Source organism: Halichoerus grypus, chromosome 5 (assembly GCF_964656455.1).
Source record: "Halichoerus grypus chromosome 5, mHalGry1.hap1.1, whole genome shotgun sequence".
In the NCBI taxonomy this organism is placed as follows: domain Eukaryota; kingdom Metazoa; phylum Chordata; class Mammalia; order Carnivora; family Phocidae; genus Halichoerus; species Halichoerus grypus.
The window spans coordinates 94,149,987-94,294,165 of NC_135716.1; the positions used below are offsets into that span (position 1 = coordinate 94,149,987).

General features: G+C 42.9%; 1 protein-coding gene, 1 long non-coding RNA gene and 1 pseudogene across 5 annotated transcripts; 1 reads left to right on the forward strand and 2 right to left on the reverse strand.

The window, feature by feature from the left end:
* Positions 1 to 27,482: 27,482 nt before the first annotated feature.
* Positions 27,483 to 44,187, reverse strand: LOC144381753 (uncharacterized). The gene is made up of 2 exons (XR_013447535.1): positions 43,578 to 44,187; positions 27,483 to 27,712 (listed from the first exon to the last, which is right to left on the reverse strand). It is a non-coding gene; the product is annotated as an uncharacterized LOC144381753 (long non-coding RNA).
* A 2,920-nt stretch (positions 44,188 to 47,107) lies between these two features.
* LRIG2 (leucine rich repeats and immunoglobulin like domains 2) lies at positions 47,108 to 109,668 on the reverse strand. Of its 4 annotated transcripts, none has more exons than XM_036088492.2 (19): positions 109,222 to 109,285; positions 105,850 to 106,026; positions 79,862 to 79,927; positions 78,211 to 78,285; positions 77,920 to 78,054; positions 77,270 to 77,413; positions 77,014 to 77,157; positions 76,232 to 76,375; positions 75,883 to 76,026; positions 73,184 to 73,264; positions 72,388 to 72,459; positions 72,181 to 72,249; positions 67,547 to 67,710; positions 60,872 to 61,192; positions 59,554 to 59,835; positions 57,718 to 58,167; positions 56,945 to 57,109; positions 54,824 to 55,114; positions 47,108 to 52,200 (listed from the first exon to the last, which is right to left on the reverse strand). In XM_036088492.2, the coding sequence occupies exons 4-19, from the start codon at positions 78,279 to 78,281 to the stop codon at positions 51,974 to 51,976; spliced, it is 2,904 nt and encodes a 967-aa protein (XP_035944385.1). In that variant the 5' UTR covers positions 78,282 to 78,285; positions 79,862 to 79,927; positions 105,850 to 106,026; positions 109,222 to 109,285; the 3' UTR covers positions 47,108 to 51,973. The 4 variants fall into 4 exon arrangements, 3 of the variants coding, with proteins under 3 accessions (XP_035944385.1, XP_035944382.1, XP_035944381.1); XR_004916174.2 differs by lacking the exon at positions 105,850 to 106,026 and adding an exon at positions 52,764 to 52,863 and having other exon boundaries at positions 52,076 to 52,200; positions 109,222 to 109,668; XM_036088489.2 differs by lacking the exon at positions 105,850 to 106,026 and having other exon boundaries at positions 56,945 to 57,094; positions 109,222 to 109,668.
* LOC118533300 (small ribosomal subunit protein eS27-like pseudogene) lies at positions 82,033 to 82,776 on the forward strand (annotated as a pseudogene).
* Positions 109,669 to 144,179: the final 34,511 nt, after the last annotated feature.

Genomic DNA, 144,179 nt, shown 5'->3' on the forward strand with positions numbered 1-144,179 from the left:
AGACACCCGCCACCATTATGCTCTGCTTGCCCCTCTATGTTAGCAATAATGCATTCCTCCATGTGTGCATGAGGCCCCCATGGGCTTTGATCTCACTGGTTTCCTTTGTTATCTTATTGCATTTTATACATTTGACAACATCATCCTGAGAAGAGGTCCATACCTCCCGTGGTCTCCAAAGGCACCAAAAAGGTTAAGAATCCCTGACGTAGATCGCGTTTAATGATTCAGGAGGGTGGAGACCGTGCCATATCCGGTGTTTGCCCTCCACGTCTAATGCTGCCCTGCACACACTGGGCTCTCAGCACCTATCTGTTGACTTGCACTGGGCCGGTGTCAGGGGCTCTGCTCCCAATAGCCGTGCCAGCGCGTCCCCAAGCAGCATGCACATGTCTGGTCTCGCAGGCCAGGGTCACTCTGATTTTGCATGTGCCACTCGGCTGCTCTGATGACCAGGCTCCAGACTGGCCTTTGGGCTTCCCATGCTGCTGACCCAGCTGGGGCCACATCAGGCCGGGATCCAGCTGTGAGCATGTACAGGGCTTCTCAGGGTCACCCAGAAGGCTCCATCTTAGGGCTCAGGATCTCAAGCACTAAATACAGTGGGCTAGTTTGTCTTCTTTAGTATCTAAGGATGAAAATCGGACTCATTGTTCTGCTCTTAATCAAATTCAATCTGGAGAAGCCGAAGAAAGCGGGTGGTATCGGCTCCGTTATGCAAGCCTGCTTTTCGCCAAAATGGATGGATAGTTACGCGAGCGTACAAAAATGATATAACTTTTATGTCCCTAGAAATTCCTCATTACACATTTTACCCCTCCTTGAGGATTTTCAGTACTGAATGATTTCACAGTCAGAAATGTTCTAGGAAAATCTGACTAATGAAATGCAAGAGGGAAGGGGGAACCAGGAGGGAAGGGGGAGGGGACGGCCGTCTTTGAGCATCTACTGTCCCAGAGCCTGCATTAGGCTTGTTACAGATCTTTTCTCGTTTATTCTTATAGCAACCCTTTGGGCTAAGTATGATGATCCTCACTTTACAAGGGGGGAAGCTGTGGTTGAGAGAGGGTAACAAACTTGTCCAAGGCCACATGGTAGTGCAGAGCAGGGCCCGGCTGGACTCCACTTTGTCCCACTACAAAGCCTATGCACCTCCCCATCTGCCAGATGGCCTAGGGTGAGGGCAGCTTTGAGCTTGACCTAGATCCCTGGAGTGACAGATGTTCGGTCCTTTCATCTGGGTCCATCTGATTGCCACGGCCCCTGGTGCTGCCTGACCCAGGTTTTGCTGACTGGGTGAAATATCCACCGCTTTACTGATGGTAAACTGACCAACAGACAAAATCAATGCCAAAAAGCCCCAGAGCAGGTGGCAGCTCTCAGCCAGCCTCCCCAGAATCATGGGCAGAACACAGGCTTTTCTGAGATCCCCAAATTCCTGGCTGTCTTTGCTCCTTGGGGCTGCCGTCCCTTCCAGCCACCATCTTTTCTCTTCTCTCCTCTAAACATCCTCACAGTGGTTTCCTCTTCTTTTTTTTCTTGTAAAACTGCCGTAGCCAGCAGAAGATAAGGCCTAGAGTGTATCCCTCCCAGAGATATTTATTTTTTCCAGGAGCCCAAAAGTTTTATGTATAAGAAATGAATTTATAACTATGAAGTCTTTGGAGGCAATGGGTGAGGAAATCTGAGAGAAGACACAGGGACAGAGGGAGGGAAGGAACTTCTTTTCTGTGAAGCCCCACAATTGCATTTGGTGGGCAGTTGCCAATAGTAAAAGGAGTCCTTTAAAAGGCAGCATCCAAATGGGAGTCCTGGGCTTGGTTCCATCACCACTAGACCAGTCTTCCCTGAAGCCTTTTCCTGGATGCGTTTAAATTCCCTGTAGGATTTGCATGGAGCCTTTATTTTCTCCTTTGTTTCTGATCTTCGCCTCTTTGCAGGGGTGCGTCTTCTGCAGCTGCCCATTGGGCTGGTAAATGGTGTGCAAATGTATCAGGATCCGAGGATGAAAGGGAACGTCTGATGCGCTGGTGCAGGCCTGTAACTGTTGTGTCTCGGGCAGAATCAGCTTCCAGTCAGGCTGGGAACTTCAGGGCAAGACAGAGGCCAAAACTCAGTCCCCACCCTCGAGGAAATTTCAGTCTGGTAGGTGACGTGGGGACTTTAAAACATGCCCGTATATTTTTGGTACATGGAAGTGGAGTGCGGCCCTACCTATAACAAAAACCTGAAATGTGAGAATGGCTTTGGAAGCGGCTCTGGTGAGTGACTAAATGGGAGCATGAATGGATGGGCGGGTGGGTGGATGGATAGGTGGATGGATGGGTGGATGGGTGGGTGGATGGGTGGATGGATGGATGGGTGGATGGATGGGTGGATGGATGGATGGGTGGATGGATGGGTGGATGGGTGGGTGGATGGATGGGTGGATGGGTGGGTGGATGGGTGGATGGGTGGATGGATGGGTGGATGGATGGGTGGATGGGTGGGTGGATGGGTGGATGGGTGGATGGATGGGTGGATGGATGGGTGGATGGGTGGGTGGATGGGTAGGTGGATGGGTGGGTGGACGGGTGGGTGGGTGGATCGGTGGATGGACGGGTGGGTGGATGGGTGGGTGGGTGGATGGATGGATGGATGGATGAAAGCAGATTAAAAAAAAACATGGAGTGTTCTAGGAACTGAAATTACTTTGGAGTTACTAGAGCAAGGGGTCTATTTTGACAGGAATTACAGGAACTTTCTTCATTCAGAAACTATTTATTGCCTATTCTGTTCCCGATACTAGCGGAGACTGCAGTGATGGGCAGACATACAGAGACTGGGAAGCTGGCCACACAGGCTCTCCATCTTCAGAGCCTCCTCTTTCTCCCTCTCCTTAATCTTCACAGACTGTGCACCTCAGCTCCCTCTCTCACTCTGCCTCCTCACTCGCTGCCCCCCTCCGGCTCCCAAATCTGTCTTTCTGGCCCAGACCCTGCCCGGGCTTCAGTGCACCTCCATTCTCCTGATGAACCCAGGGCTGCCAAGAAAAACCTGGAGGACCACCTGCTGGGCACGCCACCGGGGCCTTTGTCCTGCTCCCTGGAGAACGTAGGCAGAGAGCCAAAGATGAGCAGCTCAGTTCATGGGAGAGGTCAGAGGTCTCACCAGGAAAAGGAATGAGGAGGCAGGAGTGAAGAAATACCTGTTTCCACTATCTGGTAGGCAAGGTCATGATTATTCCCTGATTCCCCTGCTGGAAATCTTTGGCATTTTATCTATTTATATAGAATACCTATTTATTATGAATATAATATCTAGTATATATTAATATTAGTAATAATACATTAATAGACTACCTGTTTATCGTTAATATATAATAATAAATTATATCTGTAATATGTGTAAATACACCCTGAGCACCTCCGTGTGACAGGCACGGTTCCTTAATGCACTGGGGAGTTTGCTCTGATCGGAGGTGAGGGCGGGGGCGGCAGAGTGTGCAGTGAAGTACTAAGTACAGTATCAAGATGGGGGTAGGGCGACAGTGGAGGCCTGCCATGGGGGCACCCCACATCTGAGTGACACACCCCTTGCACAAATATTTGTCGAGCAGCTCGTGTGTGCTAGGCCGTCTTGTAGGTGCTGGGAAGGCAGAATTGGACAAAGTAGGCAGAAAGTTCTTTGAGAAGAATAAGCTCGCCTTCTTGTGGTGTGACTATCCACTGGCCATTCTCTTGGTGTCCCATCTCAAATGCAAAGGTGTCCAACGTTCAACTCCCATCCTTACCTCCACCAGGCTGGCTTCTTTTGTATTTTCCATCTCCGGTCTGTGGCACCTGTGTTCCATGTCCCAGCAAAGAACACTCTTACACATGCAGTTGCTCAAAACACAAACATGGCGCCATCCGTCACTTTTCCCCACTCTGTGCTGCCACGACACCATCTATCAGACAAATGCTCATTGTCGTGTTCTCCACCATGATCTCAGCATCATGGCACCCGACGTATAGAAGCAGCTCAGTCAATGTTTACCCAATAGAGGAGGGAAGGAGTTGTAACAGTCAGCACAGACAAAATACATCCCGCAGACCTTGGGAAATGTCCAGTTATGATCCTCCTCCCCACCTCTCCTTTCTGTCCTCTCGCTCCTACCGCCCCCAAGGTGCTATCTCTGGTCGGTTCATGACAGCTTTTGCTGGCTATTCCAGCGGCCGTTTGGCAGCCTCCAATCACATCACCCTCCCTGCTCCCAAATCATCACACCCTGCTTCTCAAAATCCATGTGGAATTCCTGCGGGGGCCTGGGCTCACCCTTGCTCCGGGAGCCCACCCTGCTGAGCATATCTGCACTTCTCAAGCCGCCTCTTCCAACACTGCTCCCCGCCCCCACCAGGTGTACGGGACACTCTCATGCCAGGACCACCTGCTCCTCCCAATTTAGCATCCTCCTCAGATATGTCATCTGCATGCATGCATGCGTGTATTCATTCTACCCCTCTCCTTGCTCTGCAAAGGGTTTCTGCAGCTTACGGAGAAGAAAATGGAAAGCGTTAACAGGCCACCACATTCAGCTGTGCAGGGTGTTCACTGCACAAAAGCACCACCTGAGGGAGCAAACGGGGGCCCAAATGCAATCCTTATCGTTCACCCAGGCTTGCAGCTCAGCACAGACTACACCTGCCCAGAGGGGGCTTCTTTTCCTAGCTTGCCCAGCATCTGCCATGGGTCCTAGTGAGCACTAAAAGCAGCATGAAAGAAGAAAGAGAGAAATAAGACTGAGGACAAAGGGCAGCCAGGTCCTCAAGATGAGAAAGCGGCCCCGGGGCAGATATGTGTTCAAATTCCTGCCTAAGTGGGTCATGCAGGAAAAGGAGGAGCCACGCAAGTCTCCCAAGACACATCCATGTGCTAAAGCAAACAGAAAGATGAACAGTGTCACGATTTGGGAAAAGATAAGCAGCGTTTGCAAGAACACAGGCCACACTGCTTTGCACTCTGGCCGCCCCGGCTACATTTCTGCAGCCGCGTAACTGGAGAGTCTAATCCAGTAACACAAATCCTTATGGATGTAAATGCAGCACCGCCTCCTCCCCCCACGCTGAAATGTTACCATCACGAGCTGACTCAAGTCTATTTACATGGTAGACACTTGGGCCTGGGCACTGGCCACACCCTGCAGCAGACCTCCCAGGTGAGCTCGGGATTACAGTGTTACTCGGCTTACTTCCCTTTGCCCTTCAGCTTCCCTGACTCTAATAGGAATTCTGTAGCCGAAGAGAACGAGAAATCGGATTCTGTAAGGCTACAAGACTCTCAAAGCTGAAAAATTAGGATTAGTGGCAATCCCTAAACCTCCCATGCCTGGGCCCTACGCACCGGCTTCCTTATACTTGGCAAAACAATTCAAAAGGGCTTTTGCTTTAGGATCTAAGAGTCAAAACTGCAACAGTATCTCACTCCGGCTGACTGACATTTTATTGATCTCCTGATAACTCAGATCTATTCAAGAATTAACTCATGGTAGGACTAGGAAAGGATTGTAACCTCTCTTTACCGGCCCAAGGGGCTCAGATGAAGAATTTTACTTTGCTTTGTTCGGTGTAACGCCTGGAAATAACTGTTACAATAAACCAGATGATAGCTCTTTACTTCAGGCCCACCTTGTAAGACACATGGGCACAAAATTATATTAACACATGCAATCAACAAAAGCTACAAAATCTAACATAAACTAAAGCAGGTGTTTCAGGAAGATGATACAGGCCTTCAATTGCCAACCCGCTGGGGAAGGCGTCTGGCTTTGTGGATGACCTGTCACTTCAGGGATAGCTGGGGATTAGGGAGGTTCATCGCACAGGCCACCTTCCTGGACCCTTCCCAGGATCTCTGCCTCCTAACTTCTGCGGGTCTGCTGGCCACCCAGCAGCTCCCACCTGTGTGCGGCTCACCTGCCAACCCTCAAAAGCCCAGGGCCACCTCCGGCTTGACGAGAGCCCTTTCATTTCTTTTAGGTATTCCCTCAACATCTGAGTTTGTTAATTTATAAAATAAGAATCATACTCCCTACCCCATATAATTCTTTGGAGGTTTTTTGTTGTTGTTGTTGTTTTTTGAGATAACATATACGAAGCACTTAAAGTCCCTGGCACATTAACAGATCCTCAATAAATGATAATCATTATAAATCTTAGGAGAAACAAAAGGATGGACTGTAGAGGTTACTAGTTGAAATCTTTTCATTGGTGTTCCTTCTCTGGGTTAGCTAGAATCTGGGAAGCCAAAGCAGAGAGCGGACCTCTTGTCACTGCATCCCATAAAATGCGAGTTAAGGCCTGTGTACTCAATACTTGCGGTGAAAATTGCTTTGTATTCTTTTCACTGTGGGCCTAGAGGCCGGCGCAGCTCTTGACCCGCAGAAGCAGGTGAGGCTCCTGGAATAGTAGATCTTCATCAATAATAAAAGGCTTTTTATACAGACGGGGCAAAAGATATGTAGCCACTTTTTTTTTTATCTGTTTCAAAGAAAAGACAAGAAGCAACCTTTAAAGAAGGTGCAATTTGACAGTAAACATTAAAGGAAGAATAATAGTTGGGCTTTTGTCCAAACCCTCATGATGTGTCACAGAATAGGGAGAGAACCCCAAGCTGTCGGGCTTATCCAGCGGAGAAGCGAATTAAAGTACCTTGCGCAAAAGGAAACAGGATCCTGCAGATCGAATGTTCAAGGGGTGACTCTGTTTATTACCTCTGAAAACTGAGTTAGAAAAGCTTCATTAAGGCCTTGGAGTCAGAACAGGCTCTCATTTTGCAAACCTAAATGAAAGTGAAAATTGGAGACGCCATTCCCCTCCGTGGATCTTGAGCCCCAGTTGCAAACCAAACCCAAATGTAAACTGTTCTTGTCACTGGTGAGATAATCCAGGGATGAATTTGGTCTCCATACTCGGCCCATAATTAGTATTATAAGAGGGCTCCAGCCAAGGGGAAACACAATAGGCTGATATCTCCGAGGAGGCTTGGTACAAACCCTGCCCCACCAGCCAGGATTCTTCCCTTCGCCAGTGACAGCAACCCAGCCCCAAGGAGGGTAAGCAGAAGAGGACAGACATTGTCTTTACGGTTTGCTTTAGCGTTCCATCTCTCAGCTCGGTTTCTCTTTGCACGTTGGCTTCATTCACTGCAGGGATGAGATTTCCTCTGTGACCCTGTATCTTGGGGATCTTGGGAGGGAGGACTCCATACAGCTCCAAAATTCCCGGTAGGGTTCGTTTGCCAAGACAAAGGCAGAGCGCCGCTCCCCCGCTTCCATAGCAACGCCTGAAGCGGGCTCTGATTGGCTGTGCTTCAGTCATGAGCCTAACTCTGTACCAATCACTGTGTCAAACACAAGAGGCTATTGTCATTGGCCGGACTAAGGACAAGTACCGGAAGGGGAGGTCAGCTCCGCCTGACCACGTGGAATGGGTTCCTCAAAGGGAAGGGTAGTTTTGGGCGCCTGGGTGGCTCAGTTGGTTAAGCGACTGCCTTCGGCTCAGGTCATGATCCTGGAGTCCCGGGATCGAGTCCCACATCGGGCTCCCTGCTCAGCGGGGGGTCTGCTTCTCCCTCTGACCCTCTTCCCTCTCATGCTGTCTCTCATTCTCTCTCTCAAATAAATAAATAAAATCTTAAAAAAAAAAAAAAAAAGGAAAGTGTGGTTTTATTTCCAGGAGCAGGGCGGTAAGCTGGGCAGGCAAAAACAACAGAGGTCCGCTACTTCGGCGCAAGAGGAGAGCTCCATTTGAGGCAGTGGGAAGTTGATACGACTAGATCCTCTCCTAGAATAAATCTAGACATTTGGAAAGAGGGCATATCTATGGGCCTTAAATTGGAATCCTGGTTTCCATGAAGAATGCTGAACCCTTTCCCCACCCCCAGCACCTTGGAAGACCAGAGTGATTGCATGTTGGGATGGGCTGCTGGGCACTCGGGGCTGGCTTGCTGGTAAACTGGGCATATCCACAAAGATCCAAGATAATGTGGCAGGCCCGGACGGCCTGACTTACTGATAGAGGCCCTCCTCCACTCGCAGTGCCTGAATTCCCAGCTCCGGATACTGCAGGCTCTCTGCCCTCCTTCTGGGTCAGGTGAGGTCTGTGTTTACTACATAGGCCATACATTCATTCCACTCCCCAGCACAGCCCCAGGCACCAAGGAAGTCCTTGATAGATGTTTTGAGGCCCTTGCTGAGCAACTGAAGCAAATACTTTGGGAAGAATTTGGAGGAAAGGTGACCGACCAGGCCTCCTTATGGTAGTTTATCCTTCGGCTGATGAGAGCTCCTTATAGGACCTGGATGGGGTGTTCCAGAAGACACTCACACCTGTTTCCCCTTGTGTTAGTAGCTGTTAAGTATTGACGATTCATTTGCTACACAAAAGCATTTCAAACCCAAAAGGAAGACAGGCTGTTTATTTGCAGAACAAGACTGGAGGCAGAACAGCCTCAGAAGATCCCAGCAGCAGGGAATAAGCTCAGAGGTTTTGGCAGGTATCTCTCCTGCCTCTTAATGCTATAATGGAAAACAGCAAGGCTGTTTCTTACTGTGTTCTAAATGCCCATCATGGGTGATGCTAAGTCCAGAAAAATACATATGCTGTTATGGGCTGAATCCACCCCAAACTCCTATGTCAAAGTCCTAAACCCAGTACTTCAGAATGTGACTATTTGGAGATAGGGTTTAAAGAGATAATTAAGTTAAAATGAGGTCATTAAGGTGGACCCTAATCCAAATGACTGCTGTCCCTATCAGAAGAGATTAGGACACAATGGAAAGACCATTTGAATACACAGAGAGGAGGAGGTGGCCCTCTATAAACCAAGGAGAGGCCTCAGAAGAAATCAGTGCTCGATCTGATGCCTTAAACTCAGATTTCCAGCCTCCAGAATTATGAGAAAATAAATTTCTGTTGTTTAAACCACCCGGCCCATGGTCTCTTGTTTTGGCAGCCCTAGTCAAGTAGTACATATGCTGAACAGTTGACCAAGCTGGTTTTCATACCTGAGCTCCCTTAATCGTCACAACAATCCAGGTGAGTAGAGTGTTACCCTCATTTTATTGAGGAGGAAATGAAAACGCTATTAGCCTGAAGTGGTAATGAGTGGCAGAGCCCTGGCTTGAACCCAAACTTCCTGACTCCAGATCCTGTGTTCTTTTCAACACACTTGCTTCCTATTTGCAAAGTGCTGGATGCCACTGTCATTCATGTCCCCACCCATCAGTATTTAGAGGCGGGTTACACTGGGTCCCCTTCATCTGGAGAGTTGGCTGAGTGATTCCCTCTGCTTTACACAATGGCTTGGTGGCAGGAATGGAACTAAAGTGGCTCCTGAAATTCTGGGTCATTGTTAAGTGGTGATTTTTTATTTCTCCCGTTCACTCATCAAAGAGTCAAGAGCTTTCGAGCTGGCAGCTTTGTTCCAGGGCAGAACAGTAATGGGCCCCACCTCTCATGCCTGCACCAGGTGAGCCCGGAATTCAGACTCTGAGCACCTGAAGATTCCTACGTTGTTTACAGCTGCAGTGCAAGGGTGGGATTGATTTGCCCTTAAGGAGCTGCTTTCATCAGTCACCACCTACTGGGAGGAGAATTGAACAGGGAACCCGGTTCATTTGGGGTTTGCTTTCAATCTAAAATAGTCCTGTCTTTTCCCGAGAATATTGATTGAAAAGTTGATATCAAAATAAGCACAAGAGCCAGACTAGCAAACTCCAGTGGTTCGGCTTCTTTTTCTTTTTTTGGGGTGGGATGGAAGCACATGATTAAGGCAGTAAGCAAGATTTTAAAATGAGTTTCTTATTTAGTGCACCAACAGCAGAAATCGATATCAGAATACATTTTTAAAACGAAAAATTGTACCCACAATCTTATCAGCCCATATTTTCCCTCTTTTGGTCTTTCTTTCTGTCCTTGTCCAGGTGCATAGATAATCTTTACAGTTCTACTCATGGCGAAGATATTTCATATTTTCCTTGAACATCATGGTATAAGCGTCTTTCCGAGTCACCACATAATTTTTGTGATTATATTAAATGGCCACCTGTTATCCCTTGAAGGGATAGAACCTTCATCTGCACAACCCTTCTCCCCCTAGCCATTTAGGTTGTTGCCAGTTTTTCCGCTTCAAGTGATATACTCCCTTATAGACTGTAGAAAAGCAGCAGATCTTCGTTTTGCGGGCGGTTTTCTGGTCTCAAGCAGTGGCTCCATTTACAGGTGGGTACCCAGGAGCCGCCCCGCAGCCATGGTAACTGATGGAGGGGCCACCCTGGAAGGAAGGCTGAGTGCGAAGGGCACCCGGGAGCCAGCAGGCGAGAGCAGGGCCACAATCATCCATTTTCCCACCCAGGCTTTCTGGCCTCACAGGGACCCCTGGCAGCTACTCTGCTGGTACCGAGGTGGGAAGCAGCCTGTGAACACAGAGGGTAACAGAGGGTCCCGATTCAGCTCCTGCAAGAAGCAGAACCAACAACAATCTACCTGGGGAGGCTGTGTGCCTTCAATCCTTCCCACTCCTTGAGCGCTGGGTCTTCTGAGAATAAACACACAGGATCCTCGAGGGACCTAACCGCTAATCCCAGGAGCCTGAGCAGAAGAAAAATGGTGTTTTGCTCATTTTATCAAGCTGCAGTCTGTCTGACCTGATCTTGGCATATTTTCTGCTCGCCTGCAACTTCTGCCTGAGGGGACAGAAGTCCCAGCCCAAATACAACCGGGGCACAACCCCGCGAGTCCTGTGGGGGCCAGAAATTTTTTCTTGGGACTCCTCATCCTGGAGCTTCTCGCTGGACCCCTTTGGGAAAAACACCGTGTAGATGAGAGAATTGCTGACTGCTTTGGAAAATGAAAATAAGCAGGAAGGGATAGGATGTTCCCGTGGCATTTAAAGTCAGCTCCATTTGGAGGCAATTCAAAATGCAAACATACTAATGCAGCCACTGTAGGTCAAATCAGTTATTGCCTCCTGTGTTACAAAACCGGTCCCACCCCCTTGGAATGAGTTGCATTTTGGGCAGAAGCTTATGGAATCTTCTCCGTTATCCTCTTCATGGTCAAACTCAAGGTCACTCAGGGCTTGCCTTGACTGGTAATAACAGAAGAAGCCAACAGTGACAGAGAATTTATTGCTAGGTACTGGGCTAACTGCCTTACATAAAATATGTCAATCCTCACAACAACCCTACGAAGAAAGTTATTATTAGCCCCCTTCTATAGGTGAGAAAACCAAGGCTCAGAAAGGTCAAGTAACTAACCCCAAGTCACAGAGCAGGTAAGCAGTACTGGTTGAGACTCAGACTCAGGCAGGCTGACTTGAGTGCACAAGCTCTCTGCTGGGGACACCTCCCCCACCAGCCTAGCCCCACTGGTAATAGTAGTAATAACCGGACGCTTAGTAAATGCCAGGCACTTTGCTAAGGTATCTGCTTGCATTCCTTTAATTCTTGAATGAGGAAACTGAGCATCAAGTTAATTCACTTCCCCAAAGTCACATAGTAAGTGAATATGGCAGAAAGTGTTTTTCTCTAAAATCCAGTTTCTCCTTCTTATAGAATAGACTCCCGTTACTAGCTGAGCACATGGCCTTCTAGAATTAAGACTATAATTCTCCAGGGGCACCTGGGTGGCTCAGTCGGTTAAGCATAAATCTCTGATTTCGGCTCAGGTTGTGATCTCAGGGTCATGGGATCGAGCTCTGCATTGGGCTCCGCCCTCAGCAGGGAATCTACTTCTCTCCCTCTGCCCCTCCCCCAACTCATGCATGCATGTGCACGCTCGCTCACTCTCTCTCTCTCTCTCAAATACATAAATCTTAAAAAAAAAAACCAAAAAACTACATTCTCCACTCTGCTGAAGCTAGGCGCGTCCATGTGACTAAATTGTGGGTAACAGGATCTAAGCAAAAGCAACTTCCTGGAGTTGTGAGCCTCCTCCCCTTCCCTCTTTCCTGCTGGTGGAATGTAGGTATGAGAGCCGGAGCTGGATGGGGGCCAGCTTGAGCCATGACATGACAAAGGGTACAGACAGCAGAGCCACAAGGTAGAAGGAGCCTGGGTCCCCAAAGACTCCCTGGAAGTCAACTCTGCCATCTTGAGGTGACCACCTCTAAACTTGTGACATGAAAGAGAAATAAGAGAAATGAACACCCAACTTGTCTAAGCCACCACTGCTTGGGGTTTTCTGTCATTTACAGCCAAACCTAATCCTAATTAACATAGTGGTGGAGCTGGAATTTAAACCAGTTTGACTCCAAAGGACACACTTAACCACTTGGCCTGCTATTTCTACCATAAAACTTCATGCCCACATTGCTTCATCTTATTATTTCCAACATCTTCCATTCCCTTTGTTTGGAGAGTCATTCAATAGATATTTGACAAGTGCCAGGCTCTGTGCTAGCAAATACACCAAGAATATAAATATGAATAAGATTTGGTCAGTGCCCTCGAGGAGTTGGCAGTCCATCTTGGAAGACAGATGGCTGGACAAATAAATAAAATACAGTGCAATGAGTCCTGTAATAGAGACACAGAGCCAAAAGCTGTGGAGCACGGAGCAGAGTGACTCACTGCCTGAGGGTCAGGAAGGCTTCACCGGAGTGGAGCAGAGGAGCTGGACATGCTAAGTGGCTGCAAGAAAGCATGGGGTACGCTCGGTTCTCCTACAACAGCACATTTAAACCACTGGCCTGTGGTGACCACCTTTGGTCTAGAAATGCAGCCCACCCTCCTTACCTGGAATTTCCGATGAATTCTCCGGCACTGAAGACCCCTCTAGCCCTCTGGGAATCCAGACTGTTTCTGCTTGCTGCATCCAAGGTCATAAAGGAAAATGAACGTGGGCCCCGGAAGGCCAACAGCCCTCACAATGAGGAAGAAAATGGAAGCGGGAAACCAGAAGGCCCCAGTGGCAGGGCTGGATAAGTAAAGATTCCTCAGCATAGCCACAAAAGCCAGAATGAGTTCTGTCTGTAATTACTCTGTGCTTGGAAATACTGTTTCCAACGCGACCTTTCTACCTACAATTCTGACGGTGGAGCTCTGTCACTGTTAATAAAGCCCAGGCCCGGCTCTCCCTGATTGGAGCCAATTAGAATCACCTGGAGAGGGCAGCCAGGGCACCTCGAGGCTAATGAGGTCAGCTGAGGTGCTGGTGTTGGTTTATTTGCCCAGCTACGAGGAGATGGAAAGTTTATCCCACCAAGTGGTCCCTCCACCCCTGCCCCCCCAGCAGCCAATAGCTCTACTCAACTATTCCATGAGCACCAGCTTTAAATCAAAGCAATGAGATCTACTGAGGGAGACTATCTCCTGAATAATGAGGCCAAGGGACGCTTCGCCTCCCTCTGCATATATTTAGTGAGCAACTACTCTGTGCCAGGAGGGGTACCAGGCAGCATGTCATAGTGGATAAGATACAGACGGAAGCAAATTCACCATGAGGTTGAAGAAGCTCCGGTTTTAGGGCCTCCCATTGGCACAAGTTCTAAAAGGGGCCCTAACAATGTGGTCGAACATTTTTGTAAATTTAGCAAAAGCGAGCGATTTTCACCACACTTGGTGAAGAATGCTGTCTCTTTCCACTCAGACTTCCCCTCTGTCACGTTTCCTCCAGTGTGGGGTGGCACTGAAGGGACCAGGGGCATTTGTGGGATCTGGCGAAGGGGCAGTGAAGTTAGGGCTATAACTGGGTTTGTGTTCTGTGGTATATATTTAGGGGGTTGGCAGTCACTTTTGTGTATAACAATTTTTACGCTAGCCCTCTCAGTGTGGAAATGGCTTCCAGGAATCCTCCTACTGCTCATGGTGCCGACTCACTTGGCATTGTGGCACTAAGGAGCAGGGCCAAAGATCATATCAGATTGGAGAGTGTCCTGTGGAACTTGGCACTGGGAAGCATGTGGGTAGCAGAGGAGAAACAAAATTTACATTGTATAGCACCAAATGCTAGTCTATGGGAGTTTCTTCTAATCATCAGATGTGCAAAATTCTAAGCGCAAGATTCAGTTCTCATAGATATCTACTCATATATACTCGGGCTACTCAGTAATACAGTGATATAACTCTATGCAATACTTTTTTTTTCTTTTTTGATGGGAATTATGTCAAATGGGATTTATCAGAATTCCTATGTTTGTAGGGTACAAACTATAGCATGTTTGTCTGGTTGTGAAATCACATGCTTTATGCATCCCAACTATTAATAATATATATAATTTTTGTTATTCCAGAGGAAAGACTTAATTCTTTCCTTTCTCTACATAGAAAATATTACAAAACTGTTGTCATGTGAAGAGTATTCAGATAAAAGAGTATCCAGCCAAAAAAATGCAGAGGAAGAAAGTATTATAGCAGTGTGCTAGGCAGTTAATTAATAAAAAACACTGTAGGAGCACCAAGATGGCTCAGTCAGCGGAGCATGCAACTCTTGATCTTGGGTTCTGAGTTCAAGCCCTACGCTGGGTGTAGAGATTACTCAGAAAAATAAAATCTTTAAAAATAAGAAGTAGGAGCGCCTGGGTGGCTCAGTCAGTTGAGTATCTGACTCTTGATTTCAGCTCAGGTCATGACCTCAGAGTCATGGGATAGAGCCCTGTGACAGGCTCCATGCTCGGTGCAGAGTCTGCTTGAGATTCTTGCCCTTTCCCTCTGCCCCCTCCCCGCTCACATGTGCATGCTCTTCAATATGAGTAAATAAAATCTTTTAACAAAAGAAAATAATAAAAATACTATTATTTTTCTGTACCTTGTGATATTTTCGGTATTTTCAGCTTTAAAAGTCTAATGATTTGTTGTCATTTCTTTTCACATTCTAATAAAGGTCCACTGTCATGCCTAATTTTGTTTTTGTAATTTTGTATTTTACTTAAAGAGTAAAATTTACTTTACAGTTCTTTATTCTTTGCCATGGTCCAATGGGAGAACCCCATTGCTTTCCTCTCCTCACCACATATGTGATCAGTGCCCAGTGCATGCCAGGCTCTAAGCTAGGGATGGGCACACAGGGTGGATGAAGCAGATCTGGCACTCTCCCACATGGAGAGGGGGACACAGACATCAAATAAACCAATCATACAGGATGCTGTTCGGTTCAGGAGAATAAGAGAGATCTTTTTTTTTTAAGATTTTATTTATTTATTTGACAGAGAGCACAAGTTGGGGGGGAGGGTCAGGCAGAGGAAGAGGGAGAAGCAGACTCCCCCCTGAGCAGGGAGCCTGTGGAGGACAACCTGGGGCTCGATCCCAGAACCCTGAGATCATGACCTGAGCCGCAGACAAACGCTTAACCAACTGAGCCACCCAGGCGTAAGAGGAGTACTTCTTGTAGGAAATAACACTTCAGCTGAGGCCCAAAGGGTAAGAGTTAGTCAGATGAAGAATTAAAAAACATGCCAAGCAGAAAGAACATCATAAGTGAAGGCCCTGAGGTGGTGAGAGCTTGATGCATTACAGGTATTTAGTAAATACCTATTGAATTTTAAAAATAAATATTATGGTTTGGGCAAGGCCAGGATGTTATAGGAACATATAGGAGAACCTTTGCTAAGGGTAACCAGGAATGAAGGAATAAGGAACAAGAAAAAGTTAGGTTAGAATTGAGTTCCTGGGGCACCTGGGTGGCTCAGTCAGTTGGGTGTGTGCCTTCCAATCTGATCATGATCCTAGGGTCCTGGGATCAAGCCCCATTGGGGCTCCCCGCTCGGCAGGGAGCCTACTTCTCCCTCTCCTGCTCCCCCTGCTTGTGCCCTCTCTTTCTCTCTCCGTGTGTCAAATAAATAAATAAAATCTTAAAAAAATTTTTTGACTTCCTGACTTTTAGGAGAAGAAAGAGCAGATGCCACTCTCCGAGGTGAGAGAGAGATCAGAAAGTAGTTCTGTGTCACAGTGGGCTGGATTTGGAGAGAAAGGTTTGGCTGAGGGGAGGTTGAAAGTAGAAATGGAGGAGAACTGGGGTAGAACGGGCAAGAAATAAGGCCAGACCATGCAAATCCTCGCAAGCCACAGCAAGATGTTTGCACTTCCTGTTGGCTGCTATGGTCACGTGGCTTTAGGAAACGAAATGACGTGCTCAGATCAGCGTGTTGGAAAGATCTGGTTGCAGGACAGAGAGGACGGCATGAGGCGGTGAGGCAGGAAGACCAGTCAGGAAGCTGTTAGAGAAATGCAGTCATGAGAAGGTGGTGGCCAGAGGTAGAGGCAGTGGGGATGGGAAAAAGCAGACAGATGCAGAGAAGAAAATTGTGGTACTTGTTGCCATTAGACAGGCAAGATAAAGGAACCACATCAGGGGCTGGTACCAGGTTGCTTTGTAGTTCCTCTTCCTTCGTGAAGCCAGCCAATCTCGTGGGACACAGGGTTCTTGTTTACAAGGGAGGGGTTCTTTCCAGGAACAGCACTGCCTGCGTCCTTGGCCACGGGTCACCCTGTGCTGCGTATCTTCTGTTCACCCCTCAACCCTGCTCTCTGTCCTCTCACTTCTCACTGGGTTTGGCCAAGGGGGAGCCGACAGAAGACTAGAGAGCAGGGAAGTAAGGTGACAGTATTCCCCATTGCCTCCCTGTGAGGGCGCCCCAGTCTCTCTCAAAACAACCTTCTCGGCTCTACCTTTCTCTACGCGATTCTTCTTCCTGGTTTCCTATACACTTCCCCACCCTTCACTTAGGGCTGACCAGGAGCGGAATCACCCCCAACATCCCCGTGGTTCCTCCACTCCTCACCCACACCTTTGTCACTTCCTCTTCTTCAGTTATTCTAATGAAGGTGTCATCTGTTTCCTGTTGGGACTCTCCCGAGTCGCGCGCATCCCCTCCCTCCTGACACCAAGCTGCGGTTCAGGGAACAACACCATGTTCTTTTAAATCAGGCCACGCCCCCACGAGCCCAACAGCCAATGAAGCAAAGGCCACGCCCATCAGCCCTCTCCTAGTAGCCAACCAGGGCTTTCCTGCGCCCCTTCTCTCGGGGGTTGCCCAGCTGCTACCCCTAGACTGGAGTTAGGCTCCTTGGAGCATTCCTCCAGCCCTGGTGAGACCTGAGGAACCAGTCATCAAGTGACCAGTGACCAAGATCCCCACCCGCCCCTCCGGAGAGTGCTGGATAAACCTGCACAATGTTGTTCTCAGACTCACGACCCTCTAGGCTCCCTTGTTGACCTGCAATCATTTTCTTTATGCCTGTCTGCGGTGTGTGACCTATGGCCGTAGCATTTTTTCCTGTTTCCTCCTCCCCCGCCCTGAGGACAGGGACATCGCCATGTTCATACTGTATCCCAGTGCCCAGCCCAGTGCCTAGAACACAGTAATTACTACTTGTCAACCAACAGTCCGACCAACTGGCCTCCCATCATCTGTTACAGTCTTCCCCCAGACAAGATAGAGCACCATTAATTAGGCTTCAGGTTCCTTAATTACAGTCCCTTCTAGTCTTGCCTCCCTGAGACCAGCCTCTTCAGCATCACGACTATTTCCATTAACTGCTCTGACATACATGTATAGTGTTCTTCTGGGACACTCCCAGGACCCAATTAATGTCTTTATCAGCCCTAACTCCTGACAAGTTTACAGGGACTGACTTCACATGAAATTCAAAATAAAATTTTATTTTTTGATCTAACAATAAACATTAATTTATGCTAAAATAAAAAAAAAAACAACTTTCTAGATTTTGCAAAATTTGCCTGCAAAATTGTGAATAAGCTCAATGCAGCTGAACTAACCCCTTGCTGGCTGGTGCCCCAGGCATGTGTTTGAGTCTGCCCATTGGGCACTAGTTACCATGATACAAGGGTAATTCCATTCACTATGTGTGAATTGTATTAGTTTGACTTGGCAAAGTCAAGCCAAGGTGGGGCTGGGGGAGGATGACCCCATTTTTCAATTTCTTGGAAGGATGGAGGTGGCAAGGAGGAGTCAATTACCACATATGTTTTTCAACCTTGGTGCTAGTGTCAGGACAATTCTTTGCATGAGACTTACCTCGTCATTGCAAGATATTTATCATTTCTGATTTCCAGGCACTAAATGCTAATAGCACTCCTCAGTCATTGTGACAACTAACAAAAAAACCCTCCAAAATCTCCTAGGGGAGCAAGGTAAAAAAAAAACGTGAAGAAGTGTCATGACCTGTGTGGTTGAAAACAGGTTGAAAGAATGTTCTTTGAATGGTTCTCTCTTCCCCTGTTCTTGTCTGGAATGAACCCCCTTTCTGCCCTTCCCTCTTGAACTTGCTGACCCATGTTCCTCAAGACCTTCCCTGGGCAAGAGAGTGCCCAGCTTCTCCTCACTCCGAGCAGACAATGCCATTGGTAAGACCACTCACTCACTTAACATTTTGTCATGTGGTATGACTCTTGTTATATCAGCACCTTTAATTTTAATTAAGTCTCAGGGTTTGTTACAGAACATTTCAGAATCGGCATGCATGTCTCTCTAACTAAATTATAAACTCCCAGAGGGCAGAACCCATGTTTCATGCCCCTTTCCTTGTGGGAGGAGATGAACAGGGTTTAGGTGGAAGGTGACCCAGGCGGAAGCATCTGGTGAGCTACTTGGCCTGCAGGCTGAGGGCGACAGGGAGCTTGGAGCTGCCCAGCCTACAAAATGGTGGGAGAAGGCATGCCATTGGCCCAAAGACACCTCTTGGAGGAATGACCACCTTTAGGGTGTGGGAGGAAAATTAAAGCCCAGCAAAGGAAAGGGGTTGTGGGAGGTGATGGGAATGTTGCAGAGTCACAAGTCACCAGAGAGGGGACCGGTCATCAGGACCAGAGGAGGCAGGAGGAAAGCTGAGAAGTTCATGGCCGCCTTCCAGCCCCTCACAGTGCAGTGGGGAGGGTGGGCCACGCCATAAGGGGTGGACCAGCGAGGAAACTAAAGCAGAGAAGGCCGTTTTCAAGAATTCCAGAACTGAAGGGAAGGGAGGGCAGCCACATGGAAGCACAATTTGGCCCATAGGAGGCATTCCATAAACATGGCCATTTACATAAATGTGTAATCGATATGTATATTTATTTTCATAACTCTGTCTGAATATTATAGGAGAGATAGGAACAGTGTTTGCGACCAGAGGTGGAAGAACCATTTGCAGTGGAGTGTTTGTGGATGGAGCCACAGGTCTGGGAGGGAGAACTTGGGATCCCGAGAGCATGGGGGCCTTAGCCTTGGGAAGGAAAAGGGCGTTCCTGAAAGACGGGAATGAAGACATGCAGGAAGGACTATTTTTAAAAATGGGTATTTTAAAGGGAATGGTTTGCTTTCCTGGTAATATTTCCAAAAATGTGAAGTAACTGACCCTTTCTTATTTTTTTTTTTAATTTTTTTTTTAAAGATTGTATTTATTTATTTGAGAGAGAGAGAATGAGAGAGAGCACATGAGAGGGGGGAGGGTCAGAGGGAGAAGCAGACTCCCTGCCGAGCAGGGAGCCCGATGCGGGACTCGATCCAGGGACTCCAGGATCATGACCTGAGCCGAAGGCAGTCGCTTAACCGACTGAGCCACCCAGGCACCCTGACCCTTTCTTATTTATGCAGAGGCATTTTGGTGGATTCTAGCAGCTCCTGAGCCTCTTAGAGAATGCAGAATTCCTGTCATCAGCTTTAAAATGACTTTTTTCATACATTTTAGCTCTAGCTTGGATAGGTCATGTGAAGGAAACCTCAGAAAAAGGAGGTAACATTACCAAAGTGTCCAGAAAACCAAAATGCCTCCTTCGTTCCAAGCATGGAGGTCAGTAATAAAAAAGCATTTATCATAGATTAATCCGCAGCCTCAAAGCAAAGGTTAGATGGGGGGGAAAAAAGAAACCCAAACCTATATGACATGCACTCTTCCTTTTTACAACCCTGGCAAAAACAAGCAGGAGACAAATCCCATTTACAAGGACAGCAAAAGTTCAGTCTCCTCTCTGACCCAGGCCCTCTCCATGCATCATAAATATTCCCATAGTCATAAATATCACTGATGAGGAAGCAGAAGGCTCTTAATTGGCTTCAGCTCATTTCATGGTGGAGGAAGCTAGGAAGAATGCACTGAATAAGAATAAGACAGGCTGAGAGATCTCCCAGGAGGAAACTAAAATCGATTCTTCCATCAACGTGATGCTCTCTCTATGCACTGACTTCAGCCGGGAAAGAGCAGGCTTAGGTGAGGAGCACCTTTTCCCACTGGCTCGGGACCTTCCCGTCTCAAAGGTGCCGGATCCCTTCGCGTGGAGTTTTGTGGTGGCTGATGTCATTGATGATGAGCTACCATAAGGAAAGAAGGGAGATAACTAGCATTTATTAAAAATGAATAGCAGGATAATGGATAAACAAACGGGGGTGTGTTCATACAATGGAATCCCATCCAGCAATAAAAAAGATGGACCACTGATCACACAACATCATGAATGAGCTTCAAAAACATCATGCTGAGGGAAAGGAGCTCTACACAGAGTACATACTACATGATTCCATGTATATGACTTTCTGTAATAGGTGATCTAGGGTGAGAGCAAAAATCCAAACAATGGTTGCCTCTATGAGTGGGGGAAGGATGAACAGGGAAGGGGTTTGAGGGAACTTTCTGTGGTGATGGGAATGCTCTGTATATCCTGATGGGGGTCTGGATTACACGGGGGTGTTTGCATTTGTTAAAACTCAGTAAATGCACACTTAAGATTCATGCATTTCATTATAACTAAATTTTACATCAAATGAAAAACTAAACAAACATTGAACTCTAGTTAATGATATGCATGCTGAAGTATTTAGGAGAAAGTGTTCTGATGTCTGCAATTTACTTGGAAATGCATCACTTGAAATAAAATAGATTCATGGATGGATAGAGGGATAGAGGGATGGATGGATATGTGAAAAAGCAGTTTTCAATGTTAATGATGGAATCTAGGTGGTTAGTAGACAGCTGTTCATTGTACAATTCTTTCTTCTTTGTTTTGTGTTTGAACATTTTCACAAAAAAATGGAAGAGATAAGAATGATATGGGGCGCCTGGGTGGCTCAGTCGGTTGAGCATCGGACTCTTGGTTTCTGCTCAGGTCATGATCCTGGGGCCGTGAGATGGAGTCCCGCACTGGGGAGTCAGCTTCCCCTCTCCCTCTGCCCTGCCCCCTGTGCACACAACACTCTATCTCTCAAATAAATAAATCTTTTTTTAAAAAAAAGTCAGAATAATATGATTAAAAAAAAAAAAGGAAAGAAGAGAAAAACAACCACTGATTGAGGGTCTACATGTACCAAGTGCTGTAAGTACATTTCCCCAATCCTCAGATGAGCCTGATTTTGCAGACCAGAAGGTTGACATTCAGAGAAACACAGCTTCGAGATGGAGGGATGTTTCTTGACCCTTCTTTCCCGAATGCCGTCCAGAGGCAGGATCTGGTGGTGGCCAGTATTTTGCGTGACAAACACTCTCTTCCACAGCTGCTCCCTCTCAGCCTTCATCTCCTCGTCGATGAAATAAGAGCTTGAACTAGACCATCTCTCAGGTCCCTGGCAACCCTCATGTGTCTGTGACTTCTGATCCATGGGAATTTTAAGCATCGATGACTGGTCCAGGTAGTGTTTGTTAATGGAACACTGGTGGGGAACCATCCCTTGGGTAGGGAGTTGCCTCGCAGGGAGTGGGGTCTAAGTGTGCCTGGTGGATGGGTGAGGGGGCAGGAGATGGTGTTCCAGGTGGAGGAAATGCAAATGCAGGGCCTGGAAGGGGTCGGGGGGGGGGGGGTGGGACACACGGGGACAGTAAGGAGAAAGTGACTGGAGCAGGGGCCTTGGGTCCATGTCCAGGGAGCAGAGACGACACTGGAAAGATACTCTGACTTTAGCTTCGGAGAAGCAGCACCCTGTGGGGCATGTTCAGCACAGGAAGTGTGAGATGAGACAGTATCTAAGGAAGATGAATCTAGTTGCTTGCAGTCATGGGGGAAAACAGCAGTGCAAACAATCACAAATGATAGATTATTATAAAACAATGTGGCAGTCTCTGGAACGTCCTCAATCTGTGGTCTTCAAGTGATGATCTTCAGAACATGAGGGCTGCCGGGAAGGGCCTCGGGGACAGTGAGTGGGGCCAGGGCAGGTGGAGGGAAGGCAGGGCCAGGTACCCTCTCTCACTCCGGCCCTGACTGCAACAGCACGACTTGTCCTGGACGGCTACCTGGGAGTTCCAGATCAAATGTATCTTGAAACAAGGATTTAACAGACCTCAGTTAACCAAACACATGTGTCAGGAGGGGGTTGTTTGAGGATAATTTGCTGGGCACACCTCTAATTGAGGTGACTGCACATTTGCACTCCCTGCACCAGCCAGATGCAATGGACTTTCAACTGTTAGGCCCCGAGGGCCTGCCTCAGGCCCTGCCAGGACCTCACTTGCTCACCTCCCCTCCTGGTAGACCCCACCAAAGTGGCTTTGGGTGGGGCACTGTCTCTTCCTACCCTTTGTTGTTTGTCACCCTAAGCAAACATTCAAGAGCATTTTGCTCCGTAAACCTGGACCAGGGTCACCAAAACAGCCAAGTTGGGGAATTTACACAGGTTCTAAATTCTTACGGATATTTTGGCTGAATCCCCTCGCTACTGGCACCTTCACAAGAGATAATAACTGCCAAATTCTGCCCTCCACGGTTAGTCTTCGATAATCTCATTAACAGTTTCTTCTTACCACCTGCTCTTGGCTGCCCTCCCCTCCCCTCAGGTGTCCCTCACCCCCTGTCCCACATGGCGGGGCTCCCTTTGAGGACTTCCTCATGGTTGTGCTTCCACCCACTACTGCGTGCGTGACCTTCTGCTAGGCGTTCTGGTTATCTGTTACTGCCTAACAAATCACCCAAAACTGAAAGGCTTAAAAAAACAATCCTGTGTTCTCTCTCACGGCTTCTGTTGGGCAGGAAGCAGAGAAGGACTCAGCTGGGTGAGTCTGGTGCAAGGTCAGTTGCCATCATATGTCAGCTGGGGCAGGAGGACCCACTTCCGAGGTGGCTTCCCTCACAGGACTGGCAAATTGTTGCTGGCTCTTGGTGGGCGACTCACTTCCTTTCCAGGTGGGCCACTCCACATTGCTGCTTGAGTGTCCGCGTGGTGTGGCGGCTGGCCTCCCCTAGAGGCAGGAAGCCCACAGACCAAGCCAGGAGCTGCGATGACTTTTATGGCCTACCTTGAGGGTCATACACTATGCCTTCTACCTTATTTTCCTGGTCGCACAGGACAAGCTCGGATTCAGTGTGAAAGGAGATATACAAGAAGGCAAGGGTCATCGGAGGCTGGCCCAGCACACAATAGAAAGGTCAGAAGAAGAGGGGTCCCTGCTTGAGCCATTAAGTGGTTTGTAACTTATCTGGGGGGGAGAAATCTTACATACTTGTACCTGTAATACTAAAGGGATAAATAACAATGACAAGGCAGACAGCACATGCCCTGGAATGCAACCTACGTATTGAGTGAGCAAGATAGATATAGACTGCCCTCTTGGAGCTAGTAATCTAGCAGGAACAGGAATGACAGGTTTCACATAAATTATTGCACTTGGAATAAAATCCTGTCTCCTTAACCTTAGCCCTGTCTATTCTTTTCTTCTACTACTCATCTCCTTTGTCACGGAGCTTCAACCACTCACCTTTTCTCCAGTCCTCCAACAGACTAAGCCCCTCCGTCTCAGGGCCTTTGCACTTGCTGTGCCCGGGAATGCTCTCCGGGTCTTTTGCGCCACCATCCAGGTCTGTGCACTTAGTTGCCACCTGATCTTTTCTTGTGTATTTGTCACCACCCCACCCCCGACTAGAACGTAAGCTTCATGCGAAGAGAGACTGTGAAATCTCCCTCACTGCTGTGTGTCCAGCCCCACGTGGATAGCACTTGTGACAGAGTAAGTGATGATGTATGCTATAATGAGTGAATGAAGTACCCACTTTCAGGCCATGTTCTAAAATCATGTAAGGGGTGCCTGGGTGGCTCAGATGGTTAAGCGTCTGCCTTCGGCTCAGGTCATGATCCCAGCGTCCTGGGATCGAGTCCCACATTGGGCTCCCTGCTCCTTGGGAGCCTGCTTCTCCCTCTGCCTCTCTCTCTCTCTCTGTCTCTCATGAATAAATAAATAAAATCTTTAAAAAATAAAATAAAATAAAATCATGTAAGATCCTCCCTCGAGGGTATTGAAAACGTAAGCGCCAGCCCTGCCACTTGGCCATCTCATAATCCAAACCAAAGCCGGTGAATTGCGGACTCCTTGATGCGGAGCGAATAGCGTATGTCTGCCCCACCTGCTTTTTCACCCACTTCCGGACTCAGCTGATCCGGCTCAGGCTGATTGTGTTCTTTGTTCTTCTCCTCAGGGATGGTCCTCAACCTCTGACTACCTTCGCTTGGCTTCCTGAACAACTTCCCTCTCCTCCAGAGAAAGGGCGATTCCAGCCCTGTTTTGCTGGACTCACATGTGGGTGTTCGGCATTCCTGGGCAATAAAAATATTAAAAACAGTTGCTCATGAACATCCCCGCTCTCCTGCTTTTCAGGAGAAAGAACATGACAAACGGAGACCCCATGCATATTTATTTTGAAAATAGGTTTTTTAATTTGCCAGCACATGGACGCTGCTGGTCTGCAGGTCATTTCACCTGCTGTGGTGCGCGATTAGCGAGGCCTTTTCTCTCTGGGTGGTGGTGCCAGCTAATGGACTCGCGCTCCCGGTGTGTTTATCTTCAGTTAATTAAAATTTTGCCAAGTCTTCCTCGCAGCCCCTGTGCCCAGCAAGGCTGAGCCTTGGCTTGTGGCACTGATCCGGGCTGGCAGGCTGGGAGGGGGTGGTCATCCTATTAAATATTATTCCAAAAGGGCAATCAGGCCTGTGGGCTTCCACCCCTGAGCTTCTCTCACTGGGAAGTCACAGATTGATGCCAAAGCTCAAGGCCTGTGACAACTGTCCCTGCCAGGCCTGAGTCAGCATCAGATGCAATTTTTCAGAACTGTTATTTGACCATAAATCTGAGCAGGATTCTGGGAGCTCTCTCTTAAAAACGGAATGAACTACACGTACATCCATCTTTGAAGGGGATGTTAACCATCATGTGAAACTGTGACTTATCAATGATGAACAGGCCAATTTGCCGGCATTAATTTCGAAGTTACGGGTCAGGTTAAGCCTAGCGCTTCAGATGTTAGTTTTGAACATCTGCCTTCGCCAGGAATGGGTGACGATATTAAGGACTGAGCTGACACTCAGAGTTCCATTGCCCCATTTTTGAAAACGTGGAAGTTGCTCCCCACAACTTTACCTTCCCATCCCCCCTTCCTTCAATCACTGTTAGGTCCTAGCTGTGGAATCACTTCTGCAGACAGCTTTGCCAGCAAACTTGAAAGAGAAGAGCACTCTGTTGTGGGTTGAATTGTGTCTCCCAAAACAGTAAGTTGAAGTCCTAATCCCCAGGACTGGTGACTGTGACCTAATTTGGACTAGAGTCTTTGCAGGTGTGTTTAGTTAAGATGAGGTCATCCTGGATTGGGTGGGCCTGATCCAAAGGTTGGTGTCCTTATAAGAGGTAACCAAGATAAAGAGACACACAGGGGGACCACCATGTGATGTCAGAGGCAGAGATTGGAGTGATGTGTTTCCAAGGAAACACCAAGGATTGCTGGCAATACCAGAAACTAGGAAGAGGCAAGGAACCATCTTCCCCTAGAGCGTTCAGAGAGCCTGGCCCTGCCAGCAATTTTTTTATTTCCAGCCTCTAGAACCGAGAGGATAAATATGAGTTGTTTTGAGGCACCATGTGAGTGGAACTTTGCTACAGCAGCTCTGGGAAACTAAAACACACTCAACTCAGGACCCTACTGCTGACCGCCGTCACTGACTTACCTCTCTGCCAATCCCACTGATGCGCTTGATCACCCTGATTCCCTTCCCTTCCTGGGAGGTTTTCTACAATGAAGTCCCAACTTGCTGGAAGGCTTAGGAAGTGGAACGTCAGGCTAAGAAGAAAACCGCATCACATCTCATGTTTTGCCGATGAATTTTGAAACATCTCAGTCCACATTCTAGCGTAAGCGGAAGGCAGTGTACATAATAAGATGGCTCTTTGATGATGGACGATGCCACTCTGCCTCAGGGGTCATCGCTCCAAATTCAAGTTTCCCTGGCTGGCATCACAGATCCACGGAGAGTGAGGCTTTGCCATGACTTTGTACTGGTCCCAGCACATACTCTGCAAATTGAATTCTTACTATTACATTCCTGACTCACTCTTTGTCTCTTCTAAAAACCGAATGTAACAACAACAACAGAACTAGCAACCAAGATTCTACAAAATGCTGTTGTCTTGAGATAGCTGTGGGAAGGGATATTGAAGTTGAGGTCACAAACTTGGACCTGAATTCCAGCTCTGCCCATCTTCACAATGGACTTGCCAGGGGAGTATGATCATCCCCCATTCACCTGTGGCCAGATGGACTGAGGCCACCCCGTCCCACCTGCAGAGAGACACAGTCAAGGAAAGGAGCTTCGGCTTGGTCTTTGTTTTGCTGAGTGGGGCGCACTGGCTGAGGGTAGGCGTGAACTGCTCTGGACAACAAAAGGGGTTTTAAGAAGTCCCAGAGGTGAAGAGAAGGAAAGAGAGAAAATGATTGGCAGGGAAGAGGAACTTGGGAGATGTCTGATGGAGGATTTGATTTAATTTCTATTGTGTGGTGTGTGATCTGTATCTTCTTCCCCACATCCCCCCAAAATATTTCTAGTTAATACGTTACGGAATTGGATCTGCTTTGGGAGGTGGGCATCAGACAAGGAACAAAGACCACCCATGAGGATCCAATCAGCTGATGAGGGGCTGATTAGGAGCTGAAGCTCAGAGACATTGAGTGCCTTGCTCAGGGTGACGCAGCCTTAGGTTCTGAAGTCAGATCTGTGTGACTCCACACCTGTGTTCTTTCCTCTAACATTGGGTGGACTTACCAAACGATTTCAAGCCCAGGAGGTAGTCCAGATTGAAAATTAAAATATTCCAAGATTAGGGGCGCCCAGGTGGCTCAGTCAGTTAAGTGTCTGCCTTTGGCTCAGGTTGTCTTGGGGTCCTGGGATGGAACCCCAAGTCGTGCTCAGCAGGGAGTCTGCTTTTCCCTCTCCCTTTGCCCCTCCCCCTGCTCGTGTGCTCTCTCTCTCTCAAATAGTCATCTCTAAAAAATAAATAAATAAAATAAAATATATCAAAATTATTTGTATAAATGCCCTGAATGACAAACAATAATAACTTACTAACTGTAGTTTTCATATGACTAGAGCTTTGCAGTCCGGAGAAATACCTTCTGTTTATTGAGCATTTACTAAATGCCAAGCTCCTTCATGTGCATGATGTGATCTAATCTTCTGAGTAGGCCTGAGAGGCAGACATTTTTATCCTCATTTCACAAATGAGGAAACACTAAAGCGTGGCTAGCCCAGGTCACTGCTGGGAAGCAGCAGACCCAAGACCTAAGTGCCAAAAATAGTTTCGTTTATTTACTTTCTGAGTAGGTAATACACACACATGCCACGATGTTTACCAAGGAAAAGGCCAAGAGTGAAAAGTGTCTGTGTCTTCCTCCGACCAGGCTCCCTCCACTGCCACGCTCAGATCACCCACTCTGTCCAGTTCTTGAGTGTCCTTCCAAGATATCCTTGGTATTTACAAGTATGACCACGTTCTTCTGATAGCACAGTTGCCTCCCTTGGGGAAAAAGGACATTTGAAGTTAACCTGAGGAGACAATGCCTTCTTTCAGCCCTCCTGGTAAGCTTCTGTTTAAACCTTTGGAGCTCAAATACCAAATGGAGTATGTTTTTGTGTTTTCCTGGGAGCTGGTGGGATGTACTGAGAAGAGCATTCAAGTTCATACCCAGAGCAGATGACTTCACCGCTTGGAACCATTTCTGAGTCTCAGAAATGGAGACACATGTCCCACCTACCTGCTGTGAGGATACTAGAAGAGAGAAGAAGGGTAAAACATCTGGCATCCTCCTTCCTTCTCCTCCTGAAGGAGAGCCTACAGTTTCCCCCGTGCTCCTTTCAGAATACAGAGAAAAGGAAAAGCAAACACCCAAATCTACACGCTAATGATCAGCTTTGACCTAATTCTACTTCAAAGCGTTTCCGTCTCCTTTCTATCTCCCACTACCTCCCACCCAGCTGCCAAGTATAGAGAATACACGAAAACTTGGGCCAAATGGGAACCTGGAATGTTCAAGCCTTTGAGAAAGCAGCTGTTTGTTCATGTATTACCCTGTTTGTGCCCCTGTCTTGTTTGATTACAAGAACCCGTGGGGAGGAAGAATCCTCTGCACTTTGGTCTACACAGTTCTCTTCCACCCTTCATTTCACTCCCCAACAATGCTGTGAAAACAGCGAAACTGTGGTTCAGAGGTTCATGCTTTGGCTGGGAGGCATGAGGCAGAAATGAGGCTAGAACCCAGGTCTCTCCCCGACCACCTCGCCTCCCACTGTCTCTAGAAGTTCTTGATGGGTCATCGCTAATGCATCAGTTAGGATGCGCTGGGCTGCCAGCAACAGAAAATCCAAGTCGCACTTGCTCATGTAACTGGAAATCTAGAGGTTGGACGGCTTCAGGATCAGCAAGACAGTGGCTCTGCGCTCCTTCTCTGCTCCCCTCTTGCTTTTTTCCCCTCCTCTGTGTACTGGCTTCATTTTCAGGCTGGCTTCCCTCATGCCGGAATGATTTATTGTACTCTAGACTCCACATCAACACATCACAACGTGCAGAGAAAGGAGAGTCTCTTCTTGTGTCCCTTTTACGAATAAGGACGATTCTTTATAAGAAGCCCCAACAAACAACCCCCTTGCGCCTCATTTTCTCAAACTGGAACAAATCTTGTGGCAGACATCTGTCATACTTGTGGTCACTTGGGCTCTTTTGAACACTCATCCTTTGTTAGGACAAGTTTGAAATTATCAGTCCCACCTCCCCAAAGCAGGAGCCAGACTTTGTTCTCCTGACACAGCCACGGGTCTTTTACTCAAGAGTTAGTGGTGCAAGAAGAAAAGCATGGAGTGTGCCTTCTCCTCCTGCCCCTCCCCTCCGCTCGCCCTGCACCCCTGCCCACCACACACACACACACACACACACACACACACACACAGTGGAGGCATTAATGGCTGCAGAGGAAAGTCAAGCTCCCGGCCCAGAAACGGCTGGAAGGCCGTCTGTAGCATGTGCATCCAGATCTTGGTGTTGGTGGCTGTTTTCTTGTCAGCTCTGACCTGTGGAAGGGTTTGGGCCAGCTTGGCCGGAAGCCTGGCTTTCCAGCTCTCCCTATGATCTTGCGAGCCACCCATTGTCCTTTCTATAAACTTTGGAAGTGCCGAACCACCCAGACTCGGCTTCTGTTGTTGCAGCTAAGAACCTGCCTGATGCACACACCCGTTCCTGAGCACATGGCTGGGGCTGGACCTGCGCCCTCCGCTGACCCGCGTACACCTGAGTTCCTGAGCCAATGGGCGGTGAGAGTGTTGGGATTTCCCTTACGCCAGTCAAGACCAGCTCTGAAGTTCAGGGTGCGGTCAGCTTCCCAGGAGGCACAGAGGGTCATATGGGAAACCTAAACAGAAACTGGGATTGCGTGAGAAAAGGGGGGATGGCTGCTTCGTGGGCAGCCCACAACATGCTGAGCCCTTCTGTGTGAGAGGCTCTCTGGGCTGACCACTTTCACCCTCAAGCAACTCTATGAGGTAGGTGTCACCCCCACTTCACAGTCGTGGAAACAGCCACAGAGACGTTAAGTAACAAGATGATAGAACTCACAGGCTGGAATTCAAACCAGGCCTCTTTGACTCCAGAGTCACTTGTACCATTTATACATCGATTCTTTTCACTCACAGGTCTGTGGCTTAGCTGTGGCTCTCTCGCATTTGGCTCCAGCTGCCAGTTGGGTTCAGGTTGGCTTCATGAACTTCCTCATTTTTCTTGGACCCGTGGTTACTCAGTGGCCCCCCAGATTCTTGAGGTGATGAGGAAATGTTCTGAAACTGGATTGTGCTGTTGGTCGCACAACTCTGTGAATTCACTAAAACCCACTAAATGATACACTTTTGAACGATTGAATTTTATGGTATGTGAGTTACATCTCAATAAAACTTTTATCTAAAAATAAAAGAACGCTAATCAAAGCATCTTCTAGTGGAGGGAGCCCAGTGAAGTCAGGTGGCCCGGGTTGCTCAGAGGAACACCACCTGGAGATCCTGAGGATTTGGTTGTAATCCCAGGTCTGTTTCTTGCCAACCTTAAATGTCACTCTTTTGGACCTCCGTTCCTTCATCACTAATGGGAAGAGGCTTATTGGATCAATGCTTCCCAAGCTTTTGTCATTTGTGAGCCCCCTTCATTACTTTATTATTTTTTTCATTAACATATGAAAGGTAGAGGTCTGTGATTCATCAGTCTTATATAATATCCAGTGCTCATTACAACACATACCCTCCCCGATGTCCATCACCCAGTTACCCCATCCCTCCAACCCCTCCCCTCCAGCAACCCTCGGTTTGTTTCCTATGATTAAGAGTCTCTTATGGTTTGTCTCCCTCTCTGGTTTCATCTTGTTTCATTTTTCCTCTCTTCCCCTGTGATCCTCTGCCTTATTTCTTAAATTCCACATATCAGTGAGATCATATGATAATTGTCTTTCGCTGATTGACTTATTTCGCTTAGCATAATACCCTCTAGTTCCATCCACATTGTTGCAAATGGCAGGATTTCATTTTGTGATGGCTCCATAGTATTCCGTTGTATATATATACCACATCTTTATCCATTCACCTTCATGATTTTTGTTCTATCACTGTGCCAACCAAACAATTATTTACCGATTATTATTTACTGACTTTTTAAAATTAATTCACTTTTTTTTTTTAACCTAACATCATTCTAAACAAAAACATTCATAAAATCATGGGTTTGCTGGGCTGCTTGTATTTTCCCCAGACACATTAAAATCAACAATAGATAGCAAACTTAGAAATATTCCTCCACTCCCCATGTCACCAGTCTTATTCCTCCCATTTGGGAACCCTGACCGAGGGGTCTCCAAGGCTGGTCTACAAACTAGCCCACCGGGGAGAAGACAAGCTCTGCCTTTGCTCCTCCATCAACGAACCAATGTGGACATTTAATCATTGCTTCTTAGGACTCGGCCTTGCCTGTGGCCTAACCTTGCTCTGGCTGTGGGGATTCCTGGTCTGATCCAAGAGGAGGACTGTCCCAAGGCTGACTCTGTTTAGTAATCCAACTGCAAGTCCCAGGAGGTGCCCACTGAATAACCAAACACAGTAAGCCATGCTGGGGATGGTTACTGTTATTCTCATTTTGCAGACTGGGAAGATGGTCTCAGAAACGTTAATATCCCAGAAAAGGAAGAGGCAGAATTGGAAACCAGATCTTTTCTTAATCCCCATAGTTTTGTAACTGTATCATAATAGGCACTGGAGCTGGACATTTTGGGGTGGATGTACTTGCAGTCTCCATGAAATCAGTCAATGCACGTAACTGTCACCTTTGCCTGTGGACGGGATCCACATGGAGGAAGGGGACGCAAGTGTGGCTTCCAAGATAAAAGCCATATTCACTGAATTTCTAGTATTTCTATGTATCAGCAACAAACAGTAACAATCTCCCCAGACCTCCTCCATTATGCACATCCCACTTGTAGCTGCTAGTGCAAAATCTCTATTCCTGCTAGTCAGGGACCATGTCTTTCTCATTAATTGCTGCATCTACCACACTCAGCCCAGTATTTGGCACAGAGCAGGCCCCTGAGAAGTCTGAGTGTAATTCACTGATAGCCCCTCGCCTCAAAGATCCTCTAGCCCAGAGAGGAATGGGGTAGGCTGAGTCAAGCCCACAGACAAGGGGCAGGATTCACCACTGTGTGCAGGCGCCTGCTCAGCAGGCAGGAGGACACTGGTAAGCCCATCAGCCTTGTACCCCACATGATCGACACGTGTCCGCATCCCCTGCCCTGGAGCAGACTGCGGCCGCCACCTGAGTCCATCTGTGGAGGTGGTTTCGATCTGTCCAGATAGGAGAGCAGAGCAGGGATGCATTTATTCTAGCCAACAAATAACTATTGACGAGCAGCCCCATACCAGCCCCATACCAGTCACCATGAAGGTGACAAACGGCCTGCGGTGAGCCCCATGCAGGGCTCCCGAGTACAGAAACCACCAGCCTAGGCCTGCCAATTCTCTGAGCCCTGTTCTTGCCACAAGAGCATGGCCTTCCAAAAGAGATGCCCTTGCTGCCAGAATTAGGAGCTTTCTTCCAGCAGCACATTCTAGAAGGCTGCAACTGGGATTTCTGTATGAGGGGCCTGTGGTGGGCTAGGTGCGTGGCTATAATGGAAACAGGACCCATCTTGCCCTAGGGAGCTTCATATAATGGAAACAGGACCCATCCTGCCCTAGGGAGCTTCAGTATCTAGATGAGATGGTGGGGGAGGGGAGGATAAGAAGGACCTGCTCGCAGAGACCTAGACCAGTGTCTGGGAACCTGGGAGAAAGGAAGCCACAGGCAGAGGGAGGGAGGAGCACCTGGTTAGGGTTAGGGTTAGGGCACCTGGAGCGCTCTGTCTGGGGCTTCAGTAACCTGGGGCTTTCCGGCTGGTCCTTGTCATGGGATGGGGCACTGCTCCCTAATGTAACAAGCCCAGCAGCTCCTTCTGCAGCCCCCGCCCCTCTTTGGACCTGCAAGAACAATGGACACGAAGGCTTTCTGGGTTTTGCTTCCTGCCTTCAGAAATCTTTCCCCATGAGGAACCCGAGCACCAGGGTGTGCCCCCCTGGAATGCCTATGCTCCCTCGTGTGGACTGTACCACTACCCAGCCCATCTGGGGGCATTTTCAGTTATCCGTGCAGATCAAGGACAGAGAACCAGGCTAAAGAGCTTTGGGGAAGCTTAAGGAGATGATATACGATAATGGTTGGTCTACACAAGGTGGCTCAACCTCAGCACTGTTAACGTTTGGGCCAGATCATCCTTTGTTGGGGGGCGGGGGGCCGTCCTGTGCACTGTAGGATGTTTAGCAGTGTCCCTGACCTCGACTCACTGCATAATACAAGCAAGTCCCCAGTGGTGACAACCAAAAACGCCTCCAGACATTTCCTATGTCCCCTGGGGGTAAAAATCATCCCTTGTTAAGAACCACTGGTGTACAGGCTTGGAGTTTGCATCCTGGCTCTACCGTCTGCTAGCTGTGTCAGCACAGAAAGTTAGTTAACTACTAATCTGTGCCTCAGTTTTCCTATCTGTAAAATGGGGATGACAATAATAACTTCCTCATAAGATCGTTGTGAAATAAGTTAATACTTGTAAAGAATAGTGTCTAGCACATAATAAGCACTCAACAGATGTCAGCTATTGTTCTTACCATAGAAACTAAATTGCATCATCCAAGTGCAATAATCCAAGCTATACCTTTTTTTGGACTTTTGCTGGCCCGTTTTAATTTCCCTTATATAAATGTGATTTTTTTTCAGAAGTTGATTTTAAACACCATTCTAGTCTGTTCATCATCTGAACTATTAATTGTAATTAAAATTTACTGCTAATAAAAAAAAAGAAACCAAATTGCAGATAAAGTGGATGGTCAGAAAGACTGCTCCATAAATACACGTTGAGTACACAAACAAGAAATTTAATTCAGTCATTCATTTTCTGCCCTGCTTATTTCTGGTAAATTATTTGAGGCAGCTTAAAATAAAAGCACAGGGTGCCTGGGTGGCTCAGTCAGTTAAGCAACTACCTTCCGCTCAGGTCATGATCCCAGGGTCCTGGGATCCAGTCCTACATCGGGCTCGCTGCTCAGCAGGAAGCCCACTTCTCCCTCTCCCTCTGCCGGCCGCTCCCCTTGCTTGTGCTCTCTTGCTCTCTCTCTCTCTGTCAAATAAATAAATAAAATCTTTAACAAATAAAAATAAAACAAAATAAAAGCATACACCAATGGAAAATTCAAAAAATTTTATAACCCAAGGGTAAATAATTTTAATACTTGAAAATTCATACAAATCAAGAAATGAATCCCTAATATCACCTAGATTAATAAGGACAGGCGATAAACACAAAAGTTTATAGGAGAAAATAACTTAACATGGAAAAATGCTCAACAGAGACGTAAGAATTTAAATAGCAACCAAAAATAACCTATTAAAAATGTGAGATTAGCAGAAGATGGTGAAACTGGCACTCTCATATATTATAGTTAGAAACATGGCAAATTAAAATTAATTCAGAGATCAGTAACCGTTAAAACTGGAGGAAAAACTGAAGAGAGGAGTTAATTTTGTCACAAACTCAAAAATGAGACAGAGTGTTCCCTTAAGCAACAGATAGAATCCCGAGCTTCCTAGCAGCCACTGCGAAAAGAAGAACACAGCTAAGGGAACTTACCCCCAGGACCTCCAGGAGAGATCAGTTTTGTTCACTAGGCTGACAAGGAACTGCATGAGTCCTAACACAGGGCCTTGAGTCACGGAATTAGACAAGGTTTCAAGGGTGATACAACATAACAGCCGGCTCAGCTGCAACTAAGCTTATTTAAAGCAACACACACACACACACACACACACACACACACACACACACACACACACACGACTCTACAGCTCTGCGCTGGCCGAGAATGTGCCCTCACCCACCCACTCCCCAGCAAAGAATGAATTCCCTGAAAACGCCCACCCCTGCCCAGCAACAGAGGGCTGCCGGGGAGAAGCAGCCTCTCCCCGCTGCCTGCCTGGCTGACCTGCAGGGCGCCCCCCAGGCTGACTGGGGCCCCAGAGCCAGTCATCTGCACATGCGGCCCCTCAGTGGAGCTCGGCACTGCGGAGACACTGCAGCCAAACACCCCACCCCCACCCCCTGGCTCAGCTCTGAATGGCTCCCTGGGCTGGAGAGGGAGGGAGGGTGGAAGGGAAGGGGCCAGCTCTGAATGTGTGGGATAAAGGAAGTAGAGGCGCAGAGTGCCGCCCCAAGCAGAGGAAAACAATCACCTAAGCGTGACATGGCGAAAGCAGCTCCTTGCCCCCGTAGCTGCCCTGTGCCTCAGTTTCCGCTTCCGTAAAATGGGGAGAATATTCACCTCACGGGTTGTTGCGAGGATTAGAAGAGTTCTCCAGGTAAAGTGCTTAGAGCAATGCCTGGCACGCTATCATTGTTATAATTCTTGCTCTGGGCACACTTGTGTGGATACCCCAGACTTAAGCAACATGTCTCCTGGAGGGGCTCATGGGGCAGCGGGTGCGACAGGAGAACTTTCTGAACTTCTTAATCGCTGTGTAACCCTCAGCCTAGAGCCAAGCAACGGGACCAAGTATTAGTTCATGACGGATGGTTCATGACTAGCCGGGGGTGCTAGTCGCAGCCCTGCCACTAACTCCGGCCCTTGCTCCAGTCTGGGGCTCAGTTTACTCACCTATAACATGAAGTGATGGGACGAAAGAATTCCTAAATTTGACTATACCTCAGAACCGCTTCAGGACATCATAAAATGCAGATTCCCAGGCTCTGGACGTGGAGACTGAGAATCTGCAGTATTTAACGCACTCTTCGGAGGATCCTGACGTTCAGTCCGATTTGAAAGCCCCCGACGAGATGAGCTCTGAGGCCCCCTCCGACATTCACACGCTAACCGTAGAGACTCGGAGAAGAATGGGGCTTGGCATGGCCGTGTGCCTCGAGGTCTGGGGCAATGGCCGTCGCCGGTGAGAGCTCCAGACGTCATGCTAGTGCCCTTGGTGCTCTTCCAGCGGTGAATCATGCCCAGAGGCAAGAAGTTATACTTTCTGTCTAATCAAACACTCCATTTCAGCACTCTACCTCCCACTCTGCGGGTTTTGCTCGTGGGGTTGTAGGAAGGAGCTGGTGGGTGCCTTTCAGCACAACCCCTCGTGAACCTGAGGGCTCCTGAAGTCGGCCTGGTCCTGCCAATACCCCTGGTGAGATGGCTCTTGACCTTGGCCCTTCCTTTCCATTCCCACTGCTACCACCCTAGTGCAGGCTGTTAATACCTCTTGTTTGGACCATGTGACAGTTTCCTACCTAATCCCCTGCCCTCCAGTCTCTCCCCTCTTCATGCTTCTCTCCATGGTATCAACAGTTACTTCTGATTGCATTATGTCTCTAGCACACAACCCTCCACATCTGCCAAACCTAACTCCTCAGACTGTCATTCAAGGCCTTTCAGAGCCTAAACCAACCCACATTTTTGCTTTCATAGCTTATTACATTTCTCTTCCATAACCCCCTCTGGCCAAGAGCCACCTTGGGCTACAGTTAACTCTCTTGAGTTTTTTTGATAGAGGGTTTCCCAAACTTGTATACTGTGGAACTCTCTCTCCCTACCTCTGTCTATATTTTTTTAATTTATTTTGGGAGAGAGAGAGAGCACTCGCAGGCGGGGAGGGGAAAAGGGAGAGAGTCTTAAGCAGACTCCACACTGAGCACTGAGTGCAGAGCCCGACGCAGGGCTTGATCTCAGGATCCTGAGATCATGACCTGAGCTGAAACCAAGAGTCAGAGGCTTAACCTTCTGCACCACCCAGGCGCCCCTACCCCTGCCTATTTATCATGGCAAAATACCCATAACATTTCACGGATACTAAGTGATTCATCGTACTCAGTTTGGGAAACACTCCTCTATGCTTTTCCATCTGTTTGTCAACGGCTTGACTCTCTATTCTAGAATCTGCTCAGATCTTGAATTCCAACTCAGAACAACCATCTAATGTTGTCATGCCTGCTCTCTCTCCATCTGACTGTTTCTGAGACCGCCACGGTTCTACAGAGGTCTGGAAGCTAGAACACTACTCTCTTCCCACCCTTATTCCTTCTTTGCCTTCCTTCCTGAGCTGGTACCACCTTTCTCCCAAAAGTTGAATTGCTCAAGGTCCATCTTGATTTACTTAAGTGAGCATAGTTGACCATTCAACCATCTGCGTTTTCCCAACTTCCAAATAAACAGCCTCCACTTCTCCTTAGCAACTCAAGCAAGTGAATATCCACCTCTCCTGGGGTAAATATCTACCTCTCCTTGGCCTGCTCCCTTTCCTGCATCTAGGACAGACATTGTTGATTGATCACAGCACTTGCTCCTAAGTCCCAGATGGGAGGGTAGAGATTCAGAATCCTTCTCCAACACCACTCCCCGGGCAGGTATTATCCATCAATCAGAGTTGGCATGCCAGTTGAGACAGTCCTACTTACCATCAATGACCTAATTGATTAAATAGCGAATGTGTTTACTAGAAAAGGTCTGTTGAGTTTCAATTTCAACTCCCTCATGGAACCTCAAACTAGAGTGGTCTCTAGCTACACTCCATCTACTCCAAGCCTTTCAGGCTAGAGGATCTGGGTTGTGGGTAAGGATCTATTAGAAGTCTAACTTGGCATAAGACCTGGAATAAGACTGCCAAGGTCGGACAGGCTTCCACTAACAATAGTCCTGGAGCATTGTCCACCTCCCATGTCTTTCTCATGACAGACCCCACAGAAGTGTCTGGTGAGCTGGCTCGTCTCTAGACATAAAGAAGAGCACCTGAGAGGCTACAAAACAAATGACCAACTACCCCTAGAAAAACAACTCTCCGGGGCAGACCGCAATTGGAGACGCCTTCGATGTCCCAGAGCACCAGCAAGGTTTTCAACTTGGCCTGAGCTGATGCAACCATCAGCAATGGAACCAGTACAGTGGAAGGACTGATATCTTTGGTCCGATAACAGGCTGCTCCAGTTTCTTCTCTCTCCTCCTCCCCCTCCTTCTCCTCCAAGCTGATCACATTTCCTTGGTGATTTTCATGCTTAGTCAGTAGGTCTTAGGGGACAAGTATGAATTCCATAGGGACCTTGTCTGTATAAAGTACTCTGTACTAATGTTATCCTCTGTATCTTCCTTCCTCCCTTCCTGCCATAAGCGTTTATTAAACACCTACTACGTGCTATGTGGCGAGCACCCCTGTAGAAAAGAAAGCCCTTGAACTCGGACTGGAGCCACCAGGAGAGGCTGTGTATTAAACAAAGATAATGCTACTGATGTGATCAGCAGAAAAATGCATTTCAAGTTGTTTCCTCTCTTCTCTAGACCTCAAAAGAGCTATCACTGTGTGGGAGAAAACTGAGACCCTGGAAGCTACAATGCAGGAATTCCAAGGAATGCTACAAAATCATGAAGAGCCCCCGTAGGTTGAACAAAGTTCTCAAATCCAGGATACTATAAAGAGAGATGAGCGGAACACTTCCTAGCCTTGACTTATTGCCAGGGACTATTTTAATTGTTATATAGTCACTCCCTAAGTCCCTAAAATAGCACTAGGAATTAAATACTCTTATTATTGTCACTTAAAAGATGAGAAATGGAGGCGCGAAGAGGTTAAAGGTCTTGCCCAAGGCAGCAGCTAAGAAGTGGTGGAGCTGGGATTCAAACCTGTGTCATCTCTTTGCAGAGTCCTAAACTACCTGAAATATGGACATTTAAATCAACAGAGTGCTAATTCATGGATTGGAGTGGGGTGGGGTGGATCACTGGATGAGCTTTTTACCCCCAGACTTCCTAGCAGTTAGAGACAGAAAGGTTTTGAAAGATGGGAGCACAGGGTGCCTACCATCCCTGCCCCCCATACTTTTAAGGAAGGCTTCTTAAAGGCTAGCCATGCCCCAGACCCACCCACATCTCCTAATGTGTTCCTGACAGCAGACTGGGGCCCCAGTGCCTGACCTGAAGTAAAATCTTCATGTTCTCAAATGCCACACATGGAGACAGATTTGCATGGGTCCCTTTATGTACTAGCAAATTCTATTTCTGCCTGGAAAACCACATGATGTAAATGGTACCCACTGCAGCAATGTCACCGGTCCTAGAAGCCCGAAGCCCTAACTTCTAGACTGGACTCTACCACCTACTGTCCCTTGATGAGGTTTTTTTCACCTGTAAATATTTATTCATTCAGCAAACTGTTTTGAGCCTTTCCACCGTGCCAAGCACGGAGCCCTAAGCCCTGAAACCACTAAGTTGAATTCAATAGTTGCCCCCAAGGAACTCAGGATTTGCTGGTAGAGACAGACCAGGAAGGGGATACTTCTGACACACGGTGCCCTCCCCGGAGCTCCTGAGAGCAAGGGAAGGCCTCACTCACCCTGCTCCTCCCCCCAGGGAATTTGTGAGGCGCAAATGAGATCATACAGGGGAAAGCTCTTTGTAAATAGGAGAGGGTGAGAATGAGGTGTGTGGGGAGGCAGAGGGAGAGGATTTCAACCCAGATGCTGTCTGCCATGTCTGCAGACCTTGGGCAGGCAGCTGGCCAAGCTAAGTGCTCGGCCTGGGGCTGTGAGCCTGGGTGGGGCCTCCTGGATGCGAGAGGACCAAGCCTGAAGCTCTGGGCTCATTATCCCAACAGGCCAAGCCCAAACCTTGCTTCCCAGGCCGAGCAGCTCTGGGCTCTGTCCTGGCAAGAACCTAAACCTATGGATATTACTTTGCTTGGGGCTAAGAGGTTTTGTCACCCCCCACCCCACCTCACTCCCTGACCTCTCCAGGGTCCCAGCTTGAACAGATCTTCCCTCTATTGTGCAGCTGGAGAAGCCCTATTTCCATGAATCCTTTTATATAATGAGAGAGCCCCCGAGGAACGGCGGCCAGAGGTGACGCCAGCCACTGCCGTTCGCTGTGCTGAAGCGCCACCTGGAGGCCAGTCCTAGTTCAAACGAATGGGTAGGTAATGCTTTCCAATGGGCCTCAGCAGGGGAAACAAGAGGAAAAGAGATGCTCAGGCAAGAAAATGGCAGACGACCCCTAAGAGGACCCCATCAGTCCCGTCACCAGCCCCACATCGTCCACCGGTAAGACAGACATTCGAGGGCTGAAATGTCCCAGCTTTTCACTGAGACAGGCTCTCCTCCATGGCCAGGGACCAGTGTGAGACCACCACTGTGTCCCACAGATTCTAAAATCTGGATCCAAAGAGAAAACATGCAAGAAAACCCTCCAGTTTGCCCTGCAGCCCAGACCCCAACCCATCTGATCTCCTATCCCACACTTCCTACTCTCTGGCTAGCTTGGCAAAAGGGATTTTCAGTGGATAAGGCCTCCTTTTGGGGAGAGTTTGTTGATTCTCCTTACATTTCTGGAATCGGCTACCCTACACCAAGCAGGAACACACATTTATCGTGAGCCATTTATTCAGTAGTCGCTGGATGAGTCTATAAAGACATCAACAATAAGCCAAGAGTTCAAAATCAGCATGGAGTTATTTTTGCCTGAAGAAAATCCAAGCCAGATGGTAGCAGAGTATCAGGAAAAGTAAGCCAAGCTCCCAAACTGAGCAAGGAGGTTTAAAAAAAAATCCTCTTACTTTAGGTTTTTCTGCTCACTCCTTTGCCAGACCAGCAATTTAGCTTCCTACCAACTGGGTTTACTGAACTCTTTAGTATCATTGGAAAACAAGATACATAAAGTATTCAAGGTCTCGTTGTCCATCAAAGCGTCCTAGTCCACGCTGTTGGGGACAGCAGCTGTGCGCACTATCCAAGGAGTACCCTCAGAGGCGACAACACGTCTTTGCCTGCAAGCGGCTGCTGGTCCCTCTTCAGGCCGGTGACAATTCAAACAAGGGGCACCCTTCAGAGTAAACCCGGAGGAGACTTGGGGAAAACTAGAATGGGGTTTGAATCTATTAAAAAGCTTACAGCTGTCCCTCACTGACGGGCCAAAGGGCCCAGAGGAAGTGAAGTTGCTGTTTCCTTTAGCCATACTCCCAAATAAGTCAGATTTACTGAAACTGAAGGGTTTGCTTCTCCACAGTAGAAACAATTCCACTTGGTGCTTACAGCAGTCTTGACATGAGATCTTGAGGTGAGTAGTGTTATCATTGCTGTCTTGCAGAGAAGGAAGCGGAGGCCAAAAGAAGTTGAGTAATCTTCCTGTAAGCAAAGTAGCCAAGATGTGAACCAAGTGTTCTGCTTCCAGTTCTCCCAATACCATCAACTACCATGGCATGAAGCCAACATATTAAGTACTGAAGAGAATATTCTGAAAAGCAATCCGGTTTGCCACAGATTGTTGCAAGAATTCTTACACAATCATTAGAACTATGTTACAGGGTGGAATGTGTAGACCAAGGAAGACCCCCACTGAGGAATAATGCTCACTGGAAGTCAGCTCACACAATACACTTCTTGGGAGGCTCAGAATTTCTGGACTGAACAACAACAAAATTCTCCTTTTTTCCCCACTTCCTTCCTTTCATTTAAGCCAGACAGGCTCTTTGTCCCCTCTAAAGTCCCATGCACATGTTTATAATTATTCTTGAGAAATGATAAAGTGAGTTCCCTCTTGGGAGAGTTAAGAAGAACAGCTAAACAATTGGAAAAAACAGACACAATGGGGACAGTGATGAGGGCGGGTCTATGCACCTGGAAAAACCACAATAAAATGCAGAGCTGGAAGGGGCCTCTGAGAGCACCTGATAACAGTCCAAATTCTCTTTGGGCAGAAGACAGAGACCCAGCAGTTAAGTGACTTCCCAAGATCATGTTGTCAGTGAGAGGCAGAGCTGGTCAGAATCCCAGTCCCACTGACTCCTAGTTGAAGGCACTTTTCACTTAATCATTGTTTTAGGAGACTGCGTCTTATTTCTAAATAAAATCCAGCTAGCAATCCAAATCTCCAGCACTACCCCTGAAATGACTCTTTGGGGAAACTGTTGACATTCCCCATCTTGAGCTGTCCTGGATAGGGAAAGGAGGGGAAGAGAAAGGAAAGAAAGGGAAAGGAAGAAGGAGCTTTCCATCCTGAGTCCCCATAACAATAACTAACAGCAGCTAAAATTTATTGAGCGCTGTGCTGGGCACTGTGCTTAGTACTTTATATGTATTAGCTCGTCTAATCCTCTCAACAACCGCACCAGGTAGGCATGATTATTTCCACTTTACAGATAAAGAGGATGTGGCCCAAAGGACCTAAGGCAAGGGCTTAAGCTCCCACAACTGGTAAGAGTAGTAAGGACTGGAGGGTTGTAGCCCAGCTCTGTCCTACATCAAAGCTAGTTCTCTGAACCAATGACTTTTAAAACCATATGGCTGGAGCTCAGTCGGTTAAGCGTCTGCTTTTGGCTCAGGTCATGATCTCAGGGTCTTGGGATCGAGTCCTGCATCAGGCTCCCTGCTCAGCAGGGAGCCTGCTTCTCCCTCTCCCACTCCCCCTGCTTGTGTTCCCTCTCTTGCTGTGTCTCTCTCTGTCAAACAAACAAACAAACAAACAAATAAATAACCATATGGTAAATGCAGGGCCCAGGGAAACTCAAATTTTGGCCAACCACAGGGAATTCTCATGCACTGTCCTGTTGTCCCTGCCAAAAACTGCAGCCCCTGCCTAGCTGAAAGGGGGCATTTCCACCCTGGTAGCAGACTGGGGACTTGAGTTTCTTCCTTCTTCTGCCCAGACTCTTTAACTGGGAGGTTGGGGAAGAGTAAGAGGAGCAATAAGGAAGGAAACATTCAAGACTGGAGGTTTTAGTAGGGTAGAAAACAGACAGGTTTGTTTTCTAAACCAAAGGTATTCTAAAAGCTACACCCTGCCTTCAAGAGCTACAGAAGAAATTCTATGCCATTATGAAACTCTTCCACCACCTTCAGCAACCATTTTGCTAACAAGTCTTGCATCCGCTAGAACTTAAGACATAAGAAAGGAGTTCAGGGCAAAAGGAACCAGTCATCTCTCAACTGGAGTTTCTCTTTATAAAATCCCTTTCCCCAAGTGAAGAAAGTAACGTACCCAGCCAGCTCTTAGGGCCCTCTCTAAATGAAGGCTGCCCAAAGGAAGGAGCACTGAGACTTTCCACAGGGGAAGATCAGAAGGTACTTTTCAAACTTCTTACCTCACTGGGTATTAGTCTTTCGAGCTCAAGGGACCTTTAGGAAACAGTACACCTTTGGCAGGTGAGACGGGCAAGTAAGGTCTACAAAAAGTGTGAGAAAATGCCGGTGCTTGTGGAGGAGTGGGCCCAGAAGGCAAAACTCCTGCCAACATGATGCATTGCTTTTTCTCCAAATCTGCTGTTTATTGCAATTTTGTGCTTCACCAAAATTCTCAGCACCGCACACTTGAATCTTAACCTTAAAGTTCCTTTTCAGTGAAAGCATATCAGTGTAGTCCCCGAGCCACCCCCAGGTTACAGGTATAAAGAACAGGGCCCGAGAAGCAGCAGTAATTCACTGTTTGCAACAACCGTATTTCTTCTCTGCATGGTTTCCGGCATAGAGCATATACTCGTGCACTTGGCTCTGGAGCTCACCCAGAAGAATAAATAATTCAAGCCAGCCTCGATCACTGCCGACCTTAACCACATGCCTATTGTTTTTGAGACAGAGGAATTCGCATCAGCTTTGATGGAGCATTTAAAAGGTACACAAAATTAAACTACTTGATCTGGCATATAACTCAAGAGCGACCAGTCATTCCACACACGGTATTATACTTATGGTGGTAAAAACCTGGTTTCTTCTTGGGAGAGAAGAATAAAATAGGAACTTAAAGGCACTTACTCTTGAATGCTCCAAATAATACCCTGCTTCTTTGTTCCCAGATGCACTCAACTTAATGGGTACGCTGTAAATACGCAGCGGCTTCTTGCGTTCCGGCGTCATTCAGAGCTGCGGTCGGGGAGGCTCATGACATGTGTGCCAGGCGTCAGAACGACAAGCAAGCCAGCCAGGGTTCGTCGGTTTCATCTCCAGTTTCTCTACAGGGCTTTTCAGTCTAGAAGGCACCGACCCAGGGGCAGAAGACAATGTGGCTCAGTACAGAGAACACGGGCTTTGGAGTACGTGGCTGTAGGCAAATCACCTAGCCTGAGTTATAAGAAAATTCTGCCAACCTGGCTGTGTTATTGGAAGACGGTTCGTGTGCTCGGGCTGTCATAACAAGATACCACAGACAGGGTGGCTTACACAACAGCTTTTTGCACAGTTCTGGAGGCTAGAAGTCCATGATCAGTATGTCAGCAGGTTTGATTATTTCGGGACTCTCCCTTGTTGGCCTGCAGAGGGCTGCCTCTTGCTATGTCCTCACATGGGCTTTCCTCTGTGAACATGCATGTCTGGTGATTAAATTTCTTCTTATAAGGACACCAGTCATATTGGATTAGGGCCCACCCTGCAGATCTCATTTTAACTTCATTACCTCCTTAAGACATTATCCAGTCACATTCTGAGATACTGGAGATTAGGGCTGCAACATCTGAATTTGGGGGGCACCCAGTTCAGCCGGTAACAAAGACTAAATGACAAAGGTGATAAAAGGTCACATTTTTCCTGTCTTTGGCATAAAGAAAAAACTTGTGCTTTGGAATCATAAAGCATTACTTTTGGGCGCCTGGGTGGCTCAATCAGGTTAGCGTCTGCCTTCTGCTCGGGTCATGGTCGCAGGGTCCTGGGATTGAGCCCTGCGTCGGGCTCCCTGCTCAGCAGGGAGTCTGCTTCTCCCTCTTCTCTTCCCCCCGCTCGTGCTTTCTCTCTCTCTCAAATAAATAAAATCTTTAAAAAAAGAAAATAAAGCATTACGTTCAGCTCCTTGTTCTATTGCTTGGCTAATTATATAAATTTGGGCAAGTTGATTGTCTCATCATCTGTAAAATGAGAATAAGAGTATCTCCCTCAAAGGGATTGTTGTGAAGATCAAGTGCTGAAGTGCTTAACATACTGGAAGGGGTAGGCAGAATGTAGTTGCTATTACTGCATTATTTCTTCCTAGCAATAATTGTGACTAATGCTTCCTATTAGCCTCTTTTTGTCAAAGTGCTTTGGCAGCTAGCCTTGGTGATGGCCGGTGAACCAAATAAAAAAAGTGAGAAATTTCTGTCCTAGGGACTTCAAGAAACATTTCTTGGTTGGCTGAATAAAGACAACAGCAGAGGTGGCAGCTGAAATTTCCCCCAATGGAGCCTTACTACAGCGATTACACAAGTCCACATCAGCCCCCAGCATCAGACCGTGTCCCTCCCAGTATGATGACCCAGGCTCTTCCTCTTCCCTTAACCTAGCTCATGACAGTTTCTCTTCTAACAAAAGTCAAAGGCAGCCCATCCGGAGAGCTCTGGCCAGAAAAACAGCAGGACTAGAAAACAAGCCGCATGCTACCAAAAACTCCACCATGCCAGTGAGCCCCTTTAGGGCAGGGGTTGTTGGCTGAGCTGAAAAGGTGTTTTAAATCGTTGCTTCCAGTCAGGAGGGCCTCAAAGGACAGAAGCCCGGTTCTCAGTTTCGACCATTTCAAACCAGCAAGAATAAAAGGAACCTCCAGAAATGAGTAAGACCAATCCCCATCATGACACATAACCATGTCATTACATGGTCATTACATGGTTACAGCACCGTTCCTCTAACAGGGGTCTACAGATCTGTGCCTATCCATAAACTATTTGCTACTGGTCCATGACAAAGCACCGAAATCAAGAGTAACGTTTAGAAATTTTAGCAGCAGTTTGACAGTAATTTTACGTCCGTTAAATCTATAATAATTTTATGGTTGTTATTTTTGTCTTATTTCATTTTTCTAGAAATTCATTCTTACTGTATCTTACGAAAGTACTGGTCCATGGCCACTAGTCCAGCAGCACAGACAGCTTCAGTGCTGGGTTACAAGCTTCTAAATAGCTGGGCGTGAACAACTCTCCTAATTCAGCACGATGTGGCTACTTGGGCTCCAGTATATCCCCCTCCAAATAAAAAAATACAGTAAAAACCATAGCATTTTTCTTCATTCCACCTTGAGAAGAAAACGGTAGTCTGTTTTCTTATCAGGAATATAATAAAAACCAGCTTCCAGGATACATTCCAGTCCAAACTTCACCATACTGGAAGTCATCAATGTCCAGAGGACATTTTTCTTCAAATATTTCTGAAGACCCCAGCACAATACTCTGTTCAGAACTAGAAGGTATCAGTGGGGACAATTCTGAATGTGAGACACAAAATCGGGATTCAAGTCCTGGCTTTACCGCCTAAAAGCTTTTTGACATCGTGTAAGTGATAATCTCACCAAGCCAAATTCCTTAACTACGAAAAATGGAGATTAAAGTTATCTGCCCAATCTGTATCTTAGGAGTGTTCTGAGATTCAAGTAATGTCTGTGGAATGTGTCCTGTAAAGAGCAGGAGAAGAACATGATGGGAATGGGACGAGTACTGTGGGCCCAGCCTTCAAAGAATAAATAGGAGCTTTTGACAGACTCAAAAGAAATAGTTCGGGGGCGCCTGGGTAGCTCAGTTGGTTAAGTGGCTGCCTTCGGCTCAGGTCATGATCCCAGGGTCCTGGGATCGAGCCCCGCATCGGGCTCCCTGCTCAGGGGAGTCTGCTTCTCCCTCTCTCTGCTGCTCCCCCTGCTTGTGCTCTCTTGCTGTCAAATAAATAAAATCTTAAAAGAAAAGAAAAATAGTCCCTAATATAGTACAGTGAGGAAGCTGACCAGAATACTGACATTCTTCAAATATTTTGTTAATTTTGATTTAGAAAAAAAAATTTGATTTAGAAAATGATGCCTTCAGGGCACCTGGGTGGCTCAGATGGTTAAGCGGCTGCCTTCGGCTCAGGTCATGATCCCAGGGTCCTGGGACCAAGTCCGGCATCGGGCTCCCTGCTCAGCAGGGAGCCTGCTTCTCCCTCTGCCTCTCCCCCTGCTTGTGTTCTCTCTCTCTCTCTCCCTGTCTCTCATGAATAAAATCTTAAAAAAAAAAGAAAGAAAATGATGCCTTCAAATCTTTCCCTGTGTAGAAAGTACTCTTATTTTCTCATGAACTATTAAGTGTGTTTGTTTCCATCCATCCCGCCAGGCATCTAGCACCATGGTGGACACAATGAGGGAGGCAAAGAAGAGCACACAGCACTGGCCGTTGGGAAGCCGAGGGCTGCAGGGTGTTCCGATGGCAGGCTCCAGACAGTATGTGACTCAAACACAGCAGAAATGAGAGAGGGGAAATAACTTACACAACTCTTTGGGGACCCCCTCAAAGGACCACAAACTTAAAAATACACCATTTCCCTCCTATACTTCAAGGCAACAGAAGACGAGAAAATCGTAATGTATTTTAGCTTTATTGGAGACATATTACAGTAGACAAACAGGTAGACAAACACATGCCTTATAAAATATACATTCTCATGTGTGAGAAAATATAAATAGATACTAGGAAAGGACCACACTGAACAACTTGGCTTATAACTCTCTTTCGGTACATCTAGTACCAGGGCTGCTCAGACTGACCTCCTCTGATGGGAAAAAGGGGGAACAGAAGAGGGTAGAAATAGTCTATCGATCAAGAGGCCACTTTAAGTAGCCAAGAGATACTCCAAGAGCACTTGACCACCTGATGATCAATTTCTCTTTCAAGACAGTTATAGTTGATAAAGGATCACTTTACTTTTTATCTAAAAACAGGCTCATTATCAAGTTGTTTTTTCACCCCCACCCCACTCATTGGTGGAGATTAATAGGGCTGCTAAGAAACACTGAACAAACAACCTTAAGGGAGCAGGTCCAAATATTACTCTTCACACACACACACCAACACATGCACACACGTGCACACAGATACACACACATGTCCCTATTACCCACAAAATCTTCAGATGATTCATGGGCTTGCAGGTGTTGTTTTGTAAAGAGCAGCTTGTAATATATCTCTTAATTCAGAACTTGTTATTTGTGTCAACAAACCAGGCAGTTGTCCAAAAAAGAAAAAAAAATTAAGGCTAACTGATGTTGGTTGAGACTGTACTCTAAACCAAAAAGTTCTAAGTTAGAAGCAGGAGGGAAAAACATCTGCCAGACTGAACTGGGAAAGAGGCCACGTCATAGAAGAATGAGACATTCCTTGCAGGTTGCCAAAAATCTCAGCTCAACCTTGTAAGGCCCAACTGCTTCACAATTACCTCTGTAATCTGCATTAAGAAGCAAACTCAGAAATGGAGCACATAGCATTTAAAATGGCAGTAAATTTACCCCTGTTGCTCCATTATCTCCTGGTATTTCTGTGGATATTAAAATGACTGGAAAAGGCTATAACGCTCTTGGGTAAAATACTGGGTGTAAAGCTAAACACAATTCCAATCCCATTCCAACTAAGTCCTGCTGGTAAGAAGAAACAGGCATAAAAATTAAGGAGTAAAAAGGAGGGTCATAATACATTATATAGACTCTTAAAGTTTTTATTATGGTAATGCCATTTGTGTTAGTAACTAGTTATAGATTTCTTCAGAAGTGTAAGCCCAGACTTTCATGTTTTTAGCCATTAACACAGAACAGGCTCCTTTTGTCAACCAAAAACCAAAACTCTTGAGCTGAAAAAAATTTAAGTGCTCTATACTTACTGTATATAAAGGTTTTGAAGGGGGAAGTTTTAAGTCTGTCAGATGGCTTCTGGAAATTTCCCATGATAAAATTGAGAGAGACCTAAAAGTCATCTTGCCCATATTCCATTCTTAATGCAGAAATTTCTTCAGTGCTATTAACAGATGATTATTTAGCTTCCACGTGTACTTTTCCCACAAAACACGGATTATTCCAATTATCGGACAAACCTAATCGTTAGATAATTAGTTTATATAGTATTACTAGCAAGTGTATACTGCACCTCCCTAATAACTTCTGCCCCACACAACGGGGGCAGACATGACCCCTGTCCTCAGGAATAAAGAGTGAATTTAATCCTAATTCATGGTGACACTTTAAGTAATTAAAGACTCTTATCCTATCTCCCATCTCTTAGGAAAATGGGCAAGAGTCTAAGTTGCCAGACATCTTAATGTTGCTTTTACAACCCCCCAATGGGCAGTGTGAAGGCAACTATTTTTAAATATGAAAGTTACCTTTCAGAAAAATACACATAAAACACTCTGAGATGGCACATTAGAGGGTTTCTGATACTTCGTATCCCATAGAGTAACTTGCACAACTAGGGAGAGCACTTTAGAAGCGGCTGAATGACAGAAACCCAATGGCTTATGTAGAGACCACGTGCCAGTAGGGTGTGTGGAGTTAAAGGAAGATGCTATTTCTTCTTCCGGGTAGACTTGAAGAATCGGGCTAAGAGGGGGACAACTTAAGAGAGTTTACGTATCCCTACTGATACAAGGAGATCACTGGGTGAGGGGCAGACATCTCTCTCTCGGCATTTTACTTTGCCTTGCTTTACAACATCCCTGATTTAAGAGGCATTAGGCAGACATCACACTGCAGGGAAGACACACTCATGAGCCACTAACCCTGTTTACAGTAGAGGGATAAATCACTGCTTGGTCAAAAACATATGCAATAATGAAAAATTTCAGCCAAGTCCTTCTCCTAAGATTAGAATTTATTAAATTTATTATTATTTTTTTAAAACCAGGGGTAGGCTCTTCACGTTTAAACAAATTCTTGACTAGTTCTGTAGTTGTTTCGGCAAGCTAGGAGTATCTGGGAAGGCATCTCAGCCACTGGTGTTGACATAAGGGAGACCGTGGCCATTCGGGAGACCAGACCGTGACAGTCGTAGGAGGAACAGGACCCCTGCTAGGGCAGACGCAGCACTCCTGTACTCTAAGTTTTCTCGGACACTGGTTCGCAGCCTGGTTTTCGGTTCTGTCACCCTAACAGCCGATGCTCACCTGCAGCCTCATTCTAACTACACCTTTTCACTCAAGAAAAGTCTGTCAGCATTTGAGTGAGAGTACAGGATAGTAACAGGATTACCTGTACAAATGAAGACATCTGAAAGGTAAGGGAGCCACAAACCAGCTACAGATTAGCCGCAGGGCCCCCCTCACCTGCTTCTGATGCTCAGGCATGCGGCGGCACCAGCATTCAGAGCCGCTGCTCTGGACAGCCGTCGGGGGCTTCCATCGAGTCAACCCTTGTCGTTCACTGAGACGGTTTCAAAGCAGAATAGCTCTTCTCCTCGAGAATATTTCTTACACTGTCCCTCCTGCTATGGAGGAAGTGAATCTGGCTCAAGTCAGAGTAAGCAGCATCACTCTCGTTACTCTAACAAACATTTCGTGAAAGCAGCTTTTTATTAGAGGAGCAGAATCCTCCTTGGTTCCTGGAGGCATCACAGATTCACAGAACATTACAGCTGGAAAGGGCTTTAGAGCATCCAGTAGAATTCCCTCATTTCATAAATGAGAAAATCAGGCTAAGAAGTAGACACTTGCCCCTGACTGCACAGCCAGTAAGGACCAGAGCCAGGAACAAAATCAGGTCTGATTCTAAGTCAGCCCTGTACAGATAACAGTACAACCTAGTAAGGAAGAAGAAGAATCACAAATTAAAAGGATGGGAAAATAGTGATACTTAAGAAGTTCGAAGTAAAAATGAACAGAGGCTGACAGTTTGAAAAAGAAAAGAGAGAAAGGCTTGGTGGTACAAAACCGCTAAAGAGACGCCACTGCCTATGGGAGAAAAAAACTAGGATTGAGAACTAGTATGCAATTCAACTTTGTGGCAAAAAGCGAAGACATTATGTGAGTTTAGAACCCTTGAAATGCACAATAACTTAGAAATAGATATTTTCATTTAAGTGATGGGAGTCATCTAGCACATAACTAGTACTCACTAGATTGAGAGGACAGAATCTGACAGCCTAAGTAAGGAAATCCGAAAGAACAAAGAAAAAACGAACTTTAGTCCATTACATTCCATTAGAAGTTCTTTGTTCATATAAAGCTTTTTGCTATCAAAAATTCAAGAGAACTTTTTGGCTTAAATAATCACTTGTATAAACAAGGAAAACACTCTAAAGCTTTACAGTTTATGAATTTGTGCACCTTCGACTTACCCAAAAGCACTCTTCCCTTCTTAAGATATACTGTGCCTTGGTAGAAGAAATACAAAAAAACAAACTGAAAAGAAGCATCTTTGGTTTCCTCATCAACTAAGGACTTTGCTGAAAGATATTCCCAAAAGAAATTTTCTCTCTGTGCACATGGCTATGACAAGACTGCTAGTCTTTTGAGTCTTCTTATGCTATTATTACCTGGCACTTGTAAACAGATGGCAAATGACTAGATGTATGAACTTCTAGGTATGAAGAAAGTGGTTAATTACACCAAGACTGTGTTTGTGTGTATGCAATCACTAGGTACCCTGCCTCTATACATATACTTCTTAACAAACACATTTTTAAAACTTTAAACAAAGTCTTTAGGTTCACTAAACCAAGTCATACAAAATCTGTGGTCTGAGAAGCTGCTGTCAATATTATAACTGGATATTATATATAATTTTGGCATATCAAAAATATTTACAATGCAGCTAACACATATGGTCAATGAATACAAAAATTATTTATAAATGCACATATATTTACAACGAGATCCCTGGGTGACAGGGACCAAAAAAAAAAAAAAAAAAAGATTCACAAGAATACAACACCCCTTGATGTGGTAACAGTTGGTCAAGCCTGGGATTCTTGTCAAAGACCTTGAATATCAAAGCCTCGGTCTCAACTAGATGCTTAAAACCACTGAAGAATCCCAGACACACCTCCCAGAGGGCTCCGAAGTTATTTCTGTTCCTTGGAAGACACAACAGAACAGTGATGTTTTCTCAGAATCATTCTGCAGGTTGAGACAATCCAGCATGTTAAGCAGCAATGAGGCTCTCCCTAATAGGCAATGCACAGCTGGGCACAACCCCGTGGAACCATCAGCAAGCACAGTTGTCCTGTATTTTCCTCTGCCCGTGTTGCACATGTTTTATTAGATGTACCCATTTCTGTCAGCCGTTTCCCCTTCTTCCTCAGGAATAAGCCCAAACAAATGCCTGGCCCACCTCGGTGGGGTCAGATGTAATTGCAGACAGGGTAAAGCAAATGCTGACTTTGGGGTTTCTTCTGAACTCTGAGGTAGTAAATACAAAATGAATTAACTGGAGTCTTGGCCCAGATTTCAGCCTGGAGTGAGGTTCATGTGCCCTCACTACCATCTTGAATGTTCCGAGTCCTACTAAAATCAAAAGCATGGTCGTGCAACCTGTGACAGGGCGTGGGGGAGGCAGAACCCTCCGGGCCACTCTCTGCCAGACCCTCATTCTGATGGAGTTGTGGTGGCTCAAGGACTGGCTGCTGGGAAAAGGGAGGATGAGGCAGGCCTAGTTCTTTGCTTATGTTCCAAAGAGGCCGCGGCAACGTTTCTGAGAACAAAAGACAATAATCAGTGGCAAATGGAAGTTCAAAATTAATGGTCTAAAACTTCATTTTCTTTTACCCAAATCCTCCCAGAAAGAAAGATACCCAATATTCCTGAATAAGGACATTGAGAGCAAATGTACACTTGCCATCTTCTTAGCAACAGTTAACAAAAGAAAACAAAATAGAAACTGGAACCATGGTCTTTCAACAAGCTTAACCAAGTATTTACTGAAACCTTGCGATATGTCCTCTGCTTTCATCTATTATTAGTGGTTCTGCTGCTACAAAAATTTAAAAATAAAATTCTTTAGACACATGGAAACAGACTAAAATAGTATCCATATTGTAGTGAAAGTTGCATGATACAAAAATCACTGATTCAGTGCAGCTATTACATCTTTAAATAACAAATGAGTATGTTTAAAAAAAATTGTTTTAAAAATAAACCATCTCCCTCCAGCTTCTAGCATGCCAGTAATTCTAACAACAAAATAATAACCAAAAGCAGCAATTTTAAATCAGATTATCTGTACTTTGGTTTCAAAAATATGCATTTCTCATTCACCTTATTTACTGCAGTGGTGAGCTCTTTCCCCAAAGGATATTTGTTGAAAGCTATATTAACTTCATGGGGATGCATTTTGGAGAAAGTCAGGCAAAACATTCTGGAAACAAACACTCAGAAATAAAAACAAAACCCTTGTGGAAAAGTAAGCTAGGGCAGGGTTTCTTAAGCTTTAACGTGCATACAAATAACCTGGGGATCTTGTTAAAATAAAGATTCTGGTTCACTGGGTCCGGGATGGGAACCTTGGTCTGCATTTCTAACAAGCTCCTAGGTAATGCTGAAGCTGAGACCACACTGTGAGTAGCAAGGAGCTAGAGCACCCCAGGGAGGAATGAGCAATGCACCAAAGCACTCATTTGCTGACTTCCTCACTTACAGACCAAGTTAACAACTGAGATATCCCGAAAGTTAGGAAAAAGATGCACTGCACTTTCGGTTCTACTTAAAGTCTTTTTATGTGTGTAACTCTTTTAGGACATGGGAACACGGAATTAAGTGTTGGTGCACTTCTTTCATGGACACTGAACTTTAAAGCCAAGACATACTTTTCTCTGACTTGTACCCTCTTTAGAAATCTTTGGAGTTGGTCTCTTAAGAATAAGAGAGCACATCTTAAAAGTCCCATGTCATGTTTAGTTTTGTGAGGAACTGCCAAGCTGGTTTTTAGAGTGGCCGTACCATTCTGCATTCCCACCAGCAATGTTTGAGTGCCCCAGTTTCTCTGCATCATAACCAACATTTTGTCACAAATTTTTTTTTTTTTTTAAATTTTAGCTCTTCCGATTAGGGTGTAATGACCTGTTATTGTGGTTTCAGTTTGCATTTCTTTGATGTCTAATGATGTTGACTATCTTTCATTTGCCATCTGTGTATATCTATATTCTCTTAGGTGAAATGTCTGTCCAGTTCCTCTGCCCATTTTCTCATTGACTGGCTGATTTTTCTGTTCAGTTTTGAGAGTTCTTTATACATTGATACTCTTTATTAAGCGAATGGTTAAACAAAAGGTAGACGTCTATATCTTGGAATGCTACTCAGCAACAGAAATGAATAGACTTTTAATATACAACAACTTGATGAATTTTGAGAGAATTTTGCTGAGGGAAAAAAGCCAATTCCAAGCTTACATGCTGTATGATTCTATCTACATCACATTCTTGAAAGGACAAGATGTTCCCAGGAGGGGAAACTGGGTAAAGGGGACAAGGGAAACTCTCTGTTCTTACAACTGCATGGGGCTCTATAATTATCTCAAAATAAAAAGAATAGATTTAAAAAAAAAAAAAAAGTCCCATGTCAGCTCATGTACTCCTGCCAGAACCACCCCTGGAAGCACCTGCAGTCCTCACCCCCACCCAACTTCCTGTGCCCTTCCATTTTAGGCTGACAGGAGGGTGACAGCTGATGAAAAACCTGGATGGACAGGAAGACATGCGCAGTAGTGCCCTTCCCAGTCGAGAAAGAATTTTGTCTTACTGACCGAGGTGTTACCACATGCCTCCTCTGCCCATGTGACATGTGTGTCTTCTCCCGGGCCGTGGAGGAGGGCAGCCACTATCCCGTAACTGTGTCCCCACTTCGGGCCCTGGATCGTAATGCCTCACACACGAAAGCAAACACTGGCTAAGTGATACTGACATTCAATATTTACCTGCTAGAACAGCAACCAAATCATTTTTAAACCTTCTCAGTAAAAATCTCCACCAAATTATATCCTCGGCATATCCAATTTCCATTATTTAAATAAAGATGGAAGAAAAAACACCTATATGAAACTTTTTAAAAGCTTTTTCTATATGGCTTCTGAATTTCTAGAAGTGTGATCTTGATACGCCCACAGAAGCTGTTTCCATCCTACAGATGCAGACTTCTCTGTAATTCTAATCTCTGAAAATCTCTGGCCCTAGCTTATACCAGCTAGCAGTAGCTAATCACTCTATTACACCAATTTGCTTGCTTCCTGTCAAATCCGAGTGCCACTTATAGGACAGAAGGAAAAATCAAGTAGGTGAGAGTAAAAACGAAACAAAATAAACAAAAAACACTGTGCCCTTTACCACTGCTCATCTGTGTGGAGGGAAGTTTCTTCTCATTTATCCTCTCATGGTTGGTGGGAAAGGCAGCCATCTCTCTGTCTACTGATGATACCAGGCTCTCCAGGGTAGGGGCATCTTGGGCAGGATGTGCCAAATATGTCTCTTTGGGCATCTGGACCATGAGGCTGGACAGTGTCTGATCTAGAACATCTTCCTCAGCAATATAGGTGTACGGACAGTATTCTCGGGTCCTGGAGTAGATGTTGGCATTGTCATAACAATCAGAGCAAATAACCCGGGTACCAGGGCCACCTGATGACAACACAGGAAAGAATCCTTCAGTTAAGGAGTCAGCTTTGCCGATCACCAGTTTTCTACACCAGCTGTCACCATCATCCCCACAGCTGGCATCGATTCAGCACTTACTTGATAAACCAGGTAACGTCTCAAGGTCTTTCTGTGAATTAACTAATTTAATCCTCACAGCATCCCCATGAGGTAGGTACTATGTACCCCCACTTTACAGATGGGGTAACTACAACACAAGAGATATGAGGGAACTTGCTCCAAGACACTGCTACAATACAGAGCTGAAATCTACACTCAGGCACTCTGGGCTCCAGAGCCCATGCTCTTGAATGCTACAGTAAACCATCTCTGTCCGGCCTGGATAAGGTCATGCCCAATTCAAGGGAACCAAGATAAGGCTGCACTGTGCCACAAGACACATGTTTGGCTGAAGCGAACTAAAGCAGAGAACAAGGAGTTATGAGGACTGCACTTTACAAAGCCCACATTACTTTCATGAGTCAAGGGATCAAGCAACACTCCTGGCTCAAAGTACCCCGAGAAAAAGCCTCTGATGGTCAAGAGTCCTGCCTGACACATGTGCGTGTCTGGCAGAGGTAAAGTTTAATAATGAGCTCCCCAGACTGTTACATGCTTTGAAAACTGTTCAAAGAGAGAAAAGAGAGTGAGAAATAAAGAGCAAGTAACTTCTTGATCAAGCAACACTGTTAGAACTGGAAGTTAGTTTGGCCCAGAAAGCAGGGTTATTTCCCACCAATTCAAAGAGTAGAGGCATTTAAAGATTCTTCTAAAAGCTAGAGGTACCCAAAATAAAATCCAATTTAGTGATTAAACAGATAAACCCTGTTAACGCTCAGCCTAAAAAAATCTCTGTACAAACAGAAAAGGCCTTTCATTTGTATAGTACTTGAAGCACTACACCGATTGGTTGAAAGGATCTGTGAGAATCTTGAGAGAAGTCCTTTATAAAATATTGTTTCTTTATTTTAAAAATGAGAAAGTTAAAGCTCAGATTTAAGTAACTTGTTCATGGTCCCAGAGCCGGAAACAGGAACTAGGAATCAAACCCAATTCTTCTATCCCTCAATTCACCTCCCCGAGTTCTGTCACTCCCTGAGGGAAGGGAGGAGTGGGGAAGAGAAGTAGTACTAGAAATTGGGTTCATTTAATTAGGGAACATTTTGTATCTCTCTGATTTCTCCAACATATGCTGAGAATCACCACTGCCCTTTAAACTTCAGTGAATATCAACCTGTCAGCAGGAGACACAAACCTCCCCTGAATATGGCCTAAAGAGTGCTCATGTCTTAAAAAGTTAAGACACCTCAAAAAAGTTTCTAGAGCACCTCCTTCTCATAATAATACTTCAGTTTGGGAACCTTTGCTGGGTACGCCAATCTCTTGTTTTGAGATGTGTTTCTCCTTTCTGTCAGATGATTTTCTTCTCTGTTAAGATTTTGGTCAATTTCCATCCTATTTTGCACGGAGCCAAATGTTTTCACTGAGTATCTTGCTTTAAAATGCTGCCTCAAGTGGTGCCTGGGTGGCTCAGTCGTTAAGTGTCTGCCTTCGGCTCAGGTCATGATCCCAGGGTCCTGGGATCGAGCCCCACTCATCGGGCTCCCTGCTCGGCGGGAAGCCTGCTTCTCCCTCTCCCACTCCCCCTGCTTGTGGTCCCTCTCTCGCTGTGTCTCTCTCTGTCAAATAAATAAATAAAATCTTTACAAAATCAAAAAAAATGTTGCCTCAGGTTAATGGGGAAAACTACACATTGACAAATAAACTCAACAGAATAGGCTGAAATTGTAAGCACATACAACAAAGAGTCATTACCATCAGCGCCCTTGTGTAAATATCCATTGGCAGGAGGCATGAGTTGCTGATGACTGCCTGCCTCAGAGTTGCTGTAGCCTTCCTGTGGCTCCGACAGTGTTCCTTGGGAAGACAAGTAGCTGGGAATGTCTGCAGGCAGATTAAGCTCCTCTGTAAAAGAGACATCTGTAACTCTCAAATAACGTTAGGCAACACTCAGAAGACTATTGTGCAAATGTGCTCCACTCTGATACATCTACTGGCCAGGAAAATCGTATGTACCTAGGAACTCAACAAGTCTTAGAATTTCCCCCCAAAACTCTTTCTTGCTAAAATTCTTTTCAAAGCCTCATTTTAAAAGTATTACTGAAAGAGGCAAAACCTAAAGTCTGAAATCTTATCCATAGGAGTACTTTCACAGTCTACCTGACTGAGCCTCTTCTCTTTCAGAATTTCGGGGGATGGGGGGGTGAAAGGCCGATCCCAGTCAGAGGGCTCCACTCTTCCCCCACAGAGAAGCTTGGATGGAAATGAGCCTTAAGGATTAAAGAAAGAAGGTGCACCTGTAACGTGTTTGTAAGAGCAAGGTTTTGGGGGACTGTCTACAAATTCTTAAAATTATTCATCAGAGAGGTTCCATTTTATCAAGGAAGGAGGACATTTTAACAAAAAAACTCTTCCTCCTACCACACATAAAGTATCAAAGCTCCACAGCTTTTAATATTTTACAATAAATTGTATACTACGTTCCTGACTCAAGTACAAGCCATAGGTGTCGACTGGGTACCACTCACCTGTGTTCGTGATACTATAGTCTTCATTCTTCCTTCTCATGTGGTAAATAACAATGACCCAGATCAAAGAGGTGCCCACAACACAGCAGACCACAACAATGATGACGATGCCAACTGTGGTCCAGCCATCATCTTCATGCCCAATGCTACTCTGGGAAGAGTCACAGTTGGGGGATGAAATGACATTCAGGTAAATGTGACCACGTTCTGTCCCAAGGGTGTTAGACATAATGCAGGTGTATTTCCCAGCATCTTCCAGGCCAGCATCGACAATGATGAGAAGCTGGTTGGCTGCAGCAAAGAAGTGCCGTTCTGTCACTAGCAGGGGCCCATCATCTTTGGTCCAGTTGAGGCGAGGGGCAGGACTCCCTCCAGCTATGCACTGTAATACCGCAGTTTCACCTCGCGTTACTGTCTTGTCCTCCAGCGGTCTGATAAATGAGGGTGTCTCTAACAGAAAGATGTATAAAAAATCATGTTAAACCATTTTATTTCTTAAATCCTACTGAATCAGATGAATGAGGTGATGATGCAATACGTAAGCCCTTTCAGGGACACCTGGGTGGCTCAGTGGGCTAAGGAGCCGACTCTGGATTACAGCTCAGGTCATGATCTCCGGGGCCTGGGATCAAGCCCTGTGTCAGGCGCCGCACTCAGTGTGGAGTCTGCCTGAGATTCCCTCTCTCCCTCTTCCACCCCTAAGATAAATAAATAAACCCTTAGAAAAAAAATAAGTAAACACTTTCATATACTTATGGGAAGATTAGAAGTTAGTGTTTCAGAAAAGCGAAAGCCTCAAAAATCTTATCTCACTAATTCTACCTTGGGCAAGCTATCCTAAGCAAGGAAGTTAAAGATTTATACACAAACAGGTTTATTATGAAACTAGTTGTAATTTTTAAAAATAAAGGAAAAAGATCTTTAAATCTAGCAGGAAAAGTTGTAAGTAAACCATAGTACAGGCACATGATATTTTTTGAAGACTTAATGACAGAGTAACCCTTGTGATACAATATTTAAGAGGATAAAAGTAGGTATACATAACTACATGAAAATGTGTTTTTAAAAAAGTCCAGAATATGCCAAAATCTTTAACAGTGTTTTAGTGACTTTCCCTTTTTCTAATTTTCTATATATCCTAAATTTTTAAAACTATATACTTATTTTTCTGATTACACAAGGAAATAACACAAACCAACAAACTTTTAAAAAACCTAACATCTAGGGGAATACAGAAATAGAAAGCAGAATCTGCCTTTGAGTTGAGTCCCATGAAGACAAGTATTCTCATAAGAAAAAAAAATAGGCTTGTCAGAGGAACTCTTTAGGGAAAAAACATTTTATTTTACCAGAACATAGGATCAAGAGGAGTACATTGGAAGGAGAACAGAAAATCTAACCAGAAGATGGTCATTTTTTGTGCATTAAATTTTTTTTTTAAATAAACTAGGAAAAAAACAAATTGTCTTGAGTTGTCTGTGAAGCAGTATAAAACAACTGCAAACTCACTGCTGAATAGAAAAAACATATATGAACTGAAAACTCCAGGAGGTGATGTAACAGGATAAAGGGATTTGAATTTTCAATTCATGTGATAAAGATCTCTAATTCTGCCCTCACTACTTCCCCAGGTTTCAGTTATCTGATCCACTAATATCCTAGGCTAACATAACCCTGTATGTATTGGCAAAAAAAAGTGACAAAGATAGAAGGATCACAATTAAAATCTCAAACTTAGACTTCTTTTTTTTTTTTTTTTTTTGCCATTAAGACCAGCGTAGACCCTTAATAAAAAGGCTCCAACCAAAGCAGGGACCCATGGGGCAGTACACATACCTAATACTGTGAGTGAGGCATTTGCTGAGAGGCCTCCGGCTATATTTTGTGCCATGCAGCTATAGATTCCCATGTCTTCTATCTTCACGTTGGCAATGAAGAAGACATCATCCTCGGGCATGACATGCATGCGTCTTTCTCGAGCCGCAGGAAAGTCAGTGCCACCATCTTTCTGCCAGGAAATCTGAGGTGCAGGGTGCCCCTCTGCAGCACACTCTAATCTGGCCATGGCACCAGTGCGAATAGTGAGATCCATTGGCGTTTTCAGGAAAGATGGCATCTCTGTTTCAAGAAAGATCCCCGAAACAAAGTGGGTGGGGCGGTGGTAATACACACACACACACACACACACACACACACACACACTTATGCACACATACACAAAGTACCAACTCGTAATATTCTACTTCTTTCAGAAGGCATGCTCTCTGGATTGACAGTAAATACAACTTCAGAGGCCATCTTTTCTCTTTGAACCTCAGAGAACTTGGGAGTACAGTGATAACTCTTCTAGAATGCATGACACGTCTACCTGTCTCTCTGATGGGGACAGGAAAGGTAGAAGGCCACAAACCTTTCAGAACTCCGTACATTTATTATGACTCCCTTACTTAAGAGACTAAACGGTGCTTTCCAAACTAACATCTACAAAGCTGTCATGGCAAATGCATGCAAAAATAAATTTATACCAAAAAATAAAATACAGAATACAAAAAATTTATGCCTTCAAAAATCTCATGAAACAACCCAGAAGTAAGACACAAGTATATCCTTTGGTTGCACGAAACCTAAAATGTTTTAGTGATTCAATCCGATAGGTGATCAATTAATCAAACTGTTTTGGAGAAGTTCTTTTTTACAACCACAGTGAAGAAGAGCATTAATAAATGATTCTGTGTGACCACACTTAGACAATGATCATGATCAGTGCACCCAGAAATGTCCTAAATACTCCGTTATTACAAAGCCCTGTGAACAGTGTCAGGAATACATTTCACAGTTTTCAGAACAGAATTATGGTTCTAGAAAGAATAGAGAATTTCAAAAGAATTTTTCCAAAAGCATAAGTAACAAGAAAAGCAGCCTATCTCCTGGGGCCACGGAATTCCCCCTTACCTCCAACCAAGGACCAATTAGGGACAGTAACTGGACAAAATGGTAATCCAGTCTATTATACATTATCACAACCCTAAAGACAAAACAGTAAAATCTCCCCTCAAATGTCAGGCTTAGCCTCATTTTCTTGGCCAAGAGGTTCAAAACCTGAACATGAAAAATCCTTCCAACTATAAAACTATCAGGGAACAGAATTCCTTACCATTCACAGTCAGTTTGGCTTTCTGAGAATAATTAGAACCAAAGTGATTAGTAACGATGCACTGATATCTTCCTTCATCTGTGAAGTTCACATTGAAAAGATGTAAGACACTCGTATATTCTAGAGCTTCTCCAGCTTGCTGCTGATAACGAACAAAATTCTCGCTATCGATGTCATTCAGGATTTCACTGTCTTTGCGCCACACGGTAGACATGGGTGAATCACTGCTGCTCACTGCAGTGCACGTCAGAGTCACATTCGTGCCTCTAAGAGCGACTGTATTTTCAGGATGCATTTTTATCTGTGGCTTGAGAAAATCATCTAAGAGAAAAAAAATGGGGCAGGAGCCAAGTCATTTATTTATTTTTGCTTCTACGGATTTTGAAACAAATAATGTAAAATTGCTTGTTCTGTTTATAAAACGGCATATTAAGATTCACAGAGACTACAGGGCTAGAATCCAATTACTTTTTGTTGAAAGATGTGGAAAATGAGGCCCAGAAGGATCAAACAACTTGTTCAGAGACATGTAAGTTCCCAGCAAAGCCTGGACAGGAACCCAGGTTTTCAGACTTCAGGGTCTAGCATGTTTTCTACTATGACTCATGGTCACTTATGCTTAGAATGTACTTCTTAAGTATTACCAGTTACTGGGAAAAAAGAAAAACCTATATTCAAATTTCAAGACAACTTCTAATCCTATTAATTCCTGTGTATATGTAGAGGTTACATATATAAACATACATATGATAATACCCATTATCTTTGCTGTGCCAATATAGAAAATGGGGATTATAAACTTATATTTTACAGGGTAGACCTATTAACAAAACATTATTTGTGAGCGCCTGGGTAGCTCAGTTGGTTAAGTGTCTGACTCTTGGTTTTGGCTCAGGTCATGATCCCAGGGTCCTGAGATCGGGCCCTGCATTAGGCTCTACACTCAGCGCGGAGTCTGCTTGTCTCTCTCCCTCTGCTCCTCCCCATACACTCTCTCTCTCTCTGAAATAAATAAAATCTTTTTAAGAAAATAAAACATTATTTGAACATACTCTGTATGTGCGTAACTCTCACCTAAAATAGTGAGAAGTTCCAAACATGTTAAATGTCCAACTAAAGATAGGCTTAGGATTGGCTAATAAACTACAGATTCATAAATAATAATATGTTATTAATATGTAAAAAAACAACATAAGTATTTTGTGGGCCTGAACTTCCAGGATACTTAAGTATCTTTAAGTAGATTATAAACACAGATCTGACAATATATGGGTATCTAAATGATCAGATACTAGTGATATGGAAGAAAATATGCTGATGTAAAAGTTCTACTACCTAAAGCTAGGAATCAGTTATTCTACTTTAAAGGAAATTTAAGTGTAAAGGAAAAATGCCCAAGCTGAGAAAGAACAATATAGATATATACTTGAAATTATGAGTACTGGAATCATGACAACTTTTCCATGACTGTCCCCCCCCCCCCAAAAAAAAACTCTAAAACCCTGCCACCACTTTAGTCTTCAGAAACTGCATCAAAAATAGAAACAAGGGGCGCCTGGGTGGCTCAGTCGTTAAGCGTCTGCCTTCGGCTCAGGTCATGATCTCAGGGTCCTGGGATCAAGCCCCGCATCGGGCTCCCTGCTCAGCGAGGAGCCTGCTTCTCCCTCTCCCACTCCCCCTGCTTGTGTTCCCTCTCTCGCTGTGTCTCTCTCTGTCAAATAAAAAATAAAAAATAATAAAAAAAATAAAATAGAAACAATGTGGGGCGCCTGGGTGGCTCAGGTGTTAGGCGTCTGCCTTCAGCTCAGGTTGTGATCCCGGGGTCCTGGGATCGAGCTCCACACTGGGCTCCTTGCTCAGCCGGGAGCCTGCTTCTCCCTCTCCCACTCCCCCCGCTTGTGTTCCCTCTCTAGCTGTCTCTCTCTCTGTGTCAAATAAATAAAATCTTAAAAAAATAAAAAAATAGAAACAATGTGAAACTGGTACATTCATACATTGTTGGTGACAACATAAACAAGTGCTATCTTTCTGGAAAATGTAGTACTTTTTAAGATCTATTTTAAAAAAATCATTTTTGATTCAGGAATTTTACTGGGTATTTATTCTAAGGTTAACAACCCTCTAAAGGGAAAGGCCTACATTCATAAAGATGCCATTATACTGACATTGAAAATGATCACTGAAGAACACACAGAGGAAAAAAACTGCTTATGATATATTAAGTCAAAGAATACAAAATTTAATCCACAATTACAAAATATAAAAATTTCAGAGAAGAACACAGAGAAATGGAAACAGATATGCTAGTTAGACAGCATTCTGGTTTAATTTTTTTTAATTCTGTTAAGATAGTAAGTGTGTACCATGCATCTTTTCTGACCACAATGCTATGAAACTAGAAATCAACCACCAAAAAATGTGGAAAAGAGCATAATATATGGAGGTTAAATAACATGCTATTAAACCACTGAATGGGTTGGGCTGCCTGGCTGGCTTGGTCGGTAGAGCATGTGGCTCTTGATCTCAGGGTTCTAAGTCCGAGCCCCATGTTAGGTGTAGACATTACTTAAAAATAAAATCTTTTTAAAGATTTATTTATTTGAGTATTTATTTGAGAGAGAGTGAGTGCATGCAGGGGGTGGGGGGTGGGGGCAGGGCAGAGGGAGAGAGAGAGAATCTTTCAGCAGACTAAGCACAGAGCGCAGAGCCCAATGTGGAACTTGATCTCACGACTCTTGAGATCATGACCTGAGCTGAAACCAAGAGTCAGAAACCTAACCAACTGCGACATCCAGGTGTCCCCCCAAAATAAAATCTTTTAAAAAATAAAACAATGAATGGGTCAACCAAGAAATCAAAGAAGAAATAAAAAATTACATGAAAACAAATGAAAATGAAAACAGAGTCCATTATCTTTGGGATACAACAAAAGTAGTTCTAAGAGGGAAGTTTACAGCAATATAGACTTATCTCAAGAAGCAAGAAAAATCTCAAACAACCTAAACCTTAACCTAAAGGAGCCAGAAAAAGAAGAAAACCCAAACCCAGCAAAACTAAGGAAATAATAAATATAAGAGCAGAAATAAATGACGCAGAAACTAAAAAAACAACAGAACGGATCAATGAAACCAGGAGCTGGTTCTTTGAAAAGATCAAGAAAACTGATAAACCTCTAGGCAAGATTCATTAAAAAAAAATGAGAAGGGACCCAAATAAATAAGATTACTAATGAAAGAAGAGAAATAACCAACACCATAGAAATACAAATAATTTTAACAGATTATGAAAACCTATATATCAACAAATTAGACAACTTATAAGAAATAAATTTCTAGAAAACCTACCAAAACTAAAGCAGGAAGAAATAAAAAATTTGAACAGACCAATTACCAGCAATGAAATTGAATCAATAATCAAAAAACTCTCAAAAAACAAAAGTCCAGGACCAGACGAATTCACAGGCGAATTCTACCAAACATTTAAAGAAGAGTGAATACCCATTCTTCTCAAACTATTCCAAAGAATACAAGAGGAAGGAAAACTTCCAAATTCATTCCATGAAGCCAATATCACCCTGATACCAAAACCAGATAAAGACACTACAAAAAAAGAGAGCAGGCCAATATCTCTTATGAATACAGATGCAAAAATCCTCAACAAAATATTAGCAAACCAAATCCAACAAAACATTTTAAAAAATCATACACCGCGGAGGCGCCTGGGTGGCTCAGTCGTTAAGCGTCTGCCTTCGGCTCAGGTCATGATCCCAGGGACCTGGGATCGAGCCCCACATCAAGCTCTCTGCTCAGCGGGAAGCCTGCTTCTCCCTCTCCCACTCCCCCTGCTTGTGTTCCCTCTCTCGCTGTGTCTCTCTCTGTCAAATAAATAAATAAAATCTTTAAAAAAAAAAAAAAAAAAAATCATACACCGCAATCAACCGGGATTTACACCTGGGATGCAAGTGTGGTTTAGTATGCACAAGACAATCAATGTGATGCATCCCATCAATAAGAGAAAGGATAAGCAACCATATGATCATTTCAACAGATGCAGAAAAAGCATCTGACAAAATACAACATCCATTCATGATAAAAATCCTCTACAAAGTAGGTCTAGAGGGAACATATCTCAACATACTAAAGGCCTTATATGAAAAACCCACAGCCAACATCATACTCACTGGTGAAAAACTGAGAGCTTGTCCCCTAAGGTCAGGAACAAGACAAGGATGTCCATTCTCACCACTTTTATTCAACAGAGTACTAGAAGTCCTAAGCCACAGCAACTACACAACATAAATAAAAAGCATCTGAATAGGTAAGGAAGAAGTAAAACTTCCAATATTTGCAAATGACATGATACTATATATAGAAAACCCTAAAGACTCCACCAAAAAAAACCCAACTACAACTGATAAATGAATTCAATAAGGTTGCAAGAAACAAAATCAATGCACAGGTATCTGTTGCATTTGTATACACTAATAATGAAGTAGCAGAAAGTGAAATTAAGAAAACTATCCCATTCACAATTAAACCGAAACCAATAAAATATCTAGGAATAAATTTAACCAAAGAGGTAAAATACCTGTACTCTAAAACTATAAAACGTTGATGAAAGAAGTTAAAGATGACGCAAAGAAATGGAAAGACATTCCACATTCATGGATTGGAAGAGCAAATATAGTTAAAATGTTTATACTACCCAAAGCAATCTACACATTTACTGCAATCCCTGTATCAAAATACCAACAGCATTTTCACAGAACTAGAACAATCCTAAAATTTATATGGAACCACAAAAGACCTCGAGTAGCCAAAGCAATCTTGACACAGAAAAACAAAACTGGAGATATCACAATTACAGATTGCAAGTCATACTACAAAGTGGTAGTAGTTAATATGGCATAAAAACAGACACACAGATCAACGGAATATAACAGAAAACCCAAAAATAAGCCCACAACTATATGGTCAATTAATCTTCAACAAAGGAGAAATGAATATAAAACTGGAAAAAGTCTCTTCAACAAATGGTGCTGGGACTACTGGTCAGCTACATGTGAAAGAATGAAACTGGACCACTTTCTTACACCATCCACAAACATAAACTCAGAATGGATTAAGGACCTAAATGTGAGACCTGAAACCATAAAAATCCTAGAAGAGAACAGAGGCAGTAATTTCTGACATCAGCTGTAGCAACATTTTTCTAGGTATGTCTCCTGAGCCAAGAGAAACAAAAGCAAAAATAAACTACTGGGACTACACCAATATAAAAAATTTCTGCACAGGGACGCCTGTGTGGCTCAGTCAGTTAAGTGTCTGCCTTTGGCTCAGGTCATGATCTCAGGGTCCTGGGACCAAGTCCTGCATCAGGCTCCTTGCTCCGTGGGGAACCTGCTTCTCCCTTTCCCCCTGCCTGCCGCTCCCCCTGCTTGTGTGCACGTTCTTGTTCTCTAATAAATAAATAAAATAAAATCTAACAAAAAAAAAAGAATTCTGCACAGCAAAGGAAACAACCAACAAAACTAAAAGGCAACCTACAGAATGGGAGACGATATTTCCAAATGACATATCCAATAAAGGGTTAATATCCAAAATATATAAAGAACTGATACAGCACAATACCCCAAAACAAATAATCCAATTTAAAAATGGGCAGGGGCGCCTAGGTAGCCCAGTCAGTTGAGCATCTGACTCTTGGTTTCGGCTCAAGTCATGATCTCAGGGTCATGAGATCAAGCCCTGCATTGGTCTGTGCACTCAGCACAGAGTCTGCTTGAGATTCTCTCTCCCTCTGCCCCTCCCACTCATGCACTCTCTCTCTAGAGTAAATAAATAAATCTTTAAAAAAAAAAAAAATAGGCATAAGACATGAACAGACATTTCTCCAAAAAAGACAGATGGCCAACGGACACATGAAAAGATGCTCAATAGCACTCATCATCAGGGAAATGCAAATCATAACCACAATGAGATATCACCCCTACGTGTGTCAGAATGGCTAAAATAAAAAACACAAGAAACAAGTGTTGGCGAAGACGTGGAAAAAAGGAACCCTCCTGCATTGCTGGTGGGAATGCAAACTGATGCAGCCACTGTGGAAAACAGTATGGAGGTTCCTAAAAAAATTAAAAATAGAATTACCCTACAATCCAGGTACCAAAGTACCCGAAGAATACAAAAACAGGAACTGAAAGGGATACATGGACCCCTATGTTTATTACAGCATTATTTACAATAGTCAAATTATGGAAGTAGCCCAAGTGTCCATTTACAGATGAATGGATAAAGATGTAGTATATACATAAAATGGAATATTATTCAGCCATAAAAAAGAAAGAGATGTTACCATCTGCAATGACATGGATGGAGCTAGAGAGTATAATGCTAAATGAAATAAGTCAGACAGCAAAAGACAAGTATCATAAGATTTCACTGATATGTGGAATTTAAGAAACAAAACAAACGAGCAAAGGAAAAAAGAGAGAGAGAGACAAACCAAGAAATGACTCTTAGCCATAAAGAACAAACTGATGGTTACCAGGAGGGAGGTGGGTGGGAGGAGGAAATGGAGATTAAAGAGTACACTTATCATGATGAAAAAATAATAATAAAATGATTTTAAAAAGACAAGTGTGTAGTATACAGAATTTTAGAACAAAATACAAACCACAGACAAAATCTTTCAGGTCCACGTTCAGGATGCTCTGCCCTGCTAGCCATTCAGGGTGTGCACAGCTTACATTCACAGAATGCTGGAAGTTATTATCAACCAGCCACTGAAGCAACCACTTCAAATGGCAGTCACAGAGTAAACTGCTTGTGTTCAGAATCCTGCAGAAGCCAAGAAGAAAAGAAATACCCTTTACTTTTCATTCTGCTTCTTCACCATTAAAAGCCTGCTGCACACCCATGCATTTTTCTCTCCAAAAAATGTTCAACCTGAATCAAACTACAAGACAAATTCAGACCGTCAGCCTCAATTCCTCAAATATTTCAGTGTCATCCAAAACATTAAGAAAAGGGGCAAAACAAGGGTAAGGGACCTATTTTAGATTAAAGGAGACTAAAGACTCATTACCAAATGCAGTGCATGACTCTTGATTGGAAGGAATATCTACAAAGAACATTTTTTGACATTGGGGATATCTGAGTATGGACTCCATGTCAGGTAATATTATTTTATCAATGTTAATTTAATTGAATGAGATAATAGTGGTTATATGTAGGAAAACACCCTTGTTCTTGGGAAATACATGCTGAGATATTTAGGGGCAAAGTGTCATAATGCCTGCAACTTACTATCAAATGGCTAAGCAAAGTAGTAGTGTATGTGGAGAGAAAAGAGATAGAAAGAGGTGGAGAGGGAGAGAGAGACGGGAGGAAGGGAGAGACAGAGCACAAATTTAGCAAAAAGTTAACAAGCAGTAAATCTAGGTAAAGGGAATATGGATGTTAACCGTACCTTCCTTTCAATTTTGAAGTTTAAAATTTTTCCCAGAAAAGTTTGGGGGAAAGCTTACCATATACATTGCAGCACAGAGACATGTTTGTTGTGGAGAAGATATTTTCCACAAGAATATTCCACAATAATTCCATAAGAATTATTTTCAAATTATTTCATTACAATTACAAAAACATTTCAGTCCTGGGGCAATGTGTACTGCTTAACTTAAACTAGGAACCAGTGAAATTTTATTTGTTGTCTACGATAGGTCTATAAAACATATCGGAAAAATCAGATAGGTTTTCTCTTAATGACCCCATGAATGTCCCATCCACCTGGAAGTAGCAAAAGCAAAGATTTTGAGAACACTGTAACTTGCTTTGTGTGCATCACCAAAATCCTCATCTAGTTTTTAAGTATCTAAAATCTGATTCCAAAGAAGTTTCAGTCTTCAATGGTATCTCAAAAGCCTTATTTGACTAAGGGTTATTTTAATTAATCAAACCAAAAGTTACCTTTTGCATTTAAGAATTCTTAGGTTATATTCATTCACTGATAGACAAATTTGAGTCTACTATATGCGAGGCACTGTTCTAGGCCGTGGGGATATAGGCCTCACAGAACTTACACATTCATTAGAGCCAAGCAATAAACAAATAAAGGCAAAGTACAATGTCAGAAAGTAAGTGTTATCAAGAAAAACAAAGCTAAGCAAAGATACAGAGAGGGCAGCTACTAGTTTAGATAAAGTGGTCAGGGAAAGATTCTTTGAAGAGATGGCATTTGGGCAAAGACCTGAAAGAAGCGAGAGAGCAAATCCCACAAAGACCTGAGGTAAGAGTGTCGCATACATAAGAAACTGTATGCAAAGGCCTTGAGGCAGACATGCCCAGTGCGCTTGAGGAAAAGCAAGGAGGCCACTGAGGCTAGAGCACACTGAGGGAGGGGACATGAGGGAGGGGACAGTGACAGGAACGAGGTCAAGGAGCTGGGCAGGGAAGACCAGGCCATGCAGATGCTTTACAAACTAAGAAGAGAACTTGAAGTATTTTCTCCATGTGTGTGAAGGAAGCCATTGGAAGGTTAAGAATAGAGGAGTGATGTGGTCTGATTTATGCTGTCTAGGGTATAAGCTGGACTCATGAGACCTGGACTTAATCCTAATTCTGCTACTTACCTTAGGCAAAATACTTAATGTCTCCAAAATCTCAGTTTCTATTTCTGGAAAATGGGTTTGAGAATGCCTACCTCAAAAAAATTTAAATAAAGCCTTTAGCACAGTGCCTGGACACAGATACCACTGAATTCACATTACTTCCCTTTAGTTCTGTTTCTTTTGCATCTTTCTATCCTCACATGCTAACCAATCTGCCCCCAAGGACCTCATAGAATACCCTGCATTCTCTCAAAAAGTGTGTGGACAGATATACACCAAAATATTAAGAGTGGTTGTCTCTGAGTAGTGGGGATCTGGGGACTTGCTCTCCTTCTTGCTTTAACTATATGTTTTCTAATGTTTCTACCATGATTATTTAAGTTTAATGCAAAATATTTTTTAATTTACATACGACTTTCCCATCTCCCCCCCAATATTTATGAAAAGCACTGTGAAGGATACCAGAACGCATAAGGATATATTTTAATAAATCTTGATGTAATAACAGTATTGTAAATATGACTTCGATTTAAAGTAAACCAAAAGCAATCACAATTTCTCAGTAAAAAAAGGTGTGTTAGAGTTTCCCCCATTAGCAGTTTGTTCAAACCAATTCTCAAATTACCAAATGACTGAAGACTGAAACTATACTATTTGCTTTCACCTACTAGCTAAATTACATTTACACTTAGCTCTTCTAATAAGCGTTAAAACTTTATTGGTGGCCCTCAGATTATCATGGGCAAAAAAAGGGTAATACTGATATGCACTAAGTTGTGCCCCTAAAAGTTAAACTGAGGGTTGCTGGAGGGGAGGGGGATGGGGTAGCTGGGTGCTGGGCATTAAGGAGGGCACGTAATGTAATGAGCACTACGTATTATATAAGACTGATGAATCACTAACCTGAACCTCTGAAACCAATAATACATTATTTTATGTTAATTAGTTGAATTTAAATTTTAAAAAAAGTTAAGCCTAGGAGAAATAACTCAAAATATCTTGACCCAAAAAAAAAAAAAAAGAGCCACTTAAAAGTCTGGCAGAAAATAACTGATTCCCGTAACACTTTTATTTTATTAATATTAGTTATTCAACTTTTGCTATGTGCCAGCCTCTATGCTGAGCATCTTCTCAAAACCTTCCAAAGTTTCCTAATGTATTTAGAGGAAAAAAAAAATCCAAAGTCCTCATGACTCATTAGGTCCTAGGTGGTCTGGTTCCTGCTTAACTCTCTGACCTCACCTCCTAACCCCTTTTCCTCTTGCTCTCTTCCAGCCACACTGATGTCTTCACTGTCCTTCAAGCATAAGAAGCAAGCTCCTACCTCAGGGCCTTTTCACTTGTTGTTTTCTGTGCCTGGAATGCTCTTCACCCAGTATTCAATGGTTTGCCACTAAGGTCCAGACTCAAATGCTATTATCTTCAAAAAAAAAAAGCCTTCCCTCACTACTTTATCCAAAATAGCAATCCCAGTCACTCTCCATACCTGGGACCCACCTTTATTTTCCTCCAGAATTCTTATCACCTGATGAGATATTATATACCTACTAATTTATTCTTTGACTTCATTACTAGAATTTATTGTAATATGCTATGAGGATAAAGATTTTGTCTTGTTCACTACTGTGTTTTTAGCATCTAGGACAGTACCTTACATAGCAGAGGATAATAAATATTTCTTGAATAAACAAATTATCTAGTTTTATCCTCACATAACTCTGAAGGAGGTACAACTTCCATTTTGAGAAGGGAAATTGAGTCTTAGACTAAATTTCCCCAATGTCACATAGCTATAAAGAATGGAGCAGAAATTTGAAATCTAGGCAGTTTGAACTCACAAACTTCTAGTGCATCTCAAACTACTTGTGATGAAGGACCAGTTTTATAATTTCCAGTCTGTTGTAGATTAATACTTCTATAAAATTCAACAGAAGTGTCACAGTAATGTCAAATTGTTCTAAAAGTTTCTAAATGCTTACTATGAATTTCTATCCTTATCTCGTCATGAACCAGTTCTGGTCCACAGTCCGTCCTTTGAGTGGCTTTTAAGCAAGGCGAGACCAACTGTTTTAGTCCACTGATTCTTAACACTGGCTCAATATTCAAATCACCAGAGTATAAAATTAATACCAATGCCCAACTAACCACCCCTCCCCCTGGGAAATCTCTAAAACAGTAACAGCAATTTTTTAAAAATCATGAATATGTGTTTTTCTAATACAACTATTTAACAGTGTTTGACCATTTTAGTAATTTGAAAAAACAGATTAGAGACATTCCCTCTGATGATACTGAAACTGCTAAATTATCTCCAACAAATTACCTAATACCTTAACTGTAATCCACCCTAAGGTTCCCACCTAAGGAGACTGGGAACACATTTTTCCAATAATCCAAAAATAAACAGGGGGAAAAAAAGGAACAGGATATACTTAAAGCACAAGGAGCCATGCTAAGGTCTCTTTAACTGTAAGCACAGGCAAAACAGAGGGTCTTGGTGCCACAAACTCTAGGCTTTTCAATCTTGGGTTATTTTAAAATTATATCCAGCCACTAAAATAACTGAATATTAACATTTCTTTTTTTTCCTGCCTATACTGTGTGTTTTTGGAAACACATGGGTCACATTCATCACACTTTAAGCACAAGCATGGATAATGATCTAATGACTGGTGACAAAAAAAAAACTTAAGTTACGTACAGTTCTTTCAAGCGAGTCTGAGAAAAAGCATTTTCTTGGATAGACATTATAGCATTGTTGTTCAAATCGCTGAAATGAAGAGAAATGAAACATTACCGGTCACCATTTCTACAATTAAATTATATAAACACTTTAAATGGTCATGAGAACCTCTGCTAATAGCAAAGATTATTTATATACTGAGCAAAATGGATGCAAAATACTTACAGATGCTCAAGGGATTCAAGACCAATGAATGCTTTCTTTGTAACTGACTTAATTTGATTTCCTTGTAAGATTCTGAAATACAAACAGACCTTTCTAATAAAGCTCTCCACTAAGCAAAATTTAATTCATTAAATCAAACATTTACCTATAAAAAGTGAAAATAAGTTTAACATGGATTTTTTAAGAAAGCTGTGAACCTTTATTACCAACCAATGCAAAGCACAGAATGAAGGCCTCTATTAAGAGGCTGGAGCTCAACAAGGTGCCTATGAACAGCCACGCGGACCCGTGATGCACTGCTAGATTTCATATGAGAAACTGGATTAGAGTCCCAATCTCTCCCTTCTTAGCAAAAGATCAGGTCAAAGAAATTCAGACAAGTGTGAAGCTTTGGAGAAATTCTCAGGTGAGAAGATCTAACATCTTACTTGAGAGAATTCCTCTCTTTCTAGATAAATTGTCCATAAATCTCATATGATTAAAAAGAATACTGGTTCAACTCTGGTTTCTCAGTGCATTTCTTTTACGTGAATAGAAATTCTAGTTCTATGAATAACCTCTTTGAGTACCCATAGGAAAGCCCTTTCAATAGAAAGTATCCCACCACTAAATAAATTAAAAAAATTTAAAGCCACTGATAAACAAAAAACTTAATGAACAAAAAGCTTCCTCCTTTAGTGGGTGAGTCAAAAGGGTGACTTTCCAGCCATAGCAAAAAGACATAATCCAATCACATTTACAATTGGTTCTTGAAAATACACCTATATAGGCATACAAAAATATTATAAATACATACAATTTAGTGAGACTTGTGAGTCCAGCAAAAGCTTCACTAGCATCTTCTATGGCCCATGAAATTTCATTGTTTCTTAAGTTTCTACAAAAATGTCAGAGAAAGATAGGTTATGTTAGTTAAAATGACCATGATAGCACAGGATATCATCCTGGTATGGCATGCTAATTTTCATCCTTATTTTAACAGTTATTTATGAAGATGATTCGATTCTTCTTTTTAAAGAGTATCTGCAATAAGCAAATAAGAACTGATTCTCATAAGCAAAGGATTAAGCTGGCCTTGATAAATAAATTAAGTAACCTGCTAAGAGTATTAATCTTCCTACTTAATAGCCCCTAATTTTGTTAGCATATTAAAAATTATAGTCATGGTCCTGCAAAAAGCGGGATTTCAAGACGCAAGGGATATGGCTTACAAATGTGATTTTATACTAATGGGATTTCTGGGTGACCCAAGCCTTCCCGTGGGCCCTGAAACCTAAAATGGCTAACAAAGAATAATGTCAGTATAAAGCTTCACTTTGACAGCAATTAAACACACCCCCCTGGGAAGCAAGACCGATACACCCATGCACTAGAGTGATCACTCTGTTATTTTTAAAAGGAAAAGTATGGATCTTTTAAAATCCACTGCTGCATTCTCAGAGGAAATGCAGTTGCACCACACAGTGTCCTGCTGGAAGAAGTATCAGTTATAGATATTTAATCACTTTTGCTTAAGTCATCTCATAATAAAACACAAAGCTCTTTTCTTTATTAATATTTTAGGTTATGTAACAGTAAAGAGATAAGAGATCACTCTTCCCCTTTACCTCTATCTTTACTTGAAGTGAAAGCTAACAGGTTCATTTCCTTTTACTAAGGAATAAACATTGAAACAACTCAACATTCCAAGACTTTTCCCCCTCCTCCAGAGTATAGCATAAATAAAACTCACTGACCAACAGGAGTTAAGTAGTATATATTCTAGCAGGAGTATTGGCCTAAAGCCAGAATTTTTCAGATCTTATCCTAATTCTACCTTAACCATCTCTGTGGCATTAGACCATCATTAATTTCTGCAATTACTTTCCTAAACGTTAATACTAGAAGTAATAATCTGTGGTATACTGAAAGAAACTGCTTGCCATTCTTTGAACTGCCAAAAGGCTGCAGCTGCATTTGATATAAATTCCTGGGTTTGAACTGTTCTAGGTTTCTAATAATGTAGAAAAAAGAGAAAAAAAAAATCACTTTTAATTTTTCAAGGCCAAATCTGAAGGAAGACTACCTCATTAAGTTAAAAAAAAAAAAAATCACACACACACTTGTGCAGGTATACATACCTTCACAAAATTATCATGCTTTCTTTCTCACTGATGGCTCGGTCCCAAAGTTGGGAGCCTGCCTCTTTTCTGAGACCATTTATCAACTCTGAGCCTGATGACCAAAAAGTCCCCTATTCAGGACCCTTAAGAATCTACAAATTCTACTAACTAGCCTTCTTCTCTTATTCTGCTCTATGTTTGAAATCACTGTATTTCATTAAAATACTTCTTCAATTATGTTTCATGACAAGGGTAAAACATCCAACTTACAGGACCCCAGAATTTGAGAGTTGATATTGCCTGTAGCAACCATTTACTCCTATATGCATCCTCTGCTGGGGGAAGACCCATTTACTCCTATATGCATCCTCTGCTGGGGGACGACCCATTTACTCCTCTATGCATCCTCTGCTGGGGGAAGACACACGCAAAATGACACCCAGGGAAGGTTAAGGGATCCTGTTCATCTGGCAGTATGGTAAGCAGCACATGAGCTTTGGCGTCAAACAGACCTACTTCTGGCTCAAACATTTACAAGCTGTGTGACTTTATCCTGAATGTGCCCGATTTTGTCTGATCTCTGAAACTTAAACAGGGTCAGGCCTGGTTAGTACTTGGATGAAAGACCAGCTGGGAATACAAGTTGTGTAACTTTAAACAATCATTTTAATCTCTCTGAACCTCAGCCTCCTGATATGGAAAAGAGCAATAATATCCTAGCATTCTGAAAGCACCTAACACACATCAGATCATTGATAAATATACGTCTTTTTTGTTCTAAGTCATGCAGCAAATTAGCAACAATGAACAGCGCTCCTGCCAGAGCTGCTCCCACTACACATCCTGTATCCTGCTGAATGAGAAGCAGCGGTTTTCTGATAGTAGTTCAAGGTCAGAGGAACAAGAAAATATGCATTCTTGACTAGCAACTGTGTTTTATTCCACAGTAACTGGCACAATAAGAGATGCTTTGTTTATTTGATTAAATTCAGAATTAAAGTACAAACTGAACTGGCTAAAGATAAGTAAGATTTATGTACGGGGATAGAGACAAATAAGACTGTCTTGCCCCAAAGTATAAGATAGAAGAAGAACGGCAAAATATTAACATAAACATAAATGTGTAGCTTGATTAGCTGTTTTAATTTGCTTTACTATTTTTTTTTTTAAAGATTGTATTTATTTATTTGAGAGAGAGAGAGAGCACGAGCGAGGGGAGGGGCAGAGGGACAAGCAGACTCCCTGCTGAGCGGGGCGCCCAATGCAGGGCTCGATCCCAGGACCCTGAGGTCATGAGCAGAGCCGAGGTTAGACACTTAACTGAGCACTCAGGTGCCCCTATTTACTTTACTGTTTTTAAAAAATCAGCAAAAAAAAGGACAGATGTACTTACAGTGTCTGAAGATTGGAAAGAAACCTAAATACACCATCAGCAATGTGAGTGACTCTGTTGTCCCCTAAATTCAGTCTCTCCAGTAAGCTCAGACCCACAAAGGCAGATTCATCCAAGCGGGTCAAGTGGTTATAGGACAAATCACTAAAAACAGGAAACATGGAAGGTAAGGAATTCATTGTATTTTAATTCAACTTTCCTATTCTCATTCTATTTACATGTTAAATTTAGAGTTTTCAATAAACTTCTAATAAAGAGGGATGTTAGATCTCATTATTGGCTATGAGAGTGATTTATTCCAACCTACTCTGGTCTCCCAGCCGCCATGGAAATGCCAGCCAACACTCACAGTTCAGATAGTCTTTGGCAGAACTCCCATGCATCAGCGCTGATTCTTTCAACAGCGTTCTGGCTCACAGAGAGCTGTTGTAACATTCGCAAGCCATACAACCACCCCTTGTTCACTTCTGTAAGGTTATTATGCTCCAGTTCTCTGCAGAATTAGAGAAAGAAAGGAGAAAATAGGCTTCCAAACAAGGCATTGCAACGAGAAGATTCCAAAACTCTTCATGAGGTCTTGCTCAGAGAGGCATATACTTTCACTCAATACAAGTGAGCCAACAAATTCTATCCAGTAAGTATTTATATTCTACTTAAAATTTATTGCTAGAAGGTAGTAAGACTGTCTAAAACATCAGATCTATAAAATCAACACATTAAGAAGTTTGATGTACCTGTTTGAGGTAAATCCTGATAATTTTCATCAGCTCCAAACATTAAGAAAATATAAGCTTTTTAGACAAAATGTTTTGTTTTGTTTTTTAAGTAGGCTCCATGCCCAGTGTGAGGCCCAACGTAGGGCTTGAACTCACGACCCTGAGATCAAGAGTCAGATGATTAACTGAGCCACCCAGGCGCCCCTACACAAAATGTTTGTAAGAATGATGAAAAAAATACCAGTTTGATAACAAAGCTTAAAGAGCTTTGTATACACTTATTTCACATCAGAGAAGGGAGAAAGAACTAATGTACTTGCATATAATTAAATCAACTACCCTAGCTGTTTGGCACTAACAAGTCCCAGGCAGACCCCTTTCCTAACAATATTCTATTCTAGTTCATAGTACTTACAATTCTTCCATGTTATCCAAGCCAAAAAAAGCTCCATCCTTAAGTTTGCTAATACCATTCCGCTGCATCTTCAAAGATCTTAAGGAGTCAAGCCCTTGGAATGTCAGACCTTCCACCACTTTAATCCTATTTCTTTTAAGTTCCCTTTAACAAAAGTAGTTTTCCAGTCAGACATTTGCCGATTTGCTCTAATAATAATTAAAATAATTTAAAAGAAAAAACAATCTTCTTAAAATCCATCTATTTAGTTACTCACAAGAACTGGAGGTGAGGTAGCTTGAAAATCTTGGGTGGAATCATGCTGATTCTGTTCCTGTTTAACTTTACCACTAGTAAGGAACTGGATAAATTATCAAAGCAACCAGCCTCCAAGATGGTTATCCTATTATTACTCAAATTTCTAAAATGAACAAGATAACAAAAAAATTTAGTGAAACAAAATATTCTACCACCTGACAGCTACCCCAAAGGCTATGAGTGAGCCCAGCTCTACCACTGAGCAACTATACCCAACTTTACAAATCATTAAACTGCTCTGTTTCTTCAACTACAAAATAAGGGTAATACCTACTTCATTTAGGTTCAAACAGTAAGTATGAATATGCTTTGTAAAACACTAGCACACATGCTGATTATCATTATATAGGATAAGCCACTGTTTTAACAAACCAATCCTATTTACGTTTTACAAAACTGTTAGTAAAACACACCGAGAATTAAACCTCAAAAATTACCCTGGATACTTAATATTTTCTGACAATAGGAGAGAAAAAACAACCCAAAAAACTGACCCCAGATTTGTTTCTCATAAGCATATCAAAATCACAATAAATAACAGATTTCTGGGAAGATAAGTATCAATAAATAAACATGCACTTTAAAATAAATCTAGTTTAAACTACTTACAGGTATTTAAGCTGCATTCGAGGAAATGAAGATGTCTTGATTTCTGATATTGTATTTGAACTGAGATCTAAATTCTCGAGGGCAGGGTAAAATTGAAACGCTTCTGCGTTTATTTCTGGGATTATATTATGGACTCTAAAAAAAAAAAGACTGTAATGAAGCTACTGCCAGAGACCCACCCCAGGCCATGAGGATGTTAAATAATTAGGATCAACAATAAGGGTACCAAAAACAAAAATTTAAAAACTGTACTATTCATAATTTAAAAGATATGAAATCTGATTTACTTACAGTGAGAGTAGAGTAATATTAGAGGTTGGTTCTCCAAAATATGGGATTTCTGTTAGCTCATTATAATTCATTTTCCTAGGCAAAGGGGAAAAACAGATTTCAAAGTTTAGAGGGGGAAATGTTGCCTCTTGAGTTCTGGTTTCTGGCTAATAATTATTCTTTAGGATAGATGCCAAATTTGAAAAAGGCAGATGACTCAGAATGAATTAGACTAAATGCATTATACTGAGAAATTAAAGATTCTAGTAAGAAATGTTTTTTCATGATGTAGATCTATGATTGATATCACTATTTTGCACATCAAGTATCTTTAATCTCAGCAATGTTCTTGAATAGTTTGCTTTCTGACAGCTAATTTCAGTCCTTCTTAAAGAAGAAATAATTAACCTATCCATATCTCCTTATACATTTATAGTAAATAAGATAAAAAATTATAAATCAAGTAAATTTTTAAAATACACACACACACATATTTTTTAAGTTATTCAAAGTTAGGGTTGTTTGAATCCAACAGATGAATCTGCCTGAGAGATGGAGCTTATCATTAATTTTACAGATGACATGACATGTCACCCTCTGATCCTAGCAGCTCTTTAAACATAATGTCTCCAATGTTTTAGTAGCAAATCTAATATAATCACATTTCATTAACCTGGTTTTCAATCACTAAACAACCTCAATAACCTAGACTACAGAAATCAGAAGTAAAAGGCCTCCCAGAAACCAGCCAAAGTTACAAAGTCCATGTCATAAAGCTCACGCATTTCCCACTTTCTTCGGTGTCTACTCTTTTAGCCAAATAAGCTTGTCAATTTATTTATTCAGTGCACAGCAGATCAAAACCAGTCAATTTGGAGCAGAGACAGAGGGAATTCAAGGACAATGAGAGCATGAAGAAGTTACCCCTGTCAGCAAGAAGTTAAAAAGAAAAATAAATCTGAAGGTTCTGGCGTTTTAGCATACAGGCAAACAGGCCTCAATAGTTGTGCCTCTGAAAACATCACAATGCAGTAACTGATCCTAGTAGTATTTTAGAAAATTGCCTCCAAAAAATACATACTAATACATCTCAGTATTAAAGGAAAAACTTCAGTGAAGTGGAAAATTGAACTATATTAACCACCACATTACAGACAATACAAAAAACACTCATTTCACGTAAATCTTATTTTTTTTTTTTAAGTAGGCTCCATGCTGGGGATAGATAATGATAGCTACCTGAGATCAAGAGTCAGACACTTAACCACCCAGGTGCCCCACGTTACTCTGCTTTAGACATGATGCTTGTATCTTAGACAAGTCAAGACATAAAAAAATTTACACAACAGAGAATTTCATTGGCTGAAACTGGCAAAAAACAAGCAAAATTATTTACTCTGAAAAGGGGGAAAAAAATCTTACTTTTGATCCCAAGAAAGTAGATAGAATAATATTTCTACACAGTTTGCAACTAATCACCAACCTAATGGCACAATGCCCGGGGAGTCTGTAACAGTAGCAAAGCCAAAGACAACAGTTTAGGTTTTTAAACAATGTCTTTTCAATTTTTTCCGTCAATTTTTTGACAGCATTTCTGGATTAAACATCCTCAAATTCATAATTCATCAAATCCACCCTAAGAGTTTAATTTAAACAAATAAAAATAACTTACACTTCTTGTAATGTTTGAGATTCCAAGCTGATGTTCCAGTTAGACAACCGATTATGACTCAGATCCCTAATGGAGGACAAAAGATCATTCTTAATTTAGTGTTGGAAAAGAGACGTAGAGAAAAAAAAAACTAAACTAAAACATAATCTAAAAGCCCTATCAAATGTGAATTTGAATAGTACACACAAAAAGAAGAAATGTTTACAAAGCATGAATAAATACCTAGATTTTAAAATAGCTATTTTAACTTTTTCTTCATTTATATGAGGGTTTTTTTTTAACTAACTAGGGAATATATTCACATGGTTCAATAATCAAAAAGTATAAAAAGAAATAAAGTTTAAATCTCCCATCCTGTCAGTCATACGATTTCCCTCCCCAAAAGCAACAAATGAAAATACATTTCTTGTGCAGCCTGCCAGATATTTTATGCATGCACCAGCAAATTTTTACAAAAATGGTAGAATAATTTACACACTAATTTGCCCTTAGTCTTTTCACTTAATAATACATCTGGGTAGATCATTCCACAGCAATATTAAAGAGTTCTTTCATCCCTTTTAGTGATTATCTTATACTTTTATTGTAATGGACTACACTGTATATATTTTTGAAAAAATATATACTTTTTAAAGTAACATACTGCATAACATATTGTAATATATAATATTGTAATGTACTGCATTATACTTTAGCAGTAGATAAAAGAAGATTGATTTCACAAGTCAAGATAGTGAGCTTCTATATTAGAACTGAGGTTGACCATATCCTCAATAGAGATACGGTCTTCCTAAAAAAAGCAATCTAGCTTTGGGGAAGAAAAATCCATCTCCAAATTATGTTAATGATGATGATTGGTGGTCAGGCACTCCTCTATGCACTTTATACATATTAACTGCCTAAATCCACACACTACCTTATGAGGCAAATACTTTTACAATCCTCACTTGCCTAAAACAGAAACAGGCAGAGAGATTAATAATTTGTCAATCCAAGGTAGTTGGATTGTAGCTAGTAAGTGAGGAAGCCATAAACTTGAAATTCCATCTCACTTCTAGCAAGCAGTTTGTTAGATATAGCAGAGATTTCACTGAAATTAGTCATGAGTCTAAATATTTAAATAGGCTTTAAAAATTCACCTTGATGCTTCCTGGCATCTTTACAAGGCTGAAGTGGAATCCAGCCCACACAAGCTGTCTGCCCAAGAGACGTATTATACGTTACAATATGGCTAGCAATAGGGGCACACTAGAGAAACGTAACGGATCACCGTCTCTCACTGCGCCACCACGAGCAGCTGACAGATGCATGCAGGTCTGAGTGATGTCTCTATCAGAGCAGAACAGTTTGCTCTCAGCCAGATTCATGTCTGTCCATCTGTAAAACTTAGCCACTTTCATTTAGGAGCTTAATTTACACCATAAGATAACTAAAGCCAGATGAAACCATCCCTTTTCCACAACAGTTCTAACACCTTTATTCCAAGATACCTGGCACCAGGTATCAGCTCAAGAAAACTCATGACTAGGGAGGGGTATGCACTGGGAAATTTTAGAGATAAAAATAGGAATTTGCTCCACATAAAAACCTTATATTCAGATGCTTTCATCCAACTCACACTTGCTAGTAAACAACACTGGATTTTATACAAGTGAAAAGAGACTTATTGTGGCATTTCAACTAAAGAAATTCAGCTCTTGTAATTTAAGTTCAATAGTCCACATTCTGCTCCAAGGTGGCTGGTCTGGCAACTATCATCTATGTAGCAGGCTAGGATAGTATGATTTAATTCCATAGCTGATGCTTGCTAAAATTTCACTTCTTCCCTTTTACAGATTAAGAGCTTTCATTTTAATCATAACAGTGCTTCTAATGCCTTCCCAAAACCTAATCTCTCTGGCAATGTAACTCTTGACCATAATCATCTACAGTTCTCTCATGGATGTCAATGACCAGATAATCACTTTTAAAGAAAACTATTATTAAAGAAATCTAAAGCAATCAAGTTAACCCACCTTACACATGGTATAACCTACTTTGTATTAAGTATCAGTGAAAACTGTCCAGTGTCTCTACTGGGGGAAAGGGTAAGATTTTCTCTATCTCTTTGAAGAACCTCTAAAGGCTTTTTTTTTTTTTTTAAGATTTTTATTTTTTTATTTGACAGAGAGAGAGACAGCGAGAGAGGGAACACAAGCAGGGGGAGTGGGAGAGGGAGAAGCAGGCTTCCCGCCGAGCAGAGAGCCCGATACGGGGCTCGATCCCAGGACCCTGGAACCATGACCTGAGCCGAAGGCAGACGCTTAACAACTGAGCCACACAGGCGCCCCTCTAAAGGCTTTCTGACAGAACCCAAAGGATACTGGAAAGACTTTGGAGCCTCTCTACAGGATAACGCTGTCTTCAGAACATATGCCTCCGGTGCTGCAAGCCCAGTCGCGTGCTGCTCGCTAGGGGTGTTGCCTCAGAGATCAGACTGTCTGCGCTAGATAAAGGATTAACAGGCTTTTGGCTAGAGATTTACTACACCCGTCCTTGGAAGAGGAAAAGAAAAAACATAAAAAGAAACAGCTAGTTCAAAGCCCACATTCCTATTTTATGGATGTAAAATGTCCACGTTGTTACAAGATCACCGCAGTGTTCAGCCATGCTCAGATGGTGGTTACTTGGGTAGGCTGTTCAACAGTGTTGTGCCAGCCAACAGGAGGAAAGGTCAGACTCACAGAGGGGTGTTCTTCGTTGAGAAGAAAGCAACACTAATGATCCACACAACCTCCTGAATTTGTGTTGTATTGCAGAAAGCCTCATCAGTTCAGTAATTCCAGTTAATCTACCAAAATAATGTAATTATGTTTAATTTTGTAAGGTACACAATGGTGATCTCCTATTTTGGTCTCAGTTTTTCTTTTTTTTTTTAGATTTTATTTATTTGACAGAGAGAGACATAGTGAGAGAGGGAACACAAGCAGGGGGAGTGGGAGAGGGAGAAGCAGGCCTCCCGCGGAGGGAGCGCGATGCGGGGCTCGATCCCAGGAGCCTTGGATCATGACCTGAGCCGAAGGCAGAGCTTAACGACTGAGCCACCCAGGAGCCCCTGGTCTCCGTTTTTCAATAAAGTTTTGATTATGGACAAAAAAAAATAAGAATATATGCCTCAGAGATCAGAACCCCATAATGGGGCTCTCTGGACCCTTCTGTGACAAATCCACATTAGGTGGCATTTTAAAACACTAACAGTGAACTAAAATACACTCCCAAAGTAGCACTATCATAGAAAGCAACTACGGTAGTTCCCCCACTCCCCCTTATCCACAGTTTGGCTTTCTATGGTTTCAATTGCTCACAGTCAACCCTGCTCTGGAAGCAGATGATCCTAACGCTAGGTCACAACGCCTACATCACTTTACTTCATCTCATCACATGGGCATTTGATCATTTCACATCATCACAAGAAAAGAAGGGTGAGTACAGTACGGTAAGGTGTTTTGAGAGAGAGACCACTTTCATATAACTATTACCGTATATGGTTATAATTGTTTTTTATTATTGCTGTTAATGTCCTGTATGGTGCCTAATTTATAAATTAAACCTTATCATAGGTATGTATAAGAAAAAACATAGTATATATAGGGTTCAGTGCTATCTACAGTTTCAGGCATCCGCTGGGAGTCTCAGAATGTATCTCCTGTGAATATGGGGGAAGGGAAACTACTATAGTAAAAATCTGTATAGCTGTTTGAGTTATCAAAATACCAGGTGTCTAAAATTATATGGATTGATCTGATCATCAGCTAGTCATGCAATAAACATTTACTGAACCATGTGCCAGGCCCTGTGTTAAGTACTAGGGTTACAAATTGTCAACTTTAGTAACCTTTTTGTCTTTTTGGAAAGCAGTATTTAAGTACTCAGAGTCACTGGAAAACTAAAGATAGATTTAACATTGACTTAACCATTCCCCCTCCTCCCTAGAAATGTATGCATTCTTTTATACCTAAATTTCCCTCTGGAATTTAATCATGACATGTGCATATGGGAGTGCACAGACACACCCTTGCTTTCCATAACCATGCCCTTCCTCTTTTTTTTTTTTTTTTTTTTAAGTACTTCAAGGGGCACCTGGGTGGCTCAGTCGGTTAAGCGTCTGCCTTCAGCTCCGGTTGTGATCTCGAGGTCCTGGGATCGAGCCCCTCGTCAGGCTCCCTGCTCAGAGGGGAGCCTGCTTCTCCCTCTCCCACTGCTGCTCCCCCTACTTGTGCCCTCTCATAAATAAAATCTTTAAAAAATAAAAAATAAAGGGTGCCTAGGTGGCTCAGTTGGTTAAATGAATGCCTTCGGCTCAGGTCATGATCCCGGAGTCGCGGGACTGAGTCCCGCATCAGGCTCCCTGCTCAGCAGGGAGTCTGCTTCTCCCTCTGACCCTCTCCCCTCTCACGCTCTCTCACTCTCTAATAAATAAAATCTTTAAAAAATAAAAATAAAAATAAAAAATTAAAAAATAATAAAGAACTTCAAAAAGGCTGAAGAAGACTAAGACTGGAAGACTTTGACTATCAGATGTAAAACTCTTAGACTGGGGTGCCTGGGTGGCTCAGTCATTAAGCGTCTGCCTTCGGCTCAGGTTATGATCCCAAGGTCCTGGGATCGAGCCTCACATCGAGCCCCACATTGGGCTCCCTGCTCTGCGGGAAGCCTGCTTCTCCCTCTCCCACTCCCCCTGCTTGTGTTCCCTCTCTCGCTGTGTCTCTGTCAAATAAATAAAATCTTTTAAAAATAAATAAAACTCTTAGATTAAGAATTTGGATACTTAAAAGTCTCTCACCATTCTTCCCAGTGGCAAATCATTAATTCCATTTAATTTGCATAAGCTAATGCTGGTTTGTCAGGTTTTGGGTTTTTTTTTAAGCGAAAGTCCTGAAATGGAGAACTGTCTTTCAAATATTTTCAACTTGAATATCCCTAAAATGTACTGAAAAACTTGAAGTAATCTAATGCTTGATAAACAAAACCTAAGGGTCTAGCTTTGTAACAGTCAATAATCCTTTCTTTATTTTTAAACACCACTAATATCTGAATATTTATGGACATGATGCTTGGAGAGTAAAGATCTCAGAGAAGGCCTTATCTCAATGTTGTAAACTCTGCTCCCACGCATGCTAACTTACAGGGATGTAGCTCTAATAAGTAATGAATTATTAAAGTTCTTGATATCATGTGGAGTCAGACGTGCCATTAATGTAGTCATTTAGTACCATCAGGGTGTAAATAATTTATAGAATGTACAGAGCAATCACAACACTCTGAGGAGGGGAATCAAGGTCTGCAAGCTAACTGCAAAAAAGTCCTACAGCAACACAGATACAGAGGTTTTCTTCTGCCCAGTCACATGTGTACACTTTTGAGTCACCATCAATCTTTTTCATTTTTGAGAATCTGCAACACTAATAGACTATGCTGTGAACTTCAACAATAACAATACTTCAGTGAAAAGGGCCCTTCACAAAAGTTAAAAGTTAAGAACATATCATATCCAACAGTTTAGGTATGTCAATGCTTTACATATTTATCCAGCATAATTTGCCCTTTTGTTGTTTTTTTTTTTTTTAGAGAGAGTGTGTGGGGGGCGGGGGGGGGGGCGGGCGACAGAGGGAGAGAGAGAATCTCCAGCATGGAGCCTGGCAAGAGGCTGCACTGAGCATGGAGCCTGGTGAGAGGCTCGATCCCACAATCGAGATCATGACCTGAGCCAAAATCAAGAGTTGGCTGGTTAACCGACTGAGCCACCCAGGAACCCAAGACAGGGATTCCTGTTCACAAAAGAAAGGTCAGGGGCACCTGGGTGGTTCCTGGAAGCATTTCTGTTTTTCGGTTGGATGAGAGATGGCTAGAGATATTGGGTAAATTATCTTTAGGATAAACGAGATTTTATTATAGCATGAAGCATAATGTGATTCCAAATTAAATTTTCTCTCCTTAATTTACTCTATTTATTTGTAATACACTGTACAACACTTTTTACATGAATCCAAAAAGTTGGAGGTGGTAGGAAGATGGCAGCTTTCATTTCAAGAATCAGAGGCAGGTTTTATTTTCTTCCATTATATTTTCACTGGGTTCTTCATGACTGAAAGTATTGCTTCATTGGAAGGAATACAACGACAAAACAGGAAATAGGAATCCTACAGTTACATTTTTTTTAATTTAAATTCAATTAGCCAACATATAGTACATCATTAGTTTCTGATGTAGTGTTCAATGGACAGTTACATTTAAGAATAGTTTCCATGTGGCCAGTTCTGGGGCCTTGGGCAAACCATTCAACCTCTCTAATCATCAGTCTCTTCTGACATTAAATAAGAACACTGTACCAATCTCACTCAACTGCTCAGGAAATTAAAAGAATATATATCAAATGCTTAGCATACAAATGAGTATGTATATAATTAACTTATTACTGGATTGAAATACAGTGATGGTCAAGCACTGTCACTTCTTCTGAGTATTTATCTATTATTTTGCAGACACAATCCATTTCCCAAGGTAAAACCTTAATTAATTGGAACTACTCCCCCACATTAACTTAAAAGTAGTAAACTAAATATTGCTTATGAATTCCAATTTTATGAGAAAGATTCCAAAAACAAGGCAAACCACCAAACATTTGGTCACGTTATTAAAGTACATACCTATATCACAAGATTTGATGTTTTATAATTACCCAGTGATACCTCTATGGATCTATTCTATATACGGCCACATAATTATGAAGAGGTATCTACCAGGAATTTACTGGAATAGCAAAATCATAAAATAAAATCTAAATGTTTATTAAAATGGGATCACTTAAATACCTTATTAAAGTTCCATACAATAGAAATCTCTGCAGCCAGTAAAAAAGAATAACACATTTTTTTAAGATTTTATTTATTTAAGATAAATAAAGCGGCGAGGAGCAGAGGAAAAGGGAGAAGCAGACTCCCCACCGAGCAGGGAGTCTGATACTATGCGGGGCTCGATCCTGGGACTCCAGGATCATGACCTGAGCTGAAGGCAGTTGCTCAACTGACTGAGCCACCCAGGCGCCCCAAGAATAACACATTTATTTACACATGGTACACAGTATGGCTTCGTGTATGTGCAGGCACATGTGCATTTCAAAGGAAAAAAAAGATATGGCGTGTAGAACTTCAAGAAGTACACCCAAGAAATGGTCAACAGTGGGTTTTCCTTAGGTGGAACAAAGGAACTGTTATTTTTCCACTTTATATGCTCCTGTACTGTTTTAATAGTCTACCATGGGAAAATATTGTCCAAATATAAAAATAAACTCACATATAAAATCTATCTACAACTAAGAACGTGACTAGAAAAGATTTTAATTCAATTACTTTTCTAAGAGATTAGAATTCTTTCTACAGAATGTTTTCAAAATGCCCTAAGTTGACCAAATCAGCTTAATTACGAACTGGACCAAAGGGAAAAAAAAAAAAGTAACTAGACGGTTCTCTTATATTTCTAATCAGTAATATACCTCAAAAAGATAGTGGAAAATGCAAATGTACTAGACTGTTTTGGACTGATTTATGAAACAGTAAATTCCATTTTAGAACCTAGTGTATGGCCTTCAAATTCCAAACCAGTGAACAGAGTTTAAGTTTTAGCAAGCAGTACAAAACCATGGCATACTTTAAAATAATAATTCAGCAATAGCAGAACAAATGTTGTTCCTTATACATGAAAATATACAGAAAGCTATGCATTTTCCATCATTATTAGTAAGCATTTTCTGCATATCAACTGGGTTCACGTCTTTGTACCAGACTATATTTTATTTAAGTCATTATAAAGATTTTCTAGGAGTGAATGGATATTAAAACAAGTTATCTTATCACCTACATTATTGGTAGAAAAGGAAGGTCTAATCAAAGCCAAGCATTAGTTGGGTTTCTCATTATTAATGTAACCCATCATTCCTTAATATCTGCATAGTTTAACTTGGCACAAAATCTAGTATCTCTTCAAATAACCATGCTTATGCTCAGGGTTGGTTATGCTCTTCCTGAAGCAACCTGCCAAGATTCTGATTATATAAGCAAGGTGTAATAGTGATTTTGAAAATAGATATGTAAAAAATAAAAATGTATAAGAGGAACCCATAGTTAAGAAGTATTGTTACAAATTTATTTATACCACACTTCACTAATGTTGCACTATTTATGATTTAACTTTAAAACTGCTAATCACCACTAGTTATTCTGACAGTTATTCCTGCAGTTAAGTTTGTTACAAATAACATAATTTCTTCTTTGGGGAAAAGCTGGGGAAGGACAAGGAAAGGAGAAAGGTAAAGAATACACACACTTTAAAAAAAAAAAAAAAAAGGTTTAGGGACGCCTGCGTGGCTCAGTCGGTTAAGCGTCTGCCTTCAGCTCAGGTCATAATCCCAGGGTCCCGGGATCGAGTCCCACATCGGGCTCCTTGCTCAGCGGGGAGCCTGCTTCTCCCTCTCCCACTCCCCCTGCTTGTGCTCTCTCTCTGACAAATAAATAAAATCTTAAAAAAAAAAAAAAAAGGTTTATAGCAAAGTAAAGGTTGCATTAACTATTCTGTTCCTCTGGTTTTTGTCCCAAACATGAAATTAATAATTTAGATAGGATGTAGTTACTTAAACTGCTTTTATTTTTTATTTGCATCAGCTGAACATCTTAATACTTTTGATGACTGGAATATTACAGAATAAACAAATTGAGTCACTTACTTTGACATCGAAAAGAGAATACTGCATAAGAATTCAGGTATTTTGGGGGCACCTGGGTGGCTCAGTTGGTTAAGCGACTGCCTTGGGCTCAGGTCATGATCCTGGAGTCCCAGGATCGATTCCTGCACTGGGCTCCCTGCTCAGCAGGGAGTCTGTTTCTCCCTCTTATCCTCCCCCCTCTCATGCTCTCTCATTTTCTCTCAAATAAATAAATAAAATCTTTAAAAAATGTATACATATATTTTTGCTAAACTGTTAATATGATTCGTTTTCTCTACTGCCAAATGCCCATATTCCATTAGGATTGAAGGGCCTTTAAAAAATAAAATAACCATATAAAATGTCATGGACCAAAGATGAGGGGAATGTATTTTCTACCATCAGGAAGAAATGATTATCTTAATATACAAGTAAGTTTTTGAATATCCGTGTGCTGAATATATATGTTGTATATCAAGAAATGCAAAATATTTTTAATATAATGAAACATTAAGGACAATATTCTCTATAAAAATGTGTCCTTCAAAGCATAAAGGACTTTCAAAGAATTAAGGAAAGCACAGATCTCAATTAACATTCAATAAGCAACAACTGTCTGTGGTTCAGTGGTTCTCCATCACTGCTGCAGGCATCCTAAGGGAAGACTCTAACGTACTGATGCTGGGGTCTCACCCTAAACCAATCAAATCAGAATCACTGGAGTGTGGAGCCCAAGCATTGGTATTCTGTAAAAGCTCTCCAGGTGACAGTCTCAAGTGCAGTCGGCACTGAGAACCACTGCACTAGTCCAGAAATCTAGTAACCCAAAGCCTGTAGCCAGAGGATGCTCTGTTAAGATTCTCTCAATTCTTTTCCTTTTCTTGCCCTACAATAAATCTGTGAGTCAACAAAGACTTGACACCTACCATTTGTCAGGCAACACACTAAGCAGACATAAACAAAACAGACATTTTTGGAGTTTATATGCTCCCTCTTGGAGTTTATAGAATGACCTTAAACTAAAGCCTCACTGGCACCGAGATGCCACTAAATTCTATTCACTATCAAGATGAAATTCCTATAAAGTAAATTCCTGGGGCACCTGGGTGGCTCAGTTGGTTGAGCGTCAAGATTCTTGGTTTTGGCTCAGGTCATGATCTCAGGGTCATGGGATCAATTTAGCCCCACATGGGCTCCACACTCAACACACGGAGTCTGCTTGGGATTCTCTCCTTCTCTCTCTGCCCCTCCCCTGGTGCACACACTCTCTCTCTCTTTAAAAAAAAAAAAAAAAAAAAATTCCAGGGGTGCCTGGGTAGCTCCGTCGGTTGAGCATCTAACTCTTGGTTTCAGCTGGGGTCTGGTCTCAGCATCGTGAGATCGAGCCTCGCATCTGGCTCTGCACTGTGGGGAGTCTGCTTGGGTTTCTCTCTCCCTCTTCCTCTGCCCCCCATAACGCCACACGTGTGCACGCACACACTCTATCTCTCACTGAAATAAATTTTTTTAAAAATTCCTATTTGTATCACAGGAGGGTGGGATAAAAGGGTAAAGGAAGAAATGGATGCTTTTATTTCTATTTAATACATTTCTGTTTTGCCCTTTTTAAATGAGTATATATGCCCTCTCATAATTTATATATGCTTTTTGAAATAAGACTTTTGTGTTTTTTCAAGATTTTGTTTTTAAGTAATCTCTACACCCAACATGGCACTCACACTTACAAGATCAAGAGCTGCATGTTCCATTGACCAAGCCAGCCAGGTGCCCCAAAATGAGATTTTTAAAATGCATTCATAGATAAATGCAGCAAGACATATCAGTCGATTCTTTGATAACCTTTGACTACGTATTTCACTGGAGAGGAGTGGGATTTGGGCTTGGGTATGAGAGTCCATAGCAAAGCTAATGACCCTAGGTTTCTTTTCTTTGCAGTTACAGCCTTGTTTTATTCCTAATCCCTTAGCTATTGTTTCCACACCCAGCAAGATCTTATCAGAAAGGGCAAAGGTTGAAGGTAAAAATCCTTAGGGATATAAAGAGCACACTGTGGCTCTTCTTTCCAAGTGGTTCCAACATCTAAAATTAAGTGCCACTCAGGTCAAGGCAAGCACTGGAAGTAAAGTTAATTAACCAAAGAGACTACACAAACAAAAGCAATCAAAACACTTTCCTTCTACCAAATGATAAAAACCAAAATTTTTAACAATAATTAGTGCTAGGTAAAGTGTGATAAGATAGGCACTCTCACAGTGCCAAAAGAAGTTTAAATTGTTAACTTATGCTGGATTCCATGTAAAATATCAAGATAATTCAGGGTAGACTTGTGTTAACAACCAACCCTAAATGATCTGCAGCAAATAATGTATTAATTCAGATTTCTTAAGGCTCTCTCATTGTAGGCTTTCTTCTTAGGTACCTTCTGAACTAACCAAAAATGCCTCTAAGATTGCGAAAGATTTCATGGGATCACATCTTCTGTTTACCACTCCCCTAGACAGACCAGGATAAAGATGAAATATGTTAAATCTTTAATGCAATGAAAGAAAAACATACTGTATATGCTTTGAAATGATTTTTGGAAGTGAAAAGGTTCATTGTAACAGCAGTATGCAAGCCAAGGTCAATATACGTTAGATTCTGGAAACACTATGGTAGCATATTCCCTTTCCCCCCAATGTACTTTAGGAATTTACCAGTAGGTCTATTTCTTTTGAAGAATAAAACTGGTGTTTCTCCTAGTGTCTGGAAAGATAAGGTATGTGAAAGACAAAATGTCTTCTGAAGTATCCCAACTCCAGAAACAGGTAGCTGCTGTACAGGTTGGAATGAAGTTGTGCAGGCTAAAAACTCCTCAAACCACAGCTGCAAGCCATGACACTCTGTGTGCAGCTGATTATTCACTAATAGTTAGTACATATCTAAGAGATGCTGCAAAGCCCTATAAAAACAAAGACGATCAGAATAAATGAAAGATTATTTGTGCATGGAAAAGTTTCTGGTACACTCAAACAAAACATCCCACATAGAGTAAGATGAGAACTAGAGTTAGTAGTAACTTAATGTGCCTATACTTAGAATTTTTCTTTTTGTTAAAAAGAAAAAGATGATGTTAAAATGCAAATAATTAGCTAATACCCTGATTCATTCACAGTGTTTACTATGGAAAATGAGGTACCTTGAAAAGAAACCATCTAATAAAATATATAAAAGACTAGAAAAGCAAATGAGAAAAGACTGCTTTGAACTTGTCTTGATCTCTCCCTCCTCAGAAGACACAACCACACACTTTAATTCAATTATTTACTACATTCATTCAACAAATATTTTGAGTACTTACTGCTGATCACTGTTTGTCTACAGCAATGAACAGACAAAAATCGAGGGCCTCATGATACTTACAATCTACTGAAAAGAAGACAAAGTAAAATATGTAGCATGTCAGAAAATGATGCCTGCTAAAGACAAAAAGAAGGCCAAGGATTTGGGATTGTCTCTGGGAGAGTAGAGATAACCTCAAAGTCCTGAGATTCTTGTGGAGACTGGTGTAAACAAGAATCAAGGGCATGAGACTGGTGCTGATGGTCTCATGGCAGATACTGATTGGTGGGGAGAATGTGAGGGTGAGAGGAATGAAGACGTAGGGAATCTTTCCAGTTCTTCTTTACTCTGAAGTGTTGACTTGGAACAGGGTAATATTATCCAGAGCACGAAGAGTTTCCTCTGATTTCTGCCTTATGGAAGCCTAGAAGCCAAGAGAAGGAAGTCCTACCTAGGTTTGATCACAGAGTGAACCAGCTTTCTAAACTCACTGTATGCTCAGTTCCATATAGCCAATCTTTCTTCTCTGTTAAGAAGTATGGTGAAAATAACACGGACACAACAAAATGGATGAAGTAGAAAATAAAGGCTGATAGTAATAAATAAACGAGGTAAATGAGGGACCTTAGTAGAAAGGAAATCACATCTGTACTGTTTTTAAAAGGACTCCTTTTCAGTTCACCACCTTGTGGTTTAAAGCAATTAAAGTTCTTTTCACATTCCAGCGAGATTATCCAACTAAAGAGTATCAAATTATGTCAGTGTTATGTTTCTGCCTCTCACAGTTTTCTTCACAACATACAATGGAAGGTTGAGAGTTCATTTTCAGAAAAACATACATACATCTGCAATGAACTTAAAGGCCCTCAAATCAACTTCCCTAACATATCACTTTCTAAAACCTAAGAATGTTTTCCAAAGTGTATCTTTATCCTTAGCAGTATCACAATAAACGTAGAAAGGAAGGATACTACAAATTAACTGCCCCTTTATTTTTTTTTTTAAGATTTTATCTGTTTGAGAGAGAGAGAGAGCGCGCACACAAGCAGGAGGAGCAGCAGAGAGAGAGGGAGAAAGAGACTCTCTCCTGGCCCAGGGCTCGATCCCGGGACTCCAGGACCATGACCTGAGCTGAAGGCAGACACTTAACCAACTGAGCCACCGAGGAACCCCTATCTGCCCCTTTAGAAAGGAAATATGAAGTATTGACAAAGCTATGCAATTTTTCCTTGACATCACACAAGTCACTGGTAGTGAGCTCTGGACCTTTGAAAGGATGAAGGCTGACTCCACCTGTTAACTAACAGTGAAAACATTCTGCCCATGTTACTTACAGAGAGCAGCAGCTAAAGAGGTTAAAGCTCGAGTCACATGCAAATTCGGACTTTCCTAGAGTTATTCAATATAAATTAATGTCCTCTTTGTATGCTAAAGAACTCATCTGTTCACAACTATTCTAAAAGAACAAATGCAAACAAGTCTTAAAGTTACCATAATGAGAATAGAGAGACAAGAAAGAAACTAGAAGTAACTAAATACATATGAAATTTAATCTAATATAGCAGTGATTCCCCAATACTGATCCATGATAAAGTTTTTACCAGTCCACAGTGAAACGAAAATAGGAAGGACAAGATTACAGGTTTTCCATAAAGCTAAAAATATTTAATCTACAGAATTGTCCTTATTTCTAAAATTATGTACTTCCTAATTTTTTGGTGCTGTCATGAAATGACCATGACAACAAATAACTGGAGGATAGGGGTTCTAATGGTGTCACTTGGCAAAACAAGAATTTGATACATTTGGTCCTCCAATTCCTGCGTGTGTGTGTGTGTGTGTTTGTGTGTGTGTGTGTGTAAAATCAGAATAATGTGATACAGAGCTTAGCACCCATGGACAATCCAATCAAATTTTAAATAACCAAATAAAATTTGAAAGACTTTCTGATAACAGAGAAGCATAAAGACAGAATCTAAATAGGTTTCTGTCTAGGAAAAATTCCACTTCTTCCTACCTTTATTCATATATACAATACTAACACCAGATGTATGATTCCCCCCCACACACACCAACCAATTCTCCAACACCAACTGGCTGTCCCACAATTCAGTTCCAACATTAATGGGAATTAGAGCAGACCCTACAAGTTAAGAGTTCAGTCCCTGAAGACTACCCCCCAATTCAGCCCCACAGCCCATCTCACTTCTCTGTAAGAAGTAATGGTGAGGAGCACCTGGGTGGCTCAGTCAGTTAAGCATCTGCCTTCGATTCAGGTTGTGATCTCAGGGTCCTGGGATCGAGCCCTGCGTCGAGCTCCCCGCTCAGCAGGAAATCTGCTTCTCCCTCTCCCTTTGTCCTTCCACCACCATCACTGCCGCCACCCCGCTCATGCTCACTCACTTTTTTTTTTATTTTAAAGATTTTATTTATTTGAGAGGGAGAGAGACAGAGAGAGAGAAAGCACAGAGGAAGAGTGAGAAGCAGACTCCCCCCCGCCCCCCGCCAAGCAGAGAGCCTGAAGTGGGGCTCGGTCCTAGGACCCCGAGATCACAACCTGAGCTGAAGGCAGACGTCCAACTGACTGAGCCATTCAGGTACCCCTCTCTCTAATAAATAAATAAAAATCTAAAAAAAAAAAAAAAAATTAAAAAAAAGAAGTATGGTGAAAATATTACAGACACAAAAGTTAAGTATAAGTAGTAGGCACTGTGTCAGGAGTCAGAGTCAAAGAACAAGTATTAGAGCACAAGATGCTCCCAATGCTCTAATCACTTGGAAATTTCAAGGATTTCAGGAGCTCTGTGCCACCAACCAGGGTCAGAGACCAATATATATTTTTTATATTATTTCACAGCCCACGTTGGTCTCTGGCCACAGACCCTCTTAAAGCAAAAAGATATACAACTCAAAAGATACTGACACATTAGGATCCCATTCAGTCATTAATATTTGCACTAGTCCATCATCATCTCACATGAAAATGCTTTCCAGGCAAGGCCACTCATGTTCACAGGCTTCCAATCTTGTGAGGTGACAAAAGCAGGAGTGGTGTAGGCAAACACAGTTTCAGCCAGGCATCTGGTATAACTAAGAGATGAGATCTTACTCTGAGCCCCTTTTGAGGTGTTAACATCAGATTTCCCTCATTATCCAACCCATTTATTCATTCCTTTACCCTCAGCTACTATTGCTCCTTCTCTCCACTTATACCCCAACTCTCCCCGCTTTGGAAAAGACATCAGGCTCGGCTACTGTGCTGACCTAGATTGCAAACAGCAATAATAGTCTAGTAGGTACCACCTCCCCCTCAGTCCTCTCCATTCAGTTGGGGAAAGGTTATATAGATATAGAACCACTAGGCTATTCTTACCACCAAGCAATAGAGCGGCATTCACTCTTAACCTCAATTTTGCCAGATAAGGCGAAGGCACAACCCACCCCATCAGGCCCTTAGGATTCTAACCCAAGCTTAAAAATACAGTTTCTTGCTAAGGAATCATCCCTGTTTTCAGCACTTTGTATATGCAGCCCTGGTCCTATGACCAGTGTATCAAGCACGAAAGAAAAAAGTTGAGGTGATGTGAAGAAAGAAAAAGTACAGTCATTACACGAAGATACTCCTCCCTTGGTAAGAACTGCAGAGTCATCCCAGCATCCTTTGCCACCCCCTCTCCCCCAGACCCACCAGAAAAAAAGAGGACTGCCTGGTGGGGCCACTCCTTTAGCCCCACCTCACGATGAACGAGAGCACTCTCATGAGCTCATGAACGTAAGCCATACGTTCAGGTCTTTACCTCCCATTCTACACAACCAATGTTTTCATTGCCCACTCACTTCTCTATTAAACCAGTACTCTGAGGAGGACATCTCTCTGCCCATGGGCTGGACACTATGAGCTGTATATTCCTTGGTCTAGCCATCCAAACTGTTACAATTATCTTCTGTTTCCAGTTTCTTCTTTAGCACTCTGAGCATTTGCGTCTACTGTCAGATAAGCAAAGCCCAGTCCAGAGTCAGTGTCTACTCCTATCAAGACCCATTTGTAACCTATCATGGTTACAGCATCAGTCTCATTTGCCACCTATATGCAGGGCCTTCCCAATGGGAATCTGCCACCTAGCCATCTACAATCTCTATTTTGCTTGCAGATAAAACAGTTCTTGGGGCGCCTGGGTGGCTCAGTCGTTGGGCGTCTGCCTTCGGCTCGGGTCATGATCCCAGGGTCCTGGGATTGAGCCCCGCATCGGGCTCCCTGCTCCTCGGGAAGCCTGCTTCTCCCTCTCCCACTCCCCCTGCTTGTGTTCCCTCTCTTGCTGTGTCTCTCTGTCAAATAAATAAATAAAAAATCTTTAAAAAAAAAACAAAAAACAGTTCTTACTGGCATTTTGTGCCTCAGAAGGTACAAGAGGATTATGTCTAGATTCGGTCATCTTTGCATTGCTGCATGCCCCATTACCCACTTATGTCATGGGCCCAGGTGACCACCTCAAGCAAGCACACACGGATATTGCTTGTTGATTCCAACTGCCTTACAAACCTGAAAAGGGTTCTTCTGATGAGCATCGACATGTCCTACCTTAATGCACACTTCAAATTCCTGCAGCGATTTCCATAGGGCTGTGCCCTAGGTGGGCATCCCTTTAACAGGCCAGGTTTCCACTGTTCTTCTGCACAGCCATATGGCCAAGCCATTGGCCTCTGCCTATGAAACAGTAAAAACCCAAACACAGGGGCTTTTACCACTGTTCAATTCATCCATGCTGCTAGGAAAACAGCATGCAATTCAGCCCACTAAGCTAATTTGTCTTTACCTCCTCCTATCAGAATGGTGGCCTTCCAAAGAGGAAGTTCACCTTAGAACTGCCATCACAAACCAAGTAGCTCTTTGTTCGGTCAGTTATAAGCTGTTTATAGGACAATGCCCATGTGACAACAGAATCCAGCAGCTCCTCACACAGCTCCCAAGTCAGTCTTAGGGGGAAAGAGGCTCCCTTGAGTAGCTCCTCCTTGCATTTCCATTTTATTACAGAACTCTTCTGGGCACTGCCCTACCTATTGAAGTGTTATCTGACATTGTGCAAGATACCATGAGTATTTCAGTTTTCAAGATTATTTTTATGACTTTTAGTCACAGTAGCTGTTTCAATTACTGTCCATTAGCAAGGCAATAATTGCCCTTCAAGTGGGAATTCTCTAGTCCAAAGTCCAGTAAGTCATTGCCGGGAGGCACTCACAGGCTTTTGCCATAAGCCCCAGTCTATGGTACACTACAGTCCACTATCGCACAGAGAATCTGTCCATACGAGCACTTGGGACTTCTATTCTACACTGTCTGGGATTGAGCAATCTTACTGGTTCCCCTTTAGTGTATCCAATTAATATTGAAAGGTGGATTTACCTGACTTTTACAATAATAGGTAAAGGAAATATTCCCCAGTTAGATATAAGGTCTATCTCCCTAATACAATCAGGTAAAAACCTGTTCAAACACACCAATTCTCACAAACTTTCACCTTACATTCCTAACTGTAGCCTCCATTAGGACCTTATTTAACAGGTTTTGGTTTTAAAATACTAGGGCAAAGTGTTCCCCACGCCAGACATAACTCATTACCATAAAACATTCAGGTAAAGGAGACATGACTTCTTTACATAAAGCCTTGTTTAAACATTCCAACTTTCAAAATCCTATCAACCCTTACATGTTTATGTTCTCTCAACTGCATCAGGGCTTTATCAATGGGTTTTGGTATTTGGTACCACAGTGCAAGAGGGTCCCATATCAAGGAAATCCTGGGAACTTTCCTTCTCCACCTCCTGACCATTTTACCCACTCTTGTGCAAAAGGCTTTGGGTCTTGCCCAAGGATGAAGCCAAGGGACCCTGGCCCTTTGTCAATTTTTAGCTCATTTAATCTATCTACCCAATGCCCCAAGCAATTACTAGTCACATTACTCATTGTAATCTCTGCCTTCAGATTTTTAAATTTCTCCAAACTGGGGTAAATAGAATATACTTGGTTTGGGGCCCTTTATGTTGGGGTGGGGGGGGAACCAGAAAAAGGTCCCTTTGGCCTGCCCAACCTAAATAGTGTTATACTAAAATCTCTGTTTTAACCCCATCAATATCTGTTTTATTCATCCCATTTCTTAATAACCATCTAAATCTTTCCATTCTGCTGGGTTGAATCCCATGATTCTTCCCTTTTTTCTTTGTTTTGCTCCAAATGATATTTGCTTTATTCACCTTATTTCTTAAAAACTATTTAAAATTTTCCACCTTGCTAAGACCAGTCCCTTGATTCTGTCCTTTGCCTTTCCTCTTTCTCTTGCTAATTAACATAATGTTTTTATTAACAGCGATAAAAGCTGGGAGGGGAAGCTGAGACAGCAAATACATAAGGCTTCCCCAACTGTCCCTCGGTTTCGCAGCACTTAAGGTTATATGGGGTGTTCACGTAAAAGAGCTCCCCTTAATCAAAGCATTTACTATCAACGGAGTAACATATTCAGCAGATGAATATTCCAATTATCATAAAGATAATCCCATACAGCTTATATATGAAGCATACCATCTGCTCCACTGGGGGTGTTCCGCTTGGCATTTATAGGGGCCGGCTGGGCAGTCCCCATTATCAGGGTAAACAGACCTTAGAGTGGCTTTTATCCAGTCCACCAGGCTGGCTGTTCCCTCGGGAATAACCTGCTTTGGGTCTGGATCACAGAGAGCAATCTGTGATTGCTCCATAGTGAGCTGTGGACCCTGCGCCAACCCAAACATGGTCTCCCATATTACAGCATTTAAAACCAGATACTACTCCTAAGTTAATTACTCTCACAATCCATTTTAATAAAGGTTCTTCAGGAAACTAATTATTACTGATCCACAGAATGAAAACAACTCCTTCACATAATATTCCTTGGTTTCAATAGTTTCTTGGTTTTGCCCTCCCCCTACATACACCAATGGTCTTCTTGGTGACCAGAGGTTTTGGAGGTAACTTTGTTTGCATAATTTTCCCCTTGCGGGGGCAGCTTTGAGGCTAGTAGCCAAAACTCAGACTCACTGAAATCTGATTTCTGTCTAGCATCAAGGTCTGATCCAGAACTCTATTTTAATTTCATTTTAACCATCACACATAACAATAGCCAAAGGACTTAACATTTCACCTTTTCCTTATTAGTTCCCATTTCCTTACATATCCAGTGAACCAAAGTGCTGGGAATTAGATCCATCTCTAAATTCCATTTGTAACTTTTATCTTTAGTAACTGAGAGCAGCACAGCTGCTGCTCCATTCCAGAGGTGAACATGACACCCAGGAATCAATGGCTCCACATTCCCCATCCTTTTACCCGCTCTCTTCCCAAACCACGTTTCCATGAGCCAAGGCCATTCTAGTGAATCTCAATTCTGTGACACCAAATGTCTAGGAAGAACTCCCTGGGTTAAAAGGAAAAAATATTCAACGACACCTGTTAAAAACCTCATGAGGAAGACTTTATTCAAGGTGGTGCAGGTTTTCTCTTCAGGTATAGGGACCACTGTGGTGACATTTTGCAGTAAGGGGGGGATCGGGTTCAACTCCAAATACTGCATGGGCAAGTGGGAATTTATAGCCAAGGAGCAGGGTGGTCAGCCAAAATCAGTGGACGGAAAATCACTAAAAGGTAAAAACAGGGATATGGTGGGTTCTGGCTAAGTGGATTCTTACTGAAGACAGGCCTGGGTGACCAGTCATCACCTGGAGAATGTCAGAAGATGAGAAAACCAATCAGATATCAAGGGTGTGATCGGATACTGAGGGTGAGGGCTTCTTGCTTAACTGACTTAGCAGGGTTCTTGCTAAAACTGCATTTTACAAGAACGTATACAGGTGAGCCTAGAAGGTGGTTCAGGAGTCTAAAATTTGGTTAAGCAAAGAATCTGTCAGTCCTTATTCTTGTTCAAGGAAAGAGGCATTCTTCCTTCCTCTGCACAATGTAAGTCTATTCTCTTGTTCAGTAGCCTTTTGTCCATTAAGGACCAGGTAAAGCTTTGGATGGGACTTGGTATTAGAGAATATCCGCTTGATGATGCTAATAGTCAGACATTTAATGAGGGCAGCTTCTATGAAAATACAAGAAAAACAAAAGTTAATAGTTAGATTAGAAACCTAGTTTCTGAGTCCAGAGGAGAGCCAGCTGAAATTTTCAGACTTGAGCTCAAAGTATCTTTAAATGGTGGAGTGAGGGTGGCAGTGGCCATCTGAAGAATTTTCCTGGTTTGCAGTTTGAACTCTGATAATAGCATTGAGTGTTCTGGTGAACCTGTGAATGGTCCAAACAGCAGGAGGCACAAGAGTTGCCCATATTATGATATGCCATGGTAATTTTTTTTTTTTTTAAGTTTATATCAAGTCGTCCAGCTTCAGCTTGCAGGGTTTCAGGAAAAGGGCAGTTTTAGTTCTCAGTGATGGCAAGTCAGGAGAGTGGGAGAAAAAACTAGAAACATTAGTTTGGAAAATTACAGCCAGACACTGGAAGAAACCAGAGTTGAATATTTGGTAAGAACTGGCAAAATGTGCAAGACAGAACCCACAAGGGTGCACTATAGTTTTGCACTGAAATAAAAAAAATTCTCTCTACTGTCAACCTTTTAATTCTTTTTTACAAAAGAATTCTGGTCTCATTTAAAGCCTGCGATATTTAAGTTTGTCAAGTTGTGTGTAAGTTGCTTCTGTAACATTTTAGTTAACAAAGTTTTTGGTTTTTGTCTTAAAAAAAAAAAAAAAGGATTCTGGTCTCATTAGGTTTGTCCTAACTATTTACATAGGTGCAACAAGAATAGTGACTGCCCATACAGCCTCTTTCTGAGTTTGCTTTGCTGGAACTTTTCATAAGGAAATCTCAGATTAAACTTTTAAAAGCCTCTTGAGATTAAGAAGCCAATCCAGGAATTAGCCACCAGACTTCATCTTCCCATACCTATAGGTCTGAATGAATTCCTCTTTCCTTGAGGTCCATAGCCTGAGATTTCTGGGCCTGCCAGGAAGTGACATTCCTTACCCACCTATAACGCTGGGAACCCTGTAAGCCAGATAGCAGGCCAGTTCTTTCAAGAGCACTGGCTTCTTAAGGGCAACCTTAGTCCCTTAAACCAGATTCTATGTATGTCACTCTCAAATATAACATTCCAGTCAAAGCCTTCAATTGTATCCTGCTACAAGAATAGATTCTTCTTCAACTTACACAAATAACTAGAGTATCATGAAAATAATATGCACTAAGAGTTTCCAAATTCTGGAGGGATCAGATAGGGAGAAAAAACTGTTTCATCTTTGTTCACAAAGGTATAATCAGATTGTTGTAAACTACAGACAGTTTAAGAGCAAAAAAAAGAAGGGGGGGTTCTTTAAATCTGAAAAACATTGAAGAACTAGCACTGTTTCAAACAAAGAGTCATCAAAAAATATAACCATCTTCATCAGTTCATTCGGTCCCATGTAATTAATTCTTATTCTGCTCGATCTTGGGTTAGCAGTTGTATGAATCCATCAGCTTCTTCATTAGTTCTGGAAATTCTTACTCAGTCCAATGCACGGTCTTAAAATTATTCAACTGAGGGGCGCCTAGGTGGCTCAGTCAGTTAAGTGCCTGCATTCGGCTCAGGTCATGATCCTGGGGTCCTGGGATCGAGCGTCGGGCTCCCTGCTCAGTGGAGAGCCTGCTTCTCCCCCTCCCTCTGCCACTCCCCCTGCTCATGCTCACTCTCTCTCTCAAATAAATAAAATCTTTTTTTTTTTTTTAAAGATTTTATTTATTTATTTGACAGAGAGAGAGGGACAGCGAGAGAGGGAACACAAGCAGGGGGAGTGGGAGCAGGCTCCTGCTGAGCAGAGAGCCCGATGCGGGGCTCGATCCCAGGACCCTGGGATCATGACCTGAGCTGAAGGCAGATGCTTAACGACTGAGCCACCCAGGCACCCCTCAAATAAATAAAATCTTTTAAAAAAAATAAACACTTAAGATAACAGATCACTGTGAAACAATACTTATTCATTTAAAAAAAGTGACAAAAGATTTCAAAGGCAAATACAGAAAATTACATAGTTGGGAAAAAATCTTAGCTTTTGTAATATTGAAAAGACTCAATTTTTTAAAATAATGAAAGACTTAGAGATTTTGGCTCGAGTCATGATCTCAGGGTCATGAAATTGAGCCCAGTAGTCAGGCTCCTCACTAAGCAGGGAGTCTGCTTCTCTCCCATTCCCTCTCCGTCTGCAGCCCCCAACCCTGCACACTGCACACATACACTCTCTCTCTCTCTCTCTCTCAAATAAATGAATCTTTTTAAAAAATAATCAAAGACCTGATGAACACATGAAGCACGGGAAATTATTTTAATTAGACACAAAATCTTTGTTTCCTAGGCAAATTACATAAAAGGTAAAGGAAAATCTTTTTACAGTTTCTTAATAAAAGTAGACAAATAATCCAAGAAAACTTCAACATTCTAGTTTTGCATCAGGTACACTTTTGATATTAAAGTTTAATTTTTTTAACTTATAAATCTACTTAACCTTAGCAACTTGACCACATATATAATTCCTGTTCTGCACATCTATAACTATTTTTCTAATATCCATTCAGTTTTTGTCCTGTATTTTTTCTTCTTTCTCATTCTGGAATAACCAGTCAGTCTGCCTTAGAAAATTACTTTTTTTCCCTAAACAAAAACACATCCTTCATGCCTTGCATACTTTGCATACAAAGTTGTTTCATAGTATTTTTATGGTTTCTAATAGTTTTATCTACATATACTGATTACAATTTTTAACCATTAATAAACTTTCTTTTACAGAAAAAACTATGACATAGACAATTGTTGTCTGTCATACATCAGTATCCTGTAGACTAGTAAACTTATGAATATGCAATCTCACAATTTCTAGAGGCATATGATTCCTCACAATATAATTTTTCAATGTGGCAAATGACATGTTTACTAAGAGATTCAAGTATCTTTAGATTTTCTATATCATATGAAGACAAGATACCAAAAATACATAAACCCAAACTTAGGTTCAGTAATGAAATGTTTTCAGTAGTTTATCTTACTGAGAAATGACCTACATTTGGGGTGCCTGGGTGGTTCACTTAGTTAGGCATCTGACTTGTGATTTCAGCTCTGAAGGCTGTGAGATCAAGCCTCACATCAGGCTCTATGCTGGGCGTGGAGCCTACTTAAGATTCTCTCTCTCCCTCTGCCCTTCCCTTGCCCCTGCACACACTCTCTCTCTTAAAAAAAAGAAATTTTTAAAAAATGGCCTACATTTTTATTTTAGGCAAATATTAACACCAAACTAAGCTAGCCATCATCTGAAGTTATCTCCTTATTAACTATTTTTTTTAAGATTTTATTTATTTCAGAGAGTGTGAAAGAGAGAGAGCATGAGCAGGGGGAGGGGCAGAGGGAGAGGCAGAGGGAGAGGGAGAGGGAGAAGCAGACTCCCCACCAAGCAGGGAGCCCAACACAGAGCTCGATACCAGAACCCTGAAATCACTGCCTGAGCTGAAGGCAGACACCCAACTGACTGAGCCACCCAGATGCACCCCCATTGACTATTTTTATAACATGTACATGATAGGCAAGTGTCACAAAAGTAAAAACCGCGGAAGATTAAATACATGGTCTCCCTCTGCCCTTTTTTTTTTTACTATAGTGCTTGACATACATCAAGCAATTCATTTTTTTTTTTTTAAGATTTTTATTTATTTGACAGAGAGAGACACAGCAAGAGAGGGAACACAAGCAGGGGGAGTGGGAGAGGGAGAAGCAGGCTTCCAGCGGAGCAGGGAGCCCGATGTGGGGCTCGATCCCAGGACCCTGGGATCATGACCTGAGCCGAAGGCAGATGCTTAACGACTGAGCCACCCAGGCGCCCACAATTCATTTTTATTTTATGTTTTATTCTTAGTTTGGATTTATAGCTTTATAATCTTAACATCTAGTAGAGATTATGTAAGCTTGACTAGTAAGCTTAGGTAGAAGAAAAATTGTATGTCTGCATTATGTTTAACACTGACAACGCTGAAGACATGCCTATTTTTATTTTACCATCAATTAAAAAAAAAAAGCTTTATTTACAAAAAAATCATCCCAAGTCATGTGTACTTAATACATTGGGTTAGTTTTGGAGCGCCTGGGTGGCTCAGTTGGTTAAGTGTCTACCTTCAGCTCAGGTCATGATTTCGGGGTCCTGAGACAGAGCCCTGCATCAGGCTCCCTGATCAGCAGGGAGTCTGCTTCTCCCTCTCTCTCTGCCCCCTCCCCCTCCCACCAGCTCATGCAGGAGTGCACTCTCTCAAATAAATAAAACCTTAAAAAAAAAAAAAAAGGGGCAAAACAAAACATTGGGTTAGCTTCTCTATTTCTGAGAGTTTCGGGAATACTTAACTTATGTAAGTGCTTATTTATCTCTAAGGCAGCTTGAATGAAGCTCCTTAAAGGGCTTTTATAAATTAATTTGGTAATACCATCCAGAGGTAGAAAAATATCACACATCTACAAAATACATACATATACATACACACACACAAACATACAGACACCAATAGCTATTGTTTTCATTCTAAAATTTAAGCCATAGTTAGTAAGACACAGTAATACAAATTCACTGGCTTATACAAAATAATTAGTTCTTGTCTCTTCTCCACTTTCTATTTTTATACAAATTATGTTTCTAGGGGCGCCTGGGGGGCTCAGTAGGTTAAGCATCTGCCTTCAGCTCAGGTCATGATTCCAGGGTCCTAGGATCCAGCCCCAAGTCAGGCTCCTTGCTCAGCGGGGAGTTTGCTTCTCCCTCTTCCTCTGACCCTTCTTCCCCTGCTTGTGCACACACACACAGACATGGGTATGCTCTCACAAATAAATTAAAATCTTAAAAAAAAAAATTGTGTTTCTAGGAAATGTCAAGCCAAGTTAATGTTATTTGTTTACCAATTGTGTAAAGACCACCTTCAAGACCTTCCCTTGCCCTGATATGTCACTTTATGGAAGCTGTGGACCAAATTTCAAGTGAGTGACCAAGGAGACATCTAGCAACTGTCTGGATATCTCCAAAGCTCATCCAACTGGCCAAAACATCCTGTCTACTTCCAATTAGGCTTTTCCTTTTCAGGTCAAGTAGTTGCTTTTGGGGGTCCCTAAGTCCCCTGACAGCCCCCAATGGAGGGCAGAGGGCCCAAAATTCAAGTGACTATAAAGACTGTGGTGGAAAAAGGTCTGGCGGAGGTAGAGAGGAGGAAGGAGTTTGGAGGGGGACATAAGCAAAGATTCAACGGAACCAGAGGGAAGACTGAAGGTGGTAAGAGGGAGAAGGCAGAAGAGCAGCAATGTGAAGGGAGAGCTCTTCAAGGAGCCAGACTGGGGAGATCTCAAGTTTCCCAAATAGGCCAATGAAGTTCTACATTATTCTCAGCAAAAGCATGCCAACATGAATGGAGGTAGACAGAGTTGGCAGAAAACATAGCTTTCAGGGGTTCAAGAAGGGTAATTTGAGTCAAACGAGAAGTTCCCATGGAAAAAGCAGGATCCAACATAGAAAACTAAGAGGTATTATAGAGAGCCAGGAAGATAGACTTCCAGTACAATGAGTCAACGGGGTGGGGGGGGGAGAAAGATTTCCAATCCAGAGAGTCAGAAAATAATCCCCACTCATAAAAAGAAGAGCCAAGAAGAAGAGATTTCCAGACTGGTAGGTAGCTTTCAAACAAAGAAGCCTAGGACTCTAACCCAGCTTCTTACAAACAGCTGTTTGCCTGGCACTCTAACTGAGCTTCTTACAGACAAACATGGGACGCCAACCCAACCTGTGTTTATCTAGGACTCTCTATCTCATCTTCTGGGATATACTCAGACCCTTAGGAATCAAAATCTGCCCTTACCAGCTTCCACGGACGTTTGTCCGGAGCAATGGTTCAGGAGTCGGACTCACCAATGGATCCCCGATCAATCAGTCAGGAGTGAAGATAAAGTCTTCAAAGGTATGCACTTAGGGTCCTGGGTGAGAGGTCCGGGGGTCCAATGATGAATCTGATCCTATCCAAGTTGAGGCACCGTAACTGTTAAAAGGAAAAAAATGATACTTGTTAAAGCATGGTAAGGAAGACTTTGGGGGGTGGTGAGGCTATGAAATTTTGTAGTGGAGGAAAGAGACTGGGCTCAACTCTGAATACTATATGGGCAAGAGGGACTTTATAGCTAAGGAGAAGGGTAAGGTCAATGAATGGAAAATTATTAATAGGAAACATCAGTGGTCAGGGGCAGGGAGGCTCTGACTAAACAGCCTAAAGGATTCTTGCTGAAACAGGCAAGGGCAATCAGACATCATCTTCTGGATGTTGCAGGAGGAGGAACCCAATCAGACATCAAGGGGGAGCGCTTCTTGCTAAACTGACTTAGCAAGGTTCTTGCTAAAACTACATTTTACAAGGATGTGTACATATGGCCCAGGGAAGGTTCAGAAGCCTAACTAAAGTCTGCCCAAGCAAAGAGTTTTTGTCACCTGTTGCTTCCTTTTACTCCACACAGAATACTTCTGACACCAGACATGTGGGGTTTTTCCTCCCACAACAACCAGTTCTCCAACACCAGCTGCAATTCAATTCAATTCTAACACTAACTGGAGTTACAGCAGACCTCATGACATAAGATCTCAGTCTCATAAGACTGCCCCCCACTTCAGACCAATCACAAGTAGTGGGTCCCCATGTTACCTACAACTTCTGTCTGACTTGGCTACAAATTGTACGTTCCCATGACCCCCTCACTGGATTCAATCACTTGCTAAAACAGCTCCCAGAACTCAGAGAAACACTTACATTTACTGGCTTATTACATAATAAAGGATATAGTAAAGAACACAGATGAACAGCCAGACGAAGAGATACAAAGGGTGAGATCTGGAAGGGTCTGGCGCAGGAGTTTCTGTCCCAGTAAAGTTGGGGTGTGCCACTCTCAGCATGAAGATATGTTCACCACCCTAGAAGCTCTTCAAAGTCCATACTTCTGGGATTTTATGGAGGCTAATCATATAGGCATGATCAATTATTAACTCAATCTCTAGCCCCTCTCCCCTTCCAGGAGAATAGGATAGGGCTGAAAGTTCCAAGCTTCTAACCATGGCTTGGTCTTTCTGGTGAGGGACTCCCATCCTGAAGCTATTCAGGAGCCTATCAAGAGTCACCTCTTTAGGTCAAAAGACACTCCCATCACCCAGGAAATACCAAGGGATTTAGGAGCTTGTGTCAGGAATAAGTCAAAGACTGAGTGTTAGAACACAAGATGCTCCTAGTGCTCTTATCATTTAGGAAATTACAAAGGACATTCAGAAGCTCTCTACCAGGAACTGGGTACAGATATACATATATATTCCAAAAACCAAGATTAACGGATTTCATCTATAATCTTTTTGATCATGGCCACAAGTTTCAGCATTTGAGTTTGAATCACTATTTACAGCATTACATCTACTTTACACATTCAAAATTACATTAAAAAACCCATGTGTACCTGGCGGTTTTATAGCTGCAGGCAATGACTAAAGAATGTTACATTTCTCAGTTTACAGAAGCGCAATGTTTTAATATTCTAAGAGTTGTTCTGCTAATGTAAGACTTCCAATTACATTTCTACAACAGAACTGCTCTCCCAGGCATTTTACATCAACTGAAAATGTCAATTTCATTATAGGACATTTAGAATTTGGGGATGTCATTTGGCTTCAGGAACTCTGTCCAGATTAAACAAAAATCAAACCCAGACACAAAATAATTGTATCGTACATAAAACTATTCCTAATTACTGTTTACCTACCAATGTAGGATCTTGTAAGTAAGCCACATTTATTTCAATCACAGTTAAATAAACTGTTGGTTTTAAACCTGCACCAGATTTATTCCATCATAATCAGGTAGCTGTTCCAAGAATTTCTTAGAAAAAGGCACTTGCTGCCTTACAAAGATGCTGTGCTAAGTTCAATTCAGACTATGGTGCTCACTGATAACAATTTTTAAATTTAATCTGGGTCAACAGAACCAGAATTAGGACAGGTGTCACTATCATAAAACAAAAGAAAACATTTTATTGCTGATCTATGCTACATTTGGTTATTTAAGTTACCTTAATTTTCTCAAAGAACTTCTGAAGTAGCTTTTTTCCCATCTATCTTAACCTATCTGTAAATGTTTAAATACTTTAACCTCTGCAGCAGAGAGAATTTCTATTCGTATTTTACTTGCAAGGAAAATCCAAACAGCCCCTCATATTTTAATGGCACCTCAAACTATTCTTCTTTGTGACACTCTTTTCAGAGAAGACTCCATTAGAAGTCTGTCAATTAATAAACTCGTTGCTCAGTTAGCAGAGAAATAACTGTACGTTAGTGGTTAAGAAACCCCATAATTGCAGCATTTAACACCTACTGTTGCTCTTAATGCCAGCAGGCTGACTCAGACTAATGAGCTCTCCAGGTGCCACGGTCTAACACAGGCCTGTCAAGATGAGCACTCAGCAGTGGAGTCTCCAGAAGAATTCATCCAATCACAGTACTTGCTTCCCACACATAAACAAAGAGAACTGATTTTTAGGTTCTTTGCCACAAGGAAATGCACTGAAAACAATTAAAGCATCACCATGATCTGGGAAAGAATACTCCTTCCTTTCTTTATAGTGAATCCTGAATTAGATTTAAAAAAAAAAAAAAAAGCTACTTATAAAGAAATTTCCTCGGGTTAGTACTGGATGCCCAACACATGCTGTTTTAACCCTGTAATTTAAGTATCAAAACTACAACACCCAATGTGCCAAAACGCGAACTAGAGACAAAAGGACCGTTCTTACGTCTTTGGCGATCGTGGTTATAAAATCACGTACCTGCGGAGCATTCGAGTTGAGTTACACACTGGATGATGCAGCCCAAAGTGGGCGAGGATCTCCAACCATCCAGAGTCAAGGCCGGTGCCCAGGTCCATTGAGCCCTTAACAATAGCCCCGTCCCAACTCCTCCCCAGCCCAGGAATCACAAACTCCCTGGCCTCCAGAATCTTAACCCTGGTTTTCATACTAGTCTCCAGAACCTTAACTCCAGGTGTTTTAGGCTCCCACCCCACCTCAAAAAATGTTCACAACATCGTAATGGCATTTCTCTTCAGAATTTATGCTCCCGACCGCGACTTCCGACCCAGCGTGTCTCCCTCCTGTCCCCTGGGAGGCGAAGCTCCCCTTCCTTTGGACCCCCTCCCGGCAACCCTACTCACAAGCTGGCAGCGTCGGGGGGCAGCGGGCTCGACAGCGCCCTCCAGCTCGGCGCTGGTAGTTTCCTGCGACTGCAGTCCAGCAGAGGGATGCGGCAGGAGCAGGGCGCGGGGCAGAGGCCTGCCCGAGCGGCCGGCAGCAAGAGGAGGGCAGCCTGGGCGAGGAAAAGGAGCCGGGAAAGTGGTGTGGACCGACGATCCAGCAGCGGCTCCTCCTGGACGCCTTGTGGCGCCGGCGCCATTTTCCACCCCCCGACCTGGACCCAGCCGAGAAGAGCCGCCAACTAGAAAGAAAGCTCGGCGGAGACGTTTGGTGGCTGCGCTGCCACCCCAGGGCCCGGCTGTCGCCTGGACCCTCCGAAGGCAGGAGAGGGGCGGATACGCACAGCAGCGGGGGCGGCGGCCGAGGATATACGGCTAAGGCCCTACGGACGACGCTCCTCCGCCCCGCCCCGCGACGCAACGTCTTCACGCACAAGAGCCAGCCAATCGGTGCCACAGAACGAGGTCGCGCCGGGGGCGGGACTCCGTGAGGAGGCGGGGCCGGTGAGTGGGAGTTTCTTAAGGAGGATTTTAAGGTGTCCGGCACGTTGTGGCGCCCGTTTGGTGTTCCGCCGTCAATTTTCCGCTGGAGGGCGCAGTAGCTTCTTAAGAGGAAGAGCGGCTAAAGCTCTGCGAGTCCGAAGTCTTGATTTGGGGGATATTTACTATAATAGTAGAAAAGGAACTTTCTTTTGGGCTCCAAGGAAGGGAAATGATAGAAGGGCTACTTTCCTAGTCGCGGACTCTGAAGGTATGTTACCTGGCGTTGGCCTCCAGAGCCCAGCTGGGGCCGCCGCTGCCCCCTCCTGCTTGTCTGCTGCTCCTGCAGTCCTGCAAGTGGGCGACAACTCCCACTCTCTTAACAGGAAGCATGTTATCACTATCAGTTGATCGACTGCTATCAGTTGATCAGCTCCTGAAGGAAGAGGCCCTCTTTATTCATCTGTGTACCTCCAGCTTCTATTTTAGCCTGGAGTTTAATAAATGTTGATGGGACTGCACCTTGCGAGGCATGTCTCTAAGGAAAATACCCTGCCTTCCTCTGTTTCAGAGAAGCTGTCCTTTATGCTCACACTCAGAAAAGCAAGTGGGACCTATAAAGAGGATGTTAAATAGTCAACAAAGCGAAGGCTGGGTGTTATTTATCCTGAAGCAGAGGCTATGAATAACCTACTAGGAAGAGCCAAGTCTGGCCTCCTTATGCTCACTCAGCCATTTCTTATATCCAAGTTTATGAATAAGACTTCGAGAATATGGTGGCTCACTTCTATGTAGTGCTTTTATACTTTTCAAAGAGGATTTGCATGTTACTTTGTTTGGTCTCTCAATGACTGTAAAATTGACAGGACGATTGTTGCTGATGAGACAACAATCCCAGAGAGGTTCAATGAAGTGTTAGAAACAAATTCAGCTGAGTAAATTTGAAGATCTAGTTGGTGTTATGCAACATTCATGAACCAGGCCTCATTCCACCCAGCAAAGGAGCTCCGAGGAGATGTACAAAATGGAAGGCTTTTGTAGGCAGAAGTGGGTGGAAAAAACGAAGTTTCGAGCAAAAGTCACCTCCTTTGGTGGGGGGTGGGGGGTCTATCAGGCACATCACCTCACCAGCACTGACCAGTTAATTCCAGACTGACTGATTAAAGGTCACAGTCCTGGGAGTGGCGGAAACTGCAATTAGGTTAGGTATTTAATCTTGGTTTGCTGATATGGGGCTTAGCACGAGTGACTCCATTTTGGACCTGTTTCTATTTCAACAAATTACCTGGAGCAGAGGCATACTGGCATTACTATGGGTTTTCTGACTCTTGCAAATTGAAAGACTGAGCAGGTTAAAAAAAGTGATAATGCCTAGGTCATAAGGTTGTCCTAGAAAGTAACTGAAATCAATCTTTCCATGGCAGGTTTGGAGTCACAATTATGCTTTTAAAACCCTTTTTCAATTTTTTAAGAATTGAAATATTTCTTGGATATCCATTGCTTGGCTATCCAAAGACATATCCAATGCTCCAATCTTACTTAACCAAACTTTAAAAGCCAAGACAGCAGGGTGAAACTTACTCTTAACCTCCTTTCCCTGGCTATTAAGCATACTTAACAACCTCCACTAAGAAACTGGGCATAGGCAGGAGTATCTTAGTACCTCTCTGAATTATGGTTTCAGAGCTTCCCTATGGGCACAATAGAAATTCATGCTCTCTATCTTGTGTCCTCCCGAATAAGTTGTGCAGGTCACACCAGCTAGGAGCCCCTCCCAGTCCTTAATTCCTTCTGCACATTATTTTTTACTATTCTGATAGGTAGAGGGTTGTGGGATTGAGCCCCACATCAGGCTCTGCATTTGGTATAGAGTCTGCTTGAGAATCATCTCCCCCACCTCCCCAAGCATGTGCATGCTCTCTCTCTCTCAAATAAATAAATAATCTTAAAAAAAAAAAAACTCCTGCAACTCAATAATAAAAAAAAAAAATGAAGAATGGGCAAAGGACTTAGACATTTTTCTAAAGAAGATATACAATGGTTAATAAGCACATGAAAAAATGCTCAACATCCTTCATCATTAAGGAAATGCAAATCAAAACCCAGTGAGATAGCACTTTACACCCATCAGGGTGGCTATTATAAAAAAAAAAACCCACAAAACAAAAACAAAACAAAAAAAGTGTTGCAAGGATGTGAAATTGGAACTCTTGTGCATTGCTGGTGGGAATGTAAAATGGTGTGACTAGTGTGGAAAATGGAATGGCATTTCCTCAAAAACGTAAACATAGAATTATGACTCAGCAATTCCACATCTGGGTATATACCCAAAAGAATTAAAAGCAAGGACTTGAAGAGATATTTGCACACCCATGTTCATAGCAGCATTATTCATAGTCAGCCAAAAGGTAGAAGCAAACCAAGTGCCCATCAACAGATGAATGTATAAAGAAAATGTGGTATATACACTCAGTGGAGTATTATTCACCCTTGAAAAGGAAGGGAATTCTGATACATGCTACAACATGGATGAAATCTGAAGACATTATACTAAGTGAAATAAACCAGTCACAAAAAGACAAATATTGTTAATTCCATTTACACGAGGTACCTAAAGTAGTCAAATTCATAGAGACAGAAAATAGAATGGTGGTTGCCAGGGGCCAGGGGAGAAGGAGATAGGGAGTTATTGTTTAATAGATACTAAGTTTCAGTTGGATGATGAAAAAAGTTCTGGAGATGGATAGTGCTGATGGTTGCAAAACAACATAAATGAACTTAATGACACAGAACTGTAACTTGAAAATGGTTGAAAGGGTAAATTTTATGTTATGTATATTTTACCATAATTTTTTTTACAAAAAAATTTAAAACCAGAAATCTAGGATTTGTCTTCAAGTCTTTCCTTTCCCTTTATTCTCCATGTGCTCCCAATGGTTACCCCGCATCCAGTCCATCAGCAAATCCAAAATATACCTTAAAACTGACTGCTTCTTTCCATCTCCATTACCACCATACCAGCTCAAGACATAATCATCTCTCACCTACACCACTTCAGTAGCCTCCTAACTGAACTCCTTTTTCCAATCTCGTTTCCCTCAAAACTATCCGCACAGCAAACAGCATGAATGTACTCTTTGACAGGTAAATCAGAGAGTGCTAGCCATTCACTTCGTTATCAGCAATTCACTACATTATCAGATAATACCAGCAATTTACTACATTATCAGATACAATATGTGTGTATATTCATGTTATATATGTTATATATTACATATATAAATATACTGTATATCATATATTTTTTCATATACTAAAATAGTTGTATGGTTTTTCTTCTTTAACACATATATATATGCCATATGATATATAATATAGGTCCCATATACCATAAGATACATGTAAATATCATATATGTAATATATCATATATATGTGTTTAACATAATTTTCCAGAAATGTTCATTACAAAAACTTTTTGCCAACTTGGAACACGATGAAATTCCTTAAGCTGATAAAGGATATTTACCAAAACCTGAAGCAAACTTCATACTTAATATTAACATTAAAAAATACAATAAAATAGAGGCACCTGGCTGGCTCAGTCAATAGAGCACATGACTCTTGATCTCAGAGTCACATGCTCTACTGACTGGGTTCAAGCCCCATGTTAGGTGTAGAGATTACTTAAAAAAAAAAACCTCTTAAAGAAATACAATATAATACAAACATTAAAAATAGTCATCTTGGGGTCCCTGAGTGGCTCAGTAAGTTAAGGGTCTGCTTTCGGCTCAGGTCAAGATCCTGGGCCCTGGGCTTGCCCCCTCCCCACACTGTAGGGCTCCCTGCTCAGTGGGGAGCCTGCTTCTCCTTCTCCCTCTGCTCCCCGCCGCCCCGCGCCCCCGCTCAAGCTCTCTCTCTGGCTTGCTCTCTCTCTCAAATAAATAAATAAAATCTTTTTAAAAAAATACTCATCTTGGGGTGCTTGGGTGGCTCAGTCGTTAAGCATCTGCCTTCGGCTCAGGTCATGATCCCAGGGTCCTGGGATCAAGCCCCGCATCGGGCTCCCCGCTCAGTGGGAAGCCTGGTTCTACCTCTCCCACTCCCCCCTGCTTGTGTTCCCTCTCTCGCTGTGTCTGTCTATGTCAAATAAATAAATAAAATCTTTTAAAAAAAGATACTCATCTTACATTAGGATCAAGACAAAGATGTCTATTACTGCTTCCATACAATAAGTACTAGAGGCTGTAACCAGTGCAGCAAGAGGTTCTAAGCAGTGCAAGCAAAGATATAAAAGGTATAAGGATTTTTTTTTTAGATTTTATTTATTTATTTGACATTGAGAGGGACAGGGAGCACAAGCAGGGGGAGCAGCAGGCAGAGGGAGAGGGAGAAGCAGGCTTCCCACCGAGCAGGGAGCCCAACGCGGGGCTCGATCCCAGGACCCCGGGATCATGACCTGAAGGCAGACACCTAACCGACTGAGCCACCCAGGTGCCCCAAAGGTATAAGGATTTTAAGATACAAAAGTACCCTTACTCAAACAGGTTATGATTGTCTGAAGGAAAAATCCAAAAGAATCTTCAATAAACTACTGGAATTAGTAAAAAGGCTCAACAAGTTTCTGACTACAGGATTGACAAATTAAAATCAATGATTAATAAAACAGCAATTATAAACTACAATTTTTAAAAGACAGCACATGCAATAGCAATAAAAACCATAAGACACCTAGGATAGAACTAAAAGACGCCTTGATCAAAGAAGTGCAAGAGAAAAAATATATGGAGAACATTATAATGCATTATTGAAAAGTATTTCCTAAAAGGTCTAAGTAAATGGAGAGTTTTACTCTGCTTTTAGATTGGAGAAATCATCATCATAAAGTTGTCAATTTTCCCAGATTGATTTGTAGACTTAATGCAATCCTAGTAAAAATCCTAAATGTACATGGTATTGCAAGGGGAAAATAACAGCAAAAAATGTAGATGGGGGCACCTGGGTGGCTCAGATGGTTAAGCATCTGCCTTTGGCTCAGGTCACGATCTCCAGGTCCTGGGATCCAGCCCCATGTCAGGCTCCCAGCTCAGCGGGGGGAGTCTGCTTCTCCCTCTCCCTCTGCCTCTTCCCCTGCTTGTGTTCTCTCTGCCTCTCTCTCTCTCTCTCAAATGAATAAATAAAATCTTTAAAAAGTGTAGATGGATTTGCTTTACCAGATATCAAGATAGATGTTAAGCAAGTGCCTGGCTGGCTCAGTTGGAAGAGTATGTGACTCTTGATCTCAGGGTTCTGAGTTCAAGCCCCATGTTGGGTAGAGATTACTAAAAAAATGAATAAATAAACTTAAAAAAAAGAGGTGTTAAAGCTATAGTGATTAAAAAGTGTAGTATTGCGGGTGCCTGGGTGGCTCAGATGGTTAAGCGTCTGCCTTCGGCTCAGGTCATGATCTCAGGGTCCTGGGATCGAGCCCCACATCGGGCTCCCTGCTTGGCGGGGAGCCTGCTTCTCCCTCTCCCTCTACTGTTCTCCCTGCTTGTGCTCTCTCGCTCTCTCTGTCAAATAAATAAATAAAATCTTTAAAAAAAAAAAAAAAAAGTGTAGTATTGCCACAGGGAAAGTTACGTAGACTTTTGGTACATATCAGAGACTTAGTTTGACATTTGATTTACGACCCACATAGAACTTCAGATCATTAGAGAAAGGACAGACTTTTCAATAAATGGGGCTAAGATCATTAAATAATAACACAGGGAAAAAATGAAACTAGATCCTTTTTCACACCACATATAAAAAATCAGTTTAAGACCTAAAACTGAAAAGTAAAAACATAAAGCTTTTAGAAGAGAATAGTAAAGACTATCTTTTTCATTTTGGAATAGAAAAGGATGTCTTAAAGCAAAAAAAGATCATTCATCATTAAAAAAAAAGAATGATATATGTAGACATCAAAATTTTCATTCACAAAAGACACCAGTAAAAGATATTTACAACATACATAACCAACAAAGTATCCCAAATTTGCAAAGATTTCCCGCAAATCAATGAGATAAAGACAAACAACCTAAAAGAAAAGTGGGCATAAAATTTTAAGGTACACTTCAAAAGAAAAAAAATACAAATAGCCAAAAAGCACATGAGACATTGTTTAATCTCATTATGTGTCGGGGATGTGGAATATTAAAGCCACAATGAAATACCACTATACATATCAGATGGATAAAAATTGCAAAACCTGACAATCCTGAGTGTTGGTAAGAAAATGGAGCAATGAGGTGTCTCATCAAAGTTAATGGGGATCAGAATTAGTGTAACCACTTTGGAAAACAGCATGGGATTATCTAAAAAAGCTGAAAATGTACATATATCACAATGCAGCAATTCCACTTTTAGATATACACTTTAGAGATACGCATGCTTATGCACTGGACACGTGCACCAAAATGTAGACAGCAGCCTTAGTATAATTGCCAAAAACTAGAAACAACCCAAACATAATTCTGAGCCAAATATCCAAATTACAAGAGTGCATCCTATATTATTTTTTCATATAAAGCTTAAAAACAAAGAAATGTTTATTTAGAGATGTATACACAGACAGTAAAACTATAAAGAAAAGCAAGGTAATTATTCCTATAAAAGCTAAGAGTGGTGACCTCTGTGCAGGAAGAGGACGATTGTGATTAATATGGAACACACCGGGAACTGTTCCCACAGCATTCTGTTTCTTGATCTAGAGAGTGGTTACATGGGTTTTGCTTTACAACCAAAATGTGGATTTCTATTTTTTAACACTTTTCTATATGTTGTGTTTTATAAGAGAAAGATTAAAACTGACAAATCTGCCAAAATGAATCCAGAGTGCAGCACAATTCCAAAAAAGAATGTTATGAAACTTGACAAGTTGATTCTAAAATCATTAAGAGCAGAGGGCCAAGAAAAACCAAGACTGTTTTTATAAAAAAACTAATTAAGTCAAGGGGTTGATACTTCCAGATAATAAGACTTATAATAATACTTTAGTTATTAAGAAACTCGGGAAGAGACATAGGGATAAACAACAAGAACAGAATACAGAGGGGCACCTGGGTGGCTCAATCTGTTGAGCGCCCAACTCTTGATTTTGGCTCAGGTCATGATCTCAGGGTCATGAGACTGAGCCTCACATTGGGCTCCACTCTCAGCTCAGAGTCTGCTTGAGATTCTCTCCCTCTTCCCTCTGCCCCTCCCCCTGCTCACATGCTCTAAATAAATAAATAAATAAATAAATAAAATATTTTATATTAATTAATTACAATTAAAAATTTTTTTAAAAAGAACAGCATAGAGAGTCCAGAAATCAAGTCATACCCACAGGGAATCAAGTCATGCCCACAGGGAAACTTGACTCAGGTCATATTACAAATCAACAAATATACTGGAATGTAAGAAATAAAATAAAAGGGACCCCCAACTCACATTATAATGAAAATAAAACCCTAATAGAATAAAGACCTCGGGGTAGAGAAAGTAGACAGAAACTACTCTTTGCCCACCAAATCTATTCCCCCATTCTTCCATAATAATCACATTGTAGCTGGGCACGTTTTCCAGCCTCCCCTGCAGATGGGTCTGGTAAGGAAATTAATTTCTTACAGTGGGATGTAAGCAGAACTGCTGGCTGCCACTTGCAGCTCTGGAACTTGACATTAGCTATGCCTTCTCCATGCTTTCCTTTTCTTTCCTGCTGGTTGGAATTTGAATATGGCAGCAATCCAGCTTTGGCTATACAACACGGTGATATGCCCAAGGGGATGGCAAACTCACGAGATGGCATGAACCTGGCTCCCCAAATGTCTACGTACAGCAAAGCCACCTCAGCAATCGGGACTACTCATCTTGGGACTGTTTTGTGAGAGGAATAAATGTCCCTATTCTTTAACACACACCATTTTGGGGTCTCTTTGTTATAGCATCTCAGTCTTCACGGACACAGAAATATTTTGTAACCATGACTCAAAGAGCACCAATTAGATGGAAAAATGTTGATAAATATGCCTACATTATAAAATGAAAAACATCTATACCATAAAACACCATAAATAATGCAAAAATAGAAGCTATAAATGAAAGCAGATATTTATAATGCATACCCAGGGTGTATAAAAAATGCCTCAGATCAGTGGAGAAAAGATAACCCAATAGAAATACAAATAAAGGAAATAAACATGAAATCACAGAAGAAACCAAATGGCCAAGTAAACATTATAAAAAAATGTTCAACTTTAACAGTAATCAGATAAATGTAAATTAAAACTTTCCCCCAAAAAATACCATTCACATCCAAAAAATGACAAATTTAACACAAATATTAAAGTCTAACAATACCAAATGTTGGCCATGAGCAACAGGAACTCTTGTACCCCGTTTTTGTAGCAGCTTAAATTAATATAACCACTTTGAAGAATAACTTGGAAAGATCTAGTAAAGTTGAGGATGCACCTTACTATAATAGAGTAATTCCATTCCTAGGTATATATCCTAGAGAAACTCTTGTGCATTGATATAACATGAGTGTTAATTGCAGCATTATTTATAATAGTTGAAAACTGGGGGGGCGCCTGGGTGGCTCAGTCATTAAGCGTCTGCCTTCAGCTCAGGTCATGATCCCAGGGGTCCTGGGATCCAGCCCCACATTGGGCTCCCTGCTTGGCGGGAAGCCTGCTTCTCCCTCTCCCACTCCCCCTGCTTCTGTTCCCTCTCTCGCTGTCTCTCTCTCTGTCAAATAAATAAATAAATAAAATCTTAAAAAAAAAAAAAAGAAAATTGGAATCAACCTGAAAGTCCACCAACAAGAAAATAGATAGATGTAGTGGCACCAAAAATAAATCTCAAAACTTAATGGCAAATGAAAAAAGCAAACTGCCAGCAGATGGGTCTGGTATGTCCAAAATACACCAAGTTTTAACTATGCAAAAAATACCACGTAGTAAATATGTAGTAAAAGCATGTGAATGATAAACACCAAATTTGAATTTCTTGAGAATGTTGTGGCCTCTGTGGAGAGAAGAGGGGGAATGGGTTCGTGTGTGTGTGAGCACATGCTTTAGATCGTTTTTATATGGGCAGAAATCAGCCTCTGCATGTGGGCCTCCAAAGAGGGAAGCAAAACTCCATGAAGGACACCTTGTATATTCCTATAGGCTTTTAAACAGTCCTGTTTACAATTCTGTTTGAATTTAGTCCCCTTCCCTCTGTTTTAATTTTTTTCAAGTTATCTTCAAACATACAGCAAGGGTCCTTAAATTTCAGCAGGTATCAGAATCACCTGAAGGGCCTGTTAATATACAGATTGTTGGGCTGGCTTTCGGATTCTGTAGGTCTGGGGTAACACTGGAGAATCCGCACTTCTTTTTTTTTTTAAAGATTTTATTTATTTATTTGACAGAGACACAGCGAGAGCAGGAATACAAGCAGGGGGAGTGGGAGAGGGAGAAGCAGGCTTCCCGCAGAGCAGGGAGCCCGATGCAGGGCTCGACCCCAGGACCCTGGGATCATGACCTGAGCTGAAGGCAGACGCTTAACGACTGAGCCACCCAGGCGCCCCGAGAATCTGCACTTCTAACGATTTCCCAGGTGACACTGACGTGGCTGGCTCATGGACCATACTTTGAGAACCACACTCTGAGACCTACAGGGAAATCTATTATACGAAGCCCATGTGTTTTTGTGGTTGTGGGGAATTAGACAAAGCAGTGAGAGAAAATGCGGCACTCTCTACCTTCACCTTGGGCTGAGGCCAGCGTGGAAGCTCAGAACTCTAGGTGGCAAAGAGAAGCGCCCACCGCGCAGCAGGCGGGGGCCAGGTGTCAGCACAGTGAGTTTGATAGGGACCCCCTTTGCCCTAAATACTTGCCTGAACAGGTACGTATGATGTAACTGGCTGGGGAAATAACTTCCCATCAAACCATGCCCCCTCCCCTCCCCTGTCCTCAGCAGAAACTCCAGGTTCACACCCCATGGTTGGGGGAGGAAGAGGTTGAAAATGCTGACTCCATTGTGTACCCAGCAAACCAACCTGTCCCTGGGCTTCGGGAGCCTCTGAGCTAGCCTCTTAGTCCCATTGTCTTGTTTGCAGCTGGCTGGGCCCACTCCCCAGGCCTGCTCCTTTATCCTCCCCAGGTTGGGGGGGGGGGAACCTGCTCTCACTGTGGATGAGACACTTGTGATGGTTTAATGGGCCCTTGGGAACCTCAGGGTTTGATTATTCTCAGCAATCAGCAGGAGCAGTCATGCGTTTCTGGGCCCTCCAGCTTCACCCTGCTCACCAGCCTTCCAGGCCTGGAACGTACCCACAAACTCTTTAGCTGACTAAAAGCCGGGGTACTTGTGTGCGAGCCTGTATGGGTGTGTATGTGTGTGTGTGTGTGCGCGAATGCGTGCACACGTCCAAGGGGGAGCTGAAAGCTAGTGCACAGAAGAAAGCCAGAGGCCTGGGGCTGATCATTATCTCCAGGCCAGAACCTTCCAGTCCCTAAATGGGACCCTGGTATTCTGCCAAACAACCAGACTCTCACTCTGTATAATGAAGTTCTCATTGATTATCCTGTTGATGTCCCAAGAGACGGGGGCCCAGGGAGGTCCATCTGCTGCCAAGCCCGGTTCCTTGTTCCACTCCCCCGTGGAAATGAGGGTGCCCCATGCAACTCCCCCATCGCCTCACTTCCCCAGCATAACGACTCATCCACAAGGGACCCTGGTCCTGGGGCTGAACTGAAGTGACAGCAACTGTTTATTAATTGGACTAATGAGAGGCCTCGGCAGGGAGAGAAAGAGAAGCGGGAAGAGAGAAAAAGAAGGGGATGAAGACAGGAACATCACACAGCACAGGAGTTCAGGAGTAGATTTCAGATTGGAACAGGCAGCTCATTCCCTGAGCGTTGGTGGAGGTTGGGGGGGAGTAGGCAGGGGGATTTTGAATTGGTTTGCAAAGCTCATATGTTTTACAGGAAACATGCTAATTTTTCATCAGCAAATTGTAATCACTCCCATTTCCTGAATGCCTGTGTTCGGGCACTTTACTGTTTGTTTGTTTGTTTAAGATTTTATTTATTTATTTGACAGAGAGAGACACAGCGAGAGAGGGAACACAAGCAGGGGGAGTGGGAGAGGGAGAAGCAGGCTTCCAGCGGAGCAGGGAGCCCGATGTGGGGCTCAATCCCAGGACCCTGGGATCATGACCTGAGCCGAAGGCAGACTCTTAACGACTGAGCCACTCAGGTGCCACCCGGGCACTTTACTGTTTTATGTGCATGATCCAAGTTCATCTTTACAAGAACCATATGAGAGGGGAGTCCTTCTATTCATTCAGCCCATGACAAAACTGAAGCCCAGCGAGGTTTGCCAAAAGTCACACGTGTAATAAATAACAGAGCCCAAACTCTGAACCACTGTCATTGTGGGAGGTGAAAGCTAATGAGGCAACACACACACACACACACACACACACACACACACGTACACTTACTGAGCATTCCTCTTTTCAGGCAGACAGCACTAAGCCCTTATGGGTAGCAGCACCTCCAACCCTATAAGGCAGGTAGGTTTATTTTCCCCATTTTGCGGATAAGGAAACTTGGGCTCAGAGAGGCAAAATAATTTGCCTAAGTCCACACAGCCAGGAAGTGTCAAAACAGGGATTTGCTATCCATCTACCAGGCATTCTCACCTTATTTCCCTGCCTCCCTCAATCTCTCTTTGCTCTGAGCTCCTGGGGGCATCCTGCGTAAGAGAAGGTGAGCTGCAGGGAGGGTGGGACGGTTTATTTGGCTGCAGAGGAAGTTCCAGTTGCACGGAGGGGATCAGGATCGCCATGAGATTTAGCCTGTGGCACGGAAGTCCTGAGCAAGTGTGGAGGGCAAGTTGTCAGGACCAGGGACTGGAGGCTTGTAATGCGTGGGTGTGCAAGCTTTCCTCTGGGCAACCTCACGCTGCCTCACTCCCCTCTCCCGACAGAGGCTCGAGGGACTTATTAATAGCATGACAGTCTCCTCAACATTTTAGGACTGATATATTTTTTCTGTCAATGAGGCCAATGGGGTAAGCTGCACTGGCAGCTGCGTCCTTCCTGTTTGTCCTCGTGAAGCAGTTCCAGCTGACCAGCCACCGGGAACCTGCTGCTTAAGCAGCTGGTAATGGACTACAAACAGCACAGCACAAGGAGGGCCTGCCAGCCAGGGGTCAGCGCCCTCCTGCCTTGCACAGAGGAGCCAAGGATTAAGAACATGGGAGCACAGTTGATGTGTGCATATCTAGCTATCCTCTGCTCTGGACTTCTCTTGGTTTTTGTTTTGTTTGCAAAAAACAAACAAACAAATAAATAAATGCGTGTAGGCAAGTTCAAATCACACAGAAGAATATAGAGTAAAAAGTGAAACTCCCCCTCCCAGACACTCCCAGTAAGCACTGGCCATCCCTGGTGGGTCTATCTTTTCATGCCCTTTTCTGCTAAATCTTGGTATAAATATGAGCTTATGTTTTTACATTTTTTTATTATTTATTACAAAATGGAATTGCTATACTGATCTTCAATGTGATAACTAGCTCTCCAAAATGTTATAGCAATTTACATCCCATCAAGAGTGTACAAAGGGCCAGTTTCCTCCCATCTGAGCCAACAGTGACTTGTTTTGGAGTAAAACAAGATGCCACTATGTAAATTGCAAAACTTGTAAAAATGCCTCTCCTACTCTTTCCTTTTCCTGCTGTGCTTTCCCCTGCTCTCTATTAAATTTGTGACCTCTGACCCATGCATATTACACAGAATCCAAAGGTTTGTCAGCAGATGAGAAAGCAAGGGGAGGGGCACCTGGGTGGCTCAGTCATTCTGCCTTTGCTCGGGTCACGATCCCAGGGTCCCGGGTCCTGGGAAGAGCCCCTCATTGCATGGGGCTCCCTGCTCAGCAGGGTGTCTGCTTCTCCCTTTGCCCCTCCCCTTGCTCGTGTTCTCTGTCTCTCAAATAAATAAAATCTTAAAAAGAAAAAAAGCAAGAGGAGGGGGGGACTTATGGTTCATCAACTGGGATACACAGAGATGCAACATTACTCTGTAAAAGGTGATGCCAACACATATATATTTATAGCTCATTAGCCGGCAAAAAAATGTATGCTCAAGACTCCTTGCTAGGTTTGGGATCTCAACTGATCCTCAGATAACCATGCGGTTAGAAAAAGCAAGCAGTATTTCCCCATTTTAGAGATGATAAAAAAGGAATTAACAAATTCAGGTGATTGCCTAAGGTCACAGTGCTAGTCCGTGTTCTCTCCCTTATACAACATCCACAACTTTATATGTGTGTAAAATATAGGTGTGTGTGTGTATAGATATAAACACTAAATGCACAATGTATAATTTCTGAACACATATTTAGATCACACCCTGTTTTATACCTACAGATATATACTAGGTGTAATCTCTGTAAGTGTAATACGATATACATAAAATGTCATAGATGGTGCAAGAGACACTAAGACCCCACCTAAATGTCACTGGCAGGCCCTGATAAAAGTGTACTAGGGACTAAAAAGGGTTGGGAAATGAACAATAAATGAGGTCTCTTAAAGTCATGGTTCTGGAACAATATATAACAGGTTAAGTGCATGAATTTTGGAGTCAGTTATACTTGGGTTCAAGTCCTACTTTAATCACATTCTAGACGCATGACTTTGGACAACTGAACTAAGTTCTCTGGGCCTCAGTTTTTTCATTTGTCAAAACGAGATATTATGTTCTATCTCATAAGATGGTTGAGTGGGTGAAATGAGATAATGCATGCAAAATACCTCGCCATGGGCACAGAACATGTAAGTCTCAATTAGTGTTAGTTACTACTAATTTGTATTATGTGTTTGCCTATATTCTTATTTGTTTATTTTTTTAAGATTTATTTATTTAATTGAGAGTCAGAGAGCAAGGGAGAGAGCTCGTGGGGGAAAGAGCAGAGGGAGAGGATCTCCAAGCAGACTCCTCCTGAGCACGGAACCCGATGTGGGGCTCGATCCGAAGCCGAAACCAAGAGTCGGCCACTTAACCGACTGAGCCACCAAGGCGCCCCTATCCTTATTTGTTTCAATTCAACACAGTTCAGCTGTACATAAAACTGAACCTGTGACCCAAGAAGTGGCATTAATGAAAGACAAAAGCAATGGTTCTCAGCCCCGGCTGCCCACTAGAATCCTCTGGTGAGCTGAAAACACAATACTGATGTCTAGGCCAAGGAAATCAGAATCTCTGAGGGTGTTAGGAACCACTGGATTAAACAGAGGCTGCCAGGAGTATGAAGTTTGCACGGGCCGCTAACAACAATGAATGAGGTTCTGTGCAAATCAAGACTTTAACTGAGCGAGTCCTCCAAAGCTCTGACACCTGACTGCTGCATGGACGTTCGGTGACCTCTTTTCACTTTCCCAGTAGTCCTATTTTATCTGGAGGTCTGTGTAGCCCGAGGGAAGGCAACTCCTTTCCTGACCTCCGAGGTCAAGCAGTAGACCCCGAAAGCTAAGGTAATCATTGCATTTTATCCACTGCCACTGGGGGTGGTTTAAAGGGTGCTGTGACCAAAGCTGTTGTAATCAGTGTGACGCTCGGACAAAGACAAAGATGCTGTCTTTCCTGCTGAGTGTGAATGAGAAAGCAGGTAGCCCTGGGAGCTGGGTTTAGCCCCCTTGGGACCCCAAAGGGAGTCAGCTTTAGTAAGAAGACAGCAGAGAAGAAAGAAAGGCATTGTTTTTGCTGCTAGATCCAGCCTCACCTAAAACTAGCTCCCTCTGGACTTCTGAACATCATGAGTGGATAAATTCCTTACGCAGCTCTATTTTTCTGTTAGTTGCAACTAAAAGCATCCCAACAGAGTACTCTCTATGTGGGTAGCAGTAACCTCGGGCAAGCAAGCGTACCTGGTGTTCTTTCTATTTCACAGGAAAACAGCAAGTTCTTGGCTAGGGCCTCTTCCTGCCCCTTCTAGAACCAACAGCCCGGACAGAAGCAAATAAATAATAAACTGAGCAATCATTCCTCTTCTTTCAAAGTCATAACCCGTGGGAGCTCAGGGTCCCTTGAACTTGTGGCAAAAGTCTTAGGTTCTCCTTGTTAACCTGTTGAGGTGAGTCCAAGCAGCACAGCTTGAACTTGACCCTGCCACAGCTCTTGACCCTGTTACTCTGCTCACCCACTTCCTGTGGCACCTCCGCTCCCGTGGAGGCCTCTCGAAGCTGCCTCCATGCTCACCTACCCCTGCACCACCATCTCATTTCAAACTACTTGCTCTTCTCCAAATCTCGTCTGCTTTCATGTTTCATTTTCTTTTTTTAATCTTTTTTTAATAAAATATTTTTTTAAATAAGATTTTATTTATTTATCTGAGAGACAGAGAGAGAGCACACAGCCAGGGGAAGGGGCAGAGGGAGAGGGAGAAGCAGGCTCCCCGCTGAGCAGAGAGCCCAACGGAGGACTCGATCCCAGGACCCCCGAGATCACAACCTGAGCCGAAGACAGACACCCAACCGACTGAGCCACCCAGGCGCCCCTCATGTTTCATTTTCCATTGCCTTTTGTACATGCAGTTCCCTTTGCCTGCCATACTCCTTCCCCCTTCTCTCCATAGCAGATCCCACCTGTCCTTCAAGGTCCAGCTTCAATGCCACTTCCCCCATTTTCCCCGAGGCAGGGCAGGGGCCCTTCCTCAGTCCTTTCATGGTACCTCGTACACAGTACACACCCTCATTGTAGTGCTTATCACATGCTGGGGTCAATGTGTCCCTGTGCCCGTCTCCCCCACCAGATATGGGTGCTTCAAGAGCAGGAACTCTTATCTTTCTTATCTTTTTACATTTCAGTATCCCTAGGGAGGCAATATAAAGCAATGGTTAAGTACACCAGTTCCGGAGGAAGGCTGCCTAGATCAAAATCCTAGCTCTCCCCCTTATTAGCTCTATTACCTTGGTGAAGATATCTAACGTCTCCCGGCCTCAATTTTCTTAACCGTAGATTGAGGATTAAATATAACTTCCACATCATAGATGGCTGTCAGGACTAAAGAAGATACTGCATCTAAAGTCCTCCGGCAGAGTGCTTTGCCCAAGTCAGCTGTGACAGAGATGATTATAACTGACAGCAAAGACAATTAGTACCCATCCTGGTGCCCTGCATGTTCCAAGGACTAAGTACACATTGTTAAAACTGAACAATAACCAGATTTCTTAACCCAAAGACCTCTAATTTGATCCCAGAGAGGCAGAACGCTATTCTGTGGTTACTGCTGAGTCCCGAAGACTTTGACCCCAAGGGAAGAGAACTGTGAGGAAAGCTTTGAGAGCTTACAGCTCAGCCTTGAGGTTCTCAGTAACTGGGCCACCTCTGTGTAGCTCCTTAAAGCAGCCTTTTTTGTCTTCTACGCAATCATTTTGAGAATTTTTTCTGAATCCATGAATTTCTGGACTCAAAACAGCCCGCATTTTTTGTCCCTGTGAATAATTAAATAGTAAATAGCGCAACAAGAGCTCTTCGTGTAGCTTCTTCCACACGATATAATTATTTTGAGAACCATCATATTATTGTATCCACATTTCCTTCCTTTTTATTGCTGAGCCATACCCAATGGCATGGATGTACCTCATTATGTTTATCCATTCGTCACGGTTGGATATTTGAGCCGTTTCCAGTTTTGATCTTTTACAAATGAAACTGCTCTGAATGTTTGTGTCCGAGTCTGTGAAGACATATAACCCAGTCCAATTTGAGTAACGGTTAAAGCATCAACAGCAGTAGCTTGAGTGACTGAGGAGGGAATGTGGGTAGAATGATAGCAGTAACTGTGGGCTATTTCTTTTTAGTATACGTAGCTAACATGTGTCTAAAATCTTAAATATCAAACTATCCAAATATTTACAAATAGGAATCACTGGGTTAATTGTAAACTTAGATTTACCAGTCCAAATCCCAACCTAGTATAGACCTAACTCAAATGTCATCCATTCTAGGGGCGCCTGGGTGGCTCCATCATTAAGCGTCTGCCTTCGGCTCAGATCATGATCCCAGGGTCCAGGGATCGAGCCCCGCATCGGGCTTCCTGCTCCGCGGGGAGCCTGCTTCTCCCTCTCCCACTCCTCCTGCTTGTGTTCCCTCTACTGCTGTGTCTGTCTCTGTCAAATAAATAAATAAAATCTTTTTTAAAAAAATGTCATCCCTTCTGGCAGGAATCCAGTGAGAATCACGAGCTGTCTTGAACACATTTTGCAAGAAACTGAAACACTGACAAGAACTCCCTAAGAACAGAAACCTGTCTCTGCCATGTTCCAGCACCCAGAGCCTGGACAGACAGACACACACACACACAGACACACACACTTTTTTTTTTTTTTTAAGCAGTTCATTCCATTTTTGGGAAGTTCTAATGATTACAAAGTCTTTACGTGTAGCAGATATTGATCACCCTTTCTGTTCTAATTAAGCCCTCGAGAGCCACATTTTCCACAAGAAATTAAGAATATGTGAAAATACAGACCCAAACTCTTTAACCATTTCCATTAAGGCACAGTTTAACTTAGGACAATACTGACGTGGTCATTCTTCTGAAAGGTAGCATGCAGAGCGGCTAAGCATAAGGGTGGGGAAGCCTGCCAGACTGCGCTCAAATCCTAATTATAGCTGTATGAATTGGGGCAAATGCTTAATCTTATTATGCCCGCATTTCCCCATTTGTGAAATGAGGATAGTAATAGCCATCGCACAGGACTGTTGCAAGAACAAACAAGAAAATGGATACCAAAGGCTCTTGCACAGTGTTATTATCATTGAATATCCGCCAGTTTTTTAAGGATCCTGCTAAAGAATGGCACACCAAACCATACACAGAGCTCCAGGAGTGGCCACCGAAGGAAGAGTTCTTTAATTTTTTTTTTTTTTTTAAGATTTAAAAAATTTTCGTTTATATAAATTTTTACTTGAAGTATAGTTGACAGAGTTCTTCAATTTTTTTGTTTTGGTTGGTTTGTTTGTTTTTAGCAGTTATACTAAAAATAATGAAGACCACCCCACCGCCCCCACTGGTTTTCATAGGATTTTCTTTCGCGCCATTATCCAAACGCTCACACCTGTTCAATCTGGTCCTAGACTTAATTGAAGGATTCAATAATATTCTTGTTGGTTTGGAGTAAATAATAAGATAATTTTGAATCTTGACTCTGTTACCTAATTCATTAAATATTGCTCCCAAATTTCTAGATGTAGAAATTTAATAAAAATGCTTTCTTAAGGGGGCGCCTGGGTGGCTCAGTCAGTTAAGCATCCGGCTTCAGCTCAGGTCATGATCTTGGGGTCCTGGGATGGAGCCCCCGGAACTGGACTCCCTGCTCAGCGGAGAGTCGGCTTGTCTCTCTCCCTCTGCCCCTCCCCCAGCTAGTGCAGTCTCTCTCTCTCTCAAACAAATAAATAAGATCTTTAAAAAAAAATGCTTTCTTAAGTCCTTGATAAAAACACCATGCGGGACAGGATCAAAGGCTCTGAATCAGTTTGCGTTGACATGAGCAATTTAACCCATGTAACCCAGCAAACCGTATTAGAATCTTGTCACATTTTTCATCATTTCCATAATGACATTAACAGACTCTGTAAATATCTTGCTAAAATCAAGATGGAGTGTAACTATTACATCTCCCTAATTTACATATCTGATAATTTTATCATAAAATAAAACATAGATAATTTGACATGAAATATTCCTAGAAAACTCAAACTCATTCCAAGTGTCAACAACATTCTTTATGAAGTATCCACAAAACAACTATTTAAGACACTATTCTGGGATTTTTTTCCTGTGAACAACATCCTACTTCCTGGTATGAGGTTCTGGAATCCGCCCTTCTCTTATTTATGAAATTTATGATGTTTTCCAGGCTCTGGACACCCTTTTATTTTCACCACAACTTCTCAAGAATATTTAAAGTTAAAATGTGTATAACTTCTGGCTCAAAGATAGAAAATTGCTGGTAGATCCATGATCCCATCCACAAATCATTTTACTACTATGGAACATAACTCTCTGGGCCCAGAGATTGGCGGGGGTGGGGGGGCATTTTTAAAATTTATTTAAGTACGCTCTACACCCAACCTGGGGCTTAAACTCACTACCCCAAGATCAAGAGTGGTGTGCCCTACCAATTGAGCCAGCCCAGGACCCCTTGGGGGGCATTTTTAAAAAGCTTATTTACTATCTCCTCATTCTCTCTAACTCCAATTTCTTTTTTTTTTTTTTTTTTTAAGATTTTATTTACTTATTTGACAGAGAGAGACACAGCTAGAGAGGGGACACAAGCAGGGGGAGCGGGAGAGGAAGAAGCAGGCCTCCTGTGGAGGAGGGAGCCCAATGCGGGGCTCGATCCCAGGACCCTGGGATCATGACCCGAGCCGAAGGCAGACGCTTAACGACTGAGCCACCCAGGCGCCCCTCTCTAACTCCAATTTCTTCTTAGCATTGTTCTTTGTCTTTACACTTGCCATGCTAATCCGTTTTTACTTTGAAGTGGCCAGAGTTTTGACGTCAGTGATTCTTTAGTTTGCAAAAGAAAAATAGAAAACAAACAAACAAATAAAAATCAGTCCTGGCCCACATTCCTTCTTGTTATATCTCTCCATTAATTTTAAGCTTGATAACCTAAAACTTAGTCACCAGGTATTTGATGTATAACTTTTTGAAACTTTTGAATGACTGGAATTTAAATAAATGATAGCATGTTAATATTTAGTGATATTTCAAAATATATTAACCATGAGTGATTATAGACAAATTACTTACCCTCTTAGCCTCAGTTTCTTCATCCATAAAAATGGAATAATAACCCTCATGCACTGTTGGTAGGAATGTAAATTGGTTCATCCATTATACAAAACAGCATAAATGTTCTTCAAAAAATTAAGAGTAAGAATACCATACAATCCAGGAATCCCACTTCTGGGTACTTACCTGAAGAAAACAAAAACACTAATGCAAAAAGATAGATGCACCCCTATGCTTATTGCAGCATTATTTACAACAGCCAAGATGTGGAAGCAATTCAAGCGTTCATCAATAGTTAAATGAATAAAGAAGATGTGATATACAAAAGTAGACACATAGATCAATGTCACAGAATAGAGAGCCCAGAAATAAACCCATGATTATATGGTCAATTAATTTACAACAAAGGAGGCGAGAGTATACAATGGGATAAAGTCTCTTCAACAAATGGTTTTGGGAAAACCAGTCAGCTACATGGAGAAGAATGAAACTGGACTACTTGCTTATATTATATCCAAAAAAACTCAAAATGGACTGAAGATCTAAATGTGAGACCTGAAACCATAAAATTCCTAGAAGAAAAAATAAATAAATAAAATAAATAAAAATAAAATTCCTAGAAGAAAACACAGGCAGAAATCTCTTTGACATCAGCCACAGAAACATTTTTCTAGATATGCTTCCTTTGGCAAGGGAAACAAAAGCAAAAACAAACTATTAGGACTACATCAAAATAAAAAGCTTTTGCACAGCATAGGAAACCATCAACAAAACAAAAAGGCAATCTACCAAATGGGAGAACGTATTTGCAAATGATATAACAGATAAGGGGTTAATATCCAAAATAATAAAGAAGTTATACAACTCAACACCAAAATAATAATAATAATAATAATAATAATAATCATCCAACTAAAAATGGGCAGAAGACATGAACAGACATTTCTCCAAAGATGGCCAACAGACACATGAAAAGATGCTCCATATCACTCATTATCAGAGAAATGCAAATCAAAACCACAGTGAGATATCACCTCACACTTGTCAGAATGGCTAAAATCAAAAACACAAGAAATAAGAAGTGTTGGCAAAGATGCAGAGAGAAAGGAACCCTCATGCACTGTTGGTGGTAATGCAAGCGACTGGAGCAGTCACTGTGGAAAACAGTATGGAGATTCCCCCCAGAACTGAAAATAGAATTACCATATGACGCAGTGATTCCACTACTGGGTATTTACCCAAAGAAAATGAAAACACTAATTAGAAAAGATATATGCACCCTTATGTTTACTGCAGCATTATTTACAACAGCCAAGATATGAAAGCAGGCCAAGTATCCATCCAGAGATGAATGGATAAAGGGGGGGGGGGTGTATAGATATACAGATACACAATGATATAGAGACAGCCATAAAAAAGAACAAAATCTTGCCATTTGCATCAAAATGGATGGATCTAGAGGGTATTACGCTAAGTGAAATAAGTCAGAGAAAAACAAATACCATATGATTTCACTTACATGTAGAATCTAAAAAACAAAACAAATGAACAAACAAAACTGAAACAGACTCATAAATAGAACAAACTAATGATTGTGAAAGGGGGTGGGATGGGGCAGCAGACTAAATAGGTGAAGGGGATTAAAGGGCACAAACTTCCAGTTATATAATAAATAAGTCACAGAGATGAAAAGTACAGCATAGGGCATATAGTCAATAATATTGTAATAGCGTTGTATGGTGACAGATGTTGACATTTATCAGGGGGAGCATTCTGTAATGTATACAAATGTCAAGTCACTATGTTGTAATCTGAAACTAATACATTGTATGTCTACTACACTTCAATTAAAAATAAAAAGGAGGGGCGCCTGGGTGGCTCATTCGTTAAGCATCTGCCTTCATCTCAGGTCATGATCCCAGGGTCTTGGGATCGAGCCCCACATTGGGCTCCCTGCTTGGCGGGAAGCCTGCTTCTCCCTCTCCCACTCCCCCTGCTTGTGTTCCCTCTCCCACTGTCTCTCTCTGTCAAATAAATAAATAAAATCTTTAAAAATAAATAAATAAATAAATATAAAAAGGAATTATAGTACCAACTTGATAAGGTTATGAGGATTAAAGAAATTTGTGTATGTAAAGTTCTTATAATAGTATATGATACACAGCAAGTATTACGTGTTGTTTTATTAATTGTAGACCCCAGGCACCTATGTGTTTAGCAGACTTTACTGAAGATGTGAGGACAGGAAGCAGTTTACATTACTTAAACACAACACAAACTGAATTTGATCTTCATTTCTTCCCCAAAGCTTCCTTGCTTATTTAATTTTCAGGCTCCCCCGTTCTTTGACCTCCGGGAAACTCAGTTCCCCTTCACCTTATTATACAAAACAATTGACCTCTTCACCCCCTACTCAACCCCAGCCTCTCTCTGCAGACTTTGCTCAGCTAAGCGGCAAGCATTTTCCCCAGAGTCAGCGCCTCACGGCCACTTAGAAATCTTTTTCTTTCTCCTTCCTCCATAGCCCCTGGGAGGATCAGGGACCAAGAGAGAGATTTCTTTCCATATCAAAGTGCATTTCATCACCTCCCTTAGCAGGAGGAAGCAGCAACAATCAATTCTTGTCTTCAACAGAAATTTTAATTATTGAAACTTAGAAATAAACATTTCAAATACATATTTTAAACATATTTTAAAATACACATTTTAAACATATTTAAATATGTTTTATTATCTTCCTTAATATTAAATTTCATCAGTGTGTTGCCTAGGTCTTGATAGTTTATGACTGATGTCTATGAAAAGTGAGATTTGAATGCTAGGCAGGGCTTCGTAATTCTAAGAAAGAAATGAGGAAGGATGTAGTTGGGTCATTCCGGCACAAATACAGCACTGATTCTGTCCAGGAGGGGAAGGAAGTAAAGTAGAACTTGAGGGGAGCTGCTTTCTCAACCTCAGGGAACAGCCGACAACAACGTCATCTCCTCCTCCGCTCTCTGAGTTACTCGTCGCTGCTGTTCCTCCCCACAAGCAAGGACCTGGCCAGACCTGCAGCAGCTCCCTGTTCTTGGACAATTCAGGGGCGAGGGGGTGGAGGGGGGGCACCTGGGCTGGCTCAGTCAGTAGAGCACGTGACTCTTGATCTCAGGGTTGTGAGTCCAAGCCCCACACTGGGTGTAGAGATTACCTTAAAAAACAATTTTAAAAATAAAGACATTGGCGGGGGGGCTCAAGTGATTAATGAAAAATTAAAAGATAAGACTATATTTATACCCCAAGCCATGAAGCATGTCATATCAGTTATGCCTGATTATGCAACCAAGTGTTCCAAGACTTCATTAGCCTAAGACTACAGAATCAGGCCACCTTTTTTCCATATATACATTTCAGTGACCTCAAGTTGTCTTCTCTGGAATATGAGAAGCTGATTTGCATTGTAAATCTCATTGGATTGCCCCTTCGCTTTGTTTGCTTGTGGAAGAAAGCGAACGTGATCCTGCCATTTGCAGGTTTTCTCCCCAAGTACATTTGCCACCCCTGGTGCCTCTCCACAGCTCCGAGGCCACCTGACGCCATCTGGGGACTGGCTCCTCCCCGGTACTACCACTGCTTTCCCCCAGCTGCGTCTCCCCAACTTGGGCACGGACTCCCGCCTTCCCTCCCCAACGTACAGCTAGGACCAGCAAGTGGGTGTCAATAAAACCTGCCAGATGCCTTGAGGATGGCAGAAGGAATGACACTGAAACGGACGGAAACTTAAACTGGAGGAGACACATCACTGCTCCTTGAATTTGTTAATCCATACCCTCCCTACGGGACCCTCCACCGGAGCTGGCTCCGTGGGCCCCGTGCTTACAATGGCCCCGTACTTCTGCTGTTGCCATCTTGAAATTCTTAATACTTTTTGAACTAGAAGCCTTCCATTTTCATTTTGCATTGAGCCCAGCAAATTACGTAGCTACTTACACCCTCTTTTTTTAACTAAGATACAATCAACATATAATATTAAATTAGTTTCAGGTGCACAGCATAGTGATTTGATATTTGTATGTATTGCAAAACGATCATCACAGTAAGTCTAATTAACATCTGTCACCATACCTTGTCACAGTCACGCCCTCTATTAAATACCATTCTTCTCCTTAACCCCTGGCCTGTCTGTGTCTGCAGCCAAAGTACCTATGATTATGCCCCTTCTTCTTGGAGTTCTGATCCAACTCCAGGCACAAAGTTGTTCCAGAGATGCAATACTGCTCACAATGAATGCAACCAAGTAGGTTAGTTATGAGAGATGAAATTGTCTTTTAAGTGTCATAATCACAAGGCAGTGTAAAGGTACTTTGATTTAAAAAAGAAAATTAATTGAAGCGTAGTTGACATATAATATTATATTAGTTTCATGTGTATAACATAGTAATTCAACATTTATATACATTAGGAACTGATCATCACACTAAAGCTAGCTACCATCTGGCATCATACAAAGTTATTACATATTATTAACTGTATTCACTGTGCTGTACATTGTATCTCCAGGTCTTACTTATTTTATAACTGTAAGTAATGGTGCTTTGATTTGATTTGATTTTTTTAAAGATTTAATTTATTTATTTTGGAGACAGAGAGAGCATGGGCAGGGGGAGGGGCAGAGGGAGAGAATGAGAATCCCAAGCAGACTCTGTGCTGAGTGTAGAGCCCGATGCGGGGCTCGATCTCATGACCCAGAGATCATGACCTGAGCCAAACCCAAGACTCAGACACTTAACCAACTGAGCTACCCAGGCACCCAAAAGGTATTGTGATTTTAATACAAATACACAACAGGCATATATCTGTGGTCATATACATAAAATTATATAAATGTGGTTATCTAAAGATCCAGATATTTGGTCCCATGTGGACCAAAAGCCAAGCAAACAACCACATTTTTATCTAAAAATATCTGTTTTGGTTAAAGGGCTTGGCATCACATAGATAGCCTTATTCTGTACATGAAGATGTTTTGGGGAGAGGCTAGAGTATTTCATGACACCAGAACATTCTGAAAAATTTAACCACTGCTCTTATCTCCTCCTCACATGCACTTCCATCTCTGCCCCCTACTCTTCGTCTCCTTGGTCTCCCACTCTCTCCTCCCTTCCCTTTCTCGACTCCATCTGAGCCCCTTTAGGGCAGTTTAAGTAATTTTCCAGACCTGACCCTGAAGGTATCTCCCCAGCAGGAGTCCTACACTCTGAGGAAGTCCCAGGGTAGGGGGTGAGGGGGCGACAGCCGGCCAGTGGCCAGCTCCTGCCAGAGCCGAGAAGGGGCAAAAGCGAGAACCAGGAGGAAGTGGGTCACCGCCCCATGGTTGGCAGGAACCACTGCTGTGCCTGAGCTTTTATTCTGGGAACAAATCTTTGCTCTCTTCACCAGTGACCCACATGAACCATAATTCCCAACAGCAATAAAGTGGGGCAATAAAGAAGGGCTGACTCCACAACTGTGGGGTAAGAGTTCCCTGGCAAGGGAATAAAGACAGAAAGACATAGTGCTTTCATGGAGACAAAGGAAACAAAGGGATTCAGAAAATGAGATTGAAAAAAAGGTCTGAGCCTTGACTAACTGCCCCTAGATGCCTCCACACCAAAAAATTCCATCTTGTTTTGTATTCCTCTGATTTTAAACGCCCCTTCTTTTCAAGGTGAGGTAAGGGTGAGGAAGAAGGGGGAAAGCAGCTGCAGAGCCAAATCAAGCTGGGAGCTGGGAATCATGGGAGCCGCTGGAGAGCTTGGCAGAACCCCACTGTTTGTTGGATGGATCCTGGAAACACCCACTGAATTGGCTACTTCTTCCTTCCCTGCAAACAAGATCCTAACAAGATTCTTCTAGCCTGAAGTGGTGACTTTGTGACCTCTTGGCTTTAGTCACGTCCTCTCTCCCACCCCAGCCCCAGGGACTGACTCTTCCCATTTTCCTGGGCAGTTCCAGAGTCCCAGAGTGTTATTTATCAGTAGGCAGCAGAGGGCGATCTGGCCCCAGAGAATGACCGGGTCAACTCTTGCCATGTGCCTGGATTGCTAATGACTTGCAGCTCCATCAACATAAAGCTGACTCTTGACAAAGGAACATTGTCACTAAGCATTTTCCTTTTCATTCTTGAAAGCTCCACTGCCTTAGCTAACCCCTTGCCCCTCCCTCCTGCCTTCATTCTCACTCTCTTTCCTCTCCCAACCTCTTGGAAGCAACAGGAAATGAACAAGGTCCACAGTAGAGAAAAACAAATCCCAGGGCCCTGCCGAGGGCAGCCACAGGGAAACGACCCAGTGTCATTAGCAGCTGCTGGAGCTGTAGGTGGCCCTGCGTGTGTGCGCCTGTGCGCGTGTGTGCGTGTGTGTGCGCGCGCGCGCGTGTGTGTGTGTGTGTGTGTACTTTCATATACATAAAAATGACCTTGAGAGATTATTAAAACACAGTTTCCTGGGCCTCACCCAGGAGTTCTGATTTAGTAGGTCTGGAGAAGGGCCCAAGAATTTGCATTCTTAACACTCCCAAGATATTTTAATGCTGTCAGTGACGGACCACGTTTTCAGTAGCACTGTTGTGCACCAAATGCAGTGAATACTGTTTGGCTTGCTTGGATAAAATCCTGTTAAGATGAATTCCCCCTAAGGGCACCTGGGTTAAGCAGCTGCCTTCACCTTGGGTCATGGTCCCGGGGTCCTGGGATCGAGCCCCGCATTGGGCTCCCTGCTCAGCAGAGAGCCTACTTCTCCCTCTCCCTCTGCCTGCCGCTCCCCCTGCTTGTGCTCTCTCTCTCTCTGTCAAATAAATAAATAAAATCTTAAAAAAAAAAAAAAGGGTGAATTCCCCCTAAAATAGTAAGTCCAGATCCTTCTAAGTCTGGGCCAGAAGATCTCATAGATCAGCCTACTGCTGTTCCCTCCCCTTGGAAAAGAGCAGAGAATGTATCAACCAGAGCATTGTTTGGAGGGGGCTGAGTTCAGATAATAAGCTAGTTCTCCATTGACTGTTTCTTTCATCCCAACTGGCAGGAGAAACACAGAAGGCCCCTCCTTCACCTCTGGTCAGGAGATGGAGACTCTATCTACAGAACCCTGCTGTGTGTAACAGCTTGTGCCCAAAAGGCTCTGTCCCCTCCCCAGCATCCTCCAGACTCCAGAGCATCTAGATCACAGGGCTCCATGGAATGAGCTGGTTGTCCTCAAGAGAGGTGGGCACCCGAAGGCATGTCCAGTGATTGAAAGAGAGCCACTTACTTCGGTTTATGCACCAGAACATAACAAGACAGAGAAAAGTATTAATGAACACTTCTTGTCCTCTACTCATCCCCATTTATGACATAGGCCAAAATCAGTGGTGTGCCTTTACTGTCCTTTTTCCCTCTAAGTTTGTCCAAATGGCATGACATTCAATTCCACAAACATCCTTTGAGCACCTACTTGGTCCACTCCCCATGGCAGACACTGGGGATGTATATAGTCTCTGATAAAGCTAGACGTTGTTCTCAAGGAGCCCACAGTTTACCTAGAGAGAAAGACTAACACATATGTATGAGATATGTACCAAGATAGTAAGTGCGCGGAGATAGCAAACACCTCCCAAGGCCCTCAGAGAAAAGGGAAGGCATCCTGAAAGGAGGGGTTACACTGACATTTGAAGGGTGAATATGAGTTCACCAAGGAGACAAATTAGAAGGCCAAGAAAAGGAGCCATTTGAGTCTTGGGTGTGAAGAAAATTGGGGTAATGCTGAAATATAAAGTGCAGTCTGGGGTCAGGGGCCCCTTTCATAGCACCTGGTACTTTGGCCCGCTTGGAGCATTTATCACCATTCCAGAACCAAAAGGGAGACCAAATGGGATGATATGCTTCAACGATCTCCACCCCCCTCCCCCCCGTAAGAACTGTCAGCACGAGGTGCTTTCCCTGCCAAGTCCCCCTCATCCCAGGGAGGGATGCTGGGTCGGTCAAGGTGGGGACATCCCCACCCCCCAGAGAGCCACTGTTTGCGCCAGAAAAAGCCTACGGGTATGGGGTCCAAACCTCAGTTTCCTCATACGGAACTGTTTACACTAGCTCTGGCAGCTAAGGGGCTGGCAGGTCTGCTGCTCAGAAGATGGACCAAAATGGGCAGAAACCCCAGAAGAGCGAAGAAGACCAGCTTGTGAGCACAAGAAAGCCACCCCCAGCGGCTCCAGAATGACTCCGGAAGACCTTGAAGGAGGGGCTGTAGGTATGCAAATCCCTGGGATGGAGAACAAAGAGCACTGCTTGGTTGCTGCCACCTTGGCCCAGTTTCTCCCCCAGGGCAGGTATGGAGGCGCAAGGCTCACACGTAGGTGGTTCAGATGCACAGAAACTTTCCAAAAGGTACAGGGCGGTGGTTAGTTTCAACGGAATCAATTTCCAGGGCCTCCGTTTCCGTTCATATTCTTCCCTAAACTGACATGCCTCAGAGGGCATCTGCAGCCCTGATTTCCTTTTCCCTCCTTTTTTTCCCCCTCAATTGCCTTCTTCCCACTTCACACACTAAAAAGTTTACTGCTCATTCTTCTCTATTCCTACTAACTGATGCATTGCTCTAAGGTACAAAAAATCTCTGGGACAGCAAAGGGACAAGTCCACAATTAATTCTAATCAAGGAAACATAAACACTTCCCCATTCTTTCCATCTCCTTAAGAGACAAATTCCCAATAAAATTTCACTTCTTAAGAAGTGAACCAGTGTTGGGGTGCTTGGGTGGCTCAGTTGGTTAAGCATCGGACTTCAGGTCAGGTCATGATTTCAGGGTCCTGAGATCGAGCCCCGCATCGGACTCTGCTCAGTGGGGAGTCTGCTTCTGCCTCTCCCTCTGCCCTCCCCCCACTCATGCTGTCTCTCTCTCTCTCTCAAATAAATAAATAAAATCTTAAAAAAAAAAAAATCTCAGGGTCCTGGGATCCAGCCCCGAGTAGGGCTCTGCACTCAGCGTGGAGTCTGCTTGTCCCTCTCCCTCCCCCTCTGCTCCTCCTCCCACTCATGCTCTCTCTCTCTCTCTCAAATAAATAAATACATAAATAAAATCTTTTTTTTAAAAAAGAAGTGAACCCATGTTTACTAATTATAAACATTTGTAATAAATCTGGTTTTTTTGGAAAGATTTTATTTATATATTTGAGAGAGCGAGTGAGCAAGAGAGCACAAGCAAGGGTGGGGGGAGAGGGAGAAGCAGGCTCCCCGCTGAGCAGGGAGCCTGATGCAGGGCTCATCCCAAGACCCTGAGATCATGACCTGAGCCAAAGTCTGACTTAACTCACTGAGCCTCCCAGGTGCCCCGTAAATCTATTGTTTTGATAAATGTTACTAATCATAATATTTTTGAACAATTAGAACCTCTGTCACTGGAAAGATTTTTTTAAATGAGTTTTAATTTATGCATTTTTGTTGCAGAAAAGTATGTATAGTAGAGGACCAATAAAATGCCTTCAATCACTAAATTATCTTAAGAAGACATGGAAGAGGAATCGAAATATGATTTCACAGAAAAAAAGAAACAATATGGCACTTCCAATTTAGAGAGTTCCATCATGAATTAGCTAAATCCATCAGGATAATATCAAGTAACTGATATTAATATGAAATCTTTAGATGCACTTAAAAGAGTGATTTCATAGTTTAATTAATATTTATAAAAGGCCAGTCACTGTGTTTTACAACTTTTACAACTCTTGAAGCTAAAGGCAAAAAAATGTTAGGTGCCAGGGGGCACATGGTTTTTCAAAACTCTTTTTTTTTTTTAAGATTTTATTTATTTATTTGACAGAGAGAGACACAGTGAGAGAGGGAACACAAGCAGGGGGAGCTGCAGAGGGAGAGGGAGAAGCAGACTCCATTGCTGAGCAGGGAGCCCGATGCGGGGCTCAATCCCAGGACCCTGGGATCATGACCTGAGCCGGAGGCAGACGCTTAACGACTGAGCCACCCAGGCGCCCCTTTCAAAACTCTCTTAAAAGATACAGGGGCAGGGGCGCCTGGGTGGCTCAGATGGTTAAGCGTCTGCCTTCGGCTCAGGTCATGATCCCAGGGTCCTGGGATGGAGCCCCACATCGGGCTCCTGGCTCGGCGGGGAGTCCGCTTCTCCCTCTCCCTCTGCTTCTCCCACTGCTCATGCTCTCTCTCTCTATATATATCTCTGTGTCTCAAATGAATAAATAAAATCTTAAAAAAAAAAAAGATACAGGGGCAAAAATGTTTGAGGACTCCAGCTGCAGTCAGTGCCATTTCCGGAGGGGGACCTCACAGGGCTGTGACTCAGAATCACTTCGAGACTCCTCCAGGGCAGGGTCAGACCAGTCTTCCCCTTCAGCAACTTCCACCCCCGTTCCCAGCAACCAATACCAGTTAGTCACTTTCCAGTCACATTGCCTCTGGCAGTTGCAGACTCAGTCACGTACACCAATCCCTGCGCAGCCTTGGGCAGGGTACTTAACCCCTCCGTGCCTCAGTTCTCTAAGTTACAGGATGGCAGGAATATTTACTGCTTCTTCTATTTCTACTTCTTTATCTACTACTACCACTACTTTGAATTTATGTACGTTACCTTGAGAAATGTTTGGCGATGGAAGGCATTGTAGTTCAGCTGAATACTCCACAGAAAAGGAAGAATGAGAAACTGAGAGGTCAGGCCAGATGTCAAAGGTCATTTGACAGGTCAGTTGCCGAGGACTAGAACCCTGGAATGCTAGCAGTTAGCCTCCAGACCTCTGCTTTCTGGCGGTGACTCAATGTTTGTCCAAGAATCTAGAGGCATGGTCCATAACGTCTTTTCCCACCACGGGCCTTGAGAACAGCCCATTCTTTGACGGGTTCGTGTTAACCCCTGTCCAAGGAGCATCTGTAGACAGAATAGGGGGCCTAGGCTGCACACGAAGGTCTTTTATCTCCTTGCCCTCAGGCTGGACTCCCCCAATCACAGAAGTGCAGGTACCCGCTAAAATCTCCTATCACTTCTCATTTGTTCATTAAATCATAAAAGTTAAGAATCTGATAACTGGAAGGGACCGTAGAAATCGGATTGTCCCTGCTCTGAGGCCCAAACCTCTGCCATCAGTCACTCTGCAACAGGGTTTCAGGGAAGCATTTCCACCTGTCTCCCCCGCGCTGCCGACCTTGCCACCTTGAAGCAGAGCCAGGTGATTGGAGTTGGTGGGTCATGGGAGGCCCTGCTGACTACACTGAGCAGTGATTCTCCAATGCTTAAAGCTCAGGATCTCCTCTGACTAAAACTAATAATAATAAAGTCTTATGCCTTCTTTTAATGTAAATTGAAACAATGTTTGAGATTAAAATATATGTTTTTAATTTATACTGATCTGCCTCCTTGGGAAGATTTGGGCTCTTGCAGAGGAACATTCCACCCCTTTATCCACACCCCCCAGACCCCACATTCCAACACACGCTTCTTGGCTCCAAGAGTGTGTAGGGTACATGCGGCAGACCACCAAAGAGGAATAGAAAGAGGTGCGAGCCAGACACCAAGCAGGGATTAGGCCCAGCACCTGTGCACAGAGGTGGGCGCACCGGGATGGGGTCGGGAGGAGGCGCACAGGGGAGTTATACATAACCGGGGGAGAAGGGTAGGGGTGGGGCTGGAGGGAACGGCTCCGGAAAATGCCAATGTTCTTCCGAACCAATAAAATAAAGGCAACAGACAGTTCGGAGACTTAAGGCCGGGAAGGAAGGCGGGGAAGAGCCAAGCTGCACAATCCTCTGAAGGATTTCTATTTGGTTCCTTTCCGGCGCTCTGCGTCAGCTTCTCCTGACTGCAGTTGACCTGTTTAGTGCTATCCCCATTGATCTCTCTTTAATTCTTGCCGGCCCCTCCTTTCCCTCTAGTTTTGATGGGTGTGCTGCGGTCCTGCCAAATTCACACACACTAAGATGAGAAGGGCCTCATTTATCATCCAACCCAATTCTTTCCAAATGTTTGACCTTGACAACAGAGTCAGAAGTACATTTTATACCCTGACCTAGTACCCACAGGCACAAAGTATAACCAGACCAAGTTTCAGGAAACCATCCTTACCTTACCACAACCGGTCAACGGTTTCAATTAGAAAATGCCAGGTGCAACCCGATAAACTGATAACACGACCTACTAATGGCTCACAACTCATTCTTTAAACACAGACTCATTTTCCAGATGAACAAGTTAAAATGAAAGGCAGGGCCCCGGGTGACCAGCAGCATCAAAACCAGGGCTAGAACTCTCCACTTCTCCTGCATGGAGCTAGATGCCACTCGGAACAAAATCTTTGGTTGGAACAGGATAATTTTTAAAATATACTATTTTGGCACATAAACATCTTGCCTGTTTTTGTGTGGGCTCTCTGCCAATCTCAGTTATTTGATGCCAGACCGATGACACCTAGCAAATGGAGAACCTTGGGTGAATTAGGAATCCAAAATGCATTTGCTTTCTTTTTTTTAATTTTTTATGCTCAAGGACCTCTACTGCTGCTTCCTGCTGGTAACTGAGGTAGACTGGTCCTCTCATCAGGCAGAGCTGGGTAGGTGGTGGTGGTGGGGAGAAGTGGAGTAGGGGGAGTGAGGAGGGGTATGGATGGGATTTCCTTGACCTTCCTTCCTCCCTTCCTCCCTCTATTCCTTCTTTCCTTCCTTCCTTCCATGAGCAAACTGATATTATTAAATACCTATTATATACCAGATCTTGTGCTACTTTCTATAGATGGGGTTAAAAAAAAAAAATCTCCTAAGAAACATACTCTGGCAAAGCAATCAACTTGTAAGCAGTCCATTACAATGCTACACAGAAGTTAAGGCTTTATGAGAAGGAAGTTTAAGCCTGTATTTAACCCAGACCAATGAAGAAAGAAGGGGTAAGAAAGGCTTCCCTGAGGAGAGGATGGCTGAGCTGATTCCCACCAGTTGAAGAAGGGAAGGAGGTCTCAGGCAGAGAGACCCTGCCGGAAACGGGGTGGTCTCGCTGTTTCATAACATTCATGTGTGGGGCTCCTAATTTTAGGGAAATCTGCTAAACATACACTGATTTTCAACTCCTGTCTCTGAATACACCTGAACTGGAGAGAGATAGGACAACCCCTATCTGCCCAAACCAGTTTCCGAAGGGACAGACCTCATGTGGAGTAGAGAAGAGAGAGGGCGCACACCTACCTTGCTCATTCTTTGCATTTTGAAAATGGTTACAATGGTGGTACGTTGTTTTATTTTAAGTTAACGCTTTCTGAAATTATTTGAACCCAGAAATCCAACAAGAATATCCACTGACTCTGTGAATGTTGTCACTACTCAGGATGCTTAAAAAAAATTAAAAACCAGCCCCTTCCCAACCCCCCACTCCATAGCCTGGCTTAAGAGGCACTTAGAGTAGTACTAGACAGACAACCTCCCCCCCTCGCCTTCCTCCCTACAGTCCCTGGAAAGATCGGAGAGATAAGGCCATTTGTCAGGGGACAAAACAAAACAGGAAAGTCAGGAAGAAGCTAAGGAGCTAAAACCAGACCCTCGAAATATCAAGCCTCCAACCCAGCAGATCTTGGAAGGAGGACTCTACATACAGGAATAAACAAAAATTATGTCTCAAGATCTAACTTGAAATAATGCCACTTAGTATGTCCTCGGTGATCTTCATGTGGAAAATAATTATTTCTCAGCCTACAACCAATCCAGACGGTGTTAGAAAAGCTGCATGAAAAATTCTGACAATTTGGCGGCTTCCTCAGCATTCTGTCTTCCTGAGGATCAGCAAATTAGTTAAGGTCTTGCTCTTCTGTTTGGCTGGACATTCGTCTACTAAAAATATCTGAGGTCTTTCTAGTTTATTTCAACTACTACTTCTTAGTGATAATAGACTTGAAATTTATAAGAAAGTCTGAATTATGCAAGTTGTCTGATTGTGAAACCTCTTAAATCAGTACAAAATGGTAGTTCTCAAGACTTTTTTTTGAAGATTTTATTTATTTATTTAACAGAGAGAGACACAGTGAGAGAGGGAACACAAGCAGGGGGAGTGGGAGAGGGAGAAGCAGGCTTCCCATGGATCAGGGAGCCTGGTGCGGGGCTCGATCCCAGGACCCTTGGATCATGACCTGAGCCAAAGGCAGACGCTTAACGACTGAGCCACCCAGGTGCCCCTGGTAGTTCTCAAGATTTTTACTAACTGGCCTTTATTCAATGCCTATTAATACCAGGACTTTATTTATTTATTTATTTAAAGATTTTATTTATTTGAGAGAGGGTGAGCGAGAGAGAGAGAGAGCACAAGTGGGGAAGGGCAGAGGGAGAAGCAGACTCCATGATGAGCAGGGAGCCTGACATGGGGCTCGATCCCAAGACTCCAGGATCATGACCTGAGCTGAAGGCAGCTGCTTACCGGCTGAGCCACCCACGCGCCCCTACCAAGGTTTTTAAAAAATATTTTATTTATTTATTTGAGAGAGAGAGAGCATGCACATGCAGGGGGAGGGGCAGAGGGAGAGGGAGAAGCAGATTCCCCACTGCGCAGGGAGTCCAAAGAGGGGCTCGATCCCAGGACCCCAGGATCATGACCTGAGCTGAAGGCAGACGATTAACCAACTAAGCCACCCAGGCACCCCAATACCAGGATTTTT

Bases quoted from the DNA above. Each gene is read 5' to 3' on its own strand.
- LRIG2 (XM_036088488.2), bottom strand. From the start codon at position 109,460: ATGGCGCCGGCGCCACAAGGCGTCCAGGAGGAGCCGCTGCTGGATCGT. The intron at 77,414-77,919 runs GTAAGTAGTTTA...TGTTCATTTTAG, and splicing joins CGAATGCAGCTTAAATACCT to AAATTTGAGTAATAATAGGA. The intron at 72,460-73,183 runs GTATGTATTTAT...TTTGTATTTCAG, and splicing joins CTCACAAGTCTCACTAAATT to AATCTTACAAGGAAATCAAA.